This window comes from Scleropages formosus, chromosome 15 (genome assembly GCF_900964775.1).
Source record: "Scleropages formosus chromosome 15, fSclFor1.1, whole genome shotgun sequence".
In the NCBI taxonomy this organism is placed as follows: Eukaryota; Metazoa; Chordata; class Actinopteri; order Osteoglossiformes; family Osteoglossidae; genus Scleropages; species Scleropages formosus.
Window position 1 is genome coordinate 2,582,888 of NC_041820.1, and position 142,275 is coordinate 2,725,162.

General features: G+C 48.8%; 6 protein-coding genes across 10 annotated transcripts in view; 4 read left to right on the forward strand and 2 right to left on the reverse strand.

Annotated features, from left to right (window-relative positions):
- The first annotated feature begins 5,851 nt into the window (after positions 1-5,851).
- utp25 (UTP25 small subunit processor component) lies at positions 5,852-11,922 on the forward strand. Its single transcript, XM_018756812.1, has 12 exons — positions 5,852-5,999; positions 6,190-6,229; positions 6,700-6,868; positions 7,241-7,477; positions 7,829-7,917; positions 8,726-9,124; positions 9,419-9,635; positions 9,814-10,016; positions 10,124-10,306; positions 10,491-10,600; positions 10,855-11,100; positions 11,306-11,922. The coding sequence occupies exons 1-12, from the start codon at positions 5,899-5,901 to the stop codon at positions 11,556-11,558; spliced, it is 2,247 nt and encodes a 748-aa protein (XP_018612328.1). The 5' UTR covers positions 5,852-5,898; the 3' UTR covers positions 11,559-11,922.
- Positions 11,923-20,847: 8,925 nt separating this feature from the next.
- On the forward strand, positions 20,848-73,504 carry syt14a (synaptotagmin XIVa). Of its 5 annotated transcripts, XM_029258421.1 has the most exons (9): positions 20,848-20,907; positions 38,465-38,512; positions 49,186-49,338; positions 55,694-55,906; positions 60,642-60,913; positions 62,292-62,741; positions 63,434-63,623; positions 64,956-65,012; positions 68,675-73,504. In XM_029258421.1, the coding sequence occupies exons 1-9, from the start codon at positions 20,895-20,897 to the stop codon at positions 68,986-68,988; spliced, it is 1,710 nt and encodes a 569-aa protein (XP_029114254.1). In that variant the 5' UTR covers positions 20,848-20,894; the 3' UTR covers positions 68,989-73,504. The 5 variants fall into 5 exon arrangements, with proteins under 5 accessions (XP_029114254.1, XP_029114256.1, XP_029114255.1 ...); XM_029258423.1 differs by lacking the exon at positions 64,956-65,012; XM_029258422.1 differs by lacking the exon at positions 38,465-38,512 and having other exon boundaries at positions 20,856-20,907.
- A 5,393-nt stretch (positions 73,505-78,897) lies between these two features.
- sertad4 (SERTA domain containing 4) lies at positions 78,898-93,540 on the forward strand. Its single transcript, XM_029258223.1, has 4 exons — positions 78,898-79,584; positions 90,804-90,983; positions 91,178-91,293; positions 91,671-93,540. Exons 2-4 carry the CDS (start codon positions 90,821-90,823, stop codon positions 92,343-92,345), a joined length of 954 nt encoding a protein of 317 aa, XP_029114056.1. The 5' UTR covers positions 78,898-79,584; positions 90,804-90,820; the 3' UTR covers positions 92,346-93,540.
- A 6,114-nt stretch (positions 93,541-99,654) lies between these two features.
- On the forward strand, positions 99,655-101,143 carry LOC108921644 (uncharacterized). The gene is made up of 3 exons (XM_018731202.1): positions 99,655-99,728; positions 99,956-100,015; positions 100,120-101,143. The coding sequence occupies exons 2-3, from the start codon at positions 99,969-99,971 to the stop codon at positions 100,895-100,897; spliced, it is 825 nt and encodes a 274-aa protein (XP_018586718.1). The 5' UTR covers positions 99,655-99,728; positions 99,956-99,968; the 3' UTR covers positions 100,898-101,143.
- A 12,614-nt stretch (positions 101,144-113,757) lies between these two features.
- On the reverse strand, positions 113,758-119,772 carry gnmt (glycine N-methyltransferase). The gene is made up of 6 exons (XM_029258559.1): positions 119,391-119,772; positions 117,696-117,823; positions 117,126-117,239; positions 116,097-116,239; positions 114,551-114,675; positions 113,758-114,014 (listed from the first exon to the last, which is right to left on the reverse strand). Exons 1-6 carry the CDS (start codon positions 119,594-119,596, stop codon positions 113,843-113,845), a joined length of 888 nt encoding a protein of 295 aa, XP_029114392.1. The 5' UTR covers positions 119,597-119,772; the 3' UTR covers positions 113,758-113,842.
- A 12,162-nt stretch (positions 119,773-131,934) lies between these two features.
- Positions 131,935-142,275, reverse strand: part of kcnk5a (potassium channel, subfamily K, member 5a) — a 15,200-nt gene continuing 4,859 nt past the window's right edge. Inside the window, exons 2-5 of the mRNA XM_018750603.2 lie at positions 138,654-138,765; positions 137,215-137,381; positions 136,695-136,863; positions 131,935-135,686 (exon numbers count right to left, since the gene is read on the reverse strand). Of these exons, the coding sequence (XP_018606119.1) occupies positions 134,851-135,686; positions 136,695-136,863; positions 137,215-137,381; positions 138,654-138,765 (1,284 nt within the window). The 3' untranslated portion in view covers positions 131,935-134,850. The remainder of the gene's footprint in view (positions 135,687-136,694; positions 136,864-137,214; positions 137,382-138,653; positions 138,766-142,275) is intronic.

Genomic DNA, 142,275 nt, shown 5'->3' on the forward strand with positions numbered 1-142,275 from the left:
CTGAACAGCAGGATAAAACATAAAGGCATGTTTTATTCTTAATGAATAAATCATTATTCACATGACGATAGGTAATATGACTAACTTAAAGCAAATAAATGTCTAACAGACTAATAAGACGTAGCACAGACCCTAGATATAAACAGCCCATATATAATTAAAGTCAAAACTTCAGGGCAAACGTGTAACTTCCTGTGGAAGGAACGTCAAACTTCATGCTGTCATTAATTTAACTTCCATTCCACCAAGAGGGCAGTACACAGACCTTATGAAATGCTGCTTTGTTAATCTGTGCACCATCTGGTTTTGCTGAGCTCTTTCAGACAATATTAAAGGCTGCAACAGGACAGTTAAGTAATATCTTAATCCACAGCCCTCCATTCATTTGGTCACATGCACCACAAAAACCAATGCATATGAAGAATGAGGTTAGTCATGGTTTTGGGGGGCAAAATGGTTTTTTGATTGTTTGACTAAGCATAGCTGTGGTCACTCCAGGCCCCTGGCACTACCCACTCCTGGCTGCCAAGTGCACTATCATTCTGCATTCAGCCCCCACTGCTGAAAACTGTTTCCCATCATCCCATCATGTCCCAGTTGTGCCCCCCTCAAAATCCTAGCCAATAAACAAGCCCATTCTAGACCAATTAATGTACGCTCTTCCAACTGCTAAGCCCCATGGAAATGCTGCAGAACCAACTGTGCAGCCCCTCACCCCTCCACTCCATCCCCACCTGCCCTCTTCACATCTGACTTTGGGATAACATTGATTTCTCCAAGGAATGGGCTTACTGCGAAGCATACATTGTTCCCATTAAAAGTTATAGCTACTTTGATTTTGATGTGGGCAATTTAACAAGCTCCCCATAAACATGTTCTTTTCTGTTGCTCCGAGAGCTTGTTCTTATTCATTTTTTTAATTGCTTGGAAAGTACTTGAAAAGAAAGTCCACAAGCACATGTATTCCAGCTGCTGTGAGTCGCGGAAAATAATTCAGTTTAGTTTTCCGAAGGCATTACCTACACCAAGCAATCAAGCTTTTTAACATCAATGTATAGATCAACAGGTCGGGGCAGTAAATGTAAATCACTTAATGAACAGCATGCTCCCACTTCATTAGTGCTGTACTTAAATTCCTGTTACTGAGCTCAGAATTACAGTATTAGATGTAGGTAAAACAAATCAGGAATTATCTGCCGACTCAGAACCGCAAAGCATTACATGATTACCACAGGCCATCGCATTTTTTTTTTTGGGGGGGGGGGGTGTCAACAGGCAAATCCTTGATCACTGCATTGAATCAGATTTATTTTGTAAGAAAATACTGTACATTAGTCAACCTTAATGTCCAGTCAATAGCACTCTCCTACCACTACATCGTAATTCAATGCACAATTCTATATACATTCCAGATGTGTGCAACACTTACCTGAGAAGCACACAAAATGATCAGATGTTCAGGATGAGCACTTGGCACCTTTGACCAAAGCAGCCTGGATGTCTAAGACAAAAGAAAATCATACCTCAGGAGAGAAGACAGAGATCTTGTTTTCATAACCTTTTGGTGTTCATGAGTCACCTTAAGCAGTAGAGTGTGTGTGATCATTAATACCAGTGTTTATTTTCTCTGGATCTTGTAGAGTAAAATATTAATTGTGCTTTTTTAAAATCAGAAACATGGTATGGTCTATTTCAAAAACCTGCATGTGTTAAGGAATGCAGATGGTGTTTAACATAAAAATAAAACTAATCCAGTGTACAGGGAGACGAAAAGGAACCCTGTATAAATGTATATGAACCCAGATGGTTTCATTCAGACTAATGAAAATAGTTTCAGTGATCAAATCGGCTTCACCATTACAAATTCAAAGTCCATATGCGAGAGACAGTCTGATTTATACTACTGGGGTTCAGGAGTCTATCAGGGTAATATGGTCCTGGAAGGAAAAAAAAAAACTTCTCTATAGTGAAACAATACTCAGCAAGGTTGCACGTACGCTATGGTAATACAATGAATGAAATGCAGTAGCAGCAGGAGAAAATACATGTCTTTGTTGCTGCAGAAATTTCATGTAGTATTATAGAATACTGTGTAAATTTACAGTTATTCATTTAGCTCAATATTAAAAGACTTACAATACTAAGCTACCTATAATCATTTATCCATTCATACAGCTGGATAATTTTCATAAGAGCAATTCAGGATTCAAACTTGCAACCTCCAAATCCAGTAAAGCAACAGCTTTAACCACTACACTACCTCCCCCGTTGTGTTCAACTGTGCCTCTACCTATAACAGCTATTATCATGTAATTCAACACAGCTTACAGTATTTATAGTGGGTACAGAGTAAATACCCTAATGTTCTGGCAGGCCGCACGTCGGACAGTTGACTGACCAACTACTGTAATAAAGACATCTGCTGTTAGTTAGCACGGTAACTGCTGCCCGAGATACGTGTAAATTTAAAGTAAAATTTAAGTGCCCAGGTATTTTCGTTTCTGCAACTTTCAGTGTCAAGACAAATTGTATGTATTGGGCGGTGTGATCATGTACCTGTGGGACAAAGACGTCGTACAGTGACGCAGAGTGACGCAGACAGTGACGCACTAACGAAACAACGTATGATGGGGCGCCACTTAGCGGACACAATGAGTATAACTTTTAATACAAACCGAGGAGCGATTGAATGAGCTTTATTGCCAACTTTCCAAGTTTTAAGAAGTGTCGCGTCGTACAGTACAATAAACACTTTTACCTGTAAAGGCTTTTCTGATTAAGGGCCACTCCTAAAATAAAATAAATTCAGAAATTCACCATAAGCTACCATACGAACGATACGCCAATATGAATAAATACGACAAAAACGCAGGCAGGTGTGCGAAGGAGTAACTCGTATCTCTTTCTAGTTTTTAAAATAAAGTTAATAATAGAGGAGGGTGAAATCAGAGAAAAAATAAAAGGTTTTACGATAACGCTTTAGTACTGAGCTGTACGCAGTAATCAAAACATAAATTAATCATGTCGCAAAGTAAGTAGGTGCGACGAGTAGTAGTGAAATAAATTACTGCCAAAATCGTTTAACTTAAAACGTATCTCTCACCCTTTATGGCCTGGTTTGTCTATTAATTTCTGAAAAGTTGTGTGAACGGAGCGCCGAATCGCTAGTATTTAACAACCTGTCAGGTTACCTGGCTTTTCCATTTTGCTGTGAAATGGTTACTGTGTGGTAAAAGTTTCTGTAACTTCACTAATTGGCAACAAAACGCGAGTCTTTGTAAACATTTGTTACATAAATTCGTGTTTTTTTTCCCCACGGTTTCCATTAAAACCCACCTGAACATTCACCGTCGTTGACCGTTTTCCAAACCTGAGGTAAAAACTAGTGTCCGCGAGCTCGTCGCGCCCCCGCGGCGCGTTCACGTTCCCTCATCCAGTCACGGACACTTCTGAGCCCCTTGTATGACACTGTATTATTTATTAAATTCATTGGTTTATTAAAACAAGTGTTTTTCAAGAGGGGGGGGTTCAAAAGTGAGCTTTTTTTTAAAAAAAAAAAAAAAAAAAGAGAGTAAAATCTGGGGTTGATAAAACGAGAAAAATGACCGGTAACCTTCCCAGCAATGAGCTCTCAGTGTATCTTTTCCATCCATTCACTGACCCACAATTGTGCACAATCAGACAACACAAATGCTGAAAAACAGCAAGATTAACCAGTGGCGACACGGTGGTGCGAAACGCACCGGATGACACTGACACCAGAATAACTGTCTATAAAATTTTTGTGCAGTGTTTCAGCAGGAATGTATTATTTTCTATAAAAAAGAATATTCCTGTAGTTAGTTATAAGAACAAAAACGTGTTTCGTAATAAAGCCCAGTTTACATGCACCACATATTCCTACAAGGATAAAACTCGACGCTCATTTACTTTTTGAACCTTCCAATGCGCTGCGCTCACAGCTCTCATTATTACCCAATTACAGTGACGCTTCAAATCACGTGATTTCGTCTGCACGCGCTACAAGCTCGAGCTCCTGTTTCCGTCGCTGATCTTGTCACATTTTCTGGTGTTTTAGCTACAATATTGTAGTAATCGATATTTGTGAACCAACATCAATGCCGCTAAAATAAACATAATTTTGATGTATTTAAACGTTTTTACTCCGAATTCTATTGTTTTCTTACCGAATTTTCACTTTAAGCACATGAAACTGGGTAAATGTAATAGGCTGTGCGTATGATGATATTTGTAGTAAAGATGTAATTTTAATTTTACTAGTTGTTTATGTCGCTGCTATTGCCATTACATTCAGTGATATGGGAATTATGATTTACAGCTAACATTAGTAGAAAAAAACATTACTAAGGATCCTGTATGTATGGTGTGATACAGGAGGAGGTCCAGGGGGTGGGGGGCAGCTGGTACTGTACTGTGGTGGTTAGAGTTACTGCCTTTGGACCCAGCAGTTGCAGGTTTGAATCCCAGCTGTTGTACCATTGAGCCAGGTACTTGCCCTAAAATTTGCCCCAGTAAAATTACCCAGCTGTGTAAATGGATAAATAATTGTGAGTTGCTCTGAAGAAAAGCATCAGCAAATATAATATTGGGCCAAGCAGAGAAATCCAGTCACATTGTGCAGCTCCTCCTTTGACATTTGTTCTTGATACACTTATTTATTTAGCAGACATAGTGTCATCAACCCACACACCTCATTCAGCAGGGTGGCTTACACTGCTGGATACACTACTTACAATGGGTCACTCATCCACACATCAGTGGAACACTCACACACTCCAGGGGAACCTGAACAGCATGCCTTTGAACTGTGGGAGGAAACCAGAGCACTAGAAGAAAACCCATGCAGACATGGGGAAAACATGCGAACTCCACACAGACTGAACGGGGATCAAACCCACGTCGTCTCACATTACCCACACGCTGTAAGACAGCAGCGCTACTTGCTGCGGCACCGTGCCGCCCGAGATGATCATGCAGAGCTCATCGAAGGAAACCTCGTTCAACGGGACGCCAGAATTCTGCAGCTTCAGCAGGCCCTGCGGAATCAAGTCTTTCAAACTGCAAGATGACAAAGAATCGGTCAGTCGCTTGTACCCATGGCCACATTCAGGTTTGTTAATATAGACCAGTGTACATCACACAAGTAGCTGCAAATGGGCTGTATTACTGAACACACCCAACCCTCTACTTATTTACAGGTAAGGTTCTGTAAAAACTGTGGATATAGCTGTAATAAATAAAAACAGGCTGCTCATTTTAACATTTTATTAAATCTGTGCTACGTAAACATTAAAAAGATTGGAAGTGGACCGAAAATAAAAATACTCCCTGTATCTTCAATTTTTATTATAAATAAACGCGGGACACTTATGAAATTAGGGAGAAGTGAGTCTCAAGGAGACTGTTGAGACATTCAGCAGTTCTGAGGGACAAAGGGAGCTCATTTCAGCACATCCATCAGAGCCAGAACTGAGGATATCCGTGCTTTGATTTTGATCTCTTGCGCGTGGGACAACAACAACACCTGCGGAATTTAGGACCTTAATTCTTAGTCCTCACACTGAACAACCTGAGCGGCTGGAAGCTGGCGAGTTAAACTGAGGTTTCAAACCTCCGTAGGAGAGAGTCATCAAAATAAAACTGCTTCAAATGCACTATTGGAACTTTCTTCAACATATGGATCTTCTCATTTAAAGAGTTCACTCTTCCCTGGCCATTTCATTTCGCGTACTGTATGTACTGGAGTATCGCACCGATGTCGCTGACATATGACGCCACGCATTTTTCTCCATTCCTATTGGCCAGAATGACACTTTTCCGGTGACGCGATCAGGAGGCGGCGCACGTGCGGTATGTGTGTGTTTTTCTGCGGGGACGATGGGGAAGAGACGGCAGAGGGGTAACGTTTTTGCCAACCTCACTAAGAAGCAGAAGAAACATCTGAAGGAATTCGGAGAAGAGCATCCTTTCCACGACAAGTAGGGATGCGACCGGCACGCTTCTAAGTGGCGTGTAGTGGTATCTGTAGCTCGTGGCTAGCTAAAGTAGTAGCTGCACGCTTGCCTTTGCCAAAGTTTGCTTCTCTCGAGTTTACTAACTTGCTTTTCGAGGTTCATGCCCACAGTGCAGGGCTCAATCGTGTGCGCTTTGTCTCCACTGTTCCTCCAGTGTCCACGAGCGGGAAGAGAGAACGCAGATTCTCAGTTTGGTGAGTCAGTCAGTCAGAGTCAGTCAGTCACAGTAAGTAACTTGTCACGGGTGGATGAGGGGGGATAGAGGCGGCAGCTGGCTTGTTGTTGTGGTTTTCTCTGGTTGGGCAGGCCAGGGAGGGTGTGTGATGGAGGCCACAGCTCTGGGAAAGAAGCTGTTCCTCTGTCTGTTGGACTTTATTGTTCTGAACCCGTTTGCCAGATCATGATGGCAGCAGTTCAAACTGGGAATGACCGGTGTGTGATCATGTCCGGGCTTGATGATACTGCCAGCCTTCCTCAGTCGACTAGTGTAGATGGTGTCCAAGTTGGGGAGCTCCATCCAGACAATGTGCTGGGCCGCCTTCAGCGCACGATGCAGATCCTTTCGCTCAGCAGCTTTCATACGGTGATAAGTAAGGCATCCGTGGCACGTCTGTACTCATTGAGTGACCGGTCGCTCTGTTTGTCCGCTGACCGCGTCCGCCAGCCGGACAGCCCGGAGCGACGCGAGCCGGAGAGCGACGAGGAGTCGGAGCATGAGCCGGAGCGTCAGACGGCCTACGAGGAGCTGTTGTCCACTCTGAGACACCCTGATGAAGGGGATGAGGAGGAGGAGGAAGATGAGGATGATGGGGAAGAAGAAGAGCGTGAGGATGGTGAGGCAATGCGTGTGTTTACTGACCTCTGCATGCTTTGCAAACAAGTCTTGAGCTCCCAGCTGTTATTGTTTGTTTAGAGCAGTCTTTTCTCCAGCTCACCTTACAGTGCGAGGATTGTACTTTAAGCTACTTACACTAATTTACCCATGTATACAGCAGGGTAATTTTTACTGCATAGGTTCATGGTAAGTACATCGACAAAGGGTGCTTCAATGGGAGCTGGGACTGGAACCCAGGACCTTTGACTGCAAGGTGATGTGTCTCAGCACTGCGTCACCCGCTCCCCCAGATCCCAGTGTCTTGCTTTCTTCAAAGGTTAATGTAACGATTGCATTTTATGGCCATTGTAGAGTTTCTTTTTTCATCCAGGGCCAGAGAGTGGTGAGGAGGTGGATTCAGAAGGACAGGAGGAGGACAGGGGGGGCATCAGCGAGGCCCCAGATGAGTGGGGTGGGGGTGCGGACAATGCCCCCGAGGAGAACAGCGCTCCAGGCGAAGAGTTTGAGGACAAGGAGCATGAGTCCCAGTTCAGCCTGGAGACCAACTTCCTTGCGGAGGGGGATGCAGAGACGGATGAGAGCAAGAACCCCCAGGAGGAGAGCAGTGGTGTGTAACCTCTTTCCAGACACGATGAGGCTCATGGTTGCCCTTACTGGCCTGTATTTCCCTGGACCCATGTCTTCCGACTCGGCACCGCAAGGGGACGCGGAAAAGCGATGCTCGATGTTTCTGCTTTGATTCAACTTGTGCTGTAATGCTTTAACTGTCCAAACTCATTACTTGTAGGCCAAAGTAGGGGTATTAAATGAAACTCCTCGTAATGTCGATTTCTTGCCATCCGTGTCTTAGGGGTCACTGTGTTCTCCACTCGAACAGTTGTAAAATCGGGTGAGGGAACCGCTGTGTTGGATGTGCGGTGTCCTTTAACGAATGAGAGCCACTTGTGCACTTTTGCAGACCCTTTTGTTCAACACTTGGGAAACGAACTGAGCGAAGAAGAGGTACGAAAACTCGCATCAGGCACCAGGACCAGGACTCAGGCCAAGGTCAGGTTCTGTATTTGCATTTTACGTTCATCCATTTAGCTGATGCTTTTCTCCAAAATGACTTACAACGTTAAGCTCCTTCCAATTATTTATCCATGTATACAACTGGGTAATTTTTACTGGAGCAATTTAGGGTAAGTACCTTGCTTAAAGGTAGTACAAGTGAAGGTGAGAAACCTGCGACCTTTGGATCCAAAGGCAGCAGCTTTAATCACTACGCTACCAGCTGTCCCCTGGCTGTTCAGAAACATGGCAGCGAGTGGAGAATGATGAATTTTTAAAAAAAAGACAATTGGTAGCAGGTAGCACTGTTGTTACATTTATTTTTATTAATTTCTCCATTAACATTTACACTGTTTACAGTGATGTACCCATTTGTGTAACTGGGTAATTTTTGCTGGAGCAATTAGGGTGAGTGCCTTGGTCAAGGGTACTACAGCAGGAGGTGAGATTTGAACCAGCAACCTTCAGATCCAAAGACAGCTGTAACTACGCCACACTACAGTACCTGCTGCTGTGAGAACTGTCACCTTCCAGTTGAAGGACACAAGTTCAAATCCCACATCCTGCTGTAGTGCCCTTTACCCCAAATTGGTGCTGTTAAAATGACCGAACTGTTTAAATGGGCAAATCCATGAAAGTAGCTTAATGCTCAAACGTAACGCTGTAAACCACCTTGGAGAAAGGTGTCTGCTACAAGACTAAACGTTAAATGATGAATGAATAGCTCTGGCCCAGGGGCTCAGTACCCTGACATTAGCTCTGTACCCCGACACTCCAACACTTGTTCCCCTTTTATCACCCTCAGTGGCCGAGACTGGGAACTATGACGTGCAGCTCGGCCCTGGACAGGTTCGGCGCTGTCGGCTTGGAGTCAAGCGTCAAACCGCTGCTTCTCCACAAGACCTTGGAGGCCAACTGGCCATTGGTGAACAAGACCTTTGTGGCCCAGGGTTCCTCCCAGGATGTCAGCCCACTGCAGCGGGAACTGCTGGGCCTCATGGGATCTTACCGGGACGTCTACTTCCCTGAGAGCTCGCCCATGGCTGAGGCACGTGAGGTGCGCAGCGCATACTGCCTGCACGCCCTCAACCACGTGCTGAAGGCCAACGCTCGCGTCCTGGCCAACAACAGCCACCTTCGTGACCGCAAGCCTGGGGAGGAGCTGGAGGACGAATGCCGGGACCAGGGGATGACACGGCCCAAGGTGAGCACAAACCGTTTTGTTTCACCGTGATCGTACTTGATTGTGCTTCTTGAGTTTTCGATTGCTTGTGGACTTCTGGCCCACTGTCACAGTTGAAATCCCTGCAATTACCTTACCAATTACCGTGGTCGACTCCACTGATGCGTATCCTTTGGAGGATTCTAGTAAATCAGGAGAGTTGGCTAGTTGTTCTGCAGTCCAGTGTCCCTTGCGCTCTGCGTCGGTGTCGCGTTGCTGCTGGTCGGCCCTTTTCCAGGAACACGCTCTGGTAACACTCGCCTCGTCCTGCCGCAGGTGCTCATTCTGGTGCCTTTCCGAGACCACGCCTTGCAGGTGGTCCACATCCTCATTAGCCTGCTGGAGCCCAAAGGAAAGAAGATGGACGTCAGCCACAAGAAGAGGTTCAAGGATGAATATGGGGAACAAGCCAGTGACCGACCGCCCAACCTCTCCCGGCCAGACGACTATCACGCCATCTTCTCCGGCAACGTTGATGACCACTTCCGAATTGGTTCGTTCAAGGTTTCTTTTTTTGTTTTTCTGAGCTGTAGTGGAGATTTTGAAGTCTCTTTTCAGACCATAGTTAATTTACTATGTTTCCTTTTCAAAAATATGAGCGCAGTAAATTGTTCCTACCTTCTGCTAAGATCACGCTTCCTCACCACGTCCATGGTGCTTTCCCCACTCAGGCTTGTCCGTTCTGCGCCGCAGCCTACGCCTCTATGCCCCGTTCTACTCCTCCGATATCATCATTGCGTCTCCGTTGGGGCTGCGCACGGTTCTGGGGACAGAGGGCGAGTCCAAGCGTGACTTTGACTTCCTGTCCTCCATCGAGGTGCTGGTGGTGGACCATGCTGACGTTTACCTAATGCAGAACTGGGAGCACGTGCTGGTGAGGCCGACCCTTGGCCCCTTGTGTTCCGGAGGGATTTCAGAAGTCGTCGACTTGATCATCTGGAATGAAGCGAACGTGTCTCTCTTTCCACAATTGTGTTTCAGACCACGATAAAGCACCTGAACCTGCAGCCGCTGGGCTCTCATGGCGTGGACTTCTCCAGGGTGCGCATGTGGAACCTCAACAACTGGGCGCAGTACTACCGCCAGACGCTGGTGTTCAGCTCCATCCAGGACCCCCAGATCAACAACCTCCTCACAAAGCATTGCTTCAACTACCGGGGACAGGTACGGAGACAGGCCAGTGCAGGAGGACACAGCAACTTTCCGAAGGCTTTCAGGTTCAGAACACATTTTCCAAGCTTTAAAATGGGTTTTTGTTATAAGAAAGTAGGTAGTTAAAGTGGGTGGGGGGATGTACATTGTTTCACTCTTTCAACCATTCAAGCTGCAATTGTGTTTCCCCCCCCAGGTTTCTGTGAAGAATTTATCTAAAGTGGGCTCCATCTGCCAGGTTGTGGTGCAGTTGCCCCATGTCTTCCAGAGGCTCAACTCTGAAAGCTTTACAGACCAGGAATGCAGGTAGCCGAGGGATCCACCCGCTCTATTGTGTAGTGTCAGTCCTCAACGCTAGAGGGCGACGGTAGTTCTCCGAAAAAGTGCCTTTGTCCGCGAAATGTATTGTGCTCTTTTCTGTTCATAACTCGTTATTTAACTCCCCATTTCCTGCTTGCTGTGATATCTTTAAGATGTGGAGTTATGACTTCACGGTCATAACAGCATAAAGGTTCAGCACGGAACACGTGCCATAATAGTTCGACCCCACAACCGTGCAGGTTCCAGTTCTTCGTGGACAAGGTGCTACCCCAGTACAGGGACGCGGTGATGTCCCACACCCTCATCTACGTGCCCTCCTACTTCGACTACGTGCGGCTGCGCAACTACCTGCGCAAGGAGGAGGTGAACTTTGCCAGCATCTGCGAGTACTCGGCCAGGTCGCAGGTGTGCCGCGCCAGGCACTTCTTCCAGAAGGGCGACAGGCAATTCCTCCTCTTCACTGAGCGCTTCCACTTCTACAAAAGGTGAGGGGCATTCGCAGAAGCACGGGGCTGCGGCTGGTGGGCGGCCGTGTGGGAGGCTCTTAAACGCGACGGTCAGCCACTTTACTGTAGTAAACTGAAATATAGGCTATGAATAGCTCTCGGTAAAGGGGCCTTCAGCATCTGCACGAGCGCGGCACGTCTGCCTTCGTGAACATGTTGCTCGAACCCCTCTTCGCCCGCACAGGTACGCGATCAAGGGGATCCGCAACCTGATCTTCTACGCGCTTCCCACCTACGCGCACTTCTTCAGCGAGATGTGCAACATGCTGCGTGCGGGCAGCGATGCCGGGGATTCTGGCTGGACCTGCACCGTGCTCTACAGCCGCTTCGACTTGCACAGGCTGGCCGCCGTGGCCGGAGCCGAGCGAGCCGCGCAGATGCTGCGCTCCCAGAAGTCCGTGCACCTGTTCGTCACGGGAGAGGAACACTCCCTCTGAGCACCTGGGGAGGTTGGGCGGGGCTTCCTGTGGGGCAGGGCTACCTGATCGCACCTGCAGGCTGCAGACTGGTGTGTACTGTTGAGTGGAGGGACTGTTGTTCACAGTGTCTCAGGCTGGTGTGAGGAAATTAATGCGTTTGTGTCGTGTCTCAATAGTGACTGATCCTCTTCTGCATCTCGGCACATAAACGGTATAAATGCCTTCAAGTGTTGATTTGGCTCTAAAGAAGATGGTCCAGTTTCATAAAAAATTTTTTCCAGACATTCTTATGCAGGTTGTACATTGAACAACTGACAGTGTTAGTTCAACCAGGACTTTGTAAACAATGTTAGGCCTTTTTTGGAATAAATTGCACCGTTACAAGGTGACCTTTCTTAAAACTTTTCTTTTTATTCTATTTCCGGCCCTCTGTCTGCAAGGTGACGTTAATTTAGTGGTTGGTTATGCAGTTTGAAAACGGTGATGGGAACACTGCAGTGAGGTGTGTTTTTGTGCTGTTCTGAATTTGTGTGTGTGTGAGTGTGAGTGTGAGTGCTCTTAGGGGTCTCCGCAGGGACTTTGCAGTGTTGAGTCACACGTCCACAAGGAGACTCCGTAGGGCTGAAAAGGCTGAAACTGACACACTGCCACTCAGCCTGATCGTGCACTATGACACGGGCTGTCGGTTCCAGTCCCAGGTGGGGCACTGCAGCTGCACCCTCAAGGAAGATAAATGTTTTAGCTTTGCATATTCAGCTGCATAGAATAGTTTGTGTGAAAGAAACTGAAGGTGTAAATTTACGAGACGCCGTCGGTAGGAGCTCCGTTGTCCTGCCGCGGCCGGTCCCTATACAGGGAGCCGCTCTGAATTGTTCGTCAGATGGAAACTGTGAGGGAATACCCTGGTGAACTGTTCAAATGCTCTGTTCTAATGTGTCTGAGGGGCCCAGGTGCGAGGAGGGCATCAAACAGCCGAGAACAAGTCGTCCTCCTCGGGTGCTGTTACAGTTTTATTACTGTAGTTCCTCCAATTCCCATCCAACAGTGATTGTCACGCAGTTTGAAGTGCAGGAACTCCGTACCGTGCTGATGATGTCTGCAATGGCTGTTGGGAGCTCCAAAGCGCACAATGATTTAGTTTCTAATTGCCCCTTCGCTGTTTCGCTGCGGTGACACACGGTGGCCTTAGTTTTCACTTTGTTATGTAATTAGCTTTTTATTGATCTTCTGTAATCTCAAAGCGGCGCTGCCTCGTAGGGTTTAATTTAGTGCTGTCCTCCTCACCGTGGCGACCGCTCAGGGTCAGGGAATTAGAGTGCCTTTGTGGCGAGTCAATGAACACAGCAGTATCCACTTGCAAAGAGTCAGTATGTCATTATGACAGCACTTCCGGTTCTAGTGCCCAGTTTTCTCGGTGTGGAACGATTCCAGAAGGGTCTTCGACCCATTTAAATATGCAAATCAGTGCCAATGTTTGTTTTTAATGTCTTTCAGGAGTTTCTCAGTTAAAAAAAAAAAAATAGTGCTGGGCATGTTTGAATGGCTGAGAGTGCTGCCACTCAAACTCCCCACACTTCTTCATTGGGTTGAGGGATCCCAGGCCACGCCCAGTCAGGTGCCACATGACCAAAGTGCCTCCATCTTGCCTCATGGCGGTTCTTTTCTGCATGGTGTTTAGCAGACACGTTCACCCAAAGGGACTCCTGTACCTCCTCACTTAAGGAGCTTGTTGAGCTCAGCGTTTCCCTAGTTGAGGTTAAAGCTCAACAGCAGCTTCCCTTCCTGGGTGTTTCACCTGCAGCTCCACCACCAGAGTGCTGCACTCCTCCATAAGTCGGTTATTTCTACAGCTCAAGCTTGAAAGTAATTCAGAGTTAATTGTGAAGGGTTATTTGAAAAGAATTTTTACAGGGACACATCTTGGACGTACTAGAGAGACGCTGTGTTGTTAATCCCATCAGGTTCTTTCTCCATGGTTGTTACTTACATAGTGTAAAATCCAGGTACTATGGTCTTTCAATGCGCTTCTTTTTCGCACTTGTGCCATGCTTGGCAGACGCCACGATTGCCCTCCGGGTAAACAGATTTGATAAGGGTGGCAAATAAGGGTACGGGCGAGCAACACAGCGCTCGGCTCATTCCAAATTTGTCAACGGCAGCAGGGAGTGTTTTGTCTCCGCAAGGTTTCTGGTTGCCTAGAAACGCAATGCATATTGTGGATCGACTCCTCTTCGCGAGGGCCTGTGTGGGTTTCTCCTGTGGGGACGATGCCACTGTTTATCATTTCCTCCTAACAAGCTTCTCCATCAAGCCCTTTCAAGCTCCGATTAACCGCTGTTGGCATCATCGCCGCTACTCTCCAGGATCGTGGTTGAAAAGCGGTTCAGCTGCCAGTTCATCTGGCAGTCAGCTGTGGATCCCTGGAATCTGAGTTATCTGGAAGGCACAGGCAGTCTGAATGGGATGGATGGTCGGTCATCTATATATCAAACCTGGTTCCACTGCGACCGCAAGGTTGCTCCGTGGTTTGCCAGCAGATGTGAATGTAAGTTGTCCATGTGAAAGAGGACAAAGGACGTGAGGCTTCCGGGACAATAGTGGTCGGCCCTGCTTTGCAGTCAGAGGACTTGGGTTCGAATCCATTCACCTGCTGCAGTACATTTGCTCAAGACACATACCCTGAATTGATACAGTAAAAATTACCCTGCTGTATAAATGGGGTAAATCACTGTAAGTCACCTGGGGAAAAGATGTCAGAAAGCGATTTAAAAACAGTCAGTTGCATTTCTCAGGGCCCTTACGCACACAAAGAACTCTGCAGCGGTACAGGAAGTAAGGTGTCCTGTTGCATGCTGGGAAACCTGGGCTTGGGTAACCTTTCCATCTCCGTTCCTCCAGACAACGAAGCAGCTGAGCGGCACCGGAAACACAGACGTGCTGTTCTTGTGAATCGTGTCGAGAAAGGCTTGTGTGATGCTTGGCACCAAACCGCGTGCATCCCTCGCTTTTTATTGTCGGCCGAGCGACGGAGCGGCCCGTCTCCAAGCAACTTGTGACAACACCTAGCAATCGCACGGCGCGCCGAGGTTAATGCTGAATCTTAATGCTGGCAACGCAGGCCCGCTGGATTCCTCCCACGCGTCACATGGGGATACACGCGTCTTCGTAGAGGACGCCTGTCCAGGTGGGATTTGCACGTCCTGCTGGGGAGGTGACGAACCATCACACATCTCAGATCCCTCGATGCTCACAGATGGGACATGTCCATCCAATCGTAGCACAGATTTTCTTTGGGAGGAAGCCGAAAGTGCTCAGGTGTGTGTCTGTGTTTGTGTGTGCGTGGTGGGGTGGACAGTAGGTGTATATAACTGCAGGAAGTTGCGGGGATCAAGATGTCGAAGCAGGGATGGTCTTCTGCCTGTGCAAAGGTGGAACCGTTGCCCTTGATTCTGAACTCATAACGTTGCCTCCTGAAGACCAAACAGCTCAGCGTCTCACCTTAGAAAGAAAGGGGTTTCGGCAGCAGCCGAGTATTTGAGTGCAAAATATAAGAACGCGTTCCTCGTACATCTGCATTTTGCCTATTTAGTGACCGTTCTCAAGTAGCCTGTTCCCTGCAGCAGCGCGGCCATCCCACGACCGGCGACACGCTGAAGGACGCAAGGCTCGAGAGCTCTCCCCAACAACGGAGAATGCAGCCGTTGAAACCGCAAAACTCGTTCTTTGTTCTCCTCATCCAAGACCTTTACAGTTTACCAGTGTGTAGGAACCTGTTACCTTGGCAACCTCCTCCGATGCCCACACACTGAACGGTGCCTGGAGAGCGTTGGAGAGATTCGGGTCTGGCCTGCGGTGACTCCGCGCTGCCTTTATCGGAACGCTCCGCTCTCTTCACCTGCGCCGTTGCCCACGTAGCGCGACCTCGGTGCTTCACGGTCCTTGAACAAAGTTTGCCATCGCTAAATTTCATCAGGAACACCCCAGCAGAGCAGCTTCCTGGTTCCCACTAGCAGGCAGTGTGGTCGCCGCCGCTGAGGAGGTGTGTTGTTTTAATGAGACCTCTGGCAGGATGCAGGGTAAATCCTCAGATACCAGAACTGCGCTGGATCCACACTTTTGAGTCGATCGCATCACTGTGAGATCGTAATTGGAACGTGGACAGCTGACCCTTTGTGGTTTGGCAGCCCAGCAATGCAAACCTTCGGAACGTTTCAGGCCCCTGAGAGCCCAGTACGCGGTACGGAGGGGGGCGTCATGGTAAACGTGGTGGAACGCCGCACTTCGTCCAAGGGAGTTATTTCTAATGGATGTAGTGACACATGAAGATTGAAGGCTTGTAAGCTTCTGTGGCCCGTGCGCTTGGATACTGCTGGGCCCTTCAGAGTGGAACCCATCAGCCCTCAAAACACAGGGAGATGAGTGTTTCACTGGTGGTCTCAATGTCCAAGGTGACCCTTCAAGGCTGAGAGGCCACACATTTACATTATTTACATTACATTCTAACGTTGTCCATTTAGGGGGGCGCGGGGGCGTTGTGGTGCAGTGGGTTGGACTGGGTCCTGTTGTCCGGTGGGTCTGAGGTTCGAATTCCGTGTGGGGTGCCTTGCGACAGACTGGCGTCCCGTCCTGGGTGCATTCCCTCCCCCTCCACCCTTTCCCCATGTGTTGCCGGGTTAGGCTCCGGCTTCCCGCGACCCCGTATGGGACAAGCGGTTTCGGATGGTGTGTGTGTGTGTGTGTGTGTGTGTGTGTGTGTGTGTGTGTGTGTGTGTGTTTTGTCCATTTAATTCATTCATTTACCACACACTTTCTTCTAAGCGGCACACAACTCGGCATAAAGAGAAGTGCATCAACCTCAGACAAACAGCTGTAGATGTAGACATAAGATTATCGACACTCAGCTTGAGTCTCTGATACCACCATGTTGCCAGTTCACATCTATCAAGTAGCTGCCTGTCAAAGTGACATTCAAACAGCAGTAGTATTATACAGATAATCATAGCAGATTGTGTTGGACTCATTTATGGAGCTGTCAGGCGATCGGGGAGAAGTGGCTCACAAAGAGATGGGTTCGAGATCCTTTTTGAATGTTGAAGGGGATTCAGCAACTCTGAGGGACAGGGGGTGCTAATTTCATCACATCAGGGTCGAAATGGAGAAACCAACAGACTTTCAATTTTGAACTCTTGTGAGTGGGACCATCAAGTAGGCAGAGGTGGAAGAGCACAGTGGTCTTGCTGGACTGTAGGGAGCAATCGGGCCCTGCAGACCTTTCAAACATCTAAGCTGCACCCGGAGTGTTGAACTTGATACGAGCAGCTCCAGGAAGCTAAAAGGAGAGAGACGGTGTTGGTGGTATCTCACTGACTTGCAGGGCATGGAGCTTTACAGGGCTTGAGGAGTGTGTCAATAACACTCTGTCCAGAGACTGAGAACAGGCAGCAGAAAAACATTCTCACAGATCCACTGTCCCACTAGAACGTGCAACACAGGTGTTCATGTGCGCAAATGACAGTGCATATGCATTACGGAGCCTGTCACAGCGAAGGCGGGACCCACGCCATCTCACAGTTCATGGCGTAAGACCGTCATCCGGCTGCCGGGCCGAGCCAAGGTAAGCGTGCCCTACGTTTACCAGGGTTTCAGAGCCAGACAAGTTGTTGGACAAAACGCGTTTGTAAGAACGGCGTGCAAAACACAGCAGGCAGCTCCAACGGGAGAAGCGAACATTCCAAGGGGCTCGTTGTGAAGTCAGCAGAGGAACGATATAAAAAGATGTACCAGGAGTAGGGAGACCGGAAAACTGGAGAGGTACCTTGGGCTGCTGTAACGAGCACTACCAGCATTTTTACCCTTTACCTTCCATATCCTCGTTCGGTAGGGGCCAGTTTCACCGTTTGGGGGGGATGGGGTCGGCACAGCGGTCCTCTCAAAACACCTGGGTTTGAATCCTACTTCCAGCGTACTCCCCCGATCAAAGTACTCACCCTGAACCGATACAGTAAAAATGACCGCGCTCTGTGACTGGACAAATCATAGTAAGTCCCTTCGTGAACTAGTAAACATTTTTCTCTTGTAGAAGGAGTTGCATGGACACACACGTGCTCTGACCCGGCTACGGTCACTGTTTATAACGTTTAATAACATTTGGGTCAATGCCTGTTATATTTTCCCTTCCTCTTTCCTCTCAAACCACCGTGTACCTTTTAGCTTATTGTAGACCCCCCGTCCTCAGCTAGCGGATACTCGATATGTCTCTATGGCAACGAAGGTCGCCGCTGATGAGCCGCGTGGAAAAGCTCTTTGCATAGCGGGGCCAGAAATAACCAGAGAAATACACAAATGGAGAGGAGTACCGCGGTTTTGTGCCGAGGGTGACACCGCGAGAGAGCGGGAGCGAGAGATCATTTGTTGTGGCGTAGCTGCTGATCGCCCTCATTTCCACGGATCTATCGATTTCCCCCCTTGCTCTACTTCCGCGAGCCACGCTGATTTATAGACGGGGCCGCTTCCGGACAGCCGGGCTGCGGCGGCTTTTACCGGCCTCTCCGTTTATTAGTCCGGCTTCCCACGAAGAGAGACGTGAGGCTCAACACCCATTGCGAAGCTTCTTGGTCTATGGGATGGTGAGCAGGACTCTCCTCTGCTGGTCTCCCCTTCAATTGTTTGTTCTCAGAATAAGGACCAAATTAATGTCTGATGTTATTCTGTAATAGCTGGGTTTCTGCGGCTCCCGAATTCGACTTCGGCGGGTCCTGCGGAAAACATGGTACACAAGGTGTCTAGGTCTCGATGGCTTTGGTTCAGGAAATGCCAGCTGTTCCTGTCCCCTGGGGTCCAGTGACTTCCTGGAATCCATTGTGTCTCAGAGCTCTGGCTTGTGAAGCATTCCTCTCCTTTTCCACATGGGAGGCGGGGGCGACCCACTATGGATAAAATCACGCCAAAATATGGGTGACTGCTGCCGAGGTTGATCGTGACGAAGCACAAATGATCATTATTTCACATGACGAGAGGTTTAGACGTTCTCCCCCCAGACCAAATAATCGGAATTCAAAGGGGTCATGAGGACGTGGAATGGACCAAAGCAGCAGCCTCCATGTCTCACATGCGTGATCCAAGCTCTCGCCCCCAGGCTTTAACGCTTGCGCTAACAGGTCATAAAGGTCAATGACAATCATTTATTTATCAGATGCTTTTCTCCAAAGCAACTTCCAACAAACTCTATGTAGTGTTATCAGCCCACACACCTTATTCACTAGGGTAACTTATACTGCTAGATACACTACTTACTATGGGTCACTCATTCCTACATCAGTGGAACACACTCTCTCTGTCACTCACACATTATAGGTGAACCTGAACAGCATGTCTTTGGACTGTGGGAGGAAACCAGAGCACCAGGTGGAAACCCACACAGACGCCACACAGACTGAGTGGGGATGGAACCCACGTCCTCTCGCACCACCCAGGCGCTGTGAGACAGCAACGCTACACACTGTGCCACTTGTTATTTAGCCAACACTTTTCTCCATGGTGACTTACAACATTAGAAAATCAGTTTTACACTGATTTAACCATTTCCAAATGGCTCTAACCACTACTCTACCAGCTGTTCCACAGTCGGCTGAGCTCCCTACTCTTCCTCCTATTGGAACCCAGGACCATAAATCAATGGCTCTAATCACGACGCCACCTGCTGCCCACATCAGTTCCTTTTCTTGCTGTGCTGGCAGTTTGACTCCTGGATGGGATTCTCCTCCATGTACCAGTGCTGTACTGACAGCTCTAATTCCAGCGTGATGACCGCGATCGTCCCACAGGGTGGTAAGTGGACAGTACCAGAGGTGTCCTTAAATGTTTTCGTGTGTTCAGTGACAGGGATGCAGGAGCCTTTGACAGGCACTGTCCAACAAGTCCATTCTCCAAATAAAGTGGGACTGAGCGAAGGCACAGAGCTCCTGTGGCACCTTGGACCCTACTGTCCAGCGTGGGCCCCAGGGCCGACCTCCCTACTCCTCCTCCTTCTCAATGTACTGCAGCCTAATGAAGTTTGTGCTAATTGATAACCAGACCTTGTTAGGGTGAAGCTGAGAGATGCTCTGCAAATGCAGTCTGGCAGGAGTCTTCCTGGAGTCGCTCATCTCCCGAGACGTTCATCACTGGAGTCACTCGTCTGCAGAGCTACTCATGTCTAGTCTTTCATCACCAGTCATTCATCTCCAGAGTCTCTCCTTCCACCGATGCTTCCGATTACTCACATGTGAGCGTTGTTTGCTCTCTGCAGTGGAGAACAATGACCAGGGGAACACTGGAGCCCCAGTGACCACACCTTGGAGAAAGAGCCTGTGAAAGTTCTCCCACTCCTGACTCGAGATCATTGCTGGAAGAGGAGCGATATGTGCTGATTAAGTGTTATTTCACCGCTCAATGGCCACCTGTTCATTAGCACTGCTCTCTAGTCATTAATATTTCATTTAGTACTTTTCTCACATTTATTTATTTATCTTCCATGTGCAGTCGCATGTTCAATGCAGAAGTGTAGGCAAACCGGCTGCTCTTGCACTTTATTATTTATTCATTGGCGATGCATCATATTTTCAGCTGCCCGACCTGAGAGTAGGAATAAAGCGCTTTCTTTACCACGATTTGTCTGTATGAATCTATACATGAAGCAGTTTGTTTCATCTGTAAATGGAAACATTGGAGGCCTGTACCAGACACGTTTTGTTTCCAGTTGGTCAAACAAAAGGCAATAAATAATTGAAGGCGGGCGCCTAGAATTTTAAAAGATGACTCCATCTGAACGTTGAACACACAAAGACTGGCTGTGCCGGATTTTAACTTTAATACGTTTTATGTGCTATTCCTGACACGTATCTTCATGAGGAATAAACACTCCCCCACTCCCCCCCCAGCGCCCACTCGTGCTCCTCACCATGCGCGACGCTTTATTAATAAGCCCTTATAACGGCTCTCCTTATGTAATTAGCGCCGTGCGCACTTCCGTTTCGCCCCACTCTCCAGCGTACGGTTCATTCACGCTTATTTATCTCAATTATGCCATAAATAAGTATTATTGTTGAAAGGAACGCAAAGCCCTGTTGTTCCTTTTCCTTTCCTTTTTTTTTTTTGTTTCTTATTTTCTCCATTGTGACTGAAGGCACGAGGGGAGGGTTAGCACGGCGTTTCATAACGGACCGTACCATGTCCCGGACCCCCCCGTCCCTCGCCGCCGTCCGCCCCCCCCCTCCCTCCCCCGCCCCGGTCCGCCACCCCCCCCCCCCTCGGTGCTTCGCGCGTCCGCCAGCCCTGCCTCGGCACGCGCCGTGGTCGAACCCAGAGCAGAGCATCATGGCGATTGATGGTGAGTAGGCCGGTTCCTCTCTTCTCTCCGCTCCTCCAACTTCGCTGTCCCGGCCGTGTGCACGTGCGAACCGGTCCCTAAAGCCGTGCGTCGCGCGTGGACGCGTCGCGCTCGGACGCGCTGAGTGTGTTTTGTTGTGCTGTGTGTGCGTGTGTGTGAGTGAGTGAGTGAGAGCGAGCGAGCGAGCGAGTGAGTGAGTGTTGGACAAGTTATGTTTCGTTGTCCGCTCGGCGGCGGGTCGCTCGCGCGCGCCGGGCCCGTCTGGTCCGCGGCTCGCGCCAGCTCTCCCGCGTGGTGCTGAAAGGGACAGCTCCGGCGGCGCGAGGCGCGCTCGCACCCGAGTCCCCCTCCGGTCCGCTCGGAGCCGAACGAGTGAACAGGAAGGCGCTCGGCGCGCGCCGCGCAACTCGTGCCACAGAAACGGGCGTCCCTGTCGTTATTATGGAGAAAACACGCAAATAAAATGAGAATATCCTATGTGTGGAGGCCGATCGATGAGAGTGATCGGTGGGATGATCAGCGCGCACCTCGTGTCGCACTTGGAGATACGGTGAAGTACAGCAGAGTAAACACTGAGTGTCCGTCCGTGTTGCGAGCGAAAGTGAATTCGGAAACGCGGCTCGTTCCCTTTCGCTCATCCCTTCACACACACCAGGCTCAGTCCTCCTTCTCCTCCCGCGGACTCGCTCGTCTCCTTTCTCTCTTATCGTTAAATACCCCAGGAATATGTCTTTGCTCAGGTGGTCCCGAGGCTCTGCTTTGTGTGAACAGGTACTAACTGGGGAGGGACAGAAAAATAAATAGAATTAAAAATACATTCTTTCGTCTCTGCTTCTCTCCCTCCTGTACTAGTGATATATTAGTGTGTTAGTGGTGTATCACTGTTGCGTCCATTGAGGTGAAGGACACACAACCGGAAAAACACAAGAAGGCTTAACAGCGTGTGTGTGGTTGAGCCAAATGTATTTCATCCATACGGTAATGTTAATAATTAAAACTTTGGACGCTCTTAGAGTTCCGCATTTTCTTCCCGCACGCTGACTTACTCAACACAGATGTAAGGTTTATTTCAATAATTCAGTGAATGGGGTGAGGGGGAGCCACGACGGTGCTGTCGATGTAGGTGTGGATGTGAGCGGTGATGGTCATGTTGACGCTGACAGCGATGGCGATATTGTTGTTTGTGGCGATGGTGAGGATGCTGGTGATGATACTGATTTTCACGGTGATGTAAGAGTGAAATTGATGCTGCTCTCAATGCTGATGTTGAACAGTGACGATGGTGATGTCAAAGGTTTTAGTGATGTTGATGGCGACGGTGATGATGATGATGTTAATGTCAGTGCTGATGTTAATGGTCACAGTGATGTTGATATTAGTGTTGATGATGACGGTGATGTTAGTATTGATATTTACGTCGATACCGATGTTGATGGTGATCTCAGTGTCGATAGTTGATGTCGATTCTGATGGTGTTTGGCGTCGTCAGTGTCGATGTAAGTGTTGATGGCGATAGTCATCTCAGCATTGGTGTAGATGGTGGTGGTGGTGTCAGTGTTGATATCAGTGTTGATGGTGATGGTAATGTCAGCAGTGACACCAGTTTAGATGGTGATGTCCATCTAGGTGATGTTGACAGTGGAAGAAAAACCATGGAGCCTTTGGCTCACCTGTTCTTGGCCAGAGGGTAAACAACAGGACTCACAACGTTGCCTCTTGCACTGCTGACCTTGGGCTGGACGTGCGCTGCCTGCACTGCTGCTGTTCAAGTGGTCCATGGGGACGTTCTGGAGGAAACCAGGCTGCTCCTTCTACTCTGTGCGCCAACAGATGTCAGTCATTAGCGTAACGCTGTTACCCAGCAGCGCTGGCTGATGTGGATGGACCCTCATGGGTGGTGGAGGACAGGTTGGAGAGCTTTACTCCTCTGCTGCTCCTTCTCCATAAATCCAGGAGCTTTGGTGCTCCTAATTAGCCAGATTATCATGTGATGTGATACGATATCGAGAAGTGGATGGACGACCTTCAGAATGACGCTCAGGAGGTGTCTTCAAAGCTGACCTCAGTGTTCACAAGATGGTTCAAAAGCAGATAACTTGGTGATGTTCTGGACATTCCCATCTCGCAAAACAAACCTCACACCACATATGGGAAGGTCTTTCTTACTCACCGTAAAGGCAGGAGGTGCTGCAAAAACACACATATTATTTATTTCTATTAACTTTTTAAGTGCTCTGATTTTCTCTAAGGTGTGATTGCTCTCCACTGGGTTCCTACTGCTTCCTACTTCATTCCTTTAATACCGTAATTATGTCTGCAGTGGAATTTTAAACTCGCTGTTGGGAAGCTTTTGGATTTAAACCTCATGTTAAGTTTCGCAACCACAGATTTTCACATTGAGCACCTGATTGGAATTCACGTTCTCAAGACACTTCCTTCTCCTGCTCCACCTTACATTCCCTTTCATTCCCCATCTCATACACCCCATCTGGCTCCACCCACTGCCCCCACTTTCACTGCTCCACCTCCCACCGCTCCTCCCACATTCCTCCCACTGCTCTCCCTCCCACTTCACCGCTTCCTCTGCCTTCTCTCTCAACCTCAGTTTGTCTCCTCGACTCTCAGTACCTCCCCCCCATCCCGGATGCAGGTGAACATCCATCCCTTTGTCCCGTTGGCAGCTCTCTCACCGTAGCTTTGGTTCTGCAGGGGGATTTCAGGTCTGGGTCCGTTCCTCAGTGGGGGCGGATGGGGGCGGACGGGGGCGGATGGGGGCGAGTTCGATCTGGGCTCACTAGCTAGCGTGTAAGAACCTCCCACGGAGCTGTCAGACGCCTGCAGGCTCCGGGGTGCGAGCAGCGGCTCGGCAACACGGCGCCATGTGGCCCGCAATGAGAAAGGGAAGCAGAGGTGACAGCCTGTCGTCCAAGCATCGGGGTGGGGTCTGACAGTCACATACAAAATAGCTAAATGGGGAAGAAATATCAATGTCATATATTTACTGCTATAAAAAATCCACAGTTTTCATAACTGGGTGACATTGTGGCAGCGCCTCGGAGTGTTTCGCTCTAGGGTAAAACGGCGAGACGTGAGCTGTCCGTCACGGGCTGACAGAGCTACGGTTCTGAAGGACACTCGGCTGTCGGGAGTGACGTTATTGCACATATTCTTTTCATGACTGTCATTAAATACCCCCCTCTCCCGAACCAAGAGGGTGTTTCTCTTCTTCTGGACGTTCACGCAAAGTGATGCTCGGCCCCGGGATTTCATGGAGATGTGTGCCGGACGGTGTGTGGACGCAGGTGCGGAGGCAGGGGGGATGTGGGGGTGAACTCAGACGCAGGCGGACGGCGCCACTGAGGGGGGACGTGACCCCACCCCCGAGATATATATAGTTGTCATACATGTTCCATCTGTCACATGGCACTGTAATGGAGCCCTGTGAATCCCAGAAGGCCGTGGGGCTCAACCTCCAGGGCTCCCGGTGTCAATGACCGGGGGGGGTTTGCTGACCCCGCTGACCAGTGCGACCACTTCAGATGCATATTGTTGCTCGTTATTTTTTTCAGTACCTCTGAGACTCCGATCTCGGGCGGAACCGGGTCTGACAGTCGTATCCATATTCACGGTCTCGTCTTAATTTTCGAGATGTCCCAGCATGCCGTGCAACAGACAGGAATGGCAGGATTTTGACTGTGTTTCTATCCTCCGGTCTCATTGGATGCCTGGCTGGAGGTACCGCTTGGCATTCTGGGAGTGACACACAACTGGTCCTTTATGTGGCATGACGATAAACAGTCAAGGGCGTGCTGTGTGTGTGTGTGCGTGCGTGCGCGCGCGCATGTCTGTCTTCTGTATGTGCATGCACTTCCCAAATCTCCCAGCATGCAATCAGGCACTGGGGAGGTGTTTATTTGTATCTTTAAATAGGTGTGTGTCCTTCACACTGTGTGTGTGTTTGTGTGTGGGTGTGTGTGTGTGTGTGCTGGTGCAAAGGATGGGAGGCACCAGTTTCTGTCTCTATACAGAAGCAGAACAAAGCAGCCCTCTATAAAAGACATGTCTGTTCACCCCGGGGGGGTCGGGTGGTAACGTGAGCGCAGCACACCTCTGGTTTACCCCCCCACCTCCGTCCTGTCTCTTGTCCTTGTCATTGTCTCAGTGCCTTGGGTGATGCTCCACGATGACTAGATGATCACCTGCACTCAGTCCCACCCCCCCCCCCCCCCCCCGGTCTCCTGAAACCATGGGTGCATTGGACATATAGCTCCCAACATGTGCAACAAAGGCACCGGGGAAGTGAGCAGTTGTTAACACCAAAGAGAGGAATGATGAACGTCAGGAGCGGAGGCTGCAGCGCGTCCCGTAACTCCGCTGAATATGTGCACCTTTCCAGTGAGGCCAGGGGAGTCAGAGGGGGGCGTCCAGCTTGCTCTCGTGTGTTGTGTCACCGAGGGACGTTGTTACCGTTAGAGTGCTTGCTGCGTTCAATCGCATGTTCTCCTCGGGTGTTTGATTGTGTGAGTGCGTGTGGGTGTAGTCACGCTCTTCAAACATGAGTGTAGTGTTCATAGGTACAGCGAAACACACTGTGTGTAGGATGTATTCAAGGTTTAGGGTTATTATTATTACTATTATTGTTATTAGTCTTACATTGTTTTTGAAGGGGGGGTGCGGTGGCGCAGTGGGTTTGGCCGGGTCCTGCTCTCAGGTGGGTCTGGGGTTCGAGTCCCGCTCGGGGTGCCTTGCGATGGACTGGTGTCCCGTCCTGGTTGCATCCCCTCCAGCCTTACGCCCTGTGTTGCCGGGTTGGGCTCTGGCTCCCCGCATGGGACAAATGGTTTCAGACGGTGTGTGTTTTTGAAGGCATCTTACAGTCTGAGGTTTGTACACTAAGCTACTTATGGTTTACCTGGCTGTACAGCGGAGTAGTTTTTTTCTGTATCAAGCCTGTGAGAGTACTTTGATCAAGGGTGCTGCAGCAGGATGGGGGATCCGAACCCGGGTCTTTCAGTTCCGTGGATAATTGCCAATTGCCCTGGAGTGCTGATTTTGCTTACGGGAGCTGACCCCTCCCAGGCAGGGATTCGGAGACCCGGGGGTGCGGGGCGGGCTGTGGGCCGTTGCCTGCCGGGTTCACGCTCCATTAAATGCAGTGTGAGAGCCCATGTTTTACCGCGCTGTTTGCGGTATCCATGCAGGCAGTTGACAAAGGGTATCAAAACAAGAGCGGCAGTCTCGTGTCGGTTTAAGCAAAACACTTTCTTCGTAGTTTATTGGGCGTGTCTCAGGTGAGCGTGTTGACAGCCGCACCGGCGCTCCCCGTCTTCTTTCCCGGAAATCCCGGCTAAATAGCAAATTATAGCGTCACGGAGCAAGACGCTAACGAGATCCGTCCCTGTGTCGGATTGACTTCCTTTCGGGCGTCAGCGTGGAGGAAGGGCGCTCCTGCGCTCACGGATGTACCGTGGGGGTGGGGAGGGATTAAAGCACCCTGGTAATCAACGCCCTCGTCCATCACCCTTCTGAGGGCACAGACCACGCTGGACTATGGCAGTGAGGTTGAGGGTCCAGCGGCCCCTAAAAGCCTCTTTTTGAGGGCGGATACGCAGCCGTTCATTTTCTATAATTGCGGCAGGTCCCCGAATGCGCTCCCGCGCTCGCCCGTTTCGAGCTTCGCCAATGTCATCCCAAATTGGTCCGGTCGCCTAACTCACAAACTAAGTATTTACTTACTTCAAAGATTTAATGGTGTTTAATACCCTGTTTAATGTTGAATCGGACGCAGCTTCAGCTCCCTTCATTCTGCCCCTCCGGAGGAACGGAGTCTCTCAAAGGGAAATCCACGAAATACCAAGTTTTCACATTCAAATTAACTGTCTTTTTAAGGCTTCGCGTTGAAAATGCTGTTCACTATTTAATAAAATCCCGCCTTTTGTGCCTCGATGCAGGAGGAGCTGCTGGTTTCAGCAGCTCTGTGTTACCCGGGGCTGGTACTGGGGGCGGGGGCAGAGGCCGGGAGTCGCGGCGCAGACGCGGCCCTCTAGGGAGACGCGCTTCCCGGCACAGCGCCGTGAAACAGTTTAATACAAAGTTGGATAACTGTCGTGTACCTTAATCTCATGTAGTGAAAAGAGGATTTACTGGTCTGCTGTCGGATCCACTCACATCAGTCTGCTTGTTAAATGTTCTCATTTATCAGACGCTTTTCTCCAAAGCGACTTCCAATGAACTCTGTGTAGTGTTATCAGCCCACACACCTTATTCACCGCGGTGACTTACACTGCTAGATACACTACTTACACTGGGTCACTCATCCAGACATCAGTGGAACACACACACACCCCCTCAGTCACTCACACACTATGGGTGAACCTGAACAGCATGTCTTTGGACTGTGGGAGGAAACCAGAGCACCCAGAGGAAACTTACGCAGACACAGGGAGAACATACAAACTCCACACAGACTGAACAGGGATCAAGCCCACGTTCTTTCACACCACCCAGGTGCTGTGAGACAACAGCATTACTCGCTGTGGCACTGTGCTGCCCCAGTTATTTACCCATTTATACTGCTGGGTAGTTTTACTGCAGTAATTCAGGGTATCTTGCTGACGTACTACGGACTGAGGTGGGATTTGAACCTGTAACCTATGGGTCCAAAGGAAGCAGCTATAACTGCTACGCTTCCCCGCGCTGTCTAACACTCCCGATAAAAAGAAATTTGAAACATGGAACACAGTTATGGTAAGCAGTGTGTGTGTGCGTGCGTGTGCGTGCGTGTGTGTGCGTGTGCGGGCGCTCTATATGTGGTGCGACACACCAGCTGCAGTCCTCTCAGTAGTTAAGGTGCTGTCCTTAACAGCCAGTTCAATATGTTGTGTTCTAACTCCGAGGAACCGATTTGCCCCCTGCGACCACCACCTACTTCCCTCACTACGGCCGTGCCGGGTGCCTCAGGACTCTGTTTTCCAGAATAGGGCTGAGGGTGAAGTTAGAAACCGAGGCGCAGACCACGGAGCTCTGAGTTCTAATAATAACAACGTGTTGATTGGGCTATTTTTAAAGGCGAACGTCTCGAAAGCTGGGGGCAGAAAGGAGGGGAGGATGTGGAACAGCGATCCTGTGGTTAGGTGTGACAGGTTGGAAACGAGGCGGCGAAATCCCACACACACACACACACACACACACACACACACACACACCTACCTACCTAGAAACACAGAAATATGTACATTCATACACGGTTTCCTCTCTTTGTGATGTGTCCGAGGTTGTAGGGCAGCCGAACGGCAACGTTTTTCTCAATTCGTAACCAACTGGTGGGAGTGTCGGTTGATGCGGGGACTTTCATAATTACTTAAACGGCTCGGCAGAATGGTCTGTGCTCCTAATAACAAAGACGCACAAATTGCGACTATTTATCACTTCCAGTTTCCACGCTGTCGATTCCTCAGATTCGCAGAGGAGAACTGGAGGGCAGCAGTAACAGCGAACGCGAATCAATTCTTTCCATTTAATTACCGTTCTCTCCTGTCTGACTCCCCCAAGTGCAGCCAGACAAACTACTGCGGTAGGCCGGCAGCACGACAGGTGGCGTTCAGATTCGCTGGCACAGCGTTCCATCCACCTCATTGGTCACCCCTCTGTGCGGTGTACCGACATGCGTCGCTTAGCGACGGGGATACGTTCTGAGAAATGCGTCGTTAGCCAATTTCGTCGTTGTGCAAACATCACAGAGTGAACTTGTACAAACCTAAATGGTATAGCCTGGATCATAGAATGCACTTCTACAAACCTAGATGCTATAACCTCGAACATAGAGTGTACTTATACAAACCTAGAGGGTATAGCCTCGATCATAGAGTGTACTTACACAAACCTAGAGGGTATAGCCTCGATCGTAGAGTGGACTTCTACAAACCTAGATGGTATAGCCTCGATGGTATAGCCTTGATCAAAGAGTGTACTTATGCAAACCTAAATGATATAACCTTGATGCAGTCAAGAGACTCGGTAAAGGTTATCGATCTCGCCAGGTGGACATGTTAACCACCTTAATGCTCAGCTCTCCAGACAGATCATATCTAGTCGGTATTCTGTAGTCAACTGGAAATCATATCCAACTTTATGGTCAATTCTCTGCATGGAACATAGCCTTTCTGTACAGAGAGGTGGTCAATCTGTCCACCTGAACGCCTGTCCAAATTCTGTGTTGGGCAGGATGATTGGTTTTGCATTGGCCATCTCTGTCAGTGGTGCAACTATCATGTGTAACTGTCCACCTCACTGGTCAGCCCTCTGCACAGGACATCAACGAATCAGCAGAGCTTGCTGGATATACCATCCACCTCACAGGTCCTTTTACGGTGATATTGACTCTTATAGCTATCTGAAAAAGCCCTCAACATTTATCTGAGGTTCATGCTTTGTGAGAGGAGATTGTATCGCATCTTGGTTTTGCGGAATACGAGAGCTGTCGAGAACAGACTCTTCAGTGAGAATTCCCAGAATACACCATTCTTTTTTGCTGCTCTGGTTGTCCACGTTTGGCTCATGTGCGGTTTCAACTGCCTGATTGTGGAGGAGAAACCGCAGACCCATTTCCCTTCCCGTGGGACATGAAAGGACTGTGATCCCGACTGCTAAGATTGATGTGTCCATCACAACTTGGTCATTTGTAGCCCCTTGAAAGCGAGGAGGAATCAGCCTGTAAAACCAAAGATGTTTTGGTGCTTTTGTCATCAAATCAGCCCATGAGCATTTTGGAAGGCATGTTGGAATACAGCTATTCCAGCTCCAAAGAGGCTTCCAGTAACTCTCCCAGACATGTACCACAACTCTCGAGGAAGTGATAGAATTTCTCACTTGTCTGCTTGTGGACATCACACTGTCTGCCAGGTTGGAGGGGGGATCAAGGCGGGGGGGGCGGTGAAAAATGCTTTGCATTAGGGAAGGCAGCTTCTCTTACCACTTCTTGTCTGCACATTTCGAGCGTATGAAATCATTCATATTGACTGACGCTACAAATGTTTTATTTTTGTTTCTCTGGTGTTTTCATCGCACTGCTGGTACACATCACCGTCTCCTATCTTTATTACTTGATGTGCTCAAAAAGCATCAGGTGGATTCTGCTGTTCTCAAGTGGTATTCATACTGTTTCAGTGACTTTTGGCTTCTGTGTCATCTTTAAAACGTATGAACTTACCCTTTCGAATGCCTGCTGTTACTGCCTTTGGCAACCTGAACCAGTCACTACACCATTCAATACCCAGTGCAAGGCTTTAAATTTAACAATCAGGTGACACTAGTCACCCCCTTCGAACCAGCGTCACGTCCACGCCCACAACTCAACCGACAGCACCTGACTCTGGTCCAGCACCTGACTAACTGCCCGCCGTTTGAAAGACCCTCCTCAGCTCCCATACCTTTGTGAAATCTCGTCAGAGACAGCCGCCCTCCTTCATGAGATCCAGTGCACGCTCAACACTTGTTCTCCGTTCTCGACTTCCGGTTTTCGTCCCTTCGCTTTGTTTCCCAACCACGTCCACGGATCTTTGTTCCAACGCCGACCGCAGACCGACTGGCCTTTCGCCTCGTCCCCTGACCTCGTCCATGGATCCTCGCTCTGACTCTGACCGTCGATCGACCGACCATTCGCCTGTTCCCGACTCCGAGAACTTGCCTTATCCCCTGAATCCAGACGGACGACTCCGCACTTGGGTCCTGCCGTCCCGGTTCTCTCGGCCCCGCATGACAACCAGGTAGAGGGCTCAAGGGGCGGAGAGGTTCAGAGTATTATCAGTGAGGCCTGCTAATCTATCTTCTTGTGCCCATAAGTCCATGTTCCACTGTGTGTGTAGTATATGGAGATATGTATACAGACTGTCTGAGTCACGATGGTCCAACTTAGGATTTTTCAACTTTACGAAGGCGTAATAGTGATACGCATTCAGTAGAAACCGTACTTCGAATTTTTTCCCGGGCAAGCTTTATGTGGTACGATACTCTCGTGATCCTGGGCGGCGATCCACATCTCCCAGTGCCACGTGGTCGCTAGTGTACACAACCGATACTCTACAGTGTATTGCTTTTCCAGCGCTTTTTTGGATACCCCCCCCCCCCCGTAACTACATTGTGTTTTGTGCATCCATCATGTCTACGAAACGCCCATCTGTGTCTCCTGCTACTGGTGAGAAAAAGAAGAGGAAGACAGTTACTCTTGAGGAGAAGCTCAACATAATTGCCCAGCTTGAAGGCGACAATCCCGTAATGGCCATCGCATGTAAACTTGGACTTTCGCAGTCGACCAGCTTAGAGGATAAGAAGCGATGATGTTCGGTAGGTTAGGTGTATTAAATGCATTTTCGACTTCCAACGAGTTTATCGGAACATAACTCCATCGTAAGTCGGGGATCGTCTGTATAAATGCATAATATACTCACTCAAATTGACAAAGTACCCTTTGACCCATGACACATGCTTTGTATTGTGTGACAAGACCAACTCAGTTTATTCCTTTTTACTAAATCGTGAAGCCAGGATGCTTGTTGAACTGATCCTCAGATGGCCTTCTCACTGCTCGTCAGAAAGCCTTGTGGAAGTGGCCACTTTTGTTTTTCACACTCAGGGAAAATAAACAGAAGCCCACGGCTTCGAGTGCTGTTCAGCTCTAGGACGCCCACACCAAAGCTCTAAAACTCCTGCTTTTTGCTTTGAGAAGAAAAGGACTGAACCATGACGCACATTGTGTGTGTCTGCCACACTTCCACCATGGAAATGGACGAAAGCGTCGGACGTCTTTGTCCAAAAGAAGCAGCAGAAGCGGCTTTTTGTTTGTCGCCGAGTGGCCTCTGACCTGTCGATGGGAGAGCTGACTTGAAAGCGGCCGCTTGTTCTGCTAATTGGGTCCTGCGGTGCTTCCTGGAAGATCGCTAATGAATTTGAGTGCTTCAAAGAGTAGGTGAGAGGAAGTGCTCTCTTCAACATGAGATTTTGGGCCTCTTTTACCACCTTCTGTGCTCTGCGGGTCACCGATAGGTAATGACACCTGTTTACAGCGTCTGCTTTGCTGAATGGAAGTCTTCTGCAGACCTCTTAAGGACACCACAGGGAAATCCAGAAAGACAGACACACCTTCTGCGCTCTTTATGTGAAGGACTAGGGTTGTTCCAGCCACCGGCCACGTATTCCTCGGCACAAATAAGAAACACAAGATGCCAAATCAAACATTATGTTGAAATAGCACTCAACCCTTGTGCTGCATCTTGTGATCAGCCTTTACTGAAGTAAGAGACACTTCAACACAGTGAGATCTGATTATGATGCCATTGTCAGATGTTCTCACCCAGGCCTTCACTCTCTAGTGATCATGTACAATAGGGTTTAATAAAACAATTTAAACCCACCTCAGGACTCTTCATGGTTCTCTTACTCCACTAGCATGTAGTTTTCAGGAAGAAAACCTCTTGTAGGTTATATTATATTGTCTGACCAGCCACAGGCTCGTGAGGTGACCAGTCACTTATTGACCGATCCATCCGACCAATCACAGACTAATTAGGTGACATTTAACGTAGTTTTTCCCACTGTTTACACTGCTACAGCGGGTAAAAACCAAATTAACTTGCTGTCAGTAACAAATGAAGTTTAATAAAACATCGAATCTGTTTCAAGCAAAAGATAGTTTATAAACCAATGTTGGGAACTTTGTGAGTGTGCTGCTTTTATGCTTTTTAAGGAGTGAAATCAGAACTTTGAATGTCGATCACGAACTGCAGCTACACACTACAAACAGTGTGTATCGTTACAGGATACTGTAGCTGTTGGTTTCTTCTGCAGCCGCATCCATTTTGGCTCAGCAGTATTTTCGTTAGTAAATCATTGTGTATATTTGTATGAACTTGTTTGCCGTGCTGTTGGAAAACCGCTGGTCTTTGGGGGGGGGAATGGAGCAGAAGGGGCGGGGCCAGGGGGACAGACAGAGAGACACGATGAAAGGAGACAGAGTCATGGGGAAGACGGACAGTTGAGTGACAGCGGGGGTGGGGGCGGGACAGGTGGGGGGACGTGAGACAAATGAAGCTGTAGTGATGGGAGACGGGCGCTCCTGTTTCCTGGTAACACGAAGGCCAAGCCGATGGACCGAAGGGAACGGCGCACCTTTCAAACGCTCTTCGTGACCACTGGTGCCAAAGCCCCGTGGCCTCGTTTCCTGCGGAAGGGCTAACGGAGTTTCCTCGGAGGAAAATGGGACGAGCCAAAAATACGAGATCACGTTGATGGAGGGAAACGGCGAGGCTCCACGGACTCCTCGCCTCGGCTCGGTTTACCTCACTAAGTCGAAAACTCTGCGTTGGACCTTTCGGATCACGTGTCTGGCTGGAGGCCGCACTCCGCTGCAGGAGCTTTTCTACCTATAAAGGCTTCAGAGTTCTGATGCAGGTTTGAATAAATTCTGCTGAATGTTGCTAATGCACCCAAAAAAAGACACTGTTCCCGCTGTAAATAGTTGTACTGCGGCGAAACCCAGACCCTATAAATCATCCTGGGCTTTTTAAGTGTGTCAGGGTCTCCCTGGCGGCGGGGGGGCGCGGTGCGGTGCGGTGGCGCGGTGGGTTGGACCGGGTCCTGCTCTCCAGTGGGTCTGGGGTTCGAGTCCTGCTTGGGGTGCCTTGTGACAGACTGGCGTCCCGTCCTGGGTGTGTCCCCTCCGGCCTTACGCCCTGTGTTGCCGGGTTAAGCTCCGGCTTCCTGCAACCCCGACTGGGACAAGCGGTTCAAATAACGTGTGGGTCTCACCGTGGTGCTGCACATTCTACCATGTTTGGAAGAGGGGAGCCGATCACACCCGGTAATACAGCAGGACGGCTTGCGGTGGCTGAAATATAGTGGATCCCACAGGTAGAGCAAACCGCATGAGGCAGATGATCAGTGTTTTTTTAGCTGACAGCTTTTGTTTTATTGTCTTTCAGCAGCATAGCGCTAAATGTGGTTCAAAATTTTCACTTCATGTCTGCTCACGCTTTGCAAAATGGGCATCGCTGTGGTGCAGCAAGTTGTGCTGGAGCCTCACAGTGCCTGCGTTTTGGCTTTGGACATGGGTTTGAATCTGGCTCAGCCTGTGCGGAGTTTGCATGTTCTCCCTGTGTTCGCGTGCGTTTTCTCTGGATGCTCTGGTTTCCTCCCACAGTCCAAAGACATGTGTTTCAGGCAAGCTGGTGACTCTAAATTGTCCTCAGTATGCTTTTGTCTTTATGAGTGTGTGTTTGTGTGCGATTGGCCTTAGATGGACTTGTATCCCATCCGAGCTGTTCCCTGTCTCACAGCCTTCCAGGATAGGCGCCGCACCACAGTGACCCTGAGTTAGACAAGTGGTTACTGACAGTTGATCACTGGGATGGATAATACAACAGTATTGAAAATGCCCCAGTTTTTTCCTTCATCACGGCTTGTTGGACCTTCTCAGATGGATCTTGGAATTTCATAGACCAGCTGCACCAAGAAGTTCTTTTCTGACATGATAAATGAGGCTGAAGATGCCGACTCGTTAAAAAAAAACTTAAGTCAGTCACCCATTATTGGCTGGACTGCTTTGTTTGACCAGTCTCATGCTCCTCTCTATTGGCATTCTTATGAGAAAGAAGAAAAATTAAATTTAATGATTTACTGTAATTTAAGGACTATAAGTAGTAGTATTTCTATGATCTGCAGAAAGGAGAAAAACATGCTGCTGTTTTTCTCAGTATAGAAGGTTTTCTGTTCAGTGATGTTTTCGCTGCTATAAAGTCTGACCTCTGACCTGCCGCAAACTCCAAACTGAATTAAGTCCATCGAGCTCAGCAGCTTCATAAAATACACAGAAAACTCCCAGAAAGAAGCAAGGAGCAACATGTCAGGTGCGTGTGTGAAGACGGTACGGGCGGATCGCCGTGACCGTGACACATTCCAGGCCCCGGCCCAGGAAGAAATGTAATAGATGTGTGTTTCCAGCCCATCGGTTCCACGTGAGTCCTGACTCGACAGCTCGGTGTTAATGTTACACTATCACTCGATCCAGGGCGTCACGCCGAACCGCGGTGCATCGCACGTCCGTGTTCCCCCTAACCCTGACCTCGTCCGTCTGGAGGCGAGGGCGGCGCTGACATCGACGTGCTCGGCTTACGGCGACGTCCCACGCGGCCGCGGAAAAGTTACATTTGCATCACATACACATGTATTCATTTAGCAAACGCTTTTCTCCAAAGTGACGAACATCTCAGAGAAAATGCAACGTATTCATCGCATTTGGAGAAAGAGACGCTTAGATGCAGACGCACGATTCTTAAGTGCAGTTAGTTTCTTTCTTTCCGCAATGTGAACCAATGATCATCACACAAGTAGCTGCATAAAACTTTATCCAGTTATCGACGATTTATAATCACCTTCCTAGTAGTGATTTTTTTTTTTTTTTTGAGACACATATAAATATTTATATTGCGTTACAGGAGCAGCTGTGTAAAGGTTTGTCTGGGGATGATCTTAAAGTTATAGCGCACGAACATTTACACCTTACGTGAACTTAGATCACGGAGGCGGCGAGTTTTAAGACCCTTTTTGAATGTGGACAGAGATTCAGCAGTTCTGAGCGACAGGGGGAGGTCGTTCCACCGCAACGGATTAGTAACGGATAAGTTAATGTATGTGCTGAAGTGGCCATGTGGTCTGCAGACTGCAGGTGGGAAGGCGCGGATCAGTGAAGCGGGTCTGAAAGTGGTCTTCTCCGGGGTACTACGGTCAGCGCTCGAGGGTCTCCTTTCACTCCTGAACTGTGTCCGTTCTGCAACCTGCCCTAGCTGTCCCCCAGCCTCAGGGGAGGGGAGGTGACTGAGGTCAGAAAAGACCCAATGGAAAACGGCATCAGCCTCACAGAGGCTTGAATATCCACTTGACCATCACCGATATCAAGGGTAGTTAAAATTACCAAAGATTAACACGTCAACGTGTGTCTGGAGTGTAAACTGAACCATCTGCAGCTCTAGCTGAAGGGGAGTCGAACCCAGGAGCAGCGAGGTCCCCTTCTGGGAACCGGGTCTGACCTGCACATCTGCTTTTATTCTAATATTCATCTTAACGAAACGAGTAACAGCGAAACAGTGCCGTGTGTCTCGGTGCGCTTCCAATATGTTATAAAATTTGTCCAGTGGACATATTTAATTGCAGCGTGATCTGCGGGGACGGCGCTCGGAGAAATGAGCGTGTCCAGATCGCTTGCCAGTATGTTGCATAATTAATTAAATACAGTTTAAGGGCGAGAAACTCTAGAGCGCCGTTCTGAGTGTTTAAACGGGTGGCATTCCGGGAGGACGGGCACGGGGACCAAACGCCCTCAGCTCATCGCACCTGGTTTGTGATCATTGCGGGGGTCCCGGTCCCCGGGTGCTCAAGTTCTGCACGGCTTTGCCGTGGAGCACGGGGATGGAATGTGGGACAGAAAGCAAAGGACCGTCTCGTTATTTATCTACTCCGCAGTTTTTACATAACCCCTTCGGCGGAGCTTGTGGTTAACGGGGCCTCCGTCAGGTCCCCGCAGGCCTGTAAACACCGATGTTCCGCCCGGTCCCTGTACCTTAGCCGTCTTCTCCTCGACTCTCGCCTTTCTGAAATGGGTTCCCCGCGCGGAGACACGGCCCTCGAGGCTGAACGTGCGGAGGCTTCGGAAGAATCCGGAGGATGTGCGGTGCGACCTCAGCGTTGTCCCGCTGATGTTTCGGAGGAGCAATGCGCTTCCACATTTGGAGACGCCGATCGCCAGTCAGATGACTTCCCTTTGTGTCAAAGACCACTGTCTTGGGCGGCGGGGGGGGGGGGGGTCACGCGAGGCCACCGTATGGATTTAGCCCCACGGCACAGCTGTCCTCTGATTGGCTACGTTGCATAATTTCATTGTGACATAAGAGCACCTCCGTACTCCCTGCAAACAGATACTACAGTGAACTCAAGCATCAAACATAGTAAATTAACCAGAAATACACTACAGTCCTATGCAAAAAAATTGTTGGTAGTTATAATGAGTTTCCAAACAGGAAAAATTCTGCATGGAAAGTTCCTCCAAAGCAAAGACTGAGTAATTCCAGGTTCAGATCCAGTGCTGTACTGTGCATGAATTGGCTGGTGTACATTTGTATGGAATCGGTGACTGTATAATATTGGCATAATAATAATAGCATGGAGGTATTTTTCTTGTCTTATGAAAAGTTTGAAAAAAATGTTTTCACTGGTCTGCGACATAATCTTCCTCCTGTCCAGTCCTAAAAGGCAAAGACTGGAACTTAATTACTAATATTGCTAATAAATACTAACACACTTACATTTCTTCTTGGAAGTATGTGAACCCTACAGGGATGATCATTGATCTTGTATAAAATGAAAAAAATAACCTTGTGTAACCTCAATGTTAAATCTTAAAATGAGTAAATGACTATGATTTACAACACTGATCCTACTTACCTACCTGGTGTAACCAGTTCAACTTTGGCTTCACTTATTTTTACACCTTTGCTCTACTTGTGTGTTTCTACTACACACACGATTTTCTCTAAAGGGAACAACATATGGAGTTGATCATTACACACCTGTTATGTCACATGGGAAACACTGATTCTCATTCAAGAACCGTTTTGTGGTAAAAGTAAGGGACGAAAGGGCTTCGCACACTTTCAAGTAACCCTGTACGTTCTGTTGCGCCTGAGGACGTATAGTGTGACATGACTGGCTGCACATGTGTCACAAGCAGTGAAAAACTACCATTGCAGGCCCTCGCTGAGACGCCTCCAAGTAAACATCCCCGTCAGACCCGCTGTGCAAGGCAGTGGAAATTAGATAAGCCAAATGGCAAAGACACACACAGTTTGGAAATCCAATTTCATGTCTCATCAGTCTTTATCAGCCCGTCTCTAATGAACCTTGTACATTTCCACTTGGTCATCAGACAGCGCCCTTGTGACACCGGACACCAAGATGGCCCGACCTCTACTGGGAAACGTAGATTTCCGCAGAGCGGACGCGCACCCTGACCCGAGGGAGGGTTTCCAGCAGGGAATTTTGCCGAACCGAACACGTGCGGATGAGTTTGCTGGCCGCATTACACCATTTGCTAGATGTTCGTTAACCGTTATTTATCTGACACCTTCCTCCAAGGGGATTTACAGGGTTGGGATGTACAATAAGCTGCTTACAGTGATTCACCCGCTTATGCAGCAGGGTAATTTTTACTCTGCCAAGTCAGGGTAAATACCTCGATCAAGGGTACCACAGCAAGACGTGGGATTCGAACCTGGGTTCTTTGACTGCTGTGCTAACTGCTGTATTTCCCGCTGTCCAGCATTAGTTGTTTTGCGTCCTGTCGCCACGGTCGCTGGCGTCGACGGTCAGTCGTCACGCGTCTTCTGAGTTTCTGCCGTGAGCCACAGAAATGCGTACACGTCCTACGGCGCTTTGTTTCAGGCCGTATGTGTGAGCAGTTTCTCGCATCTCGTCCTTGCAGGCCTGCGTCATTAATAATGTACTTTCTTCACAGGTGGCGAACGTAACTGTGGAGTACATGAGCTCATCTGCATCAGAAAAGGTAAGAAGGCAAGGTAGAGATTGGCTGCCACCCCTTCTGCCCCTTTGACCTCGACGCCTGACTCCAAATCCCTTTGCCGACATCGGTCCACCTCCACTTCTCTGTTGCTTGATGTATAGTAAATTTTTTCTTTAAAAAATCCAGTTGTATAAATGGGAAATAACTATATCCAGCTTAACATAGTCAGCTGCTTTGGAGAAAAGCATGAGCTACGTAAATAAATGTGAAAATAAAGTGTCAGATAATGACACGGGCCTCGGGAAAAGTTTCCCACCCGAGTGACACGCCTCACTCGGCCATGGCACCGATTTACCTCGTTCCGAGCGAAACCCCGACCGAGTCACTGTAACAATAGATCACGCTGCCGTGCGCCGCTGTCTCTGCCGCTTCGGTCGCGTCTCAGTCGACGGAACCTTCACCGCCGCGGTTTTAGAGCGCAGAGGAGCTGCTTGGTGAAACAGTGAGACTGAAAGCGTTTAGATGTTTTTGTTTGGGACTTATGCGTCTAGCAGCGATGTTTAGCTCGGATCTGGAGGGGATAATTATGTCTGCGAGCGAGCGTCGATCGCCATGGTAATGGCTGCGATGCCAGCTGCTCTCTGCCGGCAGAGTGCCGATGAGTCAGCCCAGAGGGCTCCGAACCAACTTGGCCCGAACATTGTGCGGACCTGCATGTGTGGGGATGCGAGTGGGTGCGTGTGCCTCTATTAGACGCCTTCGTCCCGCCCACGTGGGTTCCGGCGGCCATTGTGTTCGGTCTGCAACTGGACCAGGTTCGATCTTTCGAAATGAGGGCGACGTTCTCCATGCCAACGAAATCAGCCGAAGCCAAGTGCCGAGAGCAGACAGAAAGTGTGCCGGTAATTATAACGATGATCGCAAGGATATTTCTGATGTCTGTGTTAATTCATGGTAATTGTAACAACAGTGCAAGTGATAATAACAGTAATAATAATAATAATAATAATAATAATATTTATTATATAAGGAGATCGTGCGCGTGGCCTCGTTATGCACTGTCACCTCCACGGGTGTGACCTGGGCTCATTCCGTCAATTCATTTCCCAGTTTTGTCTCCAGAGATAAAACTTTATATCCTGGGACGCGACCCAAGCGACCCACCTCTGCTCATTTGACTGAAGGGCAGCGGCGGTGACCCGATTGGCGTCACTCCAGCAGATCGCACCTTCGTTAAGCAGCGTTCTTAATCGCTGAAGTTTGGTTTTAAAGTAAGTCAGAGGACACCCCCGGTTGTCTCGTTCCACGATCTTCCTTGACAGGGTCATTGTCTCCTTGCCCTCATTGTGACAGAAGCAAAGAACACCAGATGCTTCTACTCTGGGGGCTTCCTGCTGGCCCAGATTGCATCCTGTGCCTTTTATGCCTGTCGAACTGGATCCCTACAAGGCCGCTGGTAGGGCGCCCGGTTCCTGTTCCCGTGGATTGCTGTAGGTGGTTTGGACCCGGTCGTTAACCACGTTGAAGACCCGACCGAGTCACGACACCGAGGTGCACCAAAAATGCAAAACATCTTTGAAACACTGCACTCGACCAAGCTGAAACTCCGTTCAGTCCAAGATACAATTCTGTCAATGCAATAGATAAAGCTTTAGCTCTGAGGAATTGAGAATGTATAATTTCTGAATGACTGCTAGTGCCAACCCCAGGAGAGCCACCTTGTTCAGACGGAATTGGAAAAAAATCGTTGAGCGCCACGAGCTACACGCAGTTCTGTCCGGCATGAATTCTGATGTGGATCAGCTGAAGGTTATCGGGTTTTGGGTATTCGTGAGAAGCGCTTAATCGCTGCCAGGATGAAACGGAGAGCAGAGACCGGCAGCGCTAAATATTGAATGAGGAGAATTGGGAAGAGTGAAATGAAAAAAGGTTTGTCGACCCCAGGCGGCCCTGTGCTCTCCCGCCCGACTCAGAGACAGCCATCTCCCGAGAAGGAGTTGAGTTTCGGTGTACGCTCCATTTCTTGTCATCGGGCAGGAGAAGAACGAAGACGTTGAAAAGATGAGCCTCGCACGAGGCTGCAGGGAATGCGAGCTGTCAGAAAGTGCGGGAAGGAAAGCGCCCGGCTTGGACGCGACGGAAGGAGAGACATCTGCCTCGACTGAGCAGCCCGCAAGCTTCAGTTCAGTCTGAATCATTTATTACCTCTGGATTTCTCATCTGCACCGAGGCTCCTCTGGCTGGCCAGTTCCAGGGGCTAGATAGAGCCTTGGAGATCCCGTGGGGCCTCTGAAGTGTCCTTGGCTCTGGCTTCTGGGTGTGTGCAGATCCTGAGGGTTTGATGGAGAAACAAAATGCATAGCGGGCCAGAGAGACCATCTGAGAGTGGAAACACCCAGGTGGAAAAATTCTCTATGGCATCTCACTTGTTTACAGCTGTCGCAGCATTTGTTGTCGAGTACCCTCTACGAACAGAACCGCTCCCGGTGAGCACGTCTGTAGATGCGAGCAGATTGATGGCGATCGATTTCTTAGTTCACGATACTGCGTCAAAGTCACGCCCTGGGTTTAGAAGTTAAAACACGATTTCGTGAAAACTGCCGACGTGAATCACCAAATCCACAGTACGATCAGATGATGGGGGGAGACGCTACATGAGATATGACTTATGCGTCCACACATTCTTGTTTGGCATCCTTGCGTCGTTCTGGTGAGTTCCGAAATGCGACACAACTCGAGCATCCCGTTTGAAACGCCGACTCGCACGTCATCCCTGTGGTATCATTTGGCGTGGAACACCGCCAGCTTTTATTTCAGCCTGTTGCGAAACTGGAACATCTTAATAAGAGTGTCTCATTTTTTGAGCCCCTCGAGCCGTTCTTATTGTCAGTTATCTCCGACGCCCTGTGTGTTTTTGAGGAGCGCTCAGTAAATGAGTCTATTAGCTGAGCTCAAACCTGCATAAAGGGACGGCTCTTGCATTGAAAAATCGCTACACTTTTTCATCCCGTTGCACGTCAAGCTACGTATTAAGGTTCGTATAGCATGTTTCTCCAAGCTCAAAAGCTTTTGTTTTGTTGCTTTGAATCTCAGGGATATTCAGGCTTTTAACCGATAGTTGGTTTTAGTAAATGGCTTGCCCTCCGGCTGTAAACCACCTTAGACACCTTGTTCGATGGCTTGTGCACAAATCATTGTGATGTGGCCAAATGACCGCTTTTAGTGACGCGTTATGCCGCGAGTATCAGACACCATCTCAAACGCCCCTTAGTTCCGCACCACCGGGGAAACAAGCGGTGCTTTGTCAAACGTTGGCTGTCGTCCTTATCGTCAAGACCGTCCTTCTCTGTCGTGTTTATCTCGGGAAGCCTGATATCTGCTCGAGGTCCAGCAACAGGTGCCTTTTAAAAATTCTCAATGTTCGGGGTTCACGCACAACACAAACGTCAGTCCTCCGGATTCGCTCGTTCGGCAGGTTCTGTATTATTTTTCTCTGATCATTTTGGTTTTAAACCAAAGCGGTCTGCTGGTGTTTCTCCGTGACCCTTTGCAGGGCGAGCAGGTTTTGACGCGGTCGACTGTTGCTAGGATACCTATGAGCACTGGATGTGTGGAGTTCCATGGCTGTTGAAACAGGAGTGTGGTTGCTGTGTGAATGAGCATGGTTCACACACAGTAAAACTCTGTATTTGGTCAGGCCTGGTGTGCAGCACTGGCTTCTTGGAGCATGAAATTCAGCGGATCAAAGGATGGTTTCCGACTTTAAGCGGCCAGAGAAAACTGTCTCTAATTATGAATCCATTAGCTGGATAAATGTTTAATTACATCTAATACTCAGACGCAGATAGTGAACATGAAAAGGAAATGAATGTGGCTCTTGAAGGAGCCTCTGGAAAGCTTTTTTTGTATTTGAGGTCTGCTAATGGGAACAGCGGTGAAGGAAGCTTTCTGAAGGCACTGGGTGACTGGTGCCCAGTGGATTGGAGCATTTTCATGATAGGGGTGACCCTCCCATCAGGGAATTTTAAAAAACGCTGTGTCATGGGACTGAAGATCTTCTGCATGCCAAAAATGTGTGGGCAGCAACATACTGTACATGCTGATGTTGCATGGCTGGGGTTGATGTTTTTATGCCTCCTGCGAGAACGTAAATAAAGGGCTAATTCGGTCTCTCGGAGGGTGTTTGTTTATCGTTCATTTCCGTTACCGTAATGATCATTAGCAAACTAGTGCTCTTAGTCATCCGAGCTTAAATCCCTTGGAGGTTTGATACTTCTCTCATGGTTGAAAGGATTGGACAGGTGTCGGCTCTGCGAGGAGGGACAGGTTGGCTGTTGTCGCCACAGTCGAGGTAAAAAACTGCTTAAATGCCTGCCTGGTATCAAGGACTGCATCACGGGGACAGGAAGAGTCCTTTAGCCATTTTGTACAGTTTACTGGTCCAAAACATGAAGCAGATGGGATACACCTGGAGACAACTCGAGAGACCGGTTCAGGACCGGGATGCCTGGAGAGATCTCGCTGGCGGCCTGTGCCCCAAGCCGGGTCACAGGATACCGATACCCTACCCACCTTCTGGTCCAAAGGACATTGACTTCAATTTCGATCAACTAAACCAGCTAGTGAGGGGGACCCGCTGTGTGGCAGGTGGGTGGCAAGGGCCACGCCCTCGGCTTTTGCCTGCGTGGGGGTGGTCGGTGCTGCCTGAATCCACCGGAGCCGTCACACCTGCACTTCTGTGTTTTCAGCTAGCGGGTATTGTCAAGTTAGTTGATTCTGAGTGATATATAGGGTTAAGATTTGAAGGGATCCTGAAGAAGGACAGAGCTTAGCTTCTCGAAAAGTATGTTTTGTATAAACGGAGCCAAAGCGCTCATTTCATTTAGGGAGGTGGGTAGATTGAGAGGTAGCCCCCTTCGGTCTCTCATTATCCTTTTCATTTTTTCAGTTTGTGGAATATGCAAGAACAGGTGTGTCCCAGATGGAAAACACCAAATCCATCTCCTTGCAATGAGGAGCTCTTGTTTAATGAACAGCGGTGGTATTTTGGAAGAGTCCTAGAAAAATCTGAGAGGCCGGAGGTCGCCTACAGCACAGCCCCGTCTGCGTTATTGGTGACATATCCAGTATCGCACTTCTACAGAGGTTCAGGAACAACTGGATTATCATTTCAATCGTCGACTACTTTGACTGGCCAAAAAAAGCTAAATATGGATCCTTTTTTAAACATAAACTCTAAAGTTTTTCCTGGGAAAGATTAAGTCATTCATGTTGCCAGGAATTGTGAGGGACTTCTTTACCAGATGATTTTAATATATATTTTTAAACTAATAAAGCAAGAGAAATGCAATTTGCTTTACTTGTGCTTCTGTTATGCCAGGTGTGTTGGACGACCCAATGGTTTATGGTAATGTAAGAGTAAGTGTCATTGAGCCTATGTCGATTCGTGGAGACCATTCTAATAATTTCCAGGATAAGGGAGGTTATGGAAATGTCTTACCATTACTTTTTTCCATGTATTTCTCTGGACTATGGGAGGAATCCCTCATGAACGTGGGTAAAACGTGCAAACTCTGTTTAATCTGAACACGGATCGAACCCTAGGTCCGAATCCGAAGCCCAGATGCTGTGACCATTACCTGCTTGACCGCTGTGCTACCTACATTTGTGTAGAGTCCAGTTGTTCACCCCATTGGATCTAACCCCAGCAAAATTAGAACATCCCTCATGTAGCATTTTACTCAGAATAAATTAAAAATGCTGGGGGATGCCCAACGGTACGATGAAACCGCACACTATGCCAGTTCTTCACAGCCCTGCTGGGTGACCTCAGTCAATCCCATCAATACCTCACGATCCAGAGGTTTGGCAACAGCAGAGACATGCCTGATGTCAAAGGCCCGTCCAAGTCTGTTTGATGTGGAGCCCTGAGAGCGCACAGCACTGGGCTTTGATATTGCACTGCCTGTCATCCATTGACTGTGGTGCAGCCAAAGCAAGCAGATTCTTTCAGTAGGGCTCACAGGGTGTAAGCTGGAGCCATAAACTACTTTTTTTAAAATAGTAAAAGTGACTGATTTGGAAGATGCTTTGATGAACATTGAAGACGTTGGATTTTTAATGATCCTGCTAAGGGGAGTAAAACACTTCATAGTGGGGATACCAATGATGCAGGATGTGAACATGCAATTTTTTTTTTTTTTTAAATAATCTCTTATAACCCCAACCCGTTTCTTGCTTTGAACCTCTCGACTTTACTTTGCACCTCTGTGGCGCCATTAAATCCGTAGGGAACTCCACTAAATATGGAAAAGACGTTGTATCTTCACAGGGACGCATTCAAAATCAACTGCGCTGCTATCCCTGTCCCTACTGCCTTGCCCCATCCTGTCTGCTCTCTGTGGTCTCCACACCAAGGGGGGAGTGCGGGGGTTGTTATCGGAGTGCAGCTAAGCATATCTGTGAGTTTGGGGCAGAAATCTCAGCATCCTACTCCCTTGAGAACTGGCTGCCCCAAATAGACTTCCATAATACATTGGAAATGAGTTCCACCAGGCAGGATAACCATCCCTGTTCAAAGGATGCTTCAGTCAGTTTTCTGTCCAGCAGTATTCACAGCAGAGGGGAAATGAACCCTTGGTATTATTGAGAATTCTTGGTCGTTGTCTTAAGATCCATGTTTATTGTATCTCTGTGTCTTAGTGTCAAGCTAACAATACATCATTGCCCCCATAAAATCCTTGTTCCCTCCCAGTTCCCTTTGAAATCCCCAAAACTCTCTTGCAAATAATGGTTTTTAACATGCAGGACGGGATCATGGCGATCGTGCATGGATGGAGGAGACGGACAAGGTGTCTTTTTTCGTAAATATGGGCCTTTTTCTACGTGTCATCTCTCCTTTTCATTATGTCGTATCGGTATCTTTTACCTCATAATAATTTTGCGTGTAATTGCCACTAATACGTTCTTAGTATGGCCAGTGAAGGTGACTCAGTCGTTTAATGAGTGGTGTTTGAAACCATGGCAAAGGGACACCTGACAATGTATGAAACTGTATCGCGTCCCGTCTGTGCGCTGAATAATTCAGCCTGCGCTGACATACAGCACAGTGTCGTTGTGCTCGTGTCTCCTCGGGCTCAGGAGCTGGGCAGGTGTGGGACTTGCCAGTGCTCGGACCCACCTGGAATAGGGTGTGGGTTCCTAGCTCGCTCCTTCCGTTGCCTCCCCTGCCCGTGCGCTTGGATATTTACGGAGCAGCGGATTGTAGGAGGGAATTATGGACTACTGCGCGGTCAGCAGAGAAACACACAAGCTCTTTGGCTTGGAAATGAGAGCTCCTGTCTTCTTCTGTCATCTTTGCTTTTTGTTTCGTCTTACGATTGTACTCCCTCTCATTCAGAAGTCTCTCAATCCTTTCGAAAATATATACCGGTGTTCCATCTTGTGCTGTGGCATGTAGCACTCGCCATCGTCTGCTGTTCTCTAGATGGATGAGAAGCCAGGCACTGTGATGCTGAAGGGCTTTTCCGGTGGCGGTTACAGTAAAAGGATTCTCGGCATTCCCCATATCCACTTTGGAGTCTCTATTCATGTTAGTGTTTCTGTTTAGAAGAAGTCTCTTGAATGCACCTTTATGCCAACCGGGTAAGGCTCGCTTTCTTGTTGTCATGGCAACGAAAACTGACGCTGAACAGCATGTTGAGGTTGCTGTCCCTCTGTCAGATCTTTCTGCCAAAGACCTTATTTTTATGCAAATGCCTGAGCTCTTTTTCATAATTCCCCGAAGAGGGAGGGTGCACACGGTCGCATGCTCACAAATACATACACAAACCTAACTGTACTGCTTTTGCATCGTTGTATCTTCCCCTTCCGTCTATCCCATTCTGGATAAATTGTAGAAGGTGAATTGAACGAATGTCTCTTTCACGTTGCCTTTTGACACAGCTTAAACTAAGGTCTGGCCTTGGGCCTCCTGCTGGCTCCTGACACGCCGGCCAAGGAGTTGAATCCGCTTGATACGGGAGGTGTTGTACAAATCACTTCTGTGGAAGACAAGGATGGTGTTCCCGATTAAATGTCCAGGTGCCATCAGGTTAAGGCACTGTGACAACGTGTACTGGCAGGGGAATCACACTCATCAAATTACCACAGTAGAGAGACCTTGACAGTATTTATAAGGTTTATTGACTGCACTAACAGAACTTTCTCAAAGGCTCTGAGACTTTGAACATACTGTATGTCTTATTATTGAAATTTTGATTGCTTAGACTGGAAAACTTTGAGTTAAAGAAGAGAGAGGAGCACGGAATGATTAAAATACCTACTACTTTAGTGTTCGGGGACATGTGGGTGGAAGACGTTTTGATGTACTGTAGATTGTGGTGGGTAGATTAGGAGTAACTAGGTGGATGGGAGGACTGCTAAATACCTATCAAGTTTCCCTCAACAGACAAAGGAAACATGGGGCTGACTTCTAGAGTCTTTATTACTCTTGGCCCTCATGTTTTGTTAAGATTCCCTTTACCTCCTCATTGCTTGAGGTCTCTGAGACCCCAATACTATATGTGTATAAATCATAGTAATTTCAGAATTAACCTGTTTTTACTGCTTCAACTGTTTGTTTCCTTTCCAATAAAGTAATTGAAACTCTATTGACAGAAAATGACTGGAACCTTAATCCTTTTTTCTCCCCACAAGCTAGGTGTGTGCATTTCAGAGAGGTGATGAAGCCTGTAAATGTCCATAAACATTGTAACACCAAAAAATGTGAAATATTTCATGGTGTAAATGTTATATGGATTGTACATGAACAATTATATATCTCTGTTGTGTATCTCTGTATACAGATTGACTAGATATTAACATTTCCAGCCCAAAGGGTGGCAGTGGGTGGTGTAGCAGTTAGAGCTGCTGACTTTGAGTCTAAAGGTTGCAAGTTTGAGCCCCACCTCCAGCTGTAGTACTATTAAACAAAGTACCCATCCTAAATTGCTCCCATAAAATTACCCAGCTATATAAATTGGTAAATAACTATAACCTTAACACCATAAGGAACTTTGGAGAAAAGCATCAGCTAAATAATTAAATGTAAAGGCAGCAGCTCTAACCACTACACTACCAGCTCTCAGTCTTGTGAGCTTTCCTTTAAACTGCTCATATTTTTATGCCATAGTTTGCATGCTTGTTGGGTGTATGCTGCTGAAAGGGATATTTTTCTCTGAACGTTAACGGACATTCATCAACTTTCCGACATAGACATGGCTTGTAGAACAGGGGTGATTGCTGGCCCACCTCTCCCAGATTTCCCTTATGGCTGCCAACTAGTCATGTTCTCCTCTTCCGGAAGTTTGCGTCTGTCCAGATTTATTTGCGTGCGGCTGTATTGAGCCAACTGTACCATCAGCACCAGTCAGAGCATCAAAGCATGAGAAAATCCATAGCATTTAATCATGTTTAATAGCTGGCGCCTCTGAGACCCCAAGTAGACCTTATGAAAAATTTTCTGTTGATGACATCTGCAGCAAATAATCGGGTCACGAAGCACAGAGTTCCCACAAAATTAGCCTAAAATAAAACACGGTTCTCATAGAAGTCGGAAAAGTCGTATCAAGCGGATAAAGCAAGGTTAATTATGTTTCTTGATATTTCAAACGTAACATAAGGGTTACCCACACCTTTGTGATCAGATGGAGGTGTTCCAGATACAAACGCACTGATGTTCCTCTGCAAGTCAATGATCATGACAAAGGGGGTGAGTGAACTGCTGTGTGAAATGTGACAACCAACAGCAGAGGAGACAGCAGCCTTAGCAATCTCAAGAGCAACCTTTTATAACATCTTCTGGCTAAGTGTCCCTGAGCAGCAGGAGGTAGGGGTTTCACCGTCAGGAAAGATGCTTGATGCAGAGGGAAGCAGCAGGACAGCTGCCATTCCACCAAGACGCTCATTTGGAGGCTCGAAAACAGGCAGCTCACACACTCCTCCAGGGGATATTATTTCCCAAGAAAATTTCTTCTGTTCCAGCACCAATTCACCTGATGCAGGCAGTCAAGGGTTTGATGGACATCACACTGAAGGGAAGCTGTGCCTTTGAATCACTGCTTCTGAGCAGATCCCTTTGGTGGAACCATGAAATAGGGGATTTACCTCAGCTCATCGTACCAGAGCTCCACTGGGGCCATCAGTTAGATGAGTGGGCGAAGAAGTATAGCTGATCTCAATCCTCTTACAGCCAGGAGGAAATCAGGGTCAGTTGTTTATTTGCATATCAAGCGTGTAGGAGATGATTCACTGTATGTCTGAACCTTCTGACCTTGCTTGTGATCCTCACGGTCCCACGATGAACTCTTGCTTATGTCTACTCAGATACTAAGAAAAGTTCTTTCATTTTCTTTCAGTCAATAGACCATAAACCTGTTTTCTTGGTCTCCTCAAATTGAAATGCTTGAGCCCAGACCATTCACTGAAACAGCGATAACTGATGGCTTAACCGGAAAGGTTTAAACCTGGCGCTGTTTCTAATGATATTGACTTACAAATAGAGTGATGTAGATGGTGAGATGAAAACCATCATCTGATCTCACATGTTCTCTTAAATGCATGAAGGATGAAGGCAAACTGTTGTTTCAATCACTTTTTGTCCAAGCAGAGCTTGACTGGTCTGTTCCTGTATACAATCTCACTGTTTCTCCATCAATTATGTCTTCTCTCTACAGTATCGCCAGAGGCGCTGGGGTTCCTGACTGCCATAGCACTCTTCATCGTCTTGATGATCCTCCTCTTTTTATACCTTAACAACAAGCTGTCTTTAGAGAACACAGGGGAGCTGTCCTGTCTGGATGAATACAGGAAAAACAAGGATTCTCAAGGTAAATTAAAGAATAGTGCGTCTGCTGGTCATGAACACTAAGTCCATCCTTGCATATGTGAAAGTTTTATCGTTGCTGTTTTTTGAGAAGGCACAACTGACACTGGTGTCATTCCATACCTGCAGCTTCAAAGGCGAAACCCATCTTACCCGGTAGGGTTGAATCACACAGAATGGAATTAGGTCTTAGCCGAGACCTGTCAACAGTGGAGACTGTAATAGGAGTGCGCTTATTAGCAGCTTCTAAGAAGAATCGGATTCGTGGCAGCTCATGTAGAGCAACATGCTGGCGAGTGCCTCCTTCACCAACAGGTTCACTAAATCAAACACATTCATGAGATCACCCAGTCAAGACTGATCTAAAGTTCTGCAGACAATGTTACTTACAAACTTTTTAGTAAATACTGCACTGAGCTGAATAGGGCACAGTAAAAAGGAATGTAATACATGTTATAGAGAAACTCATTCAGTTGCGGTCTTCTGAGCTACAGTAGCCAGAGAGGCAGCGGTAGCTGTGAGGTGATGTACCATTAGTGTCCTCAGCAGTTCCCATTACTCCCATTAAGGGGACATTTTTAGTTGATTATCCTAGCTATTTTGGCCCGTTAAATGAACTGCATGGATAGCAATTACTGTGGTGCGTGTAATTTCCCTTCGAGATAGTGTGGTCAGTAAGGGACGGGAAGGAGAGAGGTTGCACTGTGTTAATGATCTATCAGCGGCACAGAAGAGAAGGTGGTGGAATTACAGATTGATTACCATAGTAACAAGATGTGATTGATAGCTAAGTTAGCCATGGATTGAATGGCTTGGTGTCACCTGGTGCCACGTGCAGAGGTGAGGATTTCCGAGAACGGAGAGGGACAGACACACTTACAAAGAGACACTAATAGGTTTGGAACTGTGTCTGAGAGACAATACGTTTGCTGGCTCCATAAAATTGTTGGTTCCCAACATAAAAGAAATGCTACGTATTGGTTGTAACAACTGTTTAAAAACAACTGTATATTTTGGCTGCTGTGTGGCTGTATTTGTGTCATTGAGCAGTTTTTCAGCAGAGATTTTTTTTCCTCTACTTTGCACTGGAGAAGCCCTGAAGTTACAGCAATGATTAGATTCAGACTGGGTCGCAGCTAATCCCACCACCAATTATGTCTTTGTTTCCATGAAGAAGTAAATGTTGGTGGCTTCCATCAGTTTATAGTGGGAAGTGTCAGTGACTTTTGAGTGTCTACAAGTGAAACGAGCTCTGTGTTTTCCAGGGGACTGGATCACATCTTGGCCCTTGGCAGTGAAGAGTGACAAATCGCATTAGAATAACTGCATGATTCTTGTAACAGGAGCACTGGGTTGATATCCGGACAGCAGCGCCACTGCGGCAGCAGAAACACTGGCCGTGAAACCAGAATACGGCAAATGTCAGTTAAGCGGGTTATCCATTCGGGTTGAACGAGGCACCTTCACCATGCACCTATGTTCCACATGCTAACAAATCAGTCCAGTTCCATCAGAAATTAGATGGTGTACTCCTCTAATGCGTTTCTGGCTGCTTCATGTGTTGGAGCCAGACAGGGCAGTGGAATCAAAGCTCTGGCTTTAGACTCGCTTGCTTGGAGATGCGCGGTTCACCCGGTCCTCCCTGCGGGATTCCTAAACTCATCACCTCCTTCCTGCTCTCTTCCGCCTCACTGAGCTCTCCTCGACCTTCGGTCATGGCCAGATGGGCTGCTGGAGCATCAGCTCTGCTCCACTCTTGTAACAGGTGTATGTGCAGTTACCAGGTTTCTGTTTCCTGTAGCCTCGGTATGGTTGTTACGCAGGCTCCGAAAGTACACTAACCAAATTTCGTGTAAATTATTTTGCAGAAGCTTTGCTTCACTCGCAGAGAAATTTGCGGTGAAAGAAGAACCAAGCACTGCACGCTGTGTCTTTGAGACGCTACTTGAAATAACACTGTTACAGACTGCCAACTCAAAGGACTGTTTCTGTAGCGTAAATAATAAGCTGGACGAAGGATGTTCTTTGAATAAAATGGGATAAGTTGCAATTTTTGGGGCTGGGAGATGCTCACACTGATGGACAGCTTCAAATATGTTCCTTTCCTGTGCCAAATGGGATTTAATGTATCCAAACTGTTCCCTCCATCGTCAGTAAAACATGATAAGCAGGAACCTCCAAGACAGCGCAGGAGCCAAACTCCTCGAAGCTCTTCAGACACACTGAATTTTCTGTAAAGGCTGCTCTTTAAGAATTGCAATGGCTGAGAAAAAAAATGTCATTACTGCATGATGAGATTGAATTTCAGGCTGGGCATCAATTTAAAGAAACCTTTGGGCTTTGACAGGCTAAGGCCATAGCTCTCCCTGCCTTGTTAGCAATACATCTCACTCTTTGTGTATGTGCCAACAGCAGCCAGTGCTTGTAAAGTTCTGGCACGGAGCCTGTTGGAGAATTAGGCCCTAATGGCACGAGATAAATGAGGCAGTCGTACCAGAGTCCGGAGCAGCGCAGGCTTGGGCTGGAGGGCTAAGGAACAGGCCTGTCCACTGCTCCAGGAATGGCGTTCTTCAAGAGCTTTCAGCAGAGCCTTCCCTCTGTGTCCTCCATCCTGGACTCGGTCACTAATGCTGTGGATGACTTTGCCTATGCCGTGGGTGATGTCACCTATGCAGTCAGTGACCAGCTGGCAGAGCAAGTCACCACCATCATCCACCGTGTGCAGGCGGAGGAGAAGGAGAGGCTGCGCAAGGCCGAGGCTGCAGAGAGGGCTGCCCGGGACGCGGAGAGGGAGCTGGCTTTGGACAGGGGCCCTGAAGAAGGTAGAGCCCGGATCAAACGGCAGGCTTCGTTTAACCAGTCCCAGGAGCCGGGGTCAGATGCCGAAGGTCCGGATTACATCAAAACATCCTCCCGTCCCACCGAGCGGAGTGAGAAAGGGACAAATGGTTGTCCTGGAGGGGTCAGGAACAGCTGTACTCAGGGGAAGCAGAATGAGCCAAAGTCTTCCTATGCTAATAACCCGAGGAATCACAGAAAGACGACTCAGACCTCAGTTGGTGAAACCGGGTTTGAAAAGACAAAGGGTGTTCGAGAAAATGGAATCAGTCGGCACGTCAACGACCTGGAGGACTGCCAGGACAGCAAGACAACAATAGGAGGGACAAAACACAGGACGGGGAGCTGCGGCGAGCAGTCGAGCAAAGCGAAATGTGACGCTCATCCCAAACCAGGGAGATGTGGAGACACTTCAGCTCGGGAAAGGATAGACCCTGCGGGTCGAGGGATCAATGGCTCTTCCGGACAGCACGGTAGGACCACGGGTGATGCTGCAGGGAGGGGAAGAAGCGGAACAAAGCCCAGCCCAGGTGAGAGGTGGAGCTCCATCCTCCTTGTCTGCGGATGTCAAACTCTGCTGTTTTTCCTCCCTTTGACGGAGCCGTTATTCCGCCACTCGTACGAATTTCCTTCTGGGCCTTTCCGGAGCATGCTACTCACACCTTATCTGATGACTGATGTGGCCGATTGATGAAGCATGACGGGACCGATATTAGACACCGTGAGCCTGACAGCAGTCTGTCGATAAGAGCCCAAAAGAGCTGCTGAAGGCACTCAGACATGACAGAGACTCCTCGCACCCAAGCCCTGTATGACTGCCATGAGGACAAAGAAAGCCTGAAGCACACAGGGGCGGGAGGGGTCCGCACTGGCACCACCCGGGGGCATTTTAGCACCACTGGATTTGTGGAAAGTAGACTCTGGTTGCAGGGACTGTGTTTACACATTCACAAAATTCTCAGCTGCTGGATGTGCAGTGGTGTCTGGTAAATTAGAAATATAATATAATATAATATAATATAATATAATATACAGCTAACTTAAAACCACACACACACACACACACACACACACACACACACATTTTCAGAACCGCTTGTCCCATACGGGGTCACGGGGAACCGGAGCCTAACCCAGCAACACAGGGCGTAAGGCCAGAGGGGGTGTGTCCTAAAACCAGTCATGTCTTTTCAGAGGCCAGTGATGGAGAATAGTTATTTCATTAATATTATTAATACCTTGCTCTGTTAAATCTTGTTTGGTACCAAAGTCCAGCTGTCATGGTAATTTGCTATAAAACTTGATATTTGATTTGGTATTATACATCAACGTGTCGAAAGAAACGCAAGTTGTTTTTACATTTTATTTTTTAAAGCAACTGAAAACTTCACAAAGGTCTATTCAGATTTGCAAAAACTTCTATGTAAATATTGATACTCAGCTGTTAATTATCTGCGTGAGAACAAACTCGCATTTAACATGACAAACAGACTGGAAACATTAAATGTTTCGTCTCGGCACTTTTTTCTGTCTGCTTTCTTTCACATCGGCTGCAAAAAGGCCAAGAGAGCATCGCAGAAATAAAAATCTGCGGCATAAACAATTTTAAAAAATCCTGGGAAAACATTGCGTTCGTTTTGGGGGCTTGTTGACCGAAAGCTTTTCCCACACAAGAGATAAATGTGTCTCTCGTGGGCTTCAGGGAGACCCCACTTGTTGCTAGCTGGTATGTTTTTAAGCTCTTGGAAAGAGTCTTTTAAATTGTTTTAATAATTGTGCCCATTTTATTGATCTCACTCCTTTGTCTAAGGCCTCGAACACCGTTAGTGATAGACACTGATTTATACTGCAGAGTAATTTTTACTGCATCAGTCCAGGCTACGTACCTTGCTCTAGAGTACTACAGCAGGAGCAGGGATTTTGAGTCCAGCTCCTTCAGTTGTGTGGAGAGTGTTGTAAACACTACGCCACCTACTGCCCACGGCTATTTCGGTGTAACTCGAATCCAACTGCATAAATACCCTGCTTTCGTGCCAAAGGAAGTGTACTTTTGTGCAAATGCTAATGACCGACACTTCCAGCACACGGTCGTTGTGCACCAGCTGATGATGTAACTCGAAGTCATAATAAAATTACAATTTAAGCACATCCTTTAATAATTTGTGAAATTAATACGGAGGAAAAAGGCGTGAGTTGTGGACGTTTTAAACGTCACGCCAATGACTTCAGTGACTTGACGTGAAAAATGATCAGTCCACTTCTTCCCTTTCTCTGCTTCTGGGACTTCTTGCCTGTGTTTGGGTGAATTCCTTCCTCCTCCGCATGCTCTTCTCACGAATTTTGAAAAATGTTAACAAGGATGTTTTTGTCTGAGATGAAATATGCTATGATCGGACTTCTTCGTCGTGTGGCGTCGTTGTCTCGCACCCGCAGACCGCCCGGGTTCCTTCTCACTGTAAGTGGCGGCGGCTCAGTTTATTCCCAGGGTCAGCGACACATTGTTCGTCCGCCATGTGCAAAATGAAATGAAAGCGAGACGGAAGTACTTCATGGCTCGTTCGACACCCTTGCGATGGACTCCTTTTCCTGGATTCCTCCATCGAGCCCTTGGGGGTTGGGCTGCACTTATTCATTCGTTTATTTACATGCGTTTATTATAACTTACTTTTTCCTACTACCCCTCTTGGGGCATAGGCCCTCAACAAGGGCTCTCCAGGCATCTCTGCGATGTCTTGAGTACCTGTTGGCGTTTCTGTAGCGGTGTGGGTTTTTTTACGGGATGGGGTCGCTAGCCCCATGCCCAACCCTCCTCCTTTATCCCGGCTTAGGACCGGCAGGGGACCCCTAAGGAATCCATAGGCGGAGTTGTTTATTATAAGGCTCTCCAGTAAAGTTAGTGCGCAGAGAGACAGTACTATGGAAAAGTGACGAAGGCACAGGTCAAAGATTGCGGGTTTGAATTCCAGGAGGAACCCAAACGGGGGTTTTGCCACCAGGCCAGGACTCGTCGTTGAACCCACGATGCGGTATAAATAGGTAAAGTGTACAAACTTTAAGCTGTTTAAGTCACTTCGGATCAGGACGGCTGCTGAGGAACGTGATTAATGATGTCTTCCGATCCACAATAATGTGCTTAGAAGCGCACAGCCGAGGTATTTACCTTGGACCGTCCTTGACCCCCCACTTTTATGCCTAACTGATTAGCTGTGCAGAGAGTTTCGGGAGGGGGGGGTTTACTTAGACAGCGGAGTGTGTCGCACCTGTCCATTGATTCTCGGCGGTGATTTGTACGGTTTCTCTGACAGAAACGGCACATCGGTTTCCAAAATAGTGCTCCACCAGACTGGCTAGTTGAGCAGCGGTCAGATGGTGTCCGCTTCGCTCTGCGGAGGGACCGTGTTGCCCCCCAGTGGGTGTGAACGCGGCCGTGTGGCCTAGAGCGGAACCAGTGTCCTTCTGTGTCCCGGCCCAGAGGCTGAGTGACTGACCGACCCGCTCCCCTGCCCGCCTGACTCCCGCAGACAAGCCCTACCCCGACGTGGACCCCCGGAGCTCCTCCTCGGAGAGCGAGGACGAGGTGATGGGCAAGTACCAGGAGGCCGTGTCCCGCTCCCAGTGCATGAGGGCGGCCGAAGCCCGGCATCAGAAGGGCTACGGATGGGAGACCAGGCACAAGTACAGCCCCTTGTCGGCCGAGTACGACGGCTACAGCAGCGAGGCGTCCACCGAGGAGGGTAAGTCTCTCCGCCTCTTCGCCAGGACACACCTCGGATCCTGAGCTCGGGCTCGATCTCAGGTTGCTGTGGTGCCCGAACTGCTTTTTATAAAACATGAACACATGTATGTGTGTGCATCGACCACGCGAACAGGGAGGAAGGACAGAACATCTATGACTGAGTTTCTAAAGAAGTTTAACCTGTCAAACCTGGCTGGGATTGTTAAACACGTGGCCTGTGGCGCCCCCTAGTGTTTGTGGCCAAAACAAACGCACGTTTTCCACATTATTCACTTGTTCCTCATTCTGCCACATCAGGACACAGTTCTTCTGCAAGTTCGCACCGCTCCTCAGTGCCACATTACATTTTGTTGCAGTTGCTCACAGGAAGAACTTTATTTACAAGCTTTTTGTTCATGAAAGTTCTGGGAGCTCGTGGTATAATGGTTAAAGGTGCTGCCTTTGGATGCAAAAGGTTGAAGATTCAAGATTCAAAGTTGTAATCCCACCTCCAGCTCTAGTTCCCTGGAGCAAGAAACTTACCCTAAATTGCTCCAGTGAAATCACCCGGCTGTATAAATGGGTAAATATGTGTAAGTAGCTTAACATTGTAAGTCACTTGGGAGAAAAGTGTCTGGTCAGTGAATAAATGTAAATACACTGGTATGTGGTGTATTGCTTACATTTAGCTGATGTTTTTCTCCAAAGTGACTTACACTTATTATAATCTTACATTTACCTGGCTGAGTAATTTTACTAGAGCAATTCCGGGTAAGTACCTTGCTCGAAGGGTGCTACAGTCAGAGGGGGGATCAAACCTGCAACTTTGAGTCCAAAGGCAGCAGCTCTAACCACTACACTACCAGCTGCCTCTAATGCTGATAATATATCTGTGTATATATATGTATCTATATATTTATATGTAAATGTGTGTGTCGGAGGAGGGTGCGGTGGCGCAGTGGGTTGGACCGGGTCCTGCTCTCCAGTGGGTCTGGGGTTCGAGTCCCGCTTGGGGTGCCTTGCGATGGACTGGCGTCCCGTCCTGGGTGTGTCCCCTCCCCCTCCGGCCTTACGCCCTGTGTTGCCGGGTTGGCTCCGGTTCCCCGCGACCCCGTATGGGACAAGCGGTTCTGAAAGTGTGTGTGTGTCGGGTTCCAGTGCGCCGGCGCTCATCCTGTAAATGCTGCGCTGACATTTCAGCCGAGTGGCGGCGGTGAAAAACGGCGGAAGTTCCCTCTGCCACCACTAGGTGGAGCTCGTAGTCTTCAATTCCCCGAAGGTCCCGCTGTAACCGGCCGCATCTTTTGGCGGCTTTTTTTTGCGCGCTTTTCTAACTCAGGGATCCCGTAATGGATTTTGAGAAAACTGCCTTTGCGTACTGTTAATTAGTTACAGTGACAACTGTCACTCTTGAGTACTTAATATTTATTACTAAAATGGAATTTAAAAAAACAGATAAATAAACAGGCCAGGTAGGTGTCTTGTAGAGCTCACCTGTGCACCTGTCTTTTTATTTAAACACCTCTCTGTGGCCACAGCGCTTCGCCTGGACAAATATCGCGAGACTTGACGAATATCCCAATGTTTTTCTGATATTTAAATAAATAAATAAATAAATGTCTTTTTCTGTGGCAGTGAAGTGAATGCCGGGGCCACGAGGATTACCGGCTCAGGAGACACAAAAAGCGACGTGTCCTCATTACAGGGAATCGTGAGAGCGCCATAAATTCCGGCTCCTGCGAGAGCCGAGCCTGTGGGGCCGCCTGCTTCCCATTTCCCTTCCCACAGTGCTCGGGGGGGGGGGGGGGCAGGCAGCCCGGGTGGTCATGTCACAGCCAGCGCGCGGCAGAGGGCTGCGAGGGGTGGAGGGTTCTCCTCCGTGTGTGTGTGTGTGTGTGTGTGTGTGCGTGTGTGCGTGTGTGTGTCCCAGCTCCCGCTACCGCCCCCTCTGCATCCTGCGTCCTCCGCGGCCCCAAGTGTGGGACCCTGGTGGCACCGGCCACTTGCGCACGGGGAGCGGCGGGGGGGACAGAACGGCACGTCGGAAGGTGTCTCGGTGCCACCGAGACTCCGAGAAGGAAAACAAAAGAGAGACAGAGAGAAAAGCCTGAAAAGCAGCCGTCCTCCTCGGCCTTTCTTCTGACAGATGATCCAAGTGGCTCTGCCTGCGCGTTTTATTCCAGCGCCTCTCTCTTCATCGCTCCCCGCAGGTCTCGTTTGAAGTCATTAAAAGTCGTCGTGCTGCCGCTCATCACTCACCGTCGTGTTGATTTTCTTTGTTGCCAGAGGATCTGAGGCTGCCCCCCCCAACCCCACACCCCCCAGTCTCTCAAAAAACCCGTTTGTTCCCATCTCCCCGCTTCGGAGAACCACGCAGCTCACAACAAAAACAGTTTTTAGAACCGTTTTGATCTTAGGGAGCGCTGCGATGAGGCCGTGATCTGGGGTCGCATGAGGTCAGCGTTAATTGGAAAAACATGGAGGGTTTCAGCTGCTGTACGGAGACTTTTTCCCCCCTCGGTACACGGCAGAGCCGAGCTGGAGGAGCCAGCAAAGTGTTTCGACCGGGCCAACGGATCCGGCCGCCAGCTCTCGGGGGTCACCTGCGCCACCCCGTCTCCACGTCCCAGCGTTCCCACTGCGTGTTGGCTGCGGCCGGAGCGATGCGTGTCGAAATGTCGCCTTGAGCGCCAAGTCTGAGTTTCGAAGGAGAAAAGAAAACATATTCCAGTATGAAGTGTGCTTAGTTTTGTAAGTCCCGATTCTTAATTACTTGTTTACTGGATTCTTTCTCTGCCATTCACACACAGTGCAGCATTTGCGGTCAGACGCGTCCTTTTAACTGTGAGCGTAATGATCACGCAACGGAAGACTGGGGCTGTGAGATCAGGACCCGGGATGGGCCGTGCCCCTTGACCTCTGGGCTGGACATTGACCCTGGACGATCTAGCTGAAGTTCAAGTAAAGAACGGACTGAAGAAGCTTCTCCAAAATTCAGAAACAATATCTCAAACGCTGAGATTTTGCACTTCAGACTATTATTATTATTATTATTATTATTATTATTATTACTCATAGGCAGTGAATGTAATTTTTTTTATGGCACTGGATGCAGAGCACATGAAAAGAGCAACACTCTCCCAGGAAAGACAGGAGAAGATGCCGCTCCAGTGTGCATCTCAGACGTCCTTCAGATGTCCTTCCAGCTGTGATGTGTTACCCGGGGAGACATCCGTCTTCCCTTCCCCTCGGTCCTCCGTGTGGAAACGGGGTAAACGTGTGAAGTCAAGTGTTTTTCATTAACAGCTCGTTCCATTTCCAGCCTTCATCAAATATTGATAACAAGCTCTGGATCTTCGCTGTTTTACTTCCTCTTTTCGAGAACTCGGAACTCCCTCGCCGGGTTGCAACGATGTTCGCCGAGGTAGCAGGGGGCTCGTGAGATCTCCCAGCGTGCACCGCTCTGAGGCCGCTGGGCCCCTGACGGCGGAGCGGCGGCTCCACAATTCGCCCTTTGTGAACCTCTTTCTGTGAGTCATGGTAAAGGCAGCCCGTCCTTATATAAAGCTCTGCAATAATGAGTGCCAGCGCAGCTCTAATGGAGGCCAGATGAAAAACTGGGATGAGATCATTGGGACGTGTCCTCTCGCGACCAGCGGCACATTCCTGTGGCTGCGCTGGCCTTCTGCGGTTTGGTATTTAAGCGTGAAATGCACGCCCCGGCCTCTAATGGTGGGGGGCTGGGGCGCCAGGGGCCGTCCGATGCCAGGTGCTCCACCGGGGGGCCTGTGGATCCTTCGGCCTCCTCCGGGAAGAGCACCAAGCTTCCTGACGCCCGTGCAAACACGACGTCGATGTTTGGCCCAGCTGCCGTCACTTGAGCAAACGAATCATTAAGAAAAGTGAGAAAGAAGTGCGAGGATTTGCGAGCCGGGCTTTAATTTTTCAGCACTCCTCATATAATGTTTTATTCAGCGTTGCGTTCCGTGAGTTGGAATCGAAGATGGGCGTGTTTTACACAACGGGGAAGTTGTCTTTTTTTCGAATGAGAAAAAAATAAGCGCGTCGGAGTGTTTTTTTTTTTTTTCCTGCTCAGGATCACACTCAAAAAATCAAAGGATGCATCACCTGTCCGTTGCGAGAAGGCTGACTCTCCAGACAGGTGTAACGGTAGAACAGTTAACGGTTTCTCACTGCGCAGTAAACTATTTCCCATAATGCACCATTATCAGGGTTTTTGCAACACTTAGCTCTGTTTGGTCAGTGCTTCATATTCCTGACAATCTGTTTGTCTCACACACACACACAAGATCTGTGGGAAATGAAAGTTTTGATGAGCAGGAGATAACTGCTTTCCACAGAATGAAGAGCAGGGCAATAATCACCCAAAAAACAGCTCCCAAAAAAAAAAAAAAATCTTTTCCCCTCAGTCAGTGCCCCTTACAGAGCTCCGAAGTGCACGTTATAATCCATATTCACTCTTGAATACACATTAGTATTCTGCTGGTTGGTCCAGCTCCATTAGCTGTATGCTTTTTATGGTATTCATTGTATTTACTTCAAATGTTGTCCATTAACTTACTCTGTTGCTTTAATGCTGTGTAATGTGTGCGCTGTCTGCTCTTGTTACGTGTTAAATGCGACTGCCCGGGTGTCTCCGCATCTAATTCCTTGTACGTGCAACTGTACTTGGCTGATAAAGTATGTTATCTCATCTGTTCGCGGGGTCTCGGCCCGCCGCCGCGCCTCTGCAGTGAACTACATCCAGAGGATGAGGCGCACGCCCCCCCTGGACGAGCTGCAGCCGCCGCCCTATCAGGACGAGAACGGCTCCCCGCGCATGTCCTGCACCCCGTCGGACGCGGGCGACGCCAAGTGCGCCCAGTCCCAGTGCAGCGACAGCCCCCGCCACTCCTACGGCAAGTGCCCCAGCGAGGCGAGCGCAGGACACGAGACCGAGAGCTACCTCAACAAGGGCTATGAGGAGGACGTGCCCAGCGACAGCACCGCCGTGCTCAGCCCGGAGGTGAGGGTGGGGGGGCCTTCAGGGCCCGTTCCATCGAACAACCCCGGCCCTTTCCTCCAGTGCATCCTCCCCTCCTGATCTCCGCCGCTCCTCATCATACTGCTTTGTGTGCCCGCCTCATACCGTTTGGTTCTGCTCTCGATATTTCCTTCACTTCACATGTAGAACCAAAGTGAGCAGAGCCGCAACTGGTGCGACAGCTCTGTAACAGCTGGGGCAGCTGGTGGTGTGCTGGTTCGAGCTGTTGCCTTTGAATCCAAGTACTGTAGCACCTTTCTAGTACTCAAATTGCTCCAGTAAAACTACCCAGCTGTTCAGATGGGTAAATAATTGTAGGTAAATGAACATTTTAAGTCACTTTGGGGAAAGCGTCAGTTAAACGAATAAATCTAAGTAGGCCGATAACAGAAGATGGCTCGGTTAGCATCTAAGCTGACGCACGGAATCGAAAAAAGGTTGAGTTTTTCCAGAGAACATTTGTGCCTGAGGCCACCAGACCCCCATCGAACCCCAGGCGATTAATGAGAGCCCCTCCCGTCCCTCCGCCCCCCCGTTGCGAGGGGACTCAGCCGCGCCGAACAGCGATGATGCTAATGGGTAGCGAGCGAGCGGCGCGCGCAGTGGGGACATGCTCAACAACGGGGGAAACCATGGCAACGCCGCCAAGAAAACACAGTCCAGGGTCACGGAAATGCGAAGGAGGAACTTTTATTTCCGTAGCGTATTTGCGCGCTGCGCAGTCGTCGCAGTTTTATTTTAATTCTTTTCGCTCCTGAACCACCACTGACAAGCCATTAATCTCCCACTGCCACGCCATGGAGTGAGGAGCCTCTGATAAGTTAGTTATTAAAAAGCCATTTGATTTCAGCGAGCCATATGGTCCCGGGATCTGAAAATGAGCTGAACGATAATGTCGAGAGGCACGGCCTGGTGGTTCGGCCCTGTTTCACACAGGGTAAGAGGAGCTCAGAAGTGTTGTGCTCATCTCCGGCACGCAGGCCCGAGCTCAACTCAACCCAGATGTGTGCAGAATGTCGCCTTTACGTTGCCTCTCCACCCATCAGCTTCACCACCCCAGATGTGCACAATATTCTTCCCTCTTTGTGGATTGTATTTCCTGTTCCCCTGTGGTCTAGTCCCAGAGCTGGTCCTGCACAGCTCTGGTTCCTTCTGAGCACAGGTGGTTGGGCACCTCGGAGGTACCCTGCAGTAGCGTAAGACCATAAAGTGGAGCAGTTTCCAGTTGCTGATGTTCAGAACCACCCATCAAAGCATGTCGGGGCCCTTGTCGTTCCTACGTGAAGCACGCCAGCTAGTAGGCGGGCGGTCATGGATGAGCAGGCCGCTGAACCGCACGCAATCTCATTCGCTCTTGCAGGACATGTCGGCCCGCGGATCTGCTGCACAGCTGCCAAAGGGTTACGAGCCAGAACCCGTGGCCAAGTACGGCACCCTGGACGTGGTTTTCGACTACGATTCAGAGGAGCAGCGGCTGCTGCTGACGGTCATGGCCGTGACGGACATCCCGGCCCTTAAGCGCACGGGCAGCATCTCCTGGCAGGTGCACCTGGTGCTGCTGCCCACCAAGAAACAGCGGGCCAAGACGGGCATCCAGAAGGGCCCATGTCCCGTCTTCACGGAAACTTTCCGCTTCAACCACGTGGAGCCGGAGATGATCGGGAACTACGCGGTGCGCTTCCGCCTCTATAGCATACGCCGCATGAAGAAAGAGAAGGTGCTGGGCGAGAAGGTGTTCTACCTCACCAAGCTCAACCTGCAGGGCAAGATGTCGGTGCCCGTGGTCCTGGAACCCTGCTGCATGCTGCCGGTGAGTAGGAGCTCCATGGGAGCATGGCACCGCTGTGTGGAAGTGTATGTGTGTGTTTGGGGTCGCTCCTAGTATTTCGATGGAGGGAAGTTGTCGTTGGTCCTCAGCATGTGCCTGTTGGGTGCTGGAAAAGGAGACTTCATGTTATCGCCTTGAACTGGTGTTCAGAAGCGAGCGTCTTCTTTAGGATCTGTCCAGGTTTTTGGCACTGGACCAGCATTCCTGTCCTGCGACCAGCGCCTTTTTGGAACATGCCTTTGCTAAGAGACAGAGATCACAACCGAGAGCCAGTCTTTTCAGTAGGTATTTGAGAAGAGAAGTGATGAGGAAACACTAATATGGGAAAGGGGATGAGGTGTAAATTTCCACCAACACAAAGGACCACGGTGAGTTCTGTTACCCAAGCTTCCGCTTCATTACATCTGAAGAATTATAAAACGTTAATTCTACGCTCCGAGTAGGAGTTTCTTCTAAGCTGAGAGGTGATCATGTAAGGCAGGGGATTCTCATCCATGGTCCAGCAGGGTTTTGAGTCCTTAACTGAAGCATCCGTTCATACCGCTGTAGTCAGCATTGCACTTGCTCCCAAGCGTAAGCCACCAAGGGCAGGTTTTTGTCAAATTTGACTTTGCCCATCACTGCATGTTCAGTAAATGCTGTTAAGAGGAGTCCACCTGTCCATTTGTCACCAGGGGTGCGAGTCCCAGGTCAGCATATCAGAGATGTCATGCAGCGAGAGCACCTCATCCTTCCAGTCGGTGGGCCAGGGTTCGGCCCCTGAGATCCTTGTGGGCCTCGTCTACAACGCCACCACGGGCCGCCTCTCCGTAGAGGTCATCAAGGGTAGTCACTTCAAAAACCTGGCAGCCAACAAGCCACCCAGTAAGTACGCCACAGGGAGCTCCAGTCCTGGGTCCAAAACAGGCCTCGGTTCTGTAAACAAACGCTATTCGCAGAATGAACCATTCCCGTTTCCAAATAATTTCCAACTGTTGGACGCATCGAGAGCACAGCTGGATACAATCACAGCTCGCTGTCCAGTGGAATCACAGACGGGTTTGTGACATCAACAGCAACAAGGTTATATTACAGCACTGATGATAATCCCTTAAACTGCCAAAATCTACAGCCCGGCCTGACATAATGTTTCAAATATTAATTTTGTATTGGCTGCATGAATAACTGTAGAAACTTGCCATGAAATCAGAGTTTTTAGAATATATTTATATAGTAAGAACTCTGATTTATGTATTACATTTACCTTTTTTCCAAAGTGACTTACAATGTCAGGGGCGCGGTGGCACAGCAGGCTTGACTGGGTCCTGCTCTCTGGCAGGTCTGGGGTTCGAGCCCTGCTTGGGGTGCCTTGCGACAGACTGGCGTCCTGTCCTGGGTGTGTCCCCTCCAATTCCAGCCTTGCACCCTGTGTTGCCTGGTTAGGCTCCTGCTCCTCAGGACAAGCAGTTTCACACAGTGTGTGTATGTCTTACAATGTGAAGGTTACAATTATTTTAAACTTTTATACAGCCGGGTAGTTTTACTTGAGTAAATTTAAGGTAAGTACCTTGCTCAAGGGTACTACAGCCGGAGATGTGGCTCAAACCTGCGACCTTCATATCCAAAGGCAGCAGCTGTAATCACTATACTGTACATCAGAATGTAAAATAAGACATTTTTGTTAAACACACACCGATAATCGTTCACAAGGACTTTGAAAACTTACGGTCGCACCGTTTAGTTGGTTTTAATGTGTAAAATTCACTTCTAATGTTCTTGTAATGTGATCTTAATATTATAAATCTGTCGATCAAAAACAGGCATTGAATTGACAAAGAGGGTTTTCTTCAGTGAGGTGAAGGCATTTTCATCACAGTGACGTTAAACTGAGATGTTGCCCACGGCTGGTGACCGCGGCCATAAGAGGCTGGGTACGGAACCAAGCATGGCGGTTGGGTCGCAATCCTCCGGTCATTGACGTAAATCCACCGCGAACTACCCCTCCTGTTCTTACCCTCTGAAAATTTCCAGACTCTTCTCCAGCAGAACCTTCTCCGCCGATGTTCTCCTGCTGACCTCTGTGATGACTGACCTTTGACCTCCTGTCTCTCTTTCTCTCTCTGCTCTTGTGCCGTCTTCTCTTTCCCGTTGTCTCTTACCCAACTATTGACATCTTGGTCGTTGTTTCTTTTACTGCTTCCCAACCCCTGTTGTCAGATGGGCTGTTCTGTTGTCTAAAACACTTGATAGGTGGACAGGTTTATATAATCAGAGGTGAGTCCCTGGCCGCGGGCGCTCCGCCTGCTGCTCGTCTTTCCCCCTCCATCAACTCAGGATGCTCTCGTCTGTCTGTCTCTCGTAGTCTTGCGTCTTCATGGATGCTGGCTGCTCAGGAATGACACATTTTGGATGTGAAAAACAAGTGCCCTGACAGAGCAGTGTCTGCGGCGAACACAAAGACCAATCTTTCTGAGCCGAGATGACAAGGGCCGCATCCATGACGAACGCGGGCGGCTCCGTGCTGTGTGCATCACCCCACCCGCTAAGCTGGCGCATCCTCCGCCTTCCCTGCTCCCCCGTCCCCTTGCTTCCTCCATCGCATCGTGACCGCTTGCCTTCCGCAGTGCCGCACTCCTGCCCACCGGGGCGCCTGACGCCATGCTCCGTGCACCCTCCTCTGCCGGAAGCGCGGGACGGCGACCTATCCCACCGGGGAACTCGCATGGTGGAGTCGTCGTGCAGCACCGGGGCCCGGTTACTGTGCGCTACTCGTTTAACGCTCGCGTCGCAGGAGCGTCTGGCCCATTCGTTTATAGTCACATATGGGCAAAGATCTCATTCCTACACTGCACCTTTCCCAAGGAAAAAATACACTGGTACTGCAGTTTTTACCCACTAATTCCCATAACAAGACCTTCCCGAATAACGCTAAACGTTCTCTCAATGCTGACGCACCTCCGAGCCCCAGTAGAGCTCGGCTGCCTTTTACCAGGCCAGCAGCCACATGGGTAAAGATGAACTGTTTAATTGTTTGATTTGATACCCGACAATACTGGGTAAATTATGTTGATAAGATTTAGCATGCCAAATTAATGATTTTTTTTTTTTAATTGCATTCTAAAATAAATAGCATAGAAATACTGCACAGGTATTGTCTTCATCTAAACCTTGAACTGAAGACTCGGGCTTAAAATATCTAGAATTGTTCCTAAAGCACCGTTTGCATTTCATTATGAAAACACAAGGGCAAGTCAAAAAGCATCCTGAAAATACAGCTGGACCTCGACTTACGATGAGGTTCCGTCACGAAGACCTTGTCATACGTCGCAAATCCCCACATACGGTATTATATGAACCACACGGATATTTAAACAATTAACATGCGTGAGTGTTAATTTATAGCGGTATAATAAGGCTTCATTATAACTTTGCACTGATTGCACACATTATTCACATTTAAATAATGCAAATAATATGTACAGTACAGTATTACATTTATTATATTCATGCTGCACTATTATTTTCACTTTCATGTGTTTTTTTGTTGCTTTTCCCTTTCTGCGGCACCAGAATACTTACTTTTTTGCTACCTAGGCATTTTAAAAAAGTAACTTACATGGAATCACAAACAAAACGTTTGGCAAATGAAACGTTTTTGGAAATAAAAGACAGTCACCGACAGACACATCGACTGAGTCGATAACAAATGTGGCGCCTTGCGGCAGCGCGGCCGGCCGCTCTCGCCATACGGTACATGGGAACAACGTAACAAGGTTGACGGGACAGCCGTCAAAGGCCTCGTATGTCGTAAGTGAACCACTACCTGGGGTTTATAAAAAGTTAAAATGCTATAGCGGATACTTTTCGACTTACTCTACTACATGCCGATTGTGTGTATGTGATCGAATGGAAATGATGCTTTAGGACCAAGTGCTTTTGATTTGACCCAGGACACCAGAAAACAGAGATGTCAGGACTGGTCCAGGGGGAGGGAAAAAAAAATTAAAAAAATTAAAAAACATTAAAAAAAAACCCAAGTTGCACAGCTGCATTCTGGCTATCAAACTAATTGACAGTCGCAACCCAGTCATTTAAGAACAATGCCCCCAGAAGCCATGCTCTGATGCCGGCCACTTAAACCTTTGACAGCTCCACAGTGGCTCCGATTCAGCGGAGGCAGAATGGAAATCAAGGCTGTTTCAACCCAACCTTTTATACCCATGAAAGCCCGAGAACCTCTTTATTCGGAGCAGTGAGACGCAGCTTCAATTGCATCTGCCTTTCTGCCACATAAAAGCTCCGTCGCACGTTCCTGCCACAGAGGGGGAAAAAAATGAGAGTAGCATGCTTTTTCAGAGAATGCATTATTATTAAGTACGGTTGAAGGCGAAGACGGAGCGGGGCCTGAAAAGATGTGCGTTGCGTTTGCTTGGGCTTTTGTGATTGCGACGCTTCGCTGTGGCGTACACCATTCGCTTCGATACAGTGGTTCGTGTCGAGCCATTCATCGGCGTTTCTGCACAAAAACAAAAATAAGAAATGATTGTGGGGGGAAATAATTAACGCTCAAGGAACGGAGTTGTAAATTGATTCTCCCGACGCTACAAAAGGGAACTAATTAAAATGAGCATTCTCTTTGAATAAATCATCACGCTCTTGAACCGAGGCGAAAGCGCGTCGCCCGAGAAGGCGCGGGAAACGGCGACCTTGTTAGAGATCCGCTGGCAGGATGGACCGAAATGGGCTCACTTTTCTAGGCTGCCTCCAGGACCGCCGGTGCGTACGGGGAACTTAAACCCTGCTTTTAATTAAACATACGATTTAAGGAAAACAAAACAGTACCGGCTCCTCATTTTACAAATGGTTGAGTTAGAAATTTTTGGAGATGCAAACTTTTCCCGCTTTATTATTTCTTTTAACGCATTCCCTTTTGTATTTTCCAGCATTTGTTTGTTGCGGAGCAAAAGCGAACTGTGTTTCCACTCCCGGCCCATAGATGGCGGTAAAGAGCCCCCCCAGGCAGTGAGTGTGGGACGGCCTTAATCCAGCTCTCTTCCACAGTGTTTACAGCTCATGTCTGGTGGCCCTGAGTGTTGGGGATCAATAACAAGATGAAAAATGTTGCAAACTTAACTTCGACCGTCAGCGTTGAATATTTTGTGTGTGTTTGTGGAGACAACGCATTTTTAATTTTCGCTCATTTTTAAATTTACATTATTATAGCTCAAAGTTAACAAAAATATTCAAAGAAATTTAACAGTCTGTTATTATTTTTAGGCATACGTACAGCTTTAATAACTGCATGGGTGCTTTAATTATCTAATATATAGCGAACTATCTATTTGATCAGCGCTCTGTGTCACTGTAAGAAAAGCACTCTATAATAATGATAATAATAATATTATTACTATTAGTTCTACCCAGAAATTTTACAGAACATAACCAGCTGATAAACCAAGGAGCGCTCTGCTATCAAGCTTTAATTTATTCGGACGTCAGAGTACTTAAAGAGAATGTGGAGCAATGAAGGGATCCAATCTCAAGTGGGTTTGTAAACTGAGGAGCCTGATGAAAATAAATGACGAAAAATACATTTTAACTGCCAGGACATTCTCCATTTGAAATAATTCAGAACTGTGTTGCTCGCCATGGCCTAACGCCTTTCCGACACTAGAAACAGTGGCACAGCACACACAACTTGTGGAGCCACTAAGAGATGGAGCTGATGAACGTTGAAGCCATTTTCAGCCCTCCTTTGGCCAGTGGAAAGAGTTTTTGTGAGACGCGTCATCGGTTCTTTAACCACCGGAAGCCGTAGTCAGTTGAGCGGCTGTCCTTGTTGTGACCGTTGAACTGGTTGTAATGATGCGCCTTCGACCTCTGACCTTGCGTTCCCTTTCTGTGCCCCGCCCCTGGCTCCGCCCACCCCTGCTCAGACACATACGTAAAGCTGACGCTGTTGAACTCAATGGGCCAGGAGATGTCCAAGTGCAAGACGTCGATTTGCCGGGGGCAGCCCAACCCCACCTACAAGGAGACGTTCGTCTTCCAGGTGGCGCTGTTCCAGCTGTCGGACGTGACGCTCGTCCTCTCGGTGTACAACAAGCGCAGCATGAAGCGCAAGGAGATGATCGGCTGGATCTCGCTGGGCCTCAACAGCTCCGGGGAGGAGGAGCTCAGCCACTGGACGCAGATGAAGGAGTCCAAGGGGCAGCAGGTGTGTCGCTGGCACAGTCTGCTCGAGTCCTAGGAGGAGGAGCGTCCAGGAGCAGCAGGAGCAGGCGAAGGTCAAGAGGGACGGAGCTCAGGACCTTCTGTAAGGAGGCCACCGCTCCCCCCGTGGGTCCAGCTTGTAGGACATGGTGTGAAGGATGATGTAAGAGTTCTTTTCCCCGCTTCCTTTTTTTTCTTTCCCATGTTCCACATGTATGACCATGAAAGACGTATTTGTAAACATTGATGCTGTTCATTTGAGACGGAGCTGTCAGAAGGGGTTAGTGCTGCCTGTTTACAGTGAACTCACTCCCACACAACACACACACACACACACACACACACACACACACACACACACACTCTTTTTACCCACTTTTCTTCCTCTAACTGTTCAGTGCATTTGCACCCTCCTCCCAGCCAGGCCTTACAACACCACTGTGTGGAGAAGCTGTGTGATCTCACAGGGGTTCGAGCTTGGAGAGCGGGCGGGCGTTGCACAGTCACTGCACTCGTTGCCAAAAAAACCCCACCTTGCGCATGCTTTTCAAAAATCCCAAGAAAAGCCGTCAGACAACAAGAGATGGAAAATTGCGCTCGGCGACTACACGTCTGTCTCGATGCCTGGTGTCGCTCGTTCGTGGCATTAGCAGCGACGTACTTTATCGCTGAGGAACAGAAGAACTCCGCAGGGCATCTTCTCTTGTGCTTTAATGGTGCTAGCCCGTGATCCTCGGCTCCCGGACGGACGGGCTCTCTAACGGGAACAGTATTTTCCACCGTAGTGGTGACGTTTCGCCAAGCACAAATGCACCTCTTCTCGTTTACCTTTATTTTACTCTTTTTCCTGCGTGCAGGGAGAGAAAGGACTCCGTTCCGCAGCACACCTGAAACAAATGGGCTCATAACGGCTTTTAAAAGTCACTTTTGTCTCACAGCTACGGTTCCATCTGCAGCATCATCATCAGCCGTCCTTTTTAATTATAATTATTAACATGATTATACCTGTGAGAGCACCACGCCTTCAGTGCTCTGCAGGTTCATTACAGTTTACCTTTCACTGAAATACATATAATCGTGTATTCTGTCTCGAAGCCAAAAGGCCCTTTTAATCTGTTTCAGGGACAGAAAATGCTTGTTCTCATAAATTTAAAAAAAAATAAATAAATGAAATATCTAAATATATTTAAAAACATTTTGTTCTGTGAAGTATCTATTTAAAATCAATAGATACTTGGGAAAGGTTTTCCAAATTTAAACTCGGCTGTCTTACTGTTGCGTCCCACTCGGGTACGAGAGAAGGAAGACAGAGGAAGAAATCATAAAAAAAAAAAAAACTAAATATCTATATATGAGCCAACAACCAAGAAGACATCAGATTTTTCATTATGACGCATGGAAAATCTACAAGAGTCATGCATAATATTAAGGTCATAATACCATGGTAAACTTCACATTACGATCCACGTGAAAACGCCTTCGAGTTGGACGGCCTGAGGGGTCTGTGACCGGAGGTTGTTTTCTTATAAATACTGTTTACCTGCTGTTACTGTAATATTTCTGTATTTCCGGTACGGCTGATTGGTTAGGGTTAGGGTTTTACGGGTGTCCAGTAAGCATGTACTGCGGCTTTGTTGAATTTTATCCTGGAAAGCACCGCTCCACGGTCCTTTTTTACGTTCACTTGCTCCTGACCGCGACGCGTAAGAGTTCCTCTCCCCCAGCGGGGGGCGCTGTTGCTGTGCCTTGGGACATACAGCAAATCATGGAATGATTGACACCTTGTGATTCTACCAGATTACAGCTTTCAGTATGTGGGTGAATGAGGTTCTTCAGCGAAACATGTTTTGCACTTTTATGAATTATTTTTTGTTTTATGGTGGTTGTGGCTGTTTTTTTATAAGGAAGGAGAAACCAGCTCTATGGTGTTTAAGGTATCATCCCTCTGCTGAAAGCCCATGGGCTCCAGGTCAACGACTGTTTGAACATTAGATCTTTCACACTTGGTTTTCTCAAAATAGCTGAGAGGCGGATCAGATTGGCGGATACAACGGGATTCGAATCTGCAGCTTGTGTAGTTAACGCTGTCGAGATGCTACTGCTGGGGTTAGAATCCAATACAGTCAGAGGTGGAAATCTGGTGTTTTCAGTTATAGCAGGTCCTTGAGATCTGTCTTCACTGACACGTAGACACTGGTTATCTCATATATAGGGAAGCCATTAGTGATTTGTGATTGGCCATCTCGTCGGAGCTGTGAGTTCTGATAGGCCAGCTCGTTAGAGCTGTGATTTCTGTTTGGCCATTTAATTTCTACCATTTCTCAGCCTTGAAGCGTGTGGCATTGCAGACTGCCGAGGAGTAGGCCTGAGTTCACTGCTGTGAAGCTGGCAGTGGCCTGCAGGGTGGCTCTTTGCTGATGGTTGTGGTATCCAGGCCCTTTGAAATGGTCTCCCTGAACCTCAAGGCTGGACTGCACACAAGCCACCGGCTCAGGCCTCAAGCTGCATTTGCCAGGCGCTGAAAACAGCCTGTTTTTCAACAATGTCACAACCTCTGCGCGACCTCTTTCGAATCCGCCGCAGCATTTTGATCAAGCAACTTCTAGACTGTCGATTGTTACATAATGTAAACTTTATAGAGAATTTTTCCTATGTATTTTTATATTAAAAGTATGATGAATGGAGACGGTATCTGGTATGAGTTCAAAGCTCTGTGAGCAAAATTAATTTGGAAGTGCAAATTTCCACTCTGTTTAATTAATTTATCTATTAATTATTGTGTCATTTCCACATTTACTCATTGAAAAACACCCTTGGACACAATGTTTATACAGAAAAATCATTGTTCTCTTCTTTTTTTTCTTCGTTAAAATCCCATAGGGATAGAAAATGTTTTAAAAAGTTTTAAAACAATGTGAAATGTATGGAAAAACCTTGTCGCTCAATGTGATGTTGTTTCGCAGTTGTGCTGATATCATACTGGTTCTGAAACGTTTCCGATCTTGTTCTATCCCCGTTGAAGGTGTACTCAAAAAAAGAAAAAGACAAAAAACACACCTAGTCAGCTGGCCTTGTGAAACTGGTAAGCTTTGTGATGACAAAAGCACACCTCTTACGGCACAACAGTGAAACCCACCTTGTGAAAGCCGATGGGTCGCTCGGCCAGACTGTCTCTTGCCCAGGACGTCCCTCGCCTCCAACGGCAGGTTCACGGGCCGAACCCCGGGAAGTGGCGTTGCGCTCCTTGCGCTCCTTGCGCTCCCTCAGGCACAGACCCAAAAAATTACATACTGGCTTTTCATCTTGTCTGTACATACAATTTCAGTCTCGGTGGCGGATCGGTTGTATTGAACACCAGCATGGTGATTGGTTAGGGTTAGGGTCAGGGTCAGGGTTAGGGTCACGGTTAGGGTTAGGGTCAGGGTTAGGCTTAGGGCAGACTGATATCCTAGGACACCCACCTTCCATTCATGCATAGCAAGGAGAAGTGCACTGGTATGGAAGTGAAAAACCCTTTACTCACCTCAATAAGTTGCCTTATTCTCTAGTTACGTATCCAGCCGGTTGATAAATACCAACCCTCATGAATATAAACTCGGTCCGTAAATTGCAATTCTGACAGAAATCAGAAATTGTGAGAATTTATGCCTTTCCCATCCACAAACCACTTCAGCCAGATAAACCTCGAAAGGGCCCTGAAAACGTAAGACGCTTGGGTACGAAATTTTCAAAGTACTGCTATGCGTGTGAGATTTCCCGTGGTGCGATTCCAAGTTGAGCGAATGAGCTACAAACGCGATTGCGGCGAAGCTGTAATATCGCGATACGCTGCGGAAAAACATTTCAAAAGTTAGGGTCAAGGGGCGCGAGGGGCTAAAAAGAACAAAAATGACTGGTGAAGCACAGCACAGATGGCACACGTGTGGAACTTTCACATGACCAATAAGTGGTTACATAGTGTAGATCGCATCCGCCGGCATCTTACGCCGCGGGTTCGAAGGTCAAAGGTCAGGGACGTGGCGTGGACCTAAATGACACCAGCATTACACGTAGATGTTCGACGAGGCCCAGCACAAGAATCCCGGCACGGGGCCTTTCTGCGCCCCGCTCGCATTCAGGACTAGAACCCGTTCGCTTCCGAACTTTCACAAGGTGTGTTCTTACTACTGTGATTTAGGGTCTTTGACATTTTATATACGTGTGTTATATGCTCTGCTGGTTTCTTTTACTTCCTGATTTCACTGGTTACAAGATGAATCCTCTCATGTTTTGTCCCTTTTCTTTCCTCGAAACGACTGCCTACGACCACCGATTCCTTCGGTGCCTTACTTTCTCTCTCTCTCTCTCTCTCTCTCTCTCTCTCTCTCTCTCTCTCTCGCTCTCTCTCTTTGGGTCGAGAGTGTTACTACTGAGACAACGTTTGTGTCGCCGTGTGTTAAACCGTACTTCTTTGGACGTGAATTGATTTGTAACAACGTCTTACGCGATGGTTTCAGAAAAAAAAAGAGGATTTGTATGTGAAATAATTGTTTTAAATAGAGAAACAGTTCTGCTGTGGGCTTCTGCGTCCTCATTTCTGTCCTGCGTCAGCGCGGCACAACCACGATACAAATGGCCGATGAAGGTATAGTAAACTTCTGCTACGTCATGTGTGAACATGGAAAGATTTACATTTATTTATTTAGCGGATACTTTTCTCCAAATCGACTTCCGGTGAATTCTACGTAGTGTTATCAGCCCACACACCTTATTCACCATGGTAACTTACACTGCTAGATACACTACTTACACTGGGTCACTCATCCATACATCAGTGGAACACACACACCGACTCTGTCACTCACACACTGTGGGTGAACCTGAACAGCATGTATTTGGACTGTGGGAGGAAACCAGAGCACCCGGAAGAAACCCACACAGACATGGGGAGAACATGCAAACTCCACACAGACTGACTGGGGATCGAACCCACATCCTCACACCACCCAGGTGCTGTGAGACAGCAGCACCACTCATGTTGATGTTGAATTTAAATCAGTTAAGTCTCTAATCTTAATGTGTTTAAATGGCCAGGTTAGCTCAAGCCCCCTGCTTTATCTGTTTACTTCATGCAAGAATATTTTCAGAAACTGAAGTATCCTGAGCAGAACCAAATGAGCACTTAATCATTTAGCTCTTTTCTCCAGAGCATCGCACAACATTCAGCTACTTACACTGATTTACCCATTTACACAACTCAGTAATTTTTGCTGTGTCAATTCACAGTATGTACCTTGATCAGGTGTAATCTGCATCAGGTGGGATTTGAACCTGTAATCTCTGAGTCCAGAGGCAGCAGCTCAAATCACTCTGCTGCCTGCATCCCTGTTGAAGCACACTTGTCGTCTGGGTGGCGTGTGACCGTCTTGCCTACAGTACACACAAGTGCCGATACTCGAGAGATCGTGTCACCAGGAAGCGCGACACCGCCTGCGTTTCCTGAGCTCCCTTTTGGCAGGTGCCGTTAAATTTTATGAAGCTCACACCGTGCCCAATCGTCTCCAACTCAAAGCTCCTGAAATAAGCAGTGGAACAAAACCGAACGCCGTTTGCGTGCGGTGACTTGCGAAGACGGTGTGGTGATGCCTCGGCCCGAGGAGCCCCTTCATTCCCACGTTGGTCACTCAGCGTGTCCATTTCAGTGGAAACGTGGAGCCCGTCCAGCTCGGACCGAGGAGGAGACACCAGGCCTGGGAACATGGCCTTCAGTGAGTTACAGGCCAACTGATCGTCCCATAAATGCCATGAAATTAAATGCGGTACGTAATCCGGTACAAACATAGTTACAGGCATGTTTGTTGAATATAGAGCATTTGTAAGAGTTCACATCGCGCCTCCCACGGAGACGCACAAGGCCAGCGCCGACTGATGAGCGGCCCGAGCGTGTAACGTAATGAAGTGGAACCAGGTTGCATGGTGGCTTGCGATAACTCATAACTCCCGCTTGCTTAGCCTGGGTATCGGCGAGAAGCAGGCAGGCTTCAGGAGGCAGGATCTGTGCCAAATCTGGAGGCCCGTCTATACGGTGCCGTAAGTCCCGGTACAACGGGAGGTTCGACTCTGCTCATTAGTCAAGCACGCGTGACTCAGCACCCATTCCGCAGGCTGTTGGGTCCGTAGATGTTACCATTAAGACACTGAGCTCAGGAGCTCTACCATAAATGCCCTTCCGAAAAGTGGGGGCGGGGAATCAGTGATGGGAAATGAACCCATAACCTCTCGTAAAAGACTGCAGCTTTGCGTGAAATGTGGCAGCGGCTATCCTCTGCTTTCCGTACAACTGAGAAGCAGCAACTCGGTCCCGGCGGTGTCTACTACATGGAAGGGGGGGGGAAGAGGCGCTGCTCTTCTCCCCTGAGTCAGAGGTGGCCTTTGAAGTGCCAGAAACTGGATTGTCACGGCAGGCAAGGAGAAGAAATCGGACTCCCGGGGACAGAAATGCCGGAGCAGAGCCCACATCTAATCTGCTGTCTCTCAGCCCTTTTTCCCGAGGTGCGGTCCACCAAGTGCCAGCCTGACCGTGAGGAAGAGCCTCCAAAACAAAGCTCACCTCCCTCAAATCGGATCCACGGAAATTGCCTCCGCCTCCGCTTATCGCACACAGAGAACATCGTCACCGTCTTACGTAACGGTTGCAACCAAAGGACAAACGGTGGGTCCTGCTTTTTCGGCTGCGGGTGGACTGCGGCCGATCACAAGTACACAAAACATCCCGCTCGGACCCCCAGGGCAGTTACCCATGGAAACAAGAAGGTAAATCCTGATTGCCCAGCAAGAAAATTCAAAGGAACTATATTTGAATATATTAAGATGTATGCAAATGTGCTAAAGGTGTCAGCCCACTCTGACACCCTCACTTCTCACACACACACGAAAACACACACAAACACACACACTCAGCAAACAGTATTACAGTATTATCAACATTGCCAGAACGAGCAAGCCTGACTGCAGAGACTTTCTCCCACCATCAGAAGAAACCATAGTGCACCAGACAAAAACAGGGAGTCCAATAACAAAGTGGAAGCCAAGCCCAGGAGAGGCCCACGCAGCGTGTGCATCTTTCCTTCCACCTTTAATTTATTCTCATTTCTGTGGTATTTCCGCAAGTTTTTGTGTCAGCTGTGACCGTGACAACCACTGACTGGGGCCTCCTGTGATAGGTCAGTTCCAGCGCAGCAGGCTGGAGGACGCGTGGAGCTAGGAGGTGTTATTAGCCACTGCAAATAAAACGCCTTTTGAAAAGGAATAAATAAATGCAGGGAAGGAGGTCAAAACCATGGCCCTGAAGAATAATCTAATGGCAAAAATGGTTTTCTCCCTCCGACCCAACACCTCCGAACCTCTGCAAGTCCGAGCAAGAGCATCGACACCTCTGCACTATTTGCTCGGGAGCGGCTGCTTCGTCGACGAACCCACGCAACCGACTGCAACCGCCGAGGGACGTGGGAGCGGAAGCGAATAAACAGCTGCTGCAAACAGTCGGCGGGCCACCGCGGTGAGTGACAGGGAAGCAGGACTTTCCCAGAGTGCCTCGCTGGTTCCCCTCGGGCCCCGTCAAATTTATAAGACACCAGTCGATGTATCATGACAATGAATGTGCATAAATTAAGCCCAGGAAAGAGGTGACAAACCTTCAACCGCCAACAACGGCAGTAATTAAAAAAAGGTAATAAAACGGAATCGCACCATATTTTTCTCACCTGGAAAGTGTACGAAAACGTAGGCTCCACTGGCACAAAATTTTACTGCACATTCCACAACAGCACAACAGCTCCCGTTTACCGCCCGTCGAGGTTCGAAGAGGCTACATGGAGGTCGCAGCAGCTGTGAGACCCCGGTGCCTGCGGTGTCCATGCCCTCCATCACCAGTGAGGTGCTTGGGTGATGTGCCAAACACATTCCAGGTGGAGACACATGATCCATCTGTTGCCCCCCACCCTGGGCGAGTCTGCGAGTGAGTCGCTGGGTGGAGGGTGCGGTTTTGGGTTTGTTCACCTCGCTTCTGCACAGTAATAAAACAATGGCCCGACTTGCTGAGGTGTCTGTCTAATTTTTACGCCTGGTAACTTTATAGGTCTGTGTCTGGGCGCTACCTGCGTCGTTGGCACCTGATGGCACCCGGGCCTGGCACGGCTCCAGACGCTCACGCGCCGCACACACACTCCCGCCGACCCCCTCGGACGTCCTCCGTCTGCACCGCAAGTATCGCACTGCCAGTGACACCCTAGCGGGATGAAAGGAACGGCTTCTTTTTTGTCTTACCGCTCCACATCAAGCACCAGATGAATGTTTGTCTTATAATTCAATAACCATGTGCGGTTTTGTAGACAGTGGTGATTTTGCATGCATCCCAGCGTTTGATGTTAATTCCGCACATTTATTCCACTCCAGACAGCTAAAGATACCCCACCGTGGCACTTTGTGCGAATCACACACATCATTCTTATAATTTGCCAGGGATGCGAAACTCAGCCTTTTCCATGGTGAGTCATGACAGCTCCTAAAAACTTGAACTGATAACAGAGTGGCGTTGGTGGCTACGAAATTGTGAGATTCGAACCTGTAACACTCTGGAGAGGATCAGGATCAGTTTAAGTCTAACAATGGACAAAGTTCAGATTTTAAACGGTCAGTAAATCCAAGGTTTCGCACAGGATCGAAAGGAATCCACACTGTTGTCATGTGTAAGTTAGGCACTTCATAATAAATACTGATTATTTATTACTAGTACATACTGGTATTTTTAACTTTTTAATTTGCATTAGAAATCAGTGAAAAAACGTACTGTCACGAGCGGGGTCAACATGTGGTCAGAAAAACCGACAGGTATCATTAAATAGGTACGGTACTTTTTTACCAGCTGTTGGATTTGTCCAAGCTCTTGTTGAAAACACTTTATTTGATCTATTTTGACGCACATTTTGGGAATCTTGCAGCCCTTTTCCTACAAAACCCTCTCCGCCCGTGGCCGTATTCTTGTGCAACAGCATCTTCAGGCCAACAGATGGCGCCACATTGTCATACACTCACACACACGTTCACATCCCACTTTGTTCGTATAACGAACGTTCGTATAGAGGGAGGTGGGCTATAGATTTCTCACGAAATGCTGACCGAAAGCTCGGGCATCATCGCAGCACAGCGCGATGAAGAAGAAGATGCGCTGGAGAGGGGGTGGGGGGGCTTCTACAGGATGTCATATATGTGTGTTAAAAGTCGGAGATGAGAGCGCTTAATAAACGGCTGTGATGGGTAATGATGAATAAAATATGATCCTGCTGGAGACATTATTATTCTTTACTATTAAACTGTTCACCGCGTCCTTGCGTGCTTTTCACGCCACTTTTCACCCAGGTGCCCGTTCAGTGTCCTCCTCGTGTTTGTCCTCATGTCCCCAGCGGAGGCACATCTGGATGTCACATGTCACACAGGCAGCTCTCCCACCGGCTTAAATGTGACGGGAGACACTTCACAGTTGAAGAGCCACGTGACTGTTTTTTTGGTTGTTGTTTTTGTTGTTTTTAATTCCCTTCCAAACGGTCACGGAGGGCTCCGGGCCATCTGGAGAAGTAATAACTGCTAGGAGATCACTTTAAGGGAGAAAAACTGCCTATATTCATATATCATATTCATATATCCTGTGAATTATATATATAATTTCTTCCCTTTAAATATATGGTTTTGGCCCAGATGTGTAAACGTCTGTCTCGGAATTGTGCACGTCTCTGTGTGTGTGTGTGTGTGTGTGTGTGTGTGTGTGTGAGTGTTGGGGGGGGGTTGCACCGCTGCCGGAGCCCCTCCGAACAGGAAGACAGGGGGAACGACACGCGCTCTGGAGGAAAGGCTGGAAAAAACGACTCGACGCCGGGGATCAAAGGGGCAAATGCGTAACAGATGCCCGAGAGCGAGCGAGCGCGGGCGCGCGCGCGCCCTCCCCGCCCCTCCGTGCGCGCTCCCTCCTTTGTGGGTCACATCCACGGAGTCCGTTCTCGCGCAGTTGCAGCACAGACATTCTCCCGCGTGCGCTCTCCAGTGCGGAAACCGGTCCAGCGCGCGCTCTGCTGCAAGGAGGGATGGGGCGACCCTCGCCTTCCCCCCGCACGTTCACGGCGCCCTCGCACCTCTCCGGATCGCCGGCGGAGCCACTCTGTCTCGCGGAAGACGTGCCGCGCGGACGAAACCAACGCGCGCCTTTGTTCGCGCGCTGACGCGTTCGTAGACGCGGGGGCACCGACCGGGCGCGAGCCGAGCCCGAGGGGAACCCTAACGCCGTCCGCGGGCTTGCGGGCGCTGGGTGCGTGTGTGTGTGTGTGTGTGGGGAGAGCTGTGCGACCTGAGGTGTGTGACCTGTTCCCCGCGCGAGTCTGAAAACGCTTCCAGACCAGTGTGTGTGTGTGTGCGTGTGCGTGCGTGCGTGTGCGCGCGTGTGTGTGACAGCTCAACGCTGCGCCTCGACGGAGCCTCCGAGACGGAGCGGAGCGCGCGGAGTGGTCGCGAGCACGGAGCGTCTCCGCAGATGGAAGTTGGGTCGCAGTAGCTGCGCCGAGGAGCAGGAGGACAAGTCCGAGCAAAAGCATCGACACCATTCCAGGTAGGTGGCCGTGCGCGATCACGGCGCTCGCCCCGTGCACGCGATTTGCAGAAGAAGCGGGTGCTCCGGGTCGACGCACGGTGTCCGCGTGTCCCTCCACCACGGACACGCCACGCGCACCCTTCGTTCCCACGCATCCATCGTTCGTGCCCGTGCCGTGCGTCCGATCATGATGTGGCACAGCGCCCGCGACACATCGCATCCCGTCACTCACATTTCTTAGTCTGTTGCCGGGTTACATTTCTGATGTGGGGACTCAGGAGGGGTGAGTGTGAACCCGCTGTGTGCGCTGTGTGCGATGTGTGTGGTGTGTGTGGTGCAGCACTCATTTATTTACCTGGAGGAATTATTTCAGGAACATTTCAAGCACTGCGTTTAAAAAAAAAATCGGGTGTCAGTGACCCTTCGCTCCAGTCTGTTCCCTTCCTTTTAATTTCAGCACTCAGTACGATCCGATCAGTCGCTTCGTCAATTTAATACCAGTGAAGTTTTAAGCACCCCCACCCCCACCCCCAGGTGCTTTAACTGCGGCGTCGCTCCGCGCGCTTCCAAAACAAAACGTGTAAACAGACGTTGCGAAATCGGACGCGGCGGCCGCGGGAGCGAGTCCCGCCCGGGTCGCGCGCGTGGCCGCTCCGCGCCCTAACGGCTTTGGCAGGACGCGAGGAGCCCCGTTGCGCCTGGGCGTCCGGACGCCGCTCAGCCACTTTATTAATGTCAGTGGTCAGGATGGAAGTGGAACTGTGCGCTGATGTCACGTGGCTTTGGCCACACTGTAACGCAGAGGTGAAATGGGCTCCGGGTGAAGTTGCTGTCGAGGCCCTGCGGTCCGTTCCGGTCGGCGATCGGGCTCCTCGCCGCTCTTCTTGTGCAGTTACCTTCTAAGGCGATCTTCTTAAGATGCTTTCGGAAGCTCCGCGCTCGGACGGCCGCGGGGCTCGGCGAGCGCACTGGCTCCGGCGCCCTGCTCGAGCCTTGGTCAAACACTCGTAACCTGGTCCTGGGGGCGGGGGGGGGGCTGAGCCACAGAGGAGGCGGGTGCGGCTTGCGTGGGCGGCGTCTGGCCCTGGCCGATAGCTCCAGGTCTTCTCGCACGTCCAAGCAGACAGAAAGAGCAGCTCTTGTTCAAACACTGGCGGCCTTTCAATGGGCCTCGCAGGAAAGGAGGGCAGAGAAAGAGCCCCCCCCCCCCCCCCCTCGCTCGCTCGCTCACTCGCTCGCTCGCTCTCTGGTCTTCATGGGGAATGATCCACACGAACCCGGTGCGCTGGTATTGGGCTTGGATGCGGCTCGCCGTTCTCGCTGCCAACAACATCTGGAGTCACTTGCCAGGAATTCAACCTTTGCTGTTTGTTTCCCTTAGAAGGAAAACTGTAAAAGATGGGATAGCGATAGTCCGGCAGGCTCCGGGAGTCAATTCGGGGTGGGATTTGCGAGTGCACCAGGTGACCTGGGGGGGGCATCCCGGGTTGGCGGTTCGAGAGTCCAGCTCGGGAGGGCCGACGAGCCCTGAAACGGACTTCTCCGCAGTTTAGCATCCCGCGGTCCCCTGCTGTACCTTCCAGCTGCTCATGTCCAGCTCAGTGTCTCACGGTCCATAACCCCCCTGTCCCCTTGAGGACTCGCCCGTGGCCTGCTTTCCCTCAGGTCCTCCTGCACAGAGCTGGACAGAAACAGAGATGATATCATGGAGCCAAAGGAGCTTCCCTCACGCTAAACATGTACCCTGCTGGTATTCAGAGGTCCCAGCTCAGCTTATGCGTAACAACACTGGTGCCAAAAGCAAGACTGCCAGGGGAAACCGGTAAGGACAAGGCTGCTTCGGCTGTTACCACGCTTATAATTTTAAAAAAATAATAGTAATTAGGGGGTCACGAAGCAAAGCTGTCGGAACTCTGTTATTATTATGCTTTTTTTCCCAGTATCTCCAAAACCGCTGGGTCCCTTTTTATAGAAATTTCCAGGCATGTACTTGGACCTAAGTGAAGATGTCTCTGCAGCTCTCGCCCTGATTTCCCACACGGTGGCGCTACACTGGGCATTTAAATATTCCGACTTTGAATACGGATCCCCAGCAAACCCGTTAATAAGAGTCACGCAAGTCGTCGTATATATGTATCTCCTCAGGGCCTATAGATTTACCTCAATAATTACCAAAGTCCACCATAGTGGATTTTCTTCCATCTGCATTTTTAAAGCGCTTTAAATATATATAGTAGCGTGAAGGTTCATTCTAAGTTCATGCAAAGCCGGGCTGAAAACCTGAGCGCTGCGAAAGCAGGCAGATGAATGCTGGCGACAGTACGCACACCCCGCACTGTCACACATCACACGTTGCATTGCAGGCTTTCATACGGATCCCCGTTTTAAGGCTGCGTCCTTAACCGCCGCAGTGCCTGCTGCCCTTTCGTGGGTATGCATACCCTTACCGCGGCGAAGCCCACAAATACTGTGTTTTTATTATTAGACATGGTACGGTATGCTTTTAGCTGGAGAGCAGAGGGTGGATATCTGCTTTGTTTACATCACGGGCCGAGAAGAAGAATTTTTCACTGCGTCTACTTCAGGAAGCCCTGCTCCGGAGTAAAGCGCTCGGGTCGGCTTCCTCGGATGAAACTCCAGCTGTTCGGAGACGAGTCGGACGGTTTGGAGCCACTTCGAGAGGGGGGTTCGACAGAGGGAGCGGACACAACCAAAGGACCACGGATCTTTTTTGAGGTTAACACTTTGCAACAGCTCGCACTCTTCTCCAGAAAGCGAAAAGACTGGCCACGTGCACCGTGCCCTGACTAGCAGGTCAACGCTCACCTTTGACCCGGGATGACCTAGGGGCCGAGAGAGAGGTGCGAAACGTACTCGGGATGCCTCGCTTCAGCCTGCTCGCTGAGCACATTCCCCCCAAGTCCAGATGTTGGCTCGAGGCGTCGCTTCACTCTTAGCAACCCATCGGAAACGGCCCCGTGAAGAGCCACTCTTCACGCGCAGCCGGTGTTCTGCAAGCGAGGAAGCGCTGAACACCACCGCATGCCGCAGAGCGCCTCCGCTACGGCGCATCCTTAAGTACGCTGTGGATGAGGTCATGCTGATCCCGAGAAAAGCACCGTATTCCTCTGCTTGTGCGCTTGTCACGGGCTGCCTAATAAGCGCCTTGAGAGGCTTCATTCTTTGAACGTTCACGAAGCACTCTGGCGGAACCCCTCCCGACTCTCTCGGACGAAAAAGCCCGGAGGCCGAAATTCAGAACGCCTATAAATCCCTGAGCGGGACCTAGTGTTTACAAATTGTCGTAATTACACAGCGTGAAGGCCGTTTGTAAGAGCGTCTCCGCGACGCGCGTCAACAACGGCGAGATCATCACGCATAATCATCACGCCCTGGCGCCTGCAGCCTTTCGTAGCCCGCTGCTCCGGGCTGCGGCGGAGGCAACGCGTGCCGCTGTCTCTGCCGTCTGGAGAAAGCCGTTTCACATGGTCGCATCGCGACCGGGATTTCTCCGCAGCCTTACCCTACTTTTGTGGGACGGGATGACTAAGTAGCCTTCGCCAAGCCGGCAGAGGCAAAGAATAGTCCCAGTTGAGCTTCTGTTCGGATTGGGCGACGTAAACCTTCCCAACACCTTGTCTATAGGAAGATCTTGATCCAGCGCTTCAACCTTAACTGTTTTCTGAGCACAAACTTGTCCTGCTGATGTGCGATGCAACGTGAGAGCCGTTCTTCACATTTTGCGTGCGGACAAATCGGGATTTACATTTACGTGTATTCGTTTAGCGGACGCTTTTCTCCAAAGTGACGTACATCTCCTAGAAAATACAATGTGTTCGTTACATTAGCAGGAAGAAACACTTAGATGCAGATGTGTGATTCTTAAGTGCAGTTAGTTTGTTTCTTTCCACCATATGAATAATTGTTTATCACACGAGTAGCTGCATAAAACTTTACCAGAATATCCTGGTCACCTTCCTCATAATTTTTTTTTGAGATGCATAAAAACATTCACGTTACATTACAGGAGTAGCTGTGTAAAGGTTTATCCGGACATGATCTTAAAATTATAGAGCGTGAACATTTAGACCTTACATGAACTTAAGAGATGGTGGACGAAGTGAGTCTGGAAGAGGTGAGTTTTAAGACCCTTTTTAAACGTGGACAGAGATTCAGCAGTTCTGAGTGAGAGGGGGAGGTCGTTCCACCGCAACGGAGCCAGAACCGAGAACCTCCGTGCTTTACCTTTCGCGCACGGGACCACCAAGCGGGCAGATGTTGAAGAGCACAGGGGTCTGGTTGGGGTGTAGCGGATGATCAAGTCGTGTAGATGCCTGGGAGGAGTTCTGTTGGTGCTTTTGTAGGCCACAACCAGGGTCTTACATTTGATTTGAACAGCTATAGGAAGCCTTTGTGTCTTGCCGCAGCGCTGTTGACGAGGGTCACACCAGAGCTCCCAGTAAGCGAGTCAGTCACACGTACTTTTTCTTTAACAGGAAAAGATAAGGACAGGAGCCCGCTCCCCGGTCCCCGCTCCCCGTTTTAGTCACGCAGCGGGCCGTTTCGGCGCGCTCGGATTGCGTCGCTAACGAGCTTCGGAACAAGTAGAGAGCCGGCAAGCGCGCTTTTCATGGAGCGCCGCCGAATTAGCCGACGGTCGGATTGCCTTTTTGTCTGACTAAATTAGCTTCGGTCCGCAACTCGGAACAAGGAAAGAGCCAGAGCCCAGTGGCTCAGGTTTGGAAAATAACACCTCATTAGCGGCTTTGTTTCGAGGGGTCATGGCAAGCGAACTCTGTAAAGCGGAGATGGCAGCCGGTTTGTAAAACATAAACTCGGCTCGTTTACCTTGTTTGTCAAGAGCGCGTGTGTTTGTGTGTTTGTTGCTGGAGACACAAACAGCCCAGTGCTGCTTGGCTGTGAGCTGCTATTATAAACAGGAGATGAACTGTTTGTTATTTTATCGCTCCTTCTGCTCTCTTGGAGAAGCTGCTCCATGTGAAGAGCTGGGAGAACCCCCCCGTTCTCTCTGCGGTCCGCCGAACCTCAGGACCACACATGTCACTGGCAGCGCCGGCGCTCGGCTTTTTCATGCCCCGAGGCAAGAATCAATCTGGCGCCCCTTACACTTACAGCCCCATATTAATAAATCTGCACTGAAACCGTACGTGACATTTTTTTTATTTCAGATACAGATACATTCAGATCATGAAGAAGATAAAATAAAATTTCAAGTATGAACTGTTTGAATTATAAAAAATAGTCCTTTGCGTAATTTATGAGATTGTGAACATTATGTATGCACAGCATACAAATTAATACCTTAAAAGTTTAGACTGGAGTCGGTTACGGGAACAAATAGATATACGCTATTAAATGTGTAGAGTGACAGTTTATTTCATGGGACGTGTCACCTGCGACGGTGCGACACGGGGTGGCGATGCGTCATGCCGTGTGGACGTCACATCTAAGGTGGCAGGTCCCCTTCACGTGTTTCGTAAAAGTTTCTTTACTGTTAAGCAAGGTTTTGTATTCGTTTTTTCCAACATTGCAATTTACTGGTCAATTTTAGAAGCAAAACTTCTAAAAACACTTGTAGGCAATTGCCCGGGTTTAGCTAATTATAAAAATTATAACAGCTGGGGGCAGTGGTAGCGTAGTGGTTGGAGCTACTACCTTTCGCTTCAAAGGTCACAGGTTTGATTCCCCACCTCTGGCTGTACTCCCCTTGAGCAAGGTACTTACCCTGAGTTACTCCGGGAAAATTACCCAGCTCCGCAAAGGGGTAAATAATTGTTACCTTGACTCTATAAGTCATTCTGGAGAAAAGTGTCAGCTACATGAATAAATGTGACAACTACTCTGGTCACTGGACTCGATGAGACATCCTCCACAACCAGATGTTGCAGTGGTGTCGAGGAGGAAAATGTGGACCGGCCACCGTGTCGTGAGGTGGGGGGGGGGTCACCCTTCCTCACCTAGCTCGGCACTACCGACATGCGGCCGTCACTCAGAGCGCTGCCGCGAGTCGCAGCTGAAATTCGTGCAGGTTTTTATAGACGGGTCCCCTGGAGCCGTGGAGCGGCGGAAACTTAGCGCTCGATGCTGAAGTGGGTTCCTGTCTATCTGAGGCTCGTGTTCTACAAAGGCTGTTTTCGAGATGCCTGCTAACTAGACAGGCGCGGTATTCCTCACCGATGACAGGTAATTGCGCCGCCTTTATCTGCTCCCGCGTAATGAGCCGCCGCCGCCGCCGCCGCCGTCACCGCTGCCTCCGCTCGCGGCTGACAGTCCGTCAGCGCCTCCTGCAGCAGGCAGGGCAGCCGCGGGAGTGCTCCGCCGCCGAGCGGGGAGGAGACATGAAAAGCGCCCGGGAGACGGAGCCGCGGCGTCCTTTCCGCCGTTGCCGGGACGTTGATGGATGGGGGGCGCTCTTTCATGTGTCTTTCCGAGTGGAAGCAGGTTGACTGGCAGGAACGTGGTTGTGGTGGTGGGGGGGCGGCCCCTCGCTTCCACGTAATTCAAAGCAGAGCCCCCTCCCCACCCCCCCAACCCCCCAAGGCGCAGCGAGAGGTGCTGCAGGGCGGCAGCGCGGCTGCTGTCAGTCAAGTTAAAGGCGCAGTTGGCGACTCTGCACCCACTTTCCTCATGATGAGCGCCCCCGCCTCACCCCCAGCCCCCACCCACCCACCCACCGCAGTTGGCGCCAGCTCCCTCCGCCTGCCTGCACAGCGGGCAAGACTGCGAGTCAAAGTGGAGGGGCGGCGTCAGCGGCGGCGAGCGGCACGAGGACGGGCCATTGTTTGCCTGTCGACGTGTGGAGGTTATTCGCGAGCAAGCCCCCCACACCCCCCCTTTACCCATTAGCACTGCGTTACTCCCCTCAACATCAGTTCTGAAAGCTGTCATCTTTAACCAGCAAGGAGCATACCTGACACATCTCACTGTGGGGCGAGACGATTCAGAGCGTCGCTCATAAAGCACGAGGTAGCCTCTTCTCGATAATACCCTTCCGCCAAGGTTATGAAGCATGAAGGTAATTTCTACTCCAAAGGGTTCCCGGGAGATTATGTTTGGGGGTGTACTTACCGTAATGCTCAAACCTTTGTGAGCGTTCGCATTAGACACGCATCGGCCCTAATCCCACTTCCCTGCCTGAAGGATGCATTGTGCAAGTGTCGCCGCGCAAGACGGAGATGAGACGTTCCTCCGTGTTGTTCCGCACGCGGGCGGGAAAGCGCGCACCTGATCGTTATCGTGAGCAAAGGGGTGGCAACCGGTGCCGCCGAGATGATGACGCTTTTCGGAGTCCCTCCTCAAAGGGTACGGCGTGGAGACACGAAGCGTGTCGAGTGCTGTTGTGTTGTCTTTGGAAAGGTCTCGGCAAGGTCTCCATAACCTCGGCGATCGGTGTTGAGAGGGTGTTTACGCATGCATGCATCCGAAGATTTATGCGCGTGTGGGAACGTGTGTGTGTGTGTGTGTGTGTGTGTGTGTGCGTGTGTGCGGCTTGCTTGATAGGAGCCCGTGGGCATCCCTGCAGCTCTGGCCCCCCCAGCCCACAGGTGGATGGAAAGGTTAAGTGCCATTAGTGTCAGATTCATGATTAAGCTCTTGCTCTGAAGGAGCCTGGGCACCCCCTGCAGCAACCTCATTATGGTGGCGCGTGGTGGAACCGGGCAGCGCGTGTGTGCGTGCCTGTGCGTGTACGGTTCCATCAGCTGTTCGGACCCAGCTGACATAAGAACGCTGGCTGTTAGGACAGAGCCAGTCATAGCTGAGTGCACCCATGGCAAAGTGGCGGAATAAAGCTTTGCACATGCAGCACAAAAAGCCCAGTTTGATTCCCTCATTATTGAGTGCATATTGATTTAATTGTCTGCTTGTGGCTCACATATCACATATTTGCGAAAGCAAGTTTATTACGGCCATGTTTTATGCTCCCCACGACAGCTCCCCCAAATCAAATTTTCTCCATTTTGGCAGGACGAGCCAGCCTCGGGCTGGATGACAAATTACGTGTTTTGCCGGATTGTTCTACTCTCCACCAAACTTTGAAAGGAGACAGGCATGAATTGGTCATAGTGGATGGTCACCGCTCCTGGAAGTGTAATCCAGAGATGCTCCAGTTACACAGTGCTCTGTGTTTGGGTGTGCGTGTATGAGTGTGTGTGTGTGTGTGTTTGTGTGTGTGTGTGTGTGTGTGTGTGTGTGCATCTCAGATGTTGGTCGCTGGCCTCACATCACTCGGTTGCCATGGCAGACACAGTGTCTCTTTCGGAAACAAACAGAGCCAAGGCAGGACCACCCTGGAGGGTGACTCCGCGGGTCAAGACAGACAGGATGCGGTCTCAGAAGATGACCTTTGATTGAGGATTCCCCACCGGGTGCGCCTTTTCTCCTCGGCCCCCTGCTAAGCGAGGCAGCTGCCGCTTATATTTGTATGGGTGTGTAGTCTTCACTTTCTTGAAGGGGAGGGGGCGTAAAGTCAGTCACACAAAGTGGAAATCAGAGCTTCGAGCCACCCCCAACAAGTCCTGCCCTCTGACGTGTCCCCTGGGGTGCAGCCGGCTCCCCCTGGTGGAAGCATCTCTCCTCGCGCCCCCGCGCTGCAATTAACTCATCCTCATCAAAGGGAATAGGGAAGAGGGAGCCGGGGCTCCTGTGTGAGACTCAGGGAGATGAGAGCAACAGAAGGAGCTGCAGGAGCGAGAGCCCTCTCTCTCTCGCTCGCTCTCGCCAGCGGAGCCGGGGTTGTTTGAACAGAGGCAGCAGATCGGGAACGACACTCTGCCACGGAGAGAGCATGCTCTCCGCTTCCCATTCCACCGAGACCGATACAGAGAGAATAAGAGGAAGAAGCCCTGGGGGAGTTTTTCTCTTTCCTTCTTTTATTTCTCTCTCTCTTTCCTCCTGCCCCCCCACCTCAGAAGAACAAGAAGTTTTGCTTTACATGCGGGGGGGGGGGGGGGGGGGGCAAGCAGATATTTCATTATTTTTTTTCACAGCAAGCTGTCTTCCGCGGCTTCACAGTTAATAGTGCTGGAAGGATGTCAGCGTCTCGGAGAGGAGGCAGATGAAAGCTGGAGAGAGGCGAGCACCGGGGGAGAGGTCCTGTGGGACGAGGCGGCAGGCTGGCGGCCCGCTTGTTTTTTGCGTCGCGTGGCAGAGGTAGCGGAGACAGCTGCGGGAGGAAGGGGACTTGTTAATTATCTGTGGCGCTCCCGCGGTTCGGAACGACGCAAGTTAATTAGGGCGGGATACTCCTCCACGCTGGGGAGCTACAGTGGTTTATGAACCTATCCGGACATGCTGTTGTGCTGGGGTGGAGAGGGGGAAAGACAGATTGGCAGTCAGTCTCCCCACTCTCGTTCTCTTTCCATCGCCGCTGGCATAGTGTCACCCAAACCTGTCTGCTGTTTCCGTGTCCCCGGTGAGCCGACTCCTTGTGCGGGCCCTTGGCCTGCAGATAAAGAGCGGCTAACTGGGGGCTCCAGCAGACAGGCCGCGCTCAAAGCGGACAGGATGATGCACGGAGGGAGCGGGAGCCGCTGCTGCGCTTAGGAGCGCAGAGAGGAACCTGCAATTCCTGTCACCCCCCTCGGTTCTGGAAACCCGCCGTTCCAATAAACCCCCTGCGTTGAGATGCTGCCTCCCCGTGCGTCTCATCCAGATCGGCATTGCAAATGAGGCGCTTAATGAGCCAGCGGGTAGCTTTAAAGACAAGAGCACCGGACCAAATGCCTCCTGTTGGGGCACCGCTTAACCCAAATGGCATTAGCAAGAAACATCCGGCTGTGTAAATGAGTAACAGTGTGGAAGTGTGATCCCTGGATTTAAACCCCTGCTCGGTGGTAGCGGCGGGGAGCCTGGCAGACAGTCTCAATGACAGCGGGCTCACGGCCGCAGCAATGCAATCCAGGCGGACTCTGCTGAGAGCCCAACAAACCCGTGGGGGTGGAAGTTGGCGCCATCGTGGGACCAGGGATGGTTCACAGAGGCAGCTGGGCCAGGTTGTGCTTGAAGAGAAGGACCGACAGCGGTCTTGGTAACAGAAGCCCATTCAGGATGAAATCCTGGATACAGTTTCGGTATATTCAACATGCAGAAACAAGCTGCCCCGTGTTGTCTCGGTGCTGGCCTCGTGCCCAAGCGTCTGAGGGGCAGGTCACTTTATCACTTAACAGTGGCTCTCTGTCTGTCGCCAAGAGCTTTCAGCGATGTCTCACCGGGTCACTCGGGGCACTCGGTGAGCAAGAGCTTTGGTAGCAGCGGGACTGTCTGCTAAATATGGGTCACTTCGGACAAGAGTCGCAACTCTTTTGAGCCAGAGGTTCTTTGTTTTATTGCTCTAGCTTCTTGAGGACCGTTCTGATATTTCCTTATGACGGGACACCAAAAGTACTTTCAAGGACTTCAGGTCGCATGACATCATGCGTTACCTGATTAGACACCTGCTGAACTGTTATGTGGCAGTGGCCCTGAGTTGGATCCCTTGAATTCATTCCGCTTTGGTCAATTTACTCCATTTAAAGAGGCCATGGCTTAGGGTAAGCGCGGCAGGAGGTGGCGTAGCAGTTTGAGCGTCAGCTGCGCACTCGAAGGACCCAGGTTCGGGTCCCACCCCTTTGTGTTATACCTTTTATCAAGGTACTTGCCATGAACTGGTACAGTACAAATTGCTCTGCTATGTAAATGAGTAAATCACTGTAAGGAGCTTAACACTGTAAGTTGCTTTGAAGAAAAGCATTAGCAAAACAAGTTTCTGTCGTGCAGTCAATACGTTTACCCTCAGTCGTCTTATTTTTCACAAGATTGCAGTAACCTGTCACTCTGTACTTGCACATTACGAGACAGGCGCTGGGAGCTTGAAACTGCAAAATGCAAAATGGTAGTAGAGCTTAAGTAAATCGAAAACTCAAGGCTGCTGCGAATCATGTTTCGTTTCGTATCTTTCGATGTTTCGTATCTCTTAACTCTCTTAGCTAACTAAGCAGGTGACATTCAGCTGCCTCTGGTTTCAATATTCGGATCTTCGGTGACATCCGCCGGAGTGCTGTGAGCATTTACAGTAAATACTCACTTCTGCAACCCTGAGAAGCGACAACCAATCCAAGACCAGCCCCTTCGTGTCTGGCGGTGCATTTATTTCTTTGTGTGTGAGAATACGGCTTCCTGAAATGAATTCTTTTGCTGGTTCCTAAGTGCACGTTTCCCCTCCCCCACCATCCATTCAGACCCGAGTGAGAGAGAGATGACCCTGGTCCTGTCCATGAATCTGTTCTGCGAGCACGCTGCTTCCGAAGGGGAACCCACGCGCCCGCCCTACCACCCCATCTGGGAGTCCGAGCGCTGCAGTAAGAGCTGCGTGTCCAGCCCCTCGCCGCTGGGATGCGCTGTGGAGGACCTCGCGGAGGGTAGGCCGGCTCTGGCCGTCATCATGCTGCAGCCCTGGCCCTGCTTTTCCAGCTTAGTTGTCTTTCAAGGGACTCCCTGTATATTTTTTCCTCTTCCTGCTGAGCTTCAACACTAAAGTTTTGCACTGCAACTCTAGGATTGGCTCTTTCTGTAAACTCTTCTTTGGTTAAAAATGTTTGCCTTCCCCTTCCAGAGCCTCACTGCAGAAGACCGCCGGATCACGTGGTCACGTCGAGGGTCTCCTATTTTAAAAGGAAGTTTGTGGACGATGAAGAACCTCCCTTCAACTTCCGGAGTTACTGCCAGACGGTGAGTTCCCTCCTCTGTGACATCCACATACCCTGCTCAGCTCGGAGCCCGACTTACCCGGAACCATGATCAAATGCCACTCAACCAACGAGAGTAACAAAGTACAACAAGCACAGGAGAAGAGGGTCTGAACAGCAAGTTACAAAGTTTGGATTGTACCTACAGTAATGGAGAAGAGCCAGAAGTAGCTATTTAAATTTCATCTGACAGTAGGTAGACATCAAAGCATGCTTGTGTGAAAGAGAAAGATGGGTTTGTTTTGGTTGTCTTATCAGAACGAAGGTACCGAAGTAGCGATTATCACGGTAAGATGAGGAATATGTCCACATAGCTGTTTATGGTGTGGAGAATCCAGAACTTCCCTGTGGGGCCTACAGGTGGCGCCGGTTTTGGAGGAGCGCGCCCATGTGCTGCGCCTGTCCCTGGAGAAGATGCGCTTCATCGACGACCCCGAGGCCTTCCTCCGACGCTCCGTCCTCGTCAACAACCTGCTGCGGAGGCTCCGTGCCGAGATCCTTCTGCAAAGCGAGTGGTGCTTCCCGCCAGGCCCCGCCCCTGGACCAGGCCCCAGCCCCAGTCTTGGCCCCACCCCCATGTGCCCCTGGGAAGCTCCGCAGGGGCCGTTCCGCAAGCGTTTCCGGCTGATCCGCGGCGAGGCCCAGGAGTGCCTGCAGGCCTGCTGCTGCTTCTATGGCGGGCGCTACCTACGTTTGCCCTTCTCGGTCTACGAGGACGCCACCACTTCCTCTCCCTCCCCATCCTCCTCCTCTTCACCCACCACCCCGTTCTGCACAACTTCCTCTCCCTCCTTCTCTCATTCACTTCCCATGGAGGGTCAGAGAACCCGACTGGACTCCTTGTACCCTGGCCTGGAGCCCCCTGAGGCGAGGGAAGCCGCGGAGTTGCTGGAGCCCAAAGAGCGGGCCCTGCTACGTGAGAGGGTGGCCCCACGTGACGGGGAGCGCGGGAAGGGTACGGTGGCATCCCACTCGAGGTGGGGTGAGCTCAGGCCCGAGCCTAGCAGCTGGGGCTTGGACAGCAGGAAACTGTGAGAGCCAGATGAGAAGAAATGGAGACGGAGATGAGAAGAGAAGGTCGACATCATTGCGCTGGAGGCCATCAGATGGGTTCCATGGCGCAGGAGCTCTGAATCCCCTACAAAACTTCAGAAACTATGGCCAAAAGCCACTCCACAAAGCCTGAAAACACAGTCTAGCCAGCATAGGAAGAGGTTATATGAGTGGAAATTTAAAACTTCTGCACGGTATGTAAGAACAGAGGAACTGGCATCCCTCACGTTCCATCGGGCAGTAGGTCCCCGTCACAGGATGCTTCTTTGTGGAAAGTTGGGTTTGTTTCGAGCGGCCGAAACACTAAAATATGTTATTTACAAACCGACGTACCCCACGGAAGTGGCGACTGCCAAAACGAAAGATCAGGTTTTTGTGATGATCTGGTGGGTCCAAAAGTCGGTTTTCCCCACATCTTAGTGTTCGATGGAGTCTGTGGCTGTCGCTGCACCTGTTACCGGCTCCTCCAGCTCTTGAGCCCCTCGTGAAACGCAGCCTCAACGCTGCCTGTGGGCACAAGAAACCTGTTGACTTCGGGCTTCAGAGCTTCAGACTGTAGGGCACGTCTGTCTGGCCAAGCCACTGGACCTCGGCATGAAGAGCTTCCGTTTGTCAAGAGTAAGAAACACACGGTGCCTTAATTTTGTAATGTTTATAGTATTTTTTTTTTTTTTGCTTGTACTTAAACGTCTTAAATTTCAAGAGTTCATTGTGAGTCATCTGACGGCTCGTCAACCGAGCAGTTATTTGCGTGGGCCTGCCAATAACGGAGGAAGAGGACCACACCTGGTGCTCTGAGAACCTGGCCCTCATAGCTATGGAGACGTCACCGCCATGCTGTTCTATTTCCCGGCGGGTCGCTCGCCCCAAACGGCCCTGGCGCTCTGGCTGAACCGAGAACTCGGCCGTAGAAGCGGATCCAACCTCATGATTCCGGCCCTCCTCTACCGGCCCCCCGTAGGCCACCCTCCGGTCTTTGGATCATTTCATAACGTCGCCACCTGATGCAGTCTCCAGACACAGTATCTGTTGAGTAACTTCCATTCTGACAAGGTACAAATGAAAGTACCATCATCTGAAAGTGTTTTAGAAACTCCATTAGTTTTGTGAATTTCCTTTAGTAGTCTCTTTTGCTTTGATTTACCAAGAGCTTTCTCGTATCGTTAAAAAAAAAAAAGAAGAAGAAAACCTTAAAGAAGAGCAATAGAACAGTGTCGGGATATAATACGACCGTACAGAAGCACAACCGTTTGCTTTTTCTCATGAAAATGTGGTTAGAAGTGAACCCACTTTGATCAGCTGTTTTTATGTGATGTTGTTTTTGTGAAAACTGTAAGAATTATAAATAAAAAGAATGTCCTCAGATGTGTACTAAACTCGACTAAACTGCTGCCTTTGGCTTTACTTCCTTGCCGAGTTCTCGCCTCTCCTACCCCTGACTTCCTCTCCATACTCCAGGTTGTTTGAGCCCTCAAGGTAAAGTCCAAAGCCTCAATTTCGGACGACACGGTGACACAGCGAGTAGCGCTGCTGTCTCACAGTGCCTGGGTGTTCTGAGAGGACATGGGTTCGGTCCCTGCTCAGTCTGTGTGGAGTTTGCATGTTTTCCCTGTGTCTGCGTGAGTTTCCTCAGTGTGCTCTGGTTTCCTCCCACACTCCAAAGACATGCTGTTCAGGTTCACCCATAGTGTGTGTGAGTGACAGAGAGAGTGTGTTCCATTGATGTATGGATGAGTGACCCAGTGTAAGGAGTGTAACTAGCAGTGTAAGTCACCATGGTGAGTAAGGTATGTGGGCTGATAACACTACACAGAGTTCATTGGAAACTGCTTTGGAGAAAAGCATCTGCTAAATAAATGTGAAATGTAATTTCAGGATGATACTTGTTGTGCACAGAAAACACGGTTATCATGCAGGGTCGATACGGTACTTTAAAACACTGAAGTTGTCCTCATGAGCGAGTATGAGGAAAATCAGGCCCTCAGGCCATATGTTTGGAACTCCTCACCAACAACAGCTGGAGTGCCAGAACTTTGTGCACGATTAGACAGCAGGTAGCGCAGCGGAAGTGTGAACACAAAGTCCCAGGAGGGGTCCTCGCGCTGAACCTGTCAGCTGCATACGCGACCCGAATTTCTGAAAATAAACAAACATCGAGGTGCATTTAAAGGCTGAGCTGTAAAACCGAAAGCTATGGGAGAAAAGTGTTGCGTACGCTAATGAACAATATCAATTAAAACAATGTCATGTTTTGGAAAGTAGCGCGGATATTAGCGGCGCGGTGCTGCTACAACAAGTTTCCGCCAGCTGTCTCCCACCTCCCCCAGTGCGGAAAAGATCCAGGCTTCAGCGCCCCGTCGCTCATTAATCTTCCTGACACATGAGCAATCACCTGCCTGCTCCCTCACTGCCATCTCTATTATCTCTATGGAAACAATATTTACTGGCTGAAGAACGTCAGCCCCCTCTAAAGTGCCGCTTACAACGCCTGCAATGACTGGCAAAGAGACAAAAAGACCAATATGTGTATATAAATATATATGTTCTTGGAATGTCAACATCCTCTTGTCCCAGGCAGGGTTGCGGCAAGCCGGAGCCTAACCGGGCAACACGGGGCGCAAAGGGGGAGGGGTCACACCCTGGACAGGACGCCGGTCCGCCGCAGGACACCCGAAGCGGGGCTCGGACCCCAGACCTGCCCCATAGCGGGCATAGGCCAAACCCGCCGCGCCACCGTGCCCCTCTACATGCAGTATATATATTTTGTGTGTATGCGCATGCATGCGCGGGTAGCTTAGTGGTTAGAGCTGCTCTCTTTAGACTCAGAGGCTGCAGGTTTGAACCCCACCTTTTCCTGAAATATCCCTGAGCGAGGTGCTTACAATCACTTTCTCAAGTAAAAACTACTCTGCTGGGTAAATAAAGGTAGGTAACTTGGCTTTGTGTAACAGCATTAGCTAAATGAATAGAGATAAACATATATAGGAATGTATATACAGGAAAAGGAAGAACTGGGAAAAAGACAGGAGAAAATGGGAAAAGTGCATAATGCATACATATTTGGGAACTGTGTGTATGTGTGTTTCAAAGCAACCCTCTCTTATTGGCTTGGGCCAGCAGAGGCCAGACCTGATGGTGGCAGAGGGCTTGTTCTTTCATTAGGTCAGTCAAGGTCAGAACCGCTGACCATCTTGGTTGAACTACAGTAAAGCTCTACCTTCAGGGCGGGGGAGCAAGAACCCCGACACGTCCCCAGTCCAATCAGGTGGGCCGGCAAAGTGGTCCACTGTCCAGGCTGTTTACAGCCATCGTGGAAATGACGTCCACCAGGGACAAGACTTTTCTGATCACCGTGACCGCGCGTTGATCACGCAAAGCGGAATCCCGCGGTGAATCGCACGGCGTGTACCTGCAAATCGTGGTGGACGCCGATGCCGGGGTAAAAACAGTGGCGCTAATGATAGTGGCATCTGCAGGCGCGCAAATGGAGGTGAGCCACCGCAGGACTGAAGTGCGATGGAGCAAAGCGCGGCGTGCGGGAATGTGTCAATGTTCTCCCACGGGGCGATGTTCTTCGCCGCTGGCACAGTGTGGCGCACTCTCTAGCTCTCTCTCGCGCTCTCTCTCTCTCTCTCTCTCTCTCTGTCTATCTTTCACCAGGCCACCCCCTCCCTCCATCCCGAGGCTCGACAGACTGCAGCGAGAGGAGCTGTCATTTGTCAGCGAAGAACTTTGGCAGCTCTACGTTTCCATGGGAACAGTCTGTTACTGAGGAATGGTTTTGCATCACAAGGCCCTGAAATTGGTTCCAAAGCACAGGTCTGCCCGTGTAATTCCCTTCAGCTCGGCTCCGAACTGCGCCTGCTTTCAGTCGCGTCCCTTCCGAGACGCGATGCCCGCATTCCTTTTGTGGCTCTTACTCTACACTGCTTGTACTGCGGTTAATTTACCACTCGGATTACACTTGTTTGGTTTACTCCCTGTTCTGGAATCATAGCTGGCAGTGAGAAGCATGAAGAGACAGATTTGGCACCGAGAAAGGACCAAAGGGCCCTCGGCCGTCGCTTCTGGACACACAGCCTCCACACCACACACCATGTCCTGCGAAAGGACTTTTACACACTGCGCTCCACACTTTTCTTTCCTTAGCGCAACACTTAGGGTTGGGCTATTTTGACAGAAATATACTGAAACTTACAGTGACTTTCGTAGGTGAGCGCTGCAGTGATGTTAACCTACCGTATCCGGATAGGGCGTTGCTTTACTGTAGTACACCACTTGCCAGAGCTTTCATTTTGGATTATTCAAACGGACCTGCCCTGTCCCCTTGGATCTTCCAGCGCAGAACCTATTTTGGATCAAGTGCTGACATTCAGGTTGGCCTTAGCCGCTGGAACCCAGATTCTATAGGAGAGGATGCCCTTAGCCTGTTCAGGAGAGTGACTGGGGAACTCGGTATTTCTACATGCAGGTCATGGGTTCCACTTCAAGTCCACTCATAACGGACTGCTGAAATGGTACCGCTTTCCATATTCGCGGCTATTTGCCCGGCATTGAATAGATGCACGGGCCGTCTCAGCTTCTAGGGGGGAGAAGACTTCCCACACACACACAGCAGTTGTGAATATAAAAAAAAATGAAATGTGGCTCCACCATCCAGTTCTTTGAACCTTACGGTAGCCTGCAAATTTGTTGGAGAAAAATGCAGGGCGAATGTCAAATCACGGACAGTGAGAATGCCCAGGAAGCCCGGGGGGGATGGGAAGATAAAGTAGCTGGTCACTGCAATGCCATGCAGCTTTTAACTCTGGTTTCATACAAGTGTCCTCTGGCTCAAGCCCAGGAGGGACTTCTGGGAAACGAGCCACTGGCAGCAAAAGCAATGCAAGTGTCCTCATCTGAGAGAAGGAGCACATCCTCTCTGAGCATTCTGGTTTATCACGTTACAGTGTCCCATGGTTCAGGAATATCTTCTTCGGTCTCCAAGGATTTCAGCAGCGTATAAGGGACCTGTCAACGGGAAGTGTGCAAATCGCAGGAAAAGAGAAAGGAACATCTGCCAGCAAAGGGAGATCTGATCAGAGAGAGGGGTCACGCAAACAGGCACCGCCTTCTGCTCACACCAATATTCATCTATTCGTTATGGATAATTATCGGAATGAAATTAAAGCAAAGAAATTAAGTTTTGGTTCATATCTCCGGCAGAAGCTGGTTTTCATGACATCAGAAGCTACATGTCAGCCGCAGTGCTTCCAGTTGAGATAGATCCAGCCACCACGAGCAAAATGTAAGCTGTCTGCATGGGGAGTGGGGGGTGGGGGGGGCCTATAAATAATCACCCTCGTTTGCCTCTTCTCAGGATGTGAATGATTCAGGCAACACGTAATCCCGTTACGTATGCTAATCAGATTTATAAGAGGCGCAAAAAATGCATCTAATGTACATGTAAATAGATCCAGTGGCAAATGTACCGTGGCAATTTGGAATCCATTTTATCGTGAATATACTAAGAACCGTTCTAAAGGTGTGCGGACGTGGGCGCGTGGAGAAATTATTAATTTACTAATGGTTTTATAAATACATTTGCTGCAGCACTCGGACAAGGTGTGCGAGGTTGATAAAAAAAAGAAACTTTTGCTCAGCGCAACCCTTCTTTATTGTGCGCCATTGGCTCGGGTTTAGGTTACGTAAGAGCGGCGATAAACCTGGGCTGGTGTTGATGTTTCCGCCTTGCCTTCCCCCCCCGTTCATATGTTTCTGTTCTGAGCGTCAAACTGGGCCACATGTATTTACACACAGCCCAGCGCCGCCGTGTAATTCCCCGACTCCATTTCTGTGGAACCCATTTCTCCGACTCCGGTCATCGCCGCAGCCGGCCTGCGCCAAAGGCACGATGGCGGAGGAAGATGTCGGAGACAATGAGCGGTTCTCTTCTGAAAAACAGCTTTTGATTCTTGATGGACAGAGCTGGATTCTCTGGAAAATCCTGTTGAAATATGTGTAGCAGCTGCATAAAATTGTGAGCTGTTTGTTCACTCCACATCTGGATATTTACTGACGGAAGGGTGTAGGAGGGGTTCTGGAGGGCCGGTACCTGCCGTCCCATCGGGCGGCCCCTCCGACTGGGTCCCAGCCGGGAGCCTTCCGGTGTCAACAGGCGCTTGGATCTCCGAAAAAATTTTAGGCGGGTGGGGGAATAATTTCTCCTGTGGAGTTTCACTTGGCGGAAAGCCTGAAAACAATTTAAGTACATTTCCTGTTGAACGCGCCGCTTCATGTGTGCAGTTCCCATTGTCCTAATTACACTAAGTGGAAAACCTACTCACAGCTGAATTGGAAATATGATCCATTACCGATAGACTTCTCGATAGCAGTCAAGTGGGAAACTGCTAGAAACCCATACCTCTTTATTGTAACACAGTCCTTTCAATGTTGTGCCCAGAAAATGAAAGCGCTGGTAATGGTGCCTGATGGAATATAATTATCAAAAAGCACTGAGTTCCGGAAATTCGGGTCGGGGGTTCGAGAGTAACCGGTCGGTTTTATAAAAGTTTGTGAGAAGACGGGTAACAACGTTTGTATCGATGTCTCCATAAATAGCCAATCCAAACAAACCATTGCGATACGCTCATTTTATCAGTTATGTCTACATGTATACGTTCAGCAGACGCTTCTCTAAAGGGATGTACAACTCAAAGGCGACAAAGTGCATTTCACCAGATTTTCACACATTTGATAATTATGCTCCTCATGCTGAAAAAGTGGGCTTTTTTTTTCAGTAAAACGTTTGTGTTCCCTCATGAAGAAGTCTTCAGTTTCTACCATGTTCACCCCGATCTTATTAGCTTTACTTCAGAACCGAAGTTTCATTTTTCCTTCAAGCCGACTAGAAGGAAGCCCATCCAGATTTCGATGTGGGCTCAAGTTCATGTCTTCCATGTCAAATGACCACCCTTTGGTGCCTCTGATTCATTTCCCGTTTCAGCTCAGTACACCTGAAATTCTGAAAGAAAGTAATAAAACTGTTTATAAGTAGCTATTCTCTCTGTTTTGGTGGGACAAACATCCTACCTTAGTGTATTTTTGCTACTGATTTTTTTTTTTTTAAATTTTAATTAAAAACCGTTTTTCATTCCAGTCCAGAAGTCTGTGCTGGTCTCAACATTAACTATGTATTAACTGCGCGCGAAAACGTAACCTGCGGAAAATTTAAATTTTAAATCGCGACGCAGCTGAAAAAAGGCAGGAAAGTCCGCTCTTTTCGCAAACTTCCGGTTTCCGAGAAACGAAACCGAAACTAAAAACCAATCGAAGTACAGTCAGCGTCTCACTGATTTATCTTCTGCTAAGGCGATAAATTGAACGGTAAATTCTTTTATTGAACTCGTATCATTATTAGTTTGAGTGAAAGTTACATAGCTCCTCAGATGAAATGTATGTTTTAGTGAAACTCTTGAGATACTTTCAAAAAGAAATTGTACTGTCTTCATGAAAGCGGTCTGTCGTGTCGAAGCCTTTTATGGTTTTACATCCCAATTTTTGGTATTAAATGATTCAAGTTGTTTTGTTTTAATCCATTTCTTTATTTCTAGCGTGCGAGTGGACATGATGCCGACCTTTTACTCATTCTACCATAATACAACAACAAATCTGTAAGCTGTAATTATTATGGACTTCAGCTTTATGATTCACAAAATTTATTTTCAAAGTTTTATGCTGCATCAAGAAATGCTGCTTTTGTCCTGCTTTCTACTAGGAGAGTCTACAACAGAAGCCTGATCGACTTTGGGAGCCTTATGTTGGTGAAGGAAGACCTGAAGAAGAACGAGATGCTGGACTCAGTCCTGCATGCCAACATAGACCATGCTGTGAAAGCTCTGAGCCAGGTGCAACCTTCACGCCTACAGGGGGCAACCCTGCTGATCACTGGGGAGAGCCTGTTGGTGAAGATCTGCCCACCATTAGTTAACAAAACGAAAATGCACTTTTTGGTCACAACAGTGGATGGATGGCCTCAGCTGCACCAGCAAGTAGTCTGCAGTGATAAAATATCATTGCAAGACATTAAGGAGTCTCACTTCCTAGGTCACAGATGCCAAGACCAGCAAAATTCATGCCTGCAACAAGCTAGGGAGGTGGTGGCCCAGGGACTGACTCCGAAGCAGTTACAAATTAGGTGTAACAAGTTGTTTCTCACATACACAACTGCAGATGATAAAAATGCCATTAACCCAGATGTTGACATCATCACCATTCAAACAGAATGCAAGCTCAGACCTTCATTATGCGGTTTTGGGGGGCTTTTAGAAGCTAAAAGCTGGTTAGAGCAAGAAAAGTCAAAGAAACAGGGCCTCATCTCATGCATTGATTACGTTTTAAAGCAATACGCTGTATGCAAATCAGAAAATTCTTTTATATACAATTTCATTATCCAGAGTGAGGGTGAGATGGCCAGGATTGATAACAAAAGTAAGAGAACTTGCTTTGTGTTCTGCAACTCGGAAGGTGTGTCTATGTTCCCTCCATGGTCATGAACGAGGGTCTTATCATTCGTCATTCAGGTGGGTGAATCTGACTTTACTGTTTCATTAAAAATGGTTTTCATTGTGTAATACCTGCAGCATGAATGCAGATTAATTATGTTCCAAAGACTACACATATTATAACTGCACAAAATCGAAACGCAAAATTTGTCATCTTTGCAAGCTTGATACGACAAAGAAGTCTGATTGAGATACATTTACTGAAATAGCATGAGCAGGGAGACTTTTTGTACATTGTTACTTCAGATGCGAAGAAATAAAAAAATAAATCATATAAGAAACTCTGATATAGTTTCTTTAATCACAAACAAGGGCTGCTTTTTCCATTTTGGGGTGTGGGTATCTACCATTATGACTCAAGCGCATTACAGAGCACATGGGTAACCCTGTTTTCCTCAAAAGTTAGAGATCTGTCAGACAGAGAAGCTAAACGAAGGTTTTCTTCCAGCGTGTCTCCACGCAACACCCTCACAGATAACTTTGTAGTCCATGTCTCCCACACTACAGAGTTAATGTGATACATACATGGGTTGGGAGCAATTAAGTAAAAATACCTTTGAAGAGGTCAAGAGAAAAGCCTTCACTTCAGTTAAACCACGTTAAAAAGCATTTTTACTAGCCATTTTTCAAGCAGCACATAGCCTTTCTGAAATGTCCTCTCACCCACTGCGTGCCACTGCAAGACTGCATAGCCTTTCTGAAATGTCCTCTCACCCACTGCGTGCCACTGCAAGACTGAAATTCTATTTAACATTTCAGGCACTTCCAAGGCTTAAACATGTTGATCTCTTGATAATCCCAGAGGAAAACACTGGGACTAACGTTGGTCAATATCAATTTCATGATGGCTTAGTCGTGGATAAATTCAAACTGATGAAACTATGAAAGGAGCAGGTCACAAAAAAATGTAGAAACAGTATACCATACCCAGCTCAGCTCGATGTACTTGCCCAACCAACAGCAAAGCTCAACGCAGCTATTAAAAAGAAGCATGGCGGTGACAGTGTGATGAACTGGGGCTGCTGTGCTGACCACAGGGTTAATAATCTACACCAAACCCGTGGCAGTTTCAATGAGTCTGATCACACATAACATACACCAGAGTCATTGCTATAGCATGAGGGTTACAGCAAGATGGACAGTCATTCACTCTTATACAATATACCAGCCTGAAATACATTTAGCAGACACTTCTGTCCAAAGCAGCTTACAGTGTTAAGGTATTCACAATTATTTACACATTTAGACAGCTGGATAATTTCACTGGAGCAATTTAGGGTAAGTACCTTGGGCAAGCGTGCTATAGCCAGAGGTGGAGACCAAACCTGCAACCTTCAGATCTAAAGGCAACAGCTATAACCCCTACCACAAAGTTATGCAAGAACAATCTGGAGATGAGGGAAGGTGAACGATAAACTAATAGCCTGGATGGAAACATCTTAAATCATGAAGTGAAAAGTTTACACCAATTGTACTCAAACTTTTAACGGCTACCCTAGTTTGTTGTACTCAGTAGCGCTGAGCAGCATACAGTGAGAAGTGTCCAATGAGTTTGTTCAAGTGTCTCCAACGTGCTTGACGTCTGGTGCAGTGAGTCCTTGGAGAATCTGGGCCCAGTGCCTGGACTCACACAGCAAGAGCCAGAAGGAGAGAGGCAGAAGGACACACCCAGTCTGAAGTTCCTCATTCCCTCTTCCCTTCATCTCCAGTACGGGTTACTGAATTGACCTCTTGTTTGGCTTCTCCTTCTGCCTCATGCCCCCAGGGAGAGCACAGCTTCCATGTGCCCTCCCCCCTATCCTTGCAATAAATCACACCACCCCCCCAGCTAGTCCCAGGCTCTGGTCTGCTGTCCTACTTCCCAAGGTCAAGGACTGACCTGCAGCAAGGCGCGTGCCGCTGAGATGACAAGGGCAACTGCTGTTCGCCCAGGAGGAAGAACGAGCCTCTCGTACCGCCGCCACTTTGGAAACTCCCGTAACTTTCACATTCATGGATGGACACTTCTGCTTTTATGAGTGCAATTTGTTTTATTATTATGACACGGAACAAATCATACAGATTGATACTAAAAGTCTTCGTATCTATTGCTTTCATCAAAATAATTTATGTTTTCACTCTTTTTGAGCTGTAAAGAAATTTTTGCCGTTCTTCTACTTGTTTCACTTATGGTTGGTTACTTAAACGTATGTACATATATGTTGCATATATATTGTAATCCTCTGGGATTAACAAATTTTTGTCCATTCATTCAATAATTCATTCACACACACACACACATTTTCAGAACCGCTTGTCCCTTACGGGGTCACGGGGAACCGGAGCCTACCCGGCAACACAGGGCGTAAAGCCGGAGGGGGAAGGGGACACACCCAGGACGGGACGCCAGTCCGTCGCAAGGCACCCCAAGCGGGACTTGAACCCCAGACCCCCTGGAGAGCAGGACTGTGGTCCAACCCACTGCGCCACCGCACCCCCATATAATTCATTCATTCAAATTAAATACAAATTTGCAAAATACACTGTCCATTTTTACAGGGGGGATTCTTTCAATGGCATCATAATCAGACATGAATTTGACAGAGTAAACATGAATGGAAATCACTGATCGAGATGTTACCTGAGAGACTCTTAAAATCTAACGACTGAGTAAATTAACTAAGATTTACATGGTCAGAGTGACACCAGAGTGACTGTATAATAATATGTGACAGCATGATTTATAACTGACACACTTCCACCTCAAGCAGACAGCTGGCTATAGCAAAAGCCCATTTTTAGACAGATAACCATGCTTGGACCCTAGGAGAGGAGCAAAAGGTCTTTGCTCTCCAAGTCGTTGGCTGCGATTCATCGCTGCAGTCCTGAGACGGCTGTATGAGACCCGACGCAGTCGTCGCCAGGCCACCGCTGCCAGATTTCTGTTCCAGACTCAAGGTTTTCGTATTACTGTGAAATGAAGAACCTCATCTGAATAGCTGGGCTGGAAAATCCATTGAGCAGAACCTGGGATCGCTTCCGGTGCTGTAAAAGCCACCCCGTCAGAGAACCTTTTGTTAGAGAGGAGCTAAAGCCAAAGACACACCCCTTGTGCGAGTCGCTTGGCCGACTCCGGCACTCACACAGGACGACGAAGTGCCTTCGACCTCGGGCCTGCGAGATACAAGAACAAGTCCTTCTCACTCGACATCGCAAGCAGCTGGAAGAGTGGCGTGTCACCATATGGTACTGTGACCAAAAAATTAGAGGTTCTCTTACTATAAGATGCTGCACCCTGGAGAACAGCACCTACTGTGGTGTGTTCCTATAAATAGACACTGTGATAAATGAATAAGCTGGATGTATTCCTGCTACATGTAAGCCAATAAAAAGAAAAAATTTGGTTTCTATATGTGTGTGTCTATATATAAAAATATTAATCGTTCCTTATGGTGCAGTAGGACCTGTGTATTGATGGTTTCTCATCCAGGGAAGCTTGCTACACTCATGCTCTGCACACTTCCATCAAGCCTCCGAATGATGTCATGCACAGCACAGCTGGTAAAAGCGCCGTGGGGCTTTGCGGTGGTGATGATTTATGTAGTGCCTCGAATCCTCCATCGTATCATTTACGGGGAACCATAATAAAAAATAAAAGCTAGCCTGGGGGACCTGGCACAAGTAGAAGTATGAGGTCCGTCAGAGACAGAGTGTTTCAGCCAGAGAAAAGCATCCCTAGGGGCTAGGTGGGCTTCCCTGGGAGCAGTTGACCCCCCGGTTACCCTTCCTCTGCTTGACAAGTGTGACCTTGCCTTTGGAAATTGGGCCCCCTGCTGTAGTGGAGGATTTATTACAGCTTACAGCTCCCCCCCATCAGCGTTTCCCCAGAAACGCTGAGCCTGGGAGACGCCCCGCGCCCCCTTCACGGGGACGGCCGGGCTCCTCAAGGCAACCCCTCACTCACGCCGCACAGCTGGAGAGAGTCAGAGCAGAGGAAAGGCAGAGTCCCATGAACAGCTTGGGTTTCAGGACGCATGACAATGAGGCCTGTGTTTCTGGACCGAGAAAAAGGACGCACCGCAGCCGATTCCCCCGTTTCCGAGAGCTGGGGGGTGAATTCATCTGAAGACCTGAACATCCATTGTGCAACTTCAACTTCGCACACAACATCTGGGAAAACTCAAAGCAGAAAGAAAACTTCTCACCAAGTGAATTATTTTCCCTGAATTTTACGTATGAATAGTTACCTGCTTTGCTCGGACGGCGAATCTCTTCGTGTAAAAACGAAAAATGGAGCGAGAAGATGAGCAGCTGTCACCTTCAGCAGAACATAAAGGGCCAGTGTGTAAGGAGTCTCACAGAGCACTTTAACGGAGTGCGGTTTCCCCAAAGCGAGGTGTACCCTTCATAATTACACCCCACCTCGTGTCCTCCATATTACTTAAGACTTGTGGTAAACTTGAAAGCTTGCAGTAAAGAGGCTGAGGGTTTCTCGTCTCGTCTCCCTCCGTCTGGGTTTGCGGACATGCACGTGCGTCCGTGCGTGTGGGGGTTGGGGGGGAGGTTTGCACTGCTAGAGGGAATGTTCAGCCATTAAGAAACGCCACCTTTCAGCACGTGGGTGCGGTTTCGGGGACCATGTGTTGTTTTGACTGGCTTCGGCTAACGGACATTTCTCTCTCTCCATCTTCTCCCTCTCTTTCCTTTCTGGTCCCCAGTGAAGCCTCCTTCTTCTGGGCAGTCGCTCCACTTTTCTCGTCGGGATGGCCGCGCACTTTAACAATGGACGCAGTGTTTTCGGGGGGAAGCCGCAGAAACACCCACCGAGCGTGTGTGCGCGCGCGTCCGAGACGGGCCGAGGAGCTGAAGGGTGCATTCTTCCTGAGGCCGCCCAGAGGAAACGCAGAGGTTTCGGGCAAGACGTGCCTCTGTTTGCCTTGGAGTGCCCCCGTGTTATTTCTGAGTAACCTGCGGCGAGCTGGCGCTTCCCACCGAATCAGCCTGGAAGCCAGCAGCTGGCTGCCACACAGCTTGTTTCGAGTCTTGTTCAGGGGGGAAAAAGTGATTTTCCCTTTTTTTTTTTCAGAGGGCGGGGGTGGAAAAATAAATAGGAGGATTTGAAAAACCCTTCGGTGTAATCAGAACGTCATGCTTATACCTGCTCTGACACATCCAGCCCTTTCTGAGAGCAGCTTTTCTGGAAACTGTTCAACCCAGAATATGCGGTTTGACTGGGGTGGCCTCCGTTTGGACGCCCGGGGCTCTCATGTAGCGTACTGTACACTTAGAAACTCAGAAACCAACACTACGGATAACTTATGTGAAGGTGGCTGAGAAGAGCGGCTATGGAGCATAGTATGTCCCGTCAAGGGTGCGGCGTCTTGTCTGTGGGGTTTGTTTCAAAGGTCCAAGAGACACTCACTGACATTAAAGAAAGGCAAAAACATCAACAAAAAGAAAAAAAAAACCTCAGTCGATGAAAATGCGGCACTGATGTAACCCCTGTGACCACATGTACCATCAATGACCAGACCACGCAGATTATGGAATCTGGTTCTCCAGCAGAAACCACTCCAAAGGAGCTCAGAAATGGACCCCAGTCCTCCATCTGCAAGTTACACAGCTAGAGCACATTTGAAGGTCCTGCTGGTGTTTAGTACCCTCGTGGTGCCCCTGCCACAGTATCCTGGGTTAAACCGATCCTTCTCCATCCGAAAGACGCTCGGTGTTGACAAAACCTTGAAGGTCATGAAAGAAGGCAAAGGTCTTGCTATTCTTTCCAGACGGAGACCTTTGCTACGTGAGGCCTTGCGTCTTCAGAGCTGATCACTTCGGGGAGCACCCTGGAGAGAGCGACCCCCTCTGCCAACCCCAATACACATGGGAACACCCGACCCTCACGTTTGCTCCAGTCTCATTGTACAAGGCTGTTTGAACCATAGGATTCCCCCCGAGGGGATGCCCCAAAAGCTCAATCAAAACAAGCAGAGAAGGGGCTCACAAACACAAAAGGAGGGGTGGGAGGTTGGAGTCGAGGCAACCGAGGTGCCAAGGGGGTGTGTGACGGGCATTGCCAGCACACAACAGCCTCTGTTCTATCCCGTCGTCCCTGGCAGAAAGTGTCTTCACTCAGGATCTCCGCAGGATTGGGCCCCAAAACCCGCCCCTCCCCAGCCCACTGTGGGAAAGGACTGTTCCGCATGGATCCCATTATTCCCCACCGTAACGCGAGACGGGGTGTTCGGTGTCGGCAGCTACGCTTCCAAATTGCATCTTGGCCGAGTGCGGCGATGGAAAATCCTGGTGTGGCCGGCACTCTTAATGTCCCCTAACTGCCTGCAGGCCCTCGGCCCTCGGCCACCTTCCCTGGCTGCCCGCTTCTCCCAGCAGCACCAGCCGGAGCAGGGGAACCTGCAGGATGAGGGAGACGTGTACGAGGCGGGAGATGTGCAGAAGACCGGTTTGGAGGGAGGGAAGTCTAGAAACAAAAATGAATGATAATAATGAGGGAGACGAGCAGGAGCCTTTTGTAGAGGGGCGCCAGGGAGCTCGGTCACATCGGGGCATGTGGTCTCTCTCTCTCTCTCTCTCTCTCTCTCTCTCTCTCTCTCTCTCTCTCTCTCGCACTCACACACACACAAAGTTTTCCTGTTTTTACAGAGAATTCTCATTCACTCCCACTTCAATGGAACCCAAATGAAGGTTGATGAATACTTTTTTGTACTTTTACTCCTGCAAAATAAGCCTTAAAACAAGGGGACATCCCCACAGTGGCAACTTTCTGGGGTTTACTACAGTTCTGGGGACATTTCTGGAAAAAAGTAGGCAAAAAACAAAAAAGACATATGCGTGCACACACACACACACACACACGCGTGCGGATCTGTCCTTAGAGGACCTGTCATAAAGCAGGGAGGTAAACACAGACGTGATGGCCTGAGTGTTTTCCTTGGCAGTCTTCCCTCTCACCCCCAACCCCAACCCGCCCCTCCAGCCCAGCAGAGCTGTGTTTACACAGCCCAAAGGAGGAAAATAAAGAAAGGAAAAAGTTTTAAAAAAAGAAAACTGCTTTCAAGGAAGCCACCAGTGTTGGCTGTCTTGGGTGACTTTGGTCCCCGTGGGACAGGACCGTGGTCTTAGGGGAGTATCGAAGAGCAGCCCTCAGGCCTTCCCTTGCTTGCTGCCTGCCCCACCTAGAAACACACACACGCACACCTCAGAACGCAAAGCATTCCTCCCCCTCGGTCCTCCAAACACAGCCAAATGCGGCGGCATGTCCTCTGCTCGCTCGATAGGGGACCCGACGGGTGGGGTCTGTACGCATTGCTCTCCCCTCCTCCAAAAGCCCGTCCGCACACCCCACGGAGCCCCCGTTCTCCGTGTGCGAAAAACGTGAAACACATTGCTGTGGACCGCCCGCAGCCGTTCCCGCCACACATCTGTCAGGGTCCAGGCGTGTGGGGCCGGGGGTGGGAGCGGTGGGGGGGGCCAAGGAGAGAGCCAGCGCCGACATCTGCTTTCTGTATCAGCCGGGCACGGCCGTCGGTTCGTCAGAGTTTAACTCATTCGCCGCCATCTGCGAGGCTCCTGGTCCCTGGCATTCAGCTCCCTCTCGAACCCCAGGCACTGCCGGAAGACTCTCAGGCAATCCTCTCTCCTCAGTGCTCATAATATCAATTTTGCACCACCCGCCCCCTTCCAACTAATCCCACCAACAGAGCAGTCTTTCAAAGCCAGATTGATCCTGATCCCTGTGTTTAGGAACGTTCTGGAAGGTAACCAAGAGTACCCCTGATGAACCCCACAAGACCCAAAACATGCTGTCATCTTTCCAGTGGCACAGCAAGCATCCTTTGTGAGTCAGCTTGTGACAAGAGCTTGGCGTTGTCAAAATGGTGCAACAGCGCCCCCCCGTGACATTAACGTAGGACTTCGTTGTGACGGAACACACCACCTTGAGGTGCGTTGCCCCCCTGCGTTGAACACGTTGCCAGCTAAAGGAGAAAGATCATGCTGGGAGCTGGGAAATATTGAGGGGAGTCCTTCTGGAATGCGGATGACTCGAAGCCATCTCATACACAGCAGCACCTCCGCATACCGGTGCGTTAGTCCTTCACGCGTCATACCCCAATAGCCACGTCCCCAATTACTGGGAAACTCAGCAGGAGACACCCGGTCAGCGGTCCAACCCACGTGGAGACTGAGCTCTGAAAGGTGCCAGAAACAGTGTGACGGAATCAGCGAATCGGAACTCAGCTGTGGATACCGATGGGAGGGAAGGGCGGGCCAGGGTGGGGGAGGGGTGGGGCTGGAGGCCAGAAGTCAGCCAGCGGACTACAGGAAGCGGTACGACGCTGTCCCGACATGCCTCTGGCAGCGCAAACTGACAATCTCCCGACCATTGTCAGGGTGCTGCGTTGGCACACGGCTCGATGTCCCGAGGCGAGGGTAACGGAAGCTTAGTCACGCCCTGTCGCTCAGTCCCTCGCTCCCGTACCTTCCTTCCTCCTGCCACCTCCACCCTGCCGAACCCTACCACGGCCTTTGTGGTTGCTCATCCCCTGTGCAGACCGCAAAATTGCGAGCTTAATGCACCAAAAGGATAGGAAGCCTGCCGCACGAGGCCACAAGACGGGAGGAAAAGGCAGAGCGGGACTCAGCTCATGCGCTCCACAGAAGCTTCTGGAGCAGCGATGCGGTCATGTTGCTGCAGGAAGTCCGACTATGTGCATCGTCTGCAACCTCCGATCAGACGGAAAGTGATCCGACCGCCAAAAATTCCAGAAAGAGTCGTGTTTGTGTGAAGCAGAGGAGGACGTGCGGTGTTCCTTGTGCCGTGGGCTTCAAGAGTGGGTGCAGAAATAGCCTCCAGAAAGCGGAGTGTTGTGTTTTACCCCGGTGTCTTTTGCCGAAAGGCGATGGAACGCTCTATTGGAAAAGAGCCCATTAAATCAATTAGTAGCTATGAGTTAAAGGCAACCCATAAAACTGGTCGAGGAATGAGGGTGTAGAACATTCACTTCCATAAATGAGTGTGGGTGAGGCTAAGGTTGCACCAATGAGAGAGAGCGGGGAAGGACTTTCACCAATGAGAGAGAGCAGGGAAGGACTTTCACCAATGAGAGAGAGCAGGGAAGGACTTTCACCAATGAGAGAGAGCATGGGAAGGACTTCCACCAATGAGAGAGAGCGTGGGAAGGACTTCCACCAATGAGCACACAGACATCCAGTTCCACCAATAGGAACATGGGGCAACAGTTAAAACATCCTGTTCCATCATTAAGGTGGCAAACGCTGAGAATGGAGAACAGAGATTAAAAAAAAAAAAAAAATACCGTAGGTGAGGGATCAACATATAAAATAAATAAAGCAGATACTTGAATAGACTCCACCGTGAAGAAGGTCCAGCAGATGTTGTACTTCCTTCGCCAGCTGAGGAAGTTCAACCCGCCACAGGAGCTACTGATGCAATTCTACTCTGCTGCAGTCATCGAGTCCGTCGGCTACGAAATCAGACATCAGAAGACCACAGCAGATAGTCCGGACGGCTGGAGGAATCATCGGCACCCAAAAGCTCTCCAAGAACTGTACTCGTTCAGTCAGTAAAAGGGCTAGCAAAATCATTCTAGACCCTTTGCACCCAGGCCACTTCCTCTTCGAACCCTTGCCATCTGGCCGGCGCTACAGAGCACGAGCACCAGGACAGCCAGGCGCAAGAAAAGTTTCTTTCCTCAGGCCATCTACCTCATGAACAGCTAAATCCCCCCTAGAGAGTAAACCAGTGCAATACATAATGCTATTTATATTTGTAACTATTTATCACATCATCTCTTACTCTTACTTACACTCCCTTGCATCTGTATAGAACATACCTGTACATACATATGTCTAGTGACTATTTTTGTATATTGTGTACTTTATATATTTTTTATCCTTTATTCACATATTCTATCTTCTCATCTGTGTCTTGTCACTGTCATTCTGTCTGTGCTGTGGAAGTTTCTGTCACCAAGACAAATTCCTTGTATGTGTGAACATACTTGGCAACAAAGCTTGTTAAGATTCTGATTGAAAGACAGTTCAAGCGACAGAGATATAATCTGAACAACTGGGAGACTGAAAGAGGACTGATACCATCATCTCCAGTATAATGTCTGGTGGGCAAAAGTGGAGGAGCTGTACAAGAACCCACAAAAAAATAAAATTAAAAAAAAAGCACACAAAGCATTTTGTTTTTGGTATTTATTTGAGAGAAAGATCAAGGCGAAGAGACACAGTTCAGCTACAGCATTAGAGCGACGGACACAACGTCGCTGATGAAATTGTCCCTGAACCGTCTGCAGGCAAAATGGCAAAGTGGTCAAATTAACGTGAGCAGCTGTTTCAAACAGTACACTTTTCACAGCAGTCTCAAGCTTCGAAAGTTCATTTTAACAGCAATACTTTTTTTTTTTTTTTTTTTGGTTCTGAAATTCATTGAAATATAAAATCTACTCTTTGAATCACACAGAAGCACTATAAACATTAGCCATGTTTTTATGGCTCGTGAACAGAGTAAGACATTTACTTGAAGGTGAACTTTGATTTTTACAGAAACCAAACTGAACAAGAAGAAGGGGGAAAAAAAATCCCAAAGTCATCCCACAGGGCTCTCCTCACAGCCCATCTCCAAGATACATATGTCCAGGTATACCGCGGTATTCGGATGCCTGGTTTACAGACGTTTTGTACAATGGCCCTAGAGAAGTTGTACCCATGTTTGCTATACAGACTAATACTCCCGGTATTATGTTTTTCCCCAGTGTTTGAGACAGACTTTTCCCCTATGATGCTGAAGTCATAAGCCAAGAGACATACGACAACCTCTCTTAATTTTCCACTGGCTTTCAAAATGTTTCATTACAGTTTAGAGAAATGTTTTCCTTTCATTTGAATTTTTTTTCGTTCCTTTAAGAACGGTCTCAACCCACCTGTTTCGGACTCACTTCGCCCAATTTCCTAAATGCTCAATAAATGCGTACGTGTTTCTTATGCCGAGTAACTTTAACAGCAATTCGTGTAATAATGGAAAAGCTTACATGCAGCTACTACTGTAATTTACACTGGTTTACAGCATGGTATGTGACAAATTGACTGTACTCTAGAATCATGTGTCTGCATACAAATATCTCCTTTTGTGGATGTGATGCACTTTCTGTATTGCTCTCAGAGATGTACTTTGCTTTGGAGTAAATTAATAAATATACTCCATGTGTCTTTCGTATGTTTACATGTACTTAGTGTACCATAGTTTATTTAAAAAAATAAAAACGCCCTAATTTGTTCATTTCCTCCTTGATTACATTTAATCAAGGTGCTTATTTCTTAAGACTGTTTAAAGTGTTTACAGGCTGTTTGTGGAAGTATTTGGGCCTTTCCATAAAGTCCACCCCCCCATTTAAAATAAGGGAAAAGTACCTGCCCGTCTACAGGCTCTTGCTATATGGACTGGTCCGTATAACGGGGGATAGCGGCATTTCATAAAAATAGAGTGCAGTACCACCAAGTTCCAATGGGTGGCAGTAAAGTCAGGAAATGAACACAAAACTTTAGATGAAAATGTGATTTTCCAAATGTACACTAAATTATGGGCATTTAACACTCAAATTGCCATGATCTGTTGATTTTAAGAACACTTGCAAAGACACCTGCTCCTCAACGGCTAACGTAAAGCACGCCGTTCCGGTCCTCTTCTGTCACACTTTCGGTTCTCTTTGGCCAAACCTTCCTTCTCGCACCTTTGTGGTTTTGGTCAGATGACCCCAGCCATGCGGCATGTCTGGGAAAATCGAGTCTCTAGCACCAGAAAAAGTCTGCCGCACGGGGTTACTTAGGGACACATTATTAATAATTCACATAATCCCAGGACTTTGCTTCGTTCCGCTCGGCTGAATCGGGTCAACTGAACATCAAGTGAAAAGGCATTAGCACCTCACGAGGGCCGGTAAAGCGGCAAGAATCCGAGCTCCTGCCCCCCCCCCGCCGAACTTCCTCCTCCTTTCCCACAGCGTGACAAGACCGAAACCATCCGACCGACGGAGTCACCGAAGAAACCGGGAATTGCGGCTGAAATGTTGACAGAGGAAACAGCATCAACTTTATCTGCCAATATGCAAATGGGGTAAAAACCTGCAAACAGCTACCAGTGTCAGCTACCATAACTAATTATTTGCTTACGAGATGAACACAGTTGCAACATAACTGAAATTTAGCTGCATAGAACCAAACGTCAATTTCATTTTTTCCCTCCTTTTTCAGAAAATGAATCCTTCAGACTACAGTGTTTCCAACAGCCCACCTAATTCCTAACCCCTAACCCTAAACCTAAGCCCAACTCTACAACATGCTTCACGGTAACACCTGCCAGTGCCGTCTGCCTCCCTTTACATTCGTAACCTCGTAAGTTCGAGGCAAGAGGCGAGACGTCAGGCGCCAGAAGACAAACTGCTGTGACGGGAGGGAACGGAAGGTCCACCTGGTGAGAGATGAAGGAAACCGGACACAAATAACCAGTTTTTCCTCACCGTCTCAGGAAAGATTCCTTCAAACCGCAGTGCAACCGTGAAGAGGATCGTTAATCCTACAAGCGATGGGGAAAAAAAACCCCTTTCTTTCTTTTTCTGTGGGGCAAAGCAGGCCTCTTTGGGTACAAGAGGGGAAAAGGAACCATTTATGATTAAAGCTTCAAAAACTTCAGCTTAGTCTAAGTCATTCAGAAGGGCGCAACGGTTGGGGTGGGCTGCACACACAGCGCTTAGCACCACTGGCCAGGGGACATCCTATAATCCCCTCCTAAATGAGCCCAGAAGAAGGATGGGGGGGGGTGACTGAAGCCACCAAAGAGGTGGAGCTGAACAGAAACGAAGGACTGGGGGACGAGGAGAGGGGGAGCGAGAGCCGCGTGAATGTGGTCGTCACCTAGGTGGTCTTCTTGACCACGTGGATGAAGTAGCAGGGTGCCGGTTCCTGCCCGGGAGCGTAGCTCCGGAAGTCTCCGTACACACTCTGCTCACACTTGCCCTGGAAGGCGTCCTGAAGCAGCTCTTTGAAGCTTTCCACTCGGTGCGGGTAGTAGGACAGACGAAACTTGCTGCAAGAAACACAAACACAGTTTCACAGGTGACCCAGCGCGTTGTAGGTTATAAACCCAGAAAGGTTGATACCGTTGGTTCCTTCAACGGGATACCTGCAGTGAAAGGCTTCAGGGAGTACCCTGTTGTGCGGTAACCACACGGGGCATTACACCTGCTTTGATATCATTAAACTAACCTGGACCCAGCGACCTTCTCAGATAGACCCTCTAAACTGGGTAGCAGGTGGTGCAGTGGTTAAGGTCACAGCCTTGAAATCAAAGGATCTGGGCTTGAACCCCACTTCCCACTGTGGTGCCCTTAATCAAGCTACTCACCCTGAATGAATACAATAAAAATTACCCAGCTGTAACAAACCTCTCATTGTAAATCACTTTGGGAAAAAGTGTCAGCTTAGTGGATAAAACAATAATATTAATAATGATGATGATTTATCATAGCTGGGATAAACCTTCTGTGCCATCGCGCTAAAGTTGCCTGAATCTCACCTGCATATTAGTGACACCGCCCCCCCCCCGCCATTCTTCTACCATACCTGAGCTCAGGTGGGCTCTGCTGGCCTGGGAGCTGGGGAACCTGCACGGTGTAGTCCAGGGTGACCATGTGGGGTTTGCTGTTAACCCAGAGCACTGATGTGGTGATGTCTTGAGTGAGGTCACTCTGAAAACACAACATGCACGCACACACACGGTCCAGGGTATCACAGCTGTTTGCTCTGGTTCCACTGGTGAAGGTGTGTCCCTATGGAATACCCTGCTGTTTACACTGCACTACCTGTGTATGTCCAGAGTGTGTTCCTTCACACAGCCTGCCTGCTCCAGCCTCCCCTCACGTGAACTCAGCCACACGGTCACCGTTTCCATGGCCGAAAAGACACCCACTGCAACTGCACCCTAGCCCAACCTGCCCTTTAACACAGGCGGCCGCTACAGAGCGATCAACGTCCGGCTCACTTGACAAGAGCTCTTATTTTTAACACTGTGTCGGCTGGCGGGAATAACCTGGCTCCGCACCACGACGGTAGGACCTACTGGCTCACCACACTGGAGCTGCTGGGCAAAACAGCATCAATAAAACACCGATGAAAAAACAGCGCGCTTTGACTTATTTTCGTTTATGGTTGCTTCCACTAAAGTGTTCCCATGTGTCCCCCCTCCTCGTCGCACCACGCTGGCTTCCTGTAGCTGCTCGTATCGCGTTCGACACTGTGGTTACGGCTACAAAACGGTCAAAGAATCTGCACCTCAGTACCTACAGGACCTGGCCGCTCCCAACAGCTCAGCTTTGCACCTCCACCTCTGGGTCTCAGTTTTAACCCCAATGTGGTGGAATGAGGTCCCTCCGTCCCTCAGAACTGCTGAATCCCCCCTTGCATTCAGGAAAGGCTTCAAAACCCTTTGTTTGTTTCCAGAAACTTTGTTCATATTCATTTCTTTCACGATATCCTGACAGATAAACGAATCCAACATCATCCGCTTTGATTATAATTATCTAATTATGTATGTAATCTGCTATATCTATGTATCCATATAAATGACTATGTAATTATTACATAATTATCTATGCATTTGCAATTTGGGTGTCACTTCTATAGGCAGCTACTTGAGGGATATGAAGCAGCAATATGGTATCAGACAGATAACCCTGTGTTTGTGTCTAGAGCTCTTCATCTGTTGTTGGTGCCCTTTTGTTCACTCCGAGTTGCACGTGAGTTTGGAGAAAACCGTCTGAACAAATGTAATAAATGTAAAAATTCATGTCGCAGAGGACCGGTCCAAGACAGTAGAACCCGGAGTCCCTGGAATCCCTGCAAGCACTAATGGCAGAGGCAACGGTGAGTGTTACAGCTCACTGTTGAGATGCGTCCATGTAGAGAGCAATCGGTGTGTGTGGATTTTACAGCAGCCATTCACCATTTTCAAACTAATGTTCAAACACTGTGTGCCTCATTGCTCTGAAATACTACACTTACTACTTACACACAAAAACGACGGTTAATGAAGCAAATCTAATGTGCCGCACGCCTCGGCAACCTCATGCCCAGCTCCTCAGTAACTCTCCCGGGGGGACAAAGCCCGCACCTTGTAGTAGACGTTCTTTCCCTGCGGCGCCCTGCCGGTGTCCAGGATGTAGTCATAGTTCCGGTGGTCGATGATCAGGACTCCTCCAGGCTTCACCATGCTGGCGATGTTGTGAAGGGCAAGCTTCTGGTCACTCTGGTCTCCTGCAGGGGTGAGCAAAGAAGCCACGCGATCAATCGATCGATCGATCGATCAATAACTCAATCACCCAACAAAAAACAGAAACAGAAGAAGTCCCCAGCCGAAATACCGTGCTACATTCTAAACGACTGGTTAAGCTTCAACTCTGGTGGATCGAGAACATCCTCTTTTCAGGGCATCCAGAACCGCGGCACAGTTTGCTCTGACCTGCAGGGGGCGCTACAATTTTCAAGTCTCAACACAATAATTACTGCATAAAGAAACCAAAATTCAGAAAAATCAATATGAAAGTTGCAAGGTTATTACTTTGCTTCGAATATCACCTTTTTAAGAAGTGCACCGTATTAAACGCGCACAGTGACCCTAGCGGCTTTGCAAAGATGCCATGACCTTAAGCGAAAGGGCAGATCGCGGCTGAATTCCTACGACAAGCTGCTCCCATGGATTTGCTACAAAGACATAAATTGTACATGTAATTTATATAGAAATAATTTTCACATCTGCTTCTTTGTTTGAGTTGTGCCGAGATTTTTTTTTTTTCCTGAAAGAAGTACACTAGAAGTACCGCAGCACAAAAGACATCAATAAAACCCATACATCTTCGTCTTAGGCAGAAAATTCCAGAACGTATCAGTGCTGCGGCAGCAGTTTGACAGCCATCATTATTTAATAAAGTACCAGTAGTCCTGTAGCTAACGCACACTTTGACAAGATGCTGAATAACACAGCTGGACACACACACACACACACACACACACACACACACACACACACACTAATACTATACATCTATTCTTGGGCGTTCCTGACCCGTCCAGCAGGTGCGGTACTACGAGCGCGACGACCACACATCGACCCCACGACAGGGTCCGTCTCCTCTCCTCCCACCTTTGAAGTCCGGCAGGTGAGCGAACGAATTTCCCAGGCAGATGACGGCATCGAACCCGTTTCCCGGCCTCTGCACGTCGTCCGGCAACGTGAGCCAGTTGGCTTCTTCGATCACTGCCCGGGGAACACAGACAGAGCCCGACACTTACCATACGCCAACGTGTGCTGGTAAAGCATGCATACGCTCCGTGTTCTTAATCAAATCGTACGCCGGCTCCTTACTGCAAACCTGAGCGGGACGGGAAGCTTTCCCACAATCCCTTTCTTTTCTAATTGCTTTCTTTCTTTCTATGGTGTACTTTTCAAGGTAGAGTATCACAAAACAGCCTTCCTATAATTAAACTCTGCACCCCCTCATGTTAGTGAACTACTGACTGACGCATCATCTGCCTAGTGCCACTTTTTGTATTATTAATAATAATAATAATAATAATAATAATAGGACTGCTCATTACTAATAAATAAATAAATAATAGGACCGCTCATTACTCTAGCTTACATTCACAGTGCTTGTGGAGACAGTCACATGACCCCACTCCTACGCTGTGACCGCTGGGCGGTGTGTCTCACCCCACTGATCAAAGGCGGGCTCTTTCCTCCTCTCCCAGCGTGCTTTCAGGGCGTACTTCAGCATCTTGTCGCTGGCGTCCACGCTCATCACGTCAAAGCCCTCCTCTACCAGCATGATGGAGTCCACTCTACACACACACACAAATGCTAAAGCACTGAACTGGACTCACACTGCAGCTCTTTCCTCAGCTGTCACAGCAGAATTAGTGAAAACATGGTACACTGAAGGCTACATGGTTTCAACAAAGATCAGTTACCCAAGAAAACATCAATGGGAAGTATCTGTTTTATTGAAACTCCATTAGAATCAGAAAACGCAGTAGTTCGAGAAATCTTAAGTGTTTGACCATCTTATTGAAGAGTCCAGGATCACGGGGAAGTGGGTTTTTGCTGATTTTGGCATTTTCTGTTCTCCAGAGACCCGGTTTGACAGCTGTCACAGGAGGCTGGATGGACTCTAAAATTAGACCCGTCTCAGTTATTTAATCCTCCACCGCTATGGAAGAGGAACAAGCTGCGGGCATCTCGAGGGAAAGACGCCTCGCACCCGCCGCTGTCCCCAAAGCCATACGTGCAAACTCAGGACGCGGCGGAGGTGCAGCTAAATGGTATCACAGCTGGGGGCAAATATAGCAACGGCAGAGACCTCCTCCCGCCCCAGCGAGCAGCTCCACAAACACGTTTGCTACACGGCTCGCTGAGGCGCGGGGCTCTTCGACGGGAAATCTGGGGCAGGTCCCGGGCTCAACTATCTTAGTCCAGCCCGGACCATCCCAGGAATGAGTCCTGCGGCCCAGACGCTCTGCAGAGGATCATCACCGGGCCGAAAATATCATCGCCGGGTGAAAGGTGGAAGCGCCAGAGAGCAAACACCTGCAATGTTTAAACTGGAAATGACCCTGAACTTGGATTGTTCTGGATACAGACCCAGTAGATAAACCAACACACTACGCAGCGATGGCACCGCTGGCCACTATGATGAAGGACTGAAGCGGGTGCCCAACAAAGAACTGCTTCGGAACACGTCCACCTAATGCCGAGCAAAGACACCACATCATCGTACTGGAGAAGTGTCGCACTCTTCAGGTTACCATCTACAAGTACATTGTGTCCATCGCTTTCCTTTTCAGGAGTCTTCAACAGGTCAGGAAAAGAAGAAGAAGAAGAAGAAGAAGAAGAAGAAGGTGGCACAGCAAGTAGCGCTGCTGTCTCACAGCGCCTGGGTGGTGTGAGAGGATGTGGGCTCGATCCCTGCTGAGTCTGTGTGGAGTTTGCATGTTCTCCCCATGTCTGTGTGGGTTTCTTCTGAGTGCTCTGGTTTCCTCCCACACTCCAAAGAGATGCTGTTCAGGTTCACCCATAGTGTGTGAGTGATAGAGAGAGTGAGTGTGTTTCACTGATGTATGGATGAGTGACCCAGTGTAAGCAGTGTGTCTAGCAGTGTAAGTCACCGTGGTGAATAAGGTGTGTGGGCTGATAACACTACATACATAGAGTTCACCGGAAGTCGCTTTGGAGAAAGGTGTCTCCTAAATAAATACATGTACGAGGAAGAAGAAGAATTTCCAAGACAGTGACATGCCACTAGTGTCCCCCTGTCTGTCTCGCTCGCACCTTCCTGCGTCACGCACGGCGACACGTGACTGCACGCGTCACACCACGCTCGAGGACCGACCAGCCAGCCCGGTACCCTACCCCGTCCCGCAGGCCACGTCCAGCACCCTGCGGCAGCCGCGGCCCTTGAGCAGCGACACCACCCAGCTCCTGTACTCCTCGGTGCGGCTGCGGGTGTCCCCGATGTACAGCTGCCACACTTTGGCCGCCTTGCCGTCCGCGTACTGGTCCGGCAGCCCCACGGCGGCCACGCCGAGCGAGCGCGTGCGGTACACGCTGTCCACCATGGCTACGCCAAGAACTTAGGGATCGATCGATCGATCGCTAGACACGACCGAAGAAGCGAGAGGCCCGGGATGCTGGACCAAAACCTGCAAATTCACGTCGCCGGGTCGCCCTTCGCTGCCGAAATCAACAGCGCTGTTTATTCAGTGTCGCTTTCACGCCGCACGTCATTTCGTGTTATAAAGGGGCGTGTCGAGAGGAAGAACTTTCAGCCAATCACGAGGCAGTGTGCTGCCCACGCCTTCTTTTCCATTGGCTGGAAAGAGGCTCGCCCCGGGACCCTCCCCTTCCCTACGGCGCTGGGTCGTTGCCACCAAAACCCCCTCCCACCGTCAGAATAAAAGTCCCGCCCAGTATTTCATCAGAAATTACTCAGGTCGACGTTTCCCTGGTGATTTGCGAACGTGGCCTCACCATTAAATATACTCGTATGAAAATTGTCCCGCCAAGTGTCGTTTGTTTTTGTTTTTTTTGCAAATGATAGATTATCGAAAATAAACATTCACTTGGTGTTATGTATTATGATGATGTTTGTTCTGTTTCTTTACTCTCTTGTACCACCGACTCCGAAAGCGCCTATGAACGGTGCAGCCAGTCAGCGTTTTCCCATAAAGGCAGGTGACCGCCAGGCCAGGGCTGTACCAAGCACCACCCAGCAGCCCCAGGGGCCTAGATCCCCACCCGCGGGGGGGAGGTACGGGCGCTAAAGTGACCACGGCCCTGAGCCGTTCCTGGAATAGAGCCAGGATCACCTTGATCCGGACTGGGGGGTCGGCCGTTCGGGGTGGGGGTCAGGTCAGGTTCCCAGCAATTGTGGAGGTGGGAGAGATGGCTGAGCTCCAGCGGGTTGGGGGGCTACGCTCCCCGAGGTCCCGACACCATCATCCTTATCACACGCAGCCTCTGCCAACAACCTTGGCCCCGTTTTGGAAACACCAGCTTAATCTACAGCCACTTCTCCATCCGAAAAATGCGCATGCCATTTTTTTTAAAATTGCATCATATATATATTTAAAGGCAAAATCGTAGCGGTGTATGGCATGGCCATGTAGGAATTGTCTGATCTGCTGCTCATCTCAGAATCTTAAACGTAAGCAAAAAAATGCCAGGTCAGCATGACCAGGCAGCACCTGAACCTATGAAATTGGGGGGTGGGGGGGGGGTGTGTCTGTTGTCATGGAGATTCCTCTGCACCCCACTCGCTGTAGACAGAACACGAATTTCTATTTGCGAAGGATGCTGATCTCAGCCTCCGAGAGCAACGCCAAACCGTTTCAGTATCGATTTCACATCAAGTTTGCATGTAGTACTTTCACACACATTTCATACCGATATACCTTACATACATTTTGTCCTCCACTTTGCCGAAGACAACAACGATTTGCGCTTCGAAGCGAAAACGGAGCACATTCGGACGTCACCGAACAGATCACAACCCGTCTTTGAGAGCTGGGAGGGAGCAAAGGTCAGCGGGTTTTGGCCCGGACCGCTCGGTGGACGCCGACACTGTGGAAACTGCACCTGCTGTATGCACACACTATTAAACCGGAATTAATCTGACCTTTGCCTTGATTAATATCGGGAAGATTCTGTGTACTCAGGTCTATGATCATTAAAAAACAATTCAGGAACGCTGCAGATTTCCAGGAAGTGCTCATGGAGAGGTTCGGCGACCTTGTCAGTCGCCCACACGTGTTTGTACGCATGCCGCATGTTTCGAGAGGAGCGCGGGAACATCGCCACGGAGACCAGCAGAGGGCTGGACTCTGAACGGGTTTAAGCGACGCCGTGGGGCAGATTGCTCATCTCACGCAAGTATTGAAATTTCATTCTGCTCAGGGTGTATTAAGAGTGTTGTGTGTCACTGAGATGCCTGTAGCCAACTAGGGGAGAATGACCAGGTGGGTCTCAGCACAGGAGGGCGCGGTGGTACAGCAGATTTGGCTGGGTCTTACTCTCTGGTGGGTCTGGGGTTCGAGTCCCGGTTGGGGTGCCTTGTGATGGACTGGTGTCCTGTCCTGGTTGTGTCCTCTCGCTCTTCTCTCTCCACTCTGCTTACGCCCTGTGCTGCCGGGTTAGGCTCCGGCTTGGTGCGAGCCCGCTTGGAACAAGTGGTTTCGGACTGCGTGTGTACGTGCTCTCAGCGCACACACTAGGGGAGGTGTGTTCATAGTTTACCCTTCCTAAACTGGGTCTGAACACCTTGTGGTGTAACAAAGCCGTCTGGAAGTCTTCCTCTTGAGAGAAGGGATGTGGCAGGTGAACGTCGGGTCACGTATGGCTCTGATCGTACCAAGGACTCAGGGGTGTCGAACTGAACTTCCACTTGTTTACCTCTGACCACCCCAGAAACACGGTACAAGCCGCCCTGTTTATTTGCCTTCATTGCTCTTGAGGAGGACCTGCTCCCGGCACCACTGTGATCTCTCGGTGCCCACGCTCTTCTTCTCACCGAGTCACCTGGGAGTCCTGAAACTTCCCTCCTTCCAGCTGCCAGCGGTGTGACGTAAACACATCGGCTGCTTCTTCCAAGTTTATCAGCCTGGAAACAAGAAGCACACGGAGGAGCTCAAAACAGACCTTGGACAGTGGGAACAGAACACTGGCAGCGGGTGACGGGGGCGGAGTTTCCAGCTGCGTTTGCTCACCATGGTAAAAACTTACCTGTAGACATACCCTCGTGTTGTTATAGGGCCTCTGAGTCCAGTTTCATCTGCCCTCTTGTGGTCCTGTGTAGGAAAGCAGCAGCAGGATAGAATGACTATTTATTCACTCAGCTTATGTACTTTTCCAAAGCAACTTTGGAATTATTTACCCATCTAGGTAATTCTCCTGTAGCAATTGAGGGTAAGTGCTTTCTTCAAGGGTATTACAGCTAGAGGAGGGATTTGAACCTGTGACCTTCAAGTCCAAAGACAGTGGCTATAACTACTACCCTACCAGCCACCTTTGTAGAGGTGATACATCGATAAATAACCAAGTTTACCAAAAAGAAATTAAAGAGAAAAAAGTCACTACTCTCTGTGTATTGGAATCCTTTGTCCAAAATGTTTTACAGTGTTTGATAATCAGCTTTACTGTTATTTACCCATTCATACACCAGGGTATAAAATGTTACTGTATAAAATCATAGTAAGCACCATGATTAAGGGTTCTACCGCATGAAGTGGGATTCAAAGCAATGATATTCAGATTGCAAAAAAACAACCCTAACCACGATTCCACCTGCTGGGCTGTACTTTCACTGCAGTCATGACAAAATCTGGAACTCAATTGCAACGCAGCTACGTTAAAACTGCAATTTGTTCTCAGGATTACAAAAATAGCTGATTTTTTCTGCAGTTTTACTTATCTTTAAAGCAGCAGTTTTTTTATTTGCTTAATTGTCTAGAGTTTTAGATGTAAAAAATGCTGGGGCCAACATGCCAGTGCTGTGGGCGCAGGAAGAGACTCGAACCCTCATCAGTTCTTCAAGGGTGGTCCAGTGGTGCTGCTGTGTGGCTGTATGTTACGACTGTCCACCAGGAGGTGGCGCTGTGTCCCAACAAACTGACAGCTGTGCTTTTGTTTTTTTTTTTCTTTTTTTTTGCAGGTTTGGTACCTTTCACAACTGTTCATATTCCCAGGATCCAACAGACTTCTGTTTCTTGCAGCACCAGCTGATGTGGGATCACAGGTAGGAAGTGCTGGACAGGGGTCCACATCCAGGGTGGAGAAGTGGACACTGTGACTGAGCTTCCTGCACGGAGTCAGGTGTACGGATGTAAGTCTGAATTCCAGGAGACGCCTGGGATTGCTAATGCACCAAAGCAGCGGGGCACAGACACACACACACACACGCACACACACACAGACAGAACTCGTGGATATTGATAAGGTTCCCTGTCTGAAGGTCAATGCCAGGTGAAGGCCTGCGGGATACAGTTCAATGAGTGATAGAAGAGCGACCCCTTGCACCAGCGCTCATGTAAAGCAAACACATTCAGAGGTACCACACACACACACACACACACACACACACACACACACACACACACACACACACACACACACACACACACTCAGTAAGGAGAGGGAGGTGATAATCCACCGCAGTTCACGCTCCACCGACGGTGAGGATTAATGATTATTCCAACTTTGTTGTGTTTGTGTAACTACAGCTGTAGCCACAGGGAGGGTGGTGTGTGACTAATGAACGGGGTCACGATGGAGGATGTTGGGCTGTGCGTGTCCGTTGAGGGAGAGAGTGGTTCTTCTCGTTGTGTTTATATGGTATGTAACAGAGTTTGAGCGTGTGTTGTGTTTTAATGAGCAATAAGTGATTTCGTAACCGATGGGCCTTTTATTGAACTCTTTTTCTGTGATTAATGTTCAGCTGCCTGAGACTGTGTGTTTGCCTGTTTGTGTGTGTGTGTGTGTGTGTGTGTGTGTGTGTGAGATCACGCACTGATGAGCCAGGGGTCAAGGCAGCCTGTGACCTTTCTCACCCTCGGCACAATGGCAGTTTTCTCAGGGGCCTCTCATCACCGTTGCCTCGACCCCCCCAGCAGTATCCCCAGTGTCCGCTGTCAACACCGGGAGGGGGGGCGAAACACGTGTGTCGAAGCATTTCCGAGTCGGACACTCGCCGCACATCAGGAAATTGTTGAAAAGCCCCGCAAGGAGTAGGGTTGGGGGGGTGATATCCGCTGGCCGGACGGTCAGGGCCAGTGTGATGTGCTCCCTGCTCCCACCCCAGCGGAGCTGAATGATTTACCACATGTCCTTTGATCAGGATGGCCGGCCAATCGGAACGCATGTAGACTCCGGCTGCCCGCCTCCTTCCCAAGGCACCGCCCACCACCGCTTTCCCCAGGGCTGCGACCATCACTCAGACTGGCCATTCATACCCTTGGGGGTGGCAAGGAGACACAGAGGATGTGTGAGGTGCCTGGCAGAAAATTTCTAGCTTTTTCACCGCATGAAATCCTGAACTTTACAATTGTTTATATTAATATTATAATTTAAAATTATTAACATTAATTTCTTCTTAATTAAATATACCTACATGCTCTTTATCGTCTTGATTACATCTTGATCGGTTTACTGATTAATTCTGGAGAAGGAGGGAGGTGTAAACATTCAGTTCATTTTCAACGGTTAAAGACCCCTGAGTTAGACACCCACACTGGAGACAGAGTTCCTATAGAAGCACCTTGAGGAATCCACGAAGAATGTGAAGTATTTTCTACTGTTAGACTGACAAGTTTGCTGGTACAGAAAGGAAAATAAACCCTTGAGGCTGGTGGGATGCGGGCAAAAGGTACGGTTCAGGTAAGACGAGGCTCATAGCTGAGACTGTTCACCACTGTAACAGGGAAGGACCTGTACATTGCCTCTGCTCTTGTTGGACTTGATGTTCCAGTCAGATGAGATAGAGCTGCCCGCCGGGCACATGGTGGTCCGCCATGAATTCCACGCGGGGCTGTGGGGGAGGGACAGCCGGAAGGGGTTGGGGTGTGTTCCATTGCTGTAGTGCACCTGTGACCTACATAACCCATTGCTGCGGCGACATACAACAAACTCCTCAACAAAAGCCTTGGGTGAAGCCTTCACCTTGTCCTGTAGGATACGTGTAGCGATTCATCGGCTGAAGATCTTCTCTGCGCTTTGAACACCTCCAGGATCCTACTTCTGCAGCAGTAGCTCCAGCTGTAAAACCTAGAGTTGCCAAGAGTGCATTCGATTGGTGGTTTCTCATGGTAACATCCAACCAATCAGTGGCCTTCAATCGAGATTTTTCATTTGGATGGTAAGGAGTGGCAGCAACCCTGACCCCTGTGGGATTATTATTTATTTATCTGGCACTTCTCTCTTCTGGGAGAGGCTCCAGGCCATCTTGACCCTGACATGGACAAGCAGTTAAGGAAAGTGAGTGGCATGTTTCTCCATGGTGGCTTGCAACGGGAGCTTTGAACACACTCAGAACAGTGGAGATGACTGTGGACTTCAGGAGAAACACCCCAGCATTACCCCCACTCACCATTATGAACAGCTCTGTGGCAACAGTGGAGTCATTGAGGTTCCTGGGCACCACCATCTCACAGGACCTGAAGTGGGAGCCCCACATAGACTCCACCGTGAAGAAGGCCCAGCAGAGGTTGTACTTCCTTCACCAGCTGAGGAAGTTCAACCTGCCACAGGAGCTACTGATGCAATTCTACTCTGCTGCAGTCATCGAGTCCGTTGGCTACGAAATCAGACATCAGAAGACCACAGCAGATAGTCCGGACGGCTGGAGGAATCATCGGCACCCAAAAGCTCTCCAGGAACTGCACTCGTCCAGAGTCAGTAAAAGAGCTAGCAAAATCATTGTAGACCCCTCACATCCAGGCCACTTCCTCTTCGAACCTTTGCCATCTGGCCGGCGCTACAGAGCACCGAGCACCAGGACAGCCAGGCGCAAGAAAAGTTTCTTTCCTCAGGCCATCTACCTCATGAACAGTTAAATGCCCCCACTGGGCAATAAACATATGCAATACACAACACTACACACACACACACATTTTCAGAACCGCTTGTCCCATACAGGGTCACGGGGAACCGGAGCCTACCCGGTAACACAGGGCGTAAGGCCGGAGGGGGAGGGGACACACCCAGGACGGGACGCCAATCCATCGCAAGGCACCCCAAGCGGGACTCGAACCCCAGACCCACCGGAGAGCAGGACTGTGGTCCAACCCACTGCGCCACCGCACCCCCTAGTTACACAACACTATTTATACTTATATTTATTTAACACACCATACCTCTTATTTACATTCCCTTACATTTGTATATAACATACCTGTACATACATATAATGTCGTGTCTATTTTGTATATTGTATATTTTTATTTTTTTATTCACTTATTCTATTTTTATTATCTGTGTCTTGTCACTGTCATTCTGTCTGTGCTGTAGAAGTTTCTGTCACCACGACAAATTCCTTGTATGTGTAAAGATACTTGGAAATAAAACTCATTCTGATTCTGACTGTGAACACCAAGCTGCTTAAACTGCATCAATTCTCTGTAAGTAGTTTGATGAAGGGTATTGCAGCTATCGACTCTGTACACAAAAGTCCGACTCGTTCGAGCCACGGCCTTCTCGGTCACGTCATACGGATGCAAGAGTTGGACAGTGAAGAAGATGGACAGGAAGGAAACTGACGCCTTTGAACTACGGTGCTGGCGAAGAATCCCACGTTTACCCTGGGTGGCCGGGAAAACAAATGCGTGGGTATTGCAGCAGATCAAACCAAAGATGTCATTGGAAGCTCAGACGACGTGGCTTCGACTCTCGTGCTTCGGACACATCGTGCGGAGAGGACAGTCGATGGAAAAGGACGTCATGCTGGGCAAAGTGGAAGGTCGACGAAGAAGAGGAAGGCCTGGTACGCGGCGGATCGACACAATCACCGCAGCCAGGGACGCCCCACTTTCAAGTCTTGGCCGGTTGGCGGAGGACCGGATGCTTTTCCGGACAACTATCCCCAGAATCACCGTGAGTCGACATCGACTCGATGGCACCTAACAACAACATTGCAGCAGGAGGTGGAATTCAAACCCAGGCTTTGAACAGTTCTAACTACCAACGCTGGACTCAAAGCACTTTCACTCTGTGTGTTGAGACAAGAGGACACTTCTGCTGTCCACCAAAAAGCAATGAGGGGCACCGTGTCCCACAATGCACTGGTGTGCCTTCAGAAGTGCTGAGCAATACTTTTGGAAGCTTCTGGAAGCTCGCCACCGTCCACGTGGTATCGTATTTCACTTAACAGTTCAAAACGTGCCCTGGGTATGATGCTCCGCCGTAATGTTGCACAACCCCACATTGCGCTCAGCACATTTTTATGGAACCGTTTCGGTTGAGTTGCAGCGATCAGACAGCTTTTCTCAAAATCAGTCCTTTATAACTGACACAGTGGAAAAAGTGACACGCTCCTGCTGCCGCCTCGCATTCCAGCTCCAACAAAAAGTGCAGCTGTGCAAATTTGAACCTGTCCTCTCAATGTCCCCCAGAAATGTCTGACAAAAGTAACACCCCCGCCGGGGGCCCAGTAGCTGCCCATATGAATCGCGGTTTAATGTGTCACCGTGCTCTTCACCAGCCGCCGTCCACCGATGTGCCCAGAGTCCGTGTCCACAGCCATTCGGACCGGGGTCGGGGACGCCGGTGCGTTGACGCGTTACGCCATGTGGTTTTCATAATTCCCTTCCGAAACGCATGCCTTGCCCAACAATTTTGTTTGACGCCTTTCAAATTTGATATTTATTTTTCCTGTTTGATTCTAAGTCGTGATTTGAATAGCTTCTTTTAACAAGTTTGGGATCTTTGTACATTTTATTACGTTTGCGGTAGGAATTTCGGTGCAGCGCTTTTCTCTAGGGTTCAACAGCTGGTCCTGGGCTCTGCTGCGGTATCAGTCGACACTGGAAAGGTGTCAGTTATTCCAGCTGCATTTACACCCTCTGCACCCGGCTGATCACTTCTGCCTTTATTTATACCTGTATAAGCCAGTTAAAGGAAGGGTACTCCACGCGCAGCCCCAGGGCCGTTTCCCGATGCCGCGCTGTGGACGAGTCTCGGCTCGGCGAGCAATCTCTCGAGCGATGTGGCGAGTCAGTCATTCCTCGGCTCCATCGAAGGCGGGCAGCGGCAGGCCGCCGATCGGGGCCGCAGCGGACGTGCGAATTCCCGGTTCCGTTGCAGCGGCGATTTAGCTAGGGCGAGCCTGCCGGCTCAAATTCCTGCCGTGCGTCTCACTTTGTTCTTCTGCCTCGCTACTGACGCTCGCTGACACTTCTGGCACGGGGAGCCGGCCGGCGGATGGTGGTGCGGCCGGGAGGAGCCTTTGTGTGGATAAGCTTCGCGCCCCGCGCTCCGTCTGCCAAGTTTCTGCCAACGCATTAGACAAGAACGCAGCCGCCTTCGCCGAGGAGGGCTTTTCGGTGAAGTATGAGCACCTCTTTCCTTCCACCTGAGCAGGAGCAGACAATCGGCCCTGGGCTCCTTTCGGGAGAACACATACCAGCGGAGCAGCGCCGCATAATCTCAGCTCTTTCAGTAGGGCAGGAATGCGTGGGGCCATGTAAACAGCCTCAGCTGCCTGAGGGTCCTCCACCGGTCTTGGGTGCTGGACCATCAGGCCCAGAAACTTCAATCTGCTCAATAAGAGAGATGAATACCTTTAAATCCAGCAGGCATGCAGACAGTGGTGGGTTCAACGCACTCATTTTCAAGGACACTTCTGTGAGCAACATGAGGACATTTGACATGCAGCTCAGAGTAAACACATACTGAGGGTGATTTAGACTCACCAATCCACCTGAAATGTGTTTGGACTGTGGGAGGAAACAGGAGCACATTAAGGAAACCCACTCAAACTCCACACGCACCGAGCTGGATTCAAACCCATGTCCAAACCCGCAGCCCAGAAGCTGTGAGACACCGGTGCTACATGTCGTGCCACCGAAGAGCCCGTCAAAAGAGACCTACCCAAATGTGAGGTAAAGGAGAAGGTTCCAGCTCATCAGAATACTGCATGTCAGCATTCACAGTGTCTGAGATCTAAGCTCTCTGGCTGAGATGTGCATCTCTTTGGAAAAAAGCATCTGCTAAACGAATAAATATAAATAAATGTAAATGTAATAAGTACAATTTGTGAACAACCTTTATCTTTCTCTTCCAGCTGTGAGTGGGGGTCTCTGGGCCATAAGCATCTGGTGGACAGATGGGCTCTAAAAGGTGAGAGGTCCCACTCTGGTAGGAAAGAGTCATTTTGAAGGGACCCGAATAATTGTCCCGTTTCCCACGGAATATCTGATGAGGAAAGTGTTTTTATCATGGCAACTCAGCAGATGCCACTGCGAGCGTAACAGACCCACATCCAATTCCTACCTGAGGCGTGACGGGGAGGGACAGCGGAACGAAGACAAGCTCTTCTGTCTATTGCGAGGACCCAGGCTCCACGGAGCCACACGTCCACATGCAGCACCTTCAGGACATTACATTTACACTCACTTATCTGATACTTTTCTCCGGAGCCACTTTCTGTGATCTAACCATTTATAAAGCTGGGTCATTTTTACTGTATCAATTCAGAGTAAGTACTTTGGTCAAGGGTACTGCAGCAGGAGCGCGGTTTGAACCTGGGTGATAGGAGTGTAAGGTGGCTACTCTAACCGCTCTGAAAGTTGAGGTCTCATTCTGGGAGAAAAGTAATTCTCTGGGATGAGAAGCGATGAGGGATGAGGGATGAGGGATGAGAGAGGGGGAGCGGCTGTTGCCAGTGCTCCCCTTTCCTCCTGGAATCACTCCCACGCTGGCAACCCGCCTCTCGGCACGTATCGCTGGGGACCGAGAGAGCAAAATGTGGACAAAACGTCATCTTTTTGCTGGGGGTGGGGGGTGCAGCGCATGAACCTGTTCCTCTCTGTAACCCATTAACTGGTTTTTTTCTTGGCCCTATGCCCGAGCTCTCGTTCGAGGGACCGCGGTACACTCCGCCCTCCCCGGAGGAAGACGTGCCGCAGGCTCGCAGCGTGTCCTACAAGACCGAACCAGTTCTCCGTCACATGAGAGCGCGCATCATCCCGCTGTGAAAAACCGTGCAAATACAGTTGTTTACTTCCACATACCATGCTCCCGCCTTTGCAGTTTGGGTCAGGTGCCCGACAGGAGTGTAAAAGAGCAACTCGTCTGCATCCTCAGAAATGTTCGACAGCATCAGGTAAAAGTTACTGCCCGAGTATGAAGTTACTTTGCTTCACATCAGGCTTCTCAGTGCGAGAGCGGGCAATTTGAACAACTTCAGTGCAGCTTTCACTCATGGAAAAATCTTTCGTTGGGTTTGCACGCTAAGCTCCTTTCAAGCGTCTACCCATTTCGACAGCAGCAGTTCAACACATGTGCCTCCATCACCCACTTCATAGCAGCAGCAGCAGCAGCAGCACAGATTTGAACCCGTGTCCCTTGAGTGAAACGCAACAGAACTGACCACTGTGGTACCCGCTGCCCTAAATTAACAATTGAATTATTTATTTACTGTCTATCTGATGCCCATCCAAAGTCATATAGAGCTGTTTACCCATTTATAGAGCAAGGATTTACACTGGCGGGTAAACATACCGCTCAAAAAAAAAACCTCAAACTAAAGTATTTAAACGAATGGTTTTTACAGATAGCACAGTTTGGGAGAAAACTAACCTGACAACTAACTGGTCAATGAACAGTCAGCTGACGACAAGGAGGTTTTGTACAGGTTTGCAGTGACTCATTTTAAAACTAAAAAAAAATTATATATATTTTAAATTAAAACTGGTTGGCTGGTTTTAAAATTAAAACATGAGATGTGAAAAAATACAAAAGTAACAAGAAGAGGGTTACAAGTATGAGTCCTTTACAGAGCTCACACACACACACACACACACACAATGTCTACAGCCGTTTGTCCCAGGTGGGGTTGTGGTGAGTCGGGACCTGTCCCAGGGGCACGGGGTGTGGGGACATCAGTCCATCGGGCACCACCAGGCAGGACTCGAACCCGAAACCTACTGTGCCACCGCACCACACCACCCCACCCCACCCCCTTTACAGAATTATTCTAACATACTGTAAAGACGTATGGCAAAAAAATGACATTGAAAAGCTCAGTTTCTTCAGGAATTTCCTTAAGCATAAGTAATGGAATAAATGCACTTTGTTATTACCCACCTCTACATATAAACAAACAACTTTCTGGAAAAAGCGTGGTTTGCAAGTTCAGGCAAGAGAAAGAATAGATGATGCAACAATGTTAAATGAGGAACTCTGCAACACGGTAAAAGAATTAGTTAATAAAGAATGACCGTGAGCGCAGTGTCCAAATGAGGGTTCATACTTTTTCGAGAACTCCTTTAGATTTACACCTTTTCTTTTTTCACATCTCATATCGACTTTATATACTAATTTAACACCCCTTTCTTAGAAAATTAAATGTCCTAAAGGTTATTACTTTGCTACGTTTCCTTGCTTCCCAGAAAAAAAACATCCAGACTCTTAAATTCTTCTTTAAATTCTTTTAATTTGAAATAAAACACATACAATTTACATGTCATTTTTTTATACCAGACAAGAATAAGTTGGAGAAAACTGCACAAAGAGTTAATGAAGATGTGAAATTTAGACAAAGCTAGACCCAAAAAAAGGAAGATTTCGCTTTCAGGACCCATTTAGTACCTACAGCATGGAACATGGTGGACTGACCCCCCCCCGAGGACCTTGACCAGAACTGAACCGTACAAGGAAACAGGAAACTCTTCAAGTGAGCTGAGGAGGAGGAGGAAGGGGGGGGGTCAAGTTTGTCATATGTCTGTGCTGCAAGGGCTGATGGGAAACGGCCGATGACGGCACAGCCCCCAATTACGCAAGCACCCGTTTACCTGGATCTTCAGAGGGTGATGTCATTGATAAACATTATAGAAAAAGGTTAACATTTCACATACTAACCCCCTTATGGGACTTCTTAAAAAACAAATTATTCTTCATTATTAATATAATAAAGTTCTAGAATTTTAACTGCATGTTTGATTCATAATTCTGTGTAACATTAATGTATGTAATAACCCATCGTGGATATATTGTTACTAACCCACTGCCACCATCCTGTGAATTTTATAGCGATTTCCATTTCACCTCTTTTTTTTTTTTTTTTTCTTTTTAAACATGTAATCGGGAATCGCTTCTCCACATGCTGCTTGTTAAGCAGGACTTTGCCGACCGCATGCCGTTTTTAACCATACCGACATTGGCGAAGCGTTCATACAGGAGTGTAAACACCTGAATTTAATTTTTTTTTTTTTTTTTTATTTTTACAGCAAAATAATTCTCTGCTTAGTTAAAGGCAAACGAGAGCTTGATTTGGGTTCGGCGAACGGCAGCTGGTGTCGTCAAAATCGCTCAGTGCCGCTGACGTCAAGGTACCCAAGGCCAAGCGTGGTGAATGTCTCACTACTAGGGTTTCCCGCTGGGCTGTGCATGCAGCAGGCTGTGTGAAGAGGAGGAAGTCCTGCGGTGTCAACCAGAATGGGATAGGGGAGCTGAGGACAGGATGTGCCGCCTGCAGAGCTGCACTACGACAAGCTCCTCGCTCAAGCATCTCAAGCAAGAGCACGGCCATCCGTTTCCAAGCTGACATGCAAAGGCCAATAAGAGAGGAAGAGGCAAAAGGAAATTGTTTTCGTTTGATCGGGAGGTCACACCAAACACAAACCGAACGTTGATTTCTGAGTAGCGACAATGCTGCTTGATGTTCTAAAGGTTTTTTGTTTTAGGTCATTTACAGAGTTGGTAATAAATGGTACAATATAAATCTGGACACCCATCTACACCACTTGTTCAGAAAATGATAGGCGGCGCCACAGGCGTTCACTCACACACTGCATCCCTGCTCAACTGCTCTTTTTAATTCGTTCTTGCAGCTGTTTGCATTTCAGTGACATATGTATGTTTCAGAAGGAAACTATGTGACCCACCCAAGTGCTGCTTGGAGAAGTCTGTGACCCCCCTCAACACCGGAAGTACAGATCGATACGTTTTCGAACGCACCGAGTCGACAAACCATGAGGATTTGTGCTGAGGACTGGACTACGAGGGACCACTGCTTCGTAAGACACTTCCAGCACCTTACAGACACAAGAGCTCTGTGCGTTGCAGAGGAAACTGGTGCAGTTGCCGGGGCGAGGTTGCCGTCCCCCACCATTGTTTGCTGGCCGTATTCCTGGCTCATCCCAAAACAGGACAGCCCAACAAACGGTCAAAAGCTTTCTCGGGCAGTTAAAGACACCACCTTAAGACACTTTGAGGAGGGAGGAAAAGGAGCAAGGAGCAGTTGATAGGAGAGGGATACAAACATCCTACCGAGTCTAAATCAGGCCAGGAAGCAGAGGCAGGAAGGGCTGCGTAGGATTGCCAGGTATGCAGCTCCGTGACGCAAGACAGTGTGTGAAAAAGACCCGATAGAGACCTTGGGGAACACCAGGCAGGATGCTTCCACTAACCCCTATCTCTGGTTCTGCACACATCTCACATGATGGCCCTCATTCGAAAATACCAAGCTTTGTGCATCAACATCATGTCATCATTTTCAACAACACGGCAAGGGAGCAAAGCGGCTGAGACCTGGTCCAAGACGTAGCCATCTCCCTTCAGCAAAACGTATTGCTGAAACTAACAGCTGTCGAAAGACCCCATTGTCTTCATCTTGGCACGCACCCGAAAAGCTTCAGGTAAAAGCGATGCCCCAGAAACAGCTACGACTGGCCTATAAATGGGATGAATGATTGAACGGAATGAATGGGAAGAGCTCCACTGCCACACAAATACCAGAGTCGATGGTTTAAAAAGACCTGGATTACAACCTTACAACTTTCCGTGACGACATACCAGAATACAGGGTGCCCTTCTCTACAAAAAAAAAAAAGAAACACAGAACCATGCAACTTTCTCAATAGCAACTAAAAAGGGAGAATATTTCCTTCATTTTAATAACAGTAAATATAGCACCAATATGGTGAAAGTCATCTCTTGGAACCATCCATACCTGTAAGGCAAGATGAGCCATCAAATAGCAGGAAGAGTAATTCTAGGCTTTTCCATCTTAGAGTCAAAGGCACTCTTGGCTCCAGTTGTGGAAGACATGACACCGTTCCTCCGTTGTTACTCATAATTGAACAGTATACAATCAGCACAAGACATACACAACTCGCTCGTTACCAATCATGTCTGGAAAGGTCCATGAATATTTGCTCATATGCTCTCCTGTTGTCTTTACAGTCAATGAACCAGATTATCGGTGTTCATTGTGGAAATCATTGGTAGAGTCATTCAGACTGCAGTGGACTGGTTGGTATCAACACATCTTCCAACAAACAGTCCGTTGGGAAACCATGTTTTTTCACCTGTATTTTTTTCTCTGTTCATCTCATGTGTGGGATGGTCCTTTAGAACATATGAACCCACGTACAAAAACAAGTGCCTGAGAAGAAAGTCAAACCACATTGTTCAATGTCTTTGTTCAGCTCTCATGATAGCCTTGGGACCACAAAATGTGCAAATTTATACAACATTTAAAGTAAAACATAAGTGGAGAAATAACCATTGCTTTATTTGTGGCTCAGTTGTGCTTGTCTGAGCTCCACAACCGTGGAGAAGAGATGATAGGACTGCCGGCATCAGGGCTGTCAGGAAGCCAGTCTCAGGAGTCTGTGTTCTCCTCCTTGAAGTACTCCTCCACTAGCTGCTCATAGGAGTGGCAGTGGTCCAACTCGTCAATAGTGAACACTGAGCCCTCTGACTCAGAGCTCGGATCATCTTCAGAATCCGTCTCAGACTCCACGTTCTCGTCAGAGGTGGAGAGCTTGGTCAGAGCGTCGGCGTTCAGAAGGTTCTCCTCATCGATGAAGGTAATATTGGCATTCTGAAAGATCAGGGCCTGGTACTCTTCTCCACCAACCTCTTCTCGAGGTGCCTTGTCCAGCTGGTTTTCAAACATGGGCTTCGGAACCTCAGGGTGCTGGTCTCCTAACACACTTGGGAGGAGTTTTCCATTCTCAACACCTATCAGACAGTTCCTGGACTTGGAGAAGGCCACTGTAATGTGGTCACTAAAGCTGAAGCGACGCTTCTGCCGGGGTGACCTGTCAAAGCTGAGGATGGTGTTACCAGAATTGGCGTCGTTGCAGCTCTTAGAACGGTTCAGTTGCTTGTCTGGCCGGCTGACAGCCTCCTTCTTGGCGCCAATTTGCTTGATGAGGTCATTGTAACCCTCCTTCTTCTCAGATAAGAAGCTGAAGATGTTGACCTCATTGGCTGAGGGCGGGAGCCGCAGGGCCTTGTGGGCCTCCTTGTACTGCCGGAGCTGGTCCAAAGAGAGTTTTCGCCGCTTCCTCCTCTTCTTCAGCGCTTTGTGGGCTTCCACCACCATGCGCACCTTCCAGTTGAAGAACAGGGAGAGCCAGGCAAGGCCCAGGTAAATCCAAACCTCCACAAAGTAACGATACAACGTTGGGTAGTCCACATTCGGATCAACGCCTGCAATGAATCGGAGAGAAGACGAAGAAGGTTTAAACTCTGATTGCACCCCCACTGAACAAAGAGATGAAATGGAGCACTTATTTTGTAAAAACTTGGAACAAGGAATATGACACTGAAGTCAATGATAAATGCATTAGCATTTTTTCCATAGCTTATAAAAAAATAAACACCATGCAATGTCTTATCTTCAGTGACCATGTAGATAAGATTTCGATCAGGTATGTATGCATGTATGTCAGGAAAGGCGTCGTTTATGTCTGCGGCCTGGTTGACGATGACCGTATCAGAAGCACTGTCAAGGGCACAAACAGTCATGCCCTTCACTAGCCACACTCACTTCTCAAGTCAATTATTCCTCTGGGCGCCATATCAAAAGCAAGCGACAATTTACATTCAGCTCTGCTTAAACAGCATTAACATCTTTATCGAAACCGCTCCCTTGATCACTTCTTTGTCTATGGAAAATTTTGTCCCTCGATAGGTTAAGTAAAGGAACTTCCCAGAAGTAGCTGAGAAGAACATTACACCAGTCTAACAAAGACTAACTGAAAATGTTGAACACTCACATTTTTATTTATCTAGAGCTCTTATCCAGAGCAATGCATTTGATCACTGCAGCAAACACTGGTAAAGCCACATTAAGAATGTTGACATTCATCCTTGAGGCGCATTAGTCGTTTGTGCAGGTGCACTAAAAATAAAGCACAAAGTTGTTCAATCCGGTATAACGTGCCAGCAGAGGCATGTTCCGTTTCTACTCAACTCTTTAAAAGAGTATCTGTAAATCTGTCAAAGGAGTATAAAGGTCAAAGAAGTCAACGTTGGGAGTGCCCAAGATCAGCCTTCCAGCACATTCAGTGGTTTTCAGTGAAAGTCAAGCTCACTCGGCAAGAAAGGAGTCTACTTTCTGAATCTTGAGGCGAGTCTTACTCGGCCGTTTCAGTCTGCATAGACTAGACGCCCTTGTGCTCAGGTGCCTCAGGACAGGAAGAAGCCACAATGTACCTGTGACTAGATCGCCGAAGCCAATGGTGGTCAATGTGACAAAGGAGAAGTAAAGGCCCTCGATGTACGACCATCCTTCTTGGGACATGAACACAAATGGGGGGATCAACAGGTGCACCAGCAGTCCCCACAAGATGAAAATGGCAGTGCAGATAAACTGGGCCTTCCTCTGGAAACACACATAAAACAAGGAGAAAAGGACTCAGCAACATCTAAACAATCAATATAAATACATTTATTTCTATTTTATAATTTGTTTTTTTTTTCTCCACCAGACTATGTAAAATATAAAAGCCAAAGGAAAATGTTGATGCACAAACTCATCGAGTTTGTGACCCCTCAGTGTTCTTTGATAAAACGTTAGAGAATCAAACAGCTTCCATGAGTTCTCTCGTCGCTTATCAGTTTTGTTTGCCGTTTGCTTTGCGTCAAGCATTCGTCTATTTTCTCTTGTTCATATAAACAACACTGCGTGAAAAAAATGCTGCTTCTTCCCTTGGGGGGGCAGGGTGGTCCTCACCGTCGATGCACCTCTCTTGGTCAAGTACTGTCCCAGGTGTTTGGCTCGGCCACCGAAGAACTTGCCCAGCTCGCTGATCCACGTCAGGCAGAGCGGAACTCCAAACAGGCCGTAGAAGATGCAGAAGACCCGCCCGGACGGGGTCTTCGGAGCAATGTTCCCATAGCCTGTCATGGGCAAAGGTGAGATGGGTTCACTGGTGTTGCAGACTTACAATGCTGAGAAAAAGTATTTGCCCTCTTTCCAATTCTATTTTCGGCATTAAATTTCATTAGGTCCTTCTGTCCATTCCAGCAGCATGTGAACAGAGTCTAAGACAAAAAAAGTGGCACCAATATCGTTTTCAAGTCATTTCCTCGATTTAGGAAATAAAGGATTGGGAAAGTAACTTCCCCTTCATTGTCAGTAACTGGTTGCGGCACCTTTAGCTGCAATGATCGCAACTATACACTTGTAGCGGTTGACCAGGGTCTTACATCTCTGGAAGAAACTCTGGCCCACTCACGCTTTCAGAAGTGCTTTAGCTCAGCAGCATCTGCAGGAAGATCTCTGTCCAGGGCAATTATTTGTTTGACATAATTTCCTCCTCTTCTAAGGTCCAGGATGAACCTGTTTGTATTCACTTACATTCCACTTAAGGTTGTATAAGCAAGTCCAATTATCTTCTCCCCTGGAGTTAAAAACTCCAAACTCTGAAGTCCAAATCTTCAACTACAACACCCTGCTTCTCACCAAATTGACGACATTTTATTTTTATTCAATGCAACTGTCAATTTAAATAACCTGAAAAAACGACTGATAAAATTAAGCCCGCTGGTCAAGGGAACAGCAGCACAAATTCTTCCTGGGACTTGACCTGGCTACACCAAAATCACAGTACAAGTCCATGGCCACTACCCTACCTGTTGCCATGGCAATATAAGTACATTATAAATTACTCTGCAGCTCCGTTGGTTCACAGTGACCACGCACACTTCTATTGGGACTAGAAACTCTCAGCGCATAAACACACCCAGGAGCGGAAAGCCTTGCGGCCATCTGCGCTGTAGACAAACACTGCAGCAGAAACATAAACACACAGAGACACGTTGGACCTCAAACCGTGCCATTTTATATCACTATTCCCCACCTGATCCTATCTTATCAGAGGTATGTACCGCACTCTATGTGCAGACTATACACATACTAGACTATACAGACCTCAAGAGACAGAAAGCTTTACCCACCTGTGAGTCACCAACTCAAGCTAATGCTCCATGTGATGTTACATTACAAAAAAAAAATTAAACAAACAACTAATGTTAAGTGAATAAACAGACAAATGGTAAAATAATGACTGTATGGAAGTGAAAAAAATAGTGAGGATAAGATATACCCCCCAAGTTAACAACCCCACCCTCATCCCTGATCAGGGCTCCCACTCCCAGTCTGATGCCCACCTATGGTGGTGATGACTGTGGCGGCAAAGATGACGGCATTGGGCCAGTTCCAGTTGTTGAAGGTCTTGTTACCGGTGATGGTGACACCTTGACCCGCCGCATCAGACACCACCTGTGGAGAGCAGAAGATGTGAGCACGGCCGCACCTAGGAGCATACTTGGCATTCAGTTGCCCCACTGACTCGGGCTCAAACCAAACCTGGTGTCCTGGAAAGAAAGTCTTGCATTAAGCCCAGCTGCTGGCTGCCAAAGACCACAGACAGTCCAATGGCAGCAGTCGAGGCGGATTAATTAATCCAACACCCACACCCACACACCCACACACACAGACACACAGACACACAGTTTTCTCCATGAAAAAGCCGAGCGCCAGGCAGGGAGAGCCTTGTTGCGTCTTGGGAAAACTCTTTCAGACCACACCCTTCCTGCCAAACACAGATGTTATCCTTCAGCCGCAGAGCACTGATGAGATGCTCATAAACACTGATGACGTCACTGAAATCCACTATCGGTCCATACACCTCCATCACCCGGGGGGGGCGTAGGAGGGGACAGTGCTCACTGGAAGCTGGTCTTAAGATTGGGCCAAACCAGCTGTCCCATTGCTTAGTAAGGGGCTGCTAAAGGGTCAAGTTGACCACAGTTTCTCAGATAGCAGAGCAAAGGTTTCCTTTGAAATAAACGGATCCACCGTTGCCGTCATTGTTCTCACAACTCATGCAAAGGTGCACTACATGGTCCCTTTAACAAATTACCCGGGGGGGGAATACAGTTTTCACCCAGAAGTACAGTCATGTGCCGCTTAATGACAGTGTATATACGATGCTGGTCCCATAACATAATGGAGGTGAAAAATTAGACTAGTGATGTCTTAGCCATCATAATGTCATAGCGCAATGTGTTCTCTACGTCCTTGTGGTGGTGCAGCTGTAAACAAACCTACTGCGCTGCCAGTTATATAGAAGTACAGCACATACAATTATGTACAGTACATAATACTTGATAATGATAATAAACACCTGTTACTAGTTTATGCATTTACTATACTGTACTTTTTATCCTTACAGTGTACTCTTTCTACTTTTTAAAAAAAAGTTTACTGGAAAACAGTATGCTGCATTATGCCAGCAGCAGCGTCGTAAATCTCGTGTTTACAGTGTCTCTTCACTGCATCGAGGCTATACCATCTAGGTTTGTAAAAGTACACTATGATCGAGGCTATACCACCTAGGTTTGTATAAGTACGCTCTATGATCAAAGCTATACCATAAAGGTTTGCACAAGTACACTGATTTTTGCACGATGACAAAATCTCCTAATGACGCACGACTCAGAATGTATCGTTGTTAAGCGACGCACGTCTGTAGAAGGTTATGTCAATTTAAACCATACGTGAAGGACGTGGGCACTTTATTGTTATTGTACACAGAAAAGGTTATGAAGTTCCTGGTAATTCGATGCACTGATGCTGATGAAGTCACTTTTTCAAACACTGATTTGAACATATAATAAGATGCCAACAAAGGCAAGGTGTGAAGAAAAGTTCTGAGTGCCATTTAATCATTACCAGCCCTTCTAGAGCACTTGTTAAACAGCGCGCAGCAACACAAACTATTTAATTTGGTAATGCGTGCATTGAATAAACAGCTCTTTTTAGAACATTCATCAGGCTGTCATTCTTCTGGTGGGGTCCTGCTCAAATCAAGATGAGCACGCATAAGAGACTGAGCTGTACAGAAAGCAGCATCGTTAATAAGCGCGGAGTTCCTGCATCATCTCGTAAAAGACAGGAACACAACTGTTTGGAGGTTCTGTTCGGTGATCTCCAGAGCATCGCCTTCAAGGAAGGGCTGAAACCGTCCTTCAGCCCATCAGCGGTCATTTCGCTACAATGACTAAGGGTCACATGAACTCTAGACTGAAAAACACTGCTCTCAAAATAAAGCACGGGGGCGTTTATAAATGGGAGCTTCCGGCACAGAGCCCAGAAGTGCATCCGAAGCGAGGTCCTCCATCAGCTTTCCTCCCACTTGTGGTTCGGACTGACCCGAACATCAGCAGCACGGGATCAGCGAGCGAAAGCCGTGTTGAGTATCCTGACGTGCCAACAAGGCTTTTCTCCCTCCATCCAGAGGGAATCTGCAGGGTCCAGATCTGCGTGAACTGCCCCGTGGAACTGCCTCACGGCCGTGGAGGTGGGAGTTGAGCGGAACAACCCAGCTGTTGGGGACTGAACACATGAGCGCCAAAAAAACCCACAGAGACCAAAACCACAATGACAAGTTGTTCTGTTTCACCCTCCTCTCCAAACATCCAGCGATCTTGGTACTTTTCCACGTCTCTTTAGCCCACGGTGCACCAGAACCGCTTCTTTTACTCCAAAATTGTTCAAGCCAAACGGCAAAAACCATAATGGAATTGGAAAACGGTCCAAAATCAGAACTGCTTGACACCCCAAGTTTCCACAAGCCAATCGATGCAGTAACCGTATTTGGCCACAGCAATGGAAGACGGTCCTGCGATCAGAGTCGTGCATCATATAGATTGGTTATGAAACAAAATTTTCAGCCTAACGTTAAAGTGCTCCATTCTGCTCAGCTGCATGCAAGGGTCCGTTTTAAGTGTCAACACTGCACTGTACTCCTATCCTGTCCGCATTTATAAATGAAAAGATTGTGTGCGTGCACACACACACACACACACACACTTTTGTCATTGTAAAATTTTGTTTTTAAAAATTCACATTAATGCTTCTGTAAACTCTCTTTATTGCATCTTAATTATGGCACCTTCATCTCACTGCTGCCTGAAGCCCAACGTCTACAGCAGGTCTAAATATACCTTTGTCTGCAGAAGCGTCGGAGAAGCAAGCCGAGGTAAATTTGGTGTCTGCTGTAGGAGGGACTATTACAAACTCAGCAGCACAGCGTGGGGTGTAGTGGAGCCAAGCTTCGCAAAGTCTGTGAAAGTGCTCCAAAAACCAGAGCAAAGAGTAAGGAGTTCAGCTGCGGAACACATTTCCGCGACATCATTAACTGGATGGAGTGACAACCTTCTTTGACTGTAACGCAAATGTGTGGCCCTAACGGAGATTTCAGTTACAGGAAAGAGCTCGAGTGGTTAAATCATGGTTTTGTAGACCAACTTCATTAGACCACAATCCCATCTTCCCACCAAAACCCCCCAGCAGAGGCAAACAAGGAGGGCGCTCTCTGCCACAATGAGGCAAGCCAAAAATCTGCCTGGTCCACAGACCACACTTCCTACCAGACATTCATCTATCTGCCAAAGTGATTGCAAAGAGAGGCTTTGCACTCGACTGGTCCGCGTTCCTTGAACAGTAAAAACAAGAGTAAAACAGAGTGACTATTGTTGGTAACCGGGTCATGGAACCAAAGACCTGCAGGACCATTTCAAATCTACGCCACATTCTCGCAACCTTCTATCGTGTCTGCTACGGAAGCACCGCTGTAGGAGAAACCTCAAAGGCAATGCAAAAGTTATTGCGTATACAACGTTCTGGTAGGTTCTGCTGGGTAAAGTACGTGCTCGTAGAAGCTCAGCGCCACCTGTTCTCGTTTCACTCTGCAAAGAGGATGACGACACCCGAAGTCTCAGGAAT

Bases quoted from the DNA above. Each gene is read 5' to 3' on its own strand.
- sertad4 (XM_029258223.1), top strand. From the start codon at position 90,821: ATGACCCTGGTCCTGTCCATGAATCTGTTCTGCGAGCACGCTGCTTCC. The intron at 90,984-91,177 runs GTAGGCCGGCTC...TTCCCCTTCCAG, and splicing joins TGTGGAGGACCTCGCGGAGG to AGCCTCACTGCAGAAGACCG. The intron at 91,294-91,670 runs GTGAGTTCCCTC...TGGGGCCTACAG, and splicing joins TCCGGAGTTACTGCCAGACG to GTGGCGCCGGTTTTGGAGGA.
- LOC108921644 (XM_018731202.1), top strand. From the start codon at position 99,969: ATGATGCCGACCTTTTACTCATTCTACCATAATACAACAACAAATCT. The intron at 100,016-100,119 runs GTAAGCTGTAAT...GCTTTCTACTAG, and splicing joins CATAATACAACAACAAATCT to GAGAGTCTACAACAGAAGCC.
- utp25 (XM_018756812.1), top strand. From the start codon at position 5,899: ATGGGGAAGAGACGGCAGAGGGGTAACGTTTTTGCCAACCTCACTAAG. The intron at 6,230-6,699 runs GTGAGTCAGTCA...CGCGTCCGCCAG, and splicing joins GAACGCAGATTCTCAGTTTG to CCGGACAGCCCGGAGCGACG. The intron at 10,307-10,490 runs GTACGGAGACAG...TTCCCCCCCCAG, and splicing joins GCTTCAACTACCGGGGACAG to GTTTCTGTGAAGAATTTATC.
- gnmt (XM_029258559.1), bottom strand. From the start codon at position 119,596: ATGGTGGACAGCGTGTACCGCACGCGCTCGCTCGGCGTGGCCGCCGTG. The intron at 117,240-117,695 runs GTGAGACACACC...TTCCCCGGGCAG, and splicing joins GCCCGCCTTTGATCAGTGGG to TGATCGAAGAAGCCAACTGG. The intron at 114,015-114,550 runs GTATGGTAGAAG...TGTTTCTTGCAG, and splicing joins CAGAGCCCACCTGAGCTCAG to CAAGTTTCGTCTGTCCTACT.
- syt14a (XM_029258419.1), top strand. From the start codon at position 51,895: ATGGCGTTCTTCAAGAGCTTTCAGCAGAGCCTTCCCTCTGTGTCCTCC. The intron at 55,907-60,641 runs GTAAGTCTCTCC...GCGCCTCTGCAG, and splicing joins CGAGGCGTCCACCGAGGAGG to TGAACTACATCCAGAGGATG. The intron at 62,742-63,433 runs GTGAGTAGGAGC...ATTTGTCACCAG, and splicing joins AACCCTGCTGCATGCTGCCG to GGGTGCGAGTCCCAGGTCAG.